Source organism: Juglans regia, chromosome 12 (genome assembly GCF_001411555.2).
Source record: "Juglans regia cultivar Chandler chromosome 12, Walnut 2.0, whole genome shotgun sequence".
NCBI classification, from domain to species: domain Eukaryota; kingdom Viridiplantae; phylum Streptophyta; class Magnoliopsida; order Fagales; family Juglandaceae; genus Juglans; species Juglans regia.
This window is the reverse complement of record NC_049912.1, coordinates 10,782,128-10,926,306: the sequence shown is the minus strand read 5'-3', so window position 1 is coordinate 10,926,306 and position 144,179 is coordinate 10,782,128. Positions and strand designations below refer to the sequence as shown.

Sequence of the window (144,179 nt, the reverse complement as noted above, 5' to 3'; positions counted from 1 at the left end):
CATAGCATTGAGCTTGAGACCTTTCTTGTCTTATAACATATAATTGGATACCTAACGGCTCCCCTATGCATAGTGTGTTCCCCTCTAGTTACCGCATCAACCATTGGCCACTTTGACCAAGGTGACTACATCTTATCTTTCATATTACGACAGTTCACTTTTCGCCTTCATCGTAGGTGCACCCTCTAGCTTTAGGTGCGATCCCGCTTCGATGTCCTTTTCTTTTAGGAACCATTCAAGATCTGCTGATAGTACTTCGCTGACCCAGGGGTTATCCCTACATTTTAAACATTTTTGAGAGGATAGAGGAGTTCTACTAAGACATTCTTCCGTCCCAGCCTTTGGGGTCGTGATAAAAACATTTTAACAAAAAGACTCTTTTCCTTTTTCAAAAGATTTCATAATTCCAATGCATGTGACATAACAATGAAACTTAGAACCTTCATGAGACACATGCAAATGTCGAATGCTTCATCATGATCATATAACATTCAAACATGAAATCCAAATACATTTCGTGTTACGGCTTTGAAAATACTAGAACATGCGAACATGTTCTTTTATAACAATTCTAGGGCATTCAACATCAACCAAAAAGACAAACATTCAATACTTTCCATGTAAGGGCCGAAACATACAAACCCTAGCATATTCCAAGAATCATTCTTAGCTCATTAAACTTAAAACACCAATGATCATACTTCATCCATAGTATTGGCCGGAACCTCTTATTTTTAAAAACATGCATTTCAATCAATTTTTATGAGCTTAGAATCATCTAATGTATTGAGTAAAACCTTTAATAATGAATACTCATGGGTGGCCGAAACATTCTAGTGGTCATAGACAACATTCTCATGAATTTAGTCCAATACAAGAATACGGTCAAGTCACAAACACTCACATACAAAACAAGGATAGTGCAATCTGAACCCTTCTTGTTCCATTTTTATAACATGCATACCTTCCATAGACGATTCTATTCATACATTAGATAATCATGTTAAGAAGAGATTATATCACATGGAAGAAACATCAGTATCACACATAATCACAAAAACTAAATCAACCAACAAGTTCCCATGACATATACATAAAATATCTAAGTACAAGTTAGAAGTGTACTTACAAAAATCCAAAATATATATATAGCAAGCAAGCTAAAAATTACAAATAATACTTGTTAGGTTCATCATTCAAGAAAACCCTAACCCGTGTGTTTAAGTGTTGTGTTCTAGACATATTTTTCCAAGAAAAAGACTCCAAACATTCGGACCCTTCTTCCTTAAATCCGAAACTTAACTTCAACAAAAACCCTAGCTCATAGAAACACTAGAGCTGTGGCCTTTGACCTCAAAAACACCATGCTTGTTGCTTCTATCTTCCTTGAAGAAAAACCCTAATCTAACCATGTGCATAAAAACGTAGGTTCTTATGGAAAAACCCTTCAAAACTTGAGCTAACTCTTTCTAGCTCAAATGTGTGTGTGTCAGAGCATGTGTTCTATATGAACTTGCTAGAAACTGAAACTCCACTCGCTTGAAGCCGTGCATGTGTGTGCGTTGGAGGGGTGAGGTTGGCTTCATACCTTCTATGATTCTCCTCTTGGAAGTATCTTCTCACTTTGCTTATCCTTGAAAGAATGTTTGGGTGAGAAGAAAATATTGTGGAAAGTGTTTGGATGGTGAGAAAGTGATAGAAAGTTGGAGAGAAAGTGATGGTTGAATACTTCAAGAGCAATTCACAAGGTGACTAAAAGTCCTAGGGTCTGCGGCTCCTCTCCCTTTTATAGACAAAGCTCATTAATGGATGCCAAGTGGCATGTCACCCTATGACCTCTTCCTCTACCTCATCATTTGATTCTATTGGAAATACAATGCACCTTTTGGACATGTGGCGCCTCCATCCTCAGAACTGAAGCCTCCTTCCTTGATATGAACCCACGAGAATGAAATCCCTTGAACCCATAGTCAATTTGAAAACACCCCAAGAAAGTCAAAATCAAGTCAATGGATGGAGAACCTAGACCCGATGAGAACTCGTTTCAAGAACCTAGATTATATTAAAATCTAGACCCGTTGAAGAACCCGTCTCAAGAACCCAGATTACAAAGGAGGAATGCCACAAAGGTTGTGATTTACCTTTGATAAGTTCAAAAGTTCAATTAAGAACAAGAGGAGTAAAACTCAACTCATAATGAATAAAATCATCAAATATCATAAACTTCATAAACTGATTAGAATGAGGCTACATAGAGTATTTAAAGGAAAACCTAATGAAACCCTAGCCAAAATAAACCCCCATCTTCCAAAAGTCCCCCTGGATGAACAGTGTCGCGGCTACAGTGCCACGCTACAGTAACTCGGCTACAGTAATCCTAACCCTAGTTCAATAAAATAATAACTTTCCAAACATGCCCTTGCATAGGCACCCTTAAGTGCTTCCCATAATAAACTCAATTATTCTAAACTAATGAAATAAGTTCTTTAAATGAATTAAATAAGTTGAAACCCTTCAAGAGCCCAAAGCCTTTAAGTCTTGTCGTTGCCCTCTTCCGTAGCTGATCAAATGAATTAAAACAGGATCTTCATCCTTCAAGCCCCATCTTGAATGTTGGCCTCTTGCTAAACTTGTCCCAGGTGGATTGCATCAATCCTTGCATTGTCTCCTTGATCTTCTTCGCCCATCTGGAAGTTGCAAATGATCTTTAAGACTAGGCTCATCTTGGTTCCCATCATTTTCCTCTTTTGCCCTCCTTTTCATGTCTTGGTTCAATTAATCTTGTGCCTATATGGTTTTTTATCAAGCTCAAATCTTCCTTAATCTCTTTCATGTGTGCATGAGTGCCAAGTGGCATGTGAAGAGTGTGTATGTGTGTGTGCATGGGTTGTCAAACCCTTTTTGTTCTTCTAAGAAGATCTTCTTTCACCACACCTTTGGACAATCATGTGATTGGTCCAATTTTTCACAAAAATTCTTGCCCTAGCCATCCACCTCAAAGTGTTCTTTCACAAGATTTTCCTTCTAGAAGCCCTAGGCGTGTAAGGCCTTTCCTCCCAATCTTGATTTTGCCATTTCCCAAGAAAAACTTTTTACCTACCTTTTTGCATGTATGACACATGGCAAAAAAAAAAACAAAAGCAAGCCTTCTTTCTCCATGGTTGCCGTGCATGGCCTCTGGCCTTCCCTAGGCTCCACTTTTGTATAACCTAATCATTCCCTTCTAGAATCTCTTTCTCATAGTGACAAGTGTCACAAAGCTTCTTCCTAAAAGCAAAACCTTCATGTATGCGTGATATATGGCAAGAAAAAAGTTGATCCCCCCTATGTTAGGCGTGTAAGCCAAACCCTAGATCCTTCTTACCTCTCTTCCTTATTTCCATCTAGATTCATCAAGTCCTAAACACAAGCTCTATTGGATGACAAGTGGCATGCTAGAACTTGAGTTGGGCATGAGCCCTAGTTCCATTGGGCTTCAAAACCCTAATTTCTTATGAAGGCCAAAACACTCATGGGCTTATGTTATATAGGAAAAAAATATTTACGCAAAAAGCCTAGAAAGTCTTGGTCGTCACACTATTTAATACATTGGATTTTGTAAGTAAACTTCCAACTTTCTTTTGATAACACTTGTGTATATTTCATGAACTCCTGTTTGTTTATCATTGCTTGAATCTTGTTATATGTGTACTCAGTTTTGATGAAAGTATGAGAGACTATGCTTTCATGATGGTTTGTTGAAGTGTATTTTCAATATGCCATGTTAGGGTTTCGGTTTTGAAATGTATATGCGTTATGCATGCTTGTTTTGATATATGAATTTGTAGAAGTATGAGTATGTGTATTGTGATGATGAAAATCCATGTTTGGAGGACTTCTTTGAATCGGCCAAGGCTATATATCAAGGGTATACAAATCTGTTTTGTGTTTGGACAAGTATGATTCGACTATGTTTACATGTATTCATCATATGATTGCACGTTCTAATGTTTTCAAGTCATATTATGAGATGCATGTTGTGAATTGGGCTATATGTGTTTCGATTTACATATGTTACATGAGTATGATAAAGTGTAGCATCATGTGTCTGTCTCATGCATATGGGTCTATGTTTTCAAAATGGAAAGAGTCAAAGAACATTTTATCGCGACCCCAAATGCTATGAAGGGAAAATGCCCTAGCGGAACTCCCTAACTACTCTGGAGTGTTTAAAGTCGAGTGGAGACCCCTGGGTTGATGAAGTTCAGTCGAAGGGTCTCAAATGGTTCCTTAAGGAAAGGATACTGGACTGAGGCTGCACCTAAAGCTAGTGGGTACCATACGGTGAAAGCGAAGTAAGCTAACTGTCGTAAAAGAATATGTTTATGTTATGATGTAGTCACCTCGATCAAGTGGATTATTGGTTGATGCAGTGACTAGCGAGGAACACACAATGCTTAGGCAAGCCGTGAGATATCCATCCATGTGAATTATGAAATGAATAAGGCATTTGAGCTCTATGTTATGATACGATATGACATGCCATGATACGATATGATATGTCATGATATGTTATGTTATGGTATGATATGTTACAATGTGATATGATCACAATAAGAAAATGCTACGAAATGATAAAAATGGCATGATATGTTATGAAATGAGTGGCATGCCATAGATTGAGAGTATTTGGGCTAGTTCCACTTTAATTTTTGAAATTTTAAGAGCATAGATGATTTTAGAATATGGAAAATTTGCGGTTTACAAAATTTGGTTAAATTTGGAGTTCGTTTGCAATTAGTAAAAGATTAGGGCCTTAGTGGCAATTTTTGAAAGTCTAGGGGTATTTTTTGTAAATATCCATGTTCAAAACCTTTTGATTATGAACATCTTCCTTATTAGTATAGATCCTAACTTAGTACAATTTTGATTACAACTCTACATTTTTTCAAACTCAGACAGTTTGCAAGTTGGCCTATAACATACACCTTAATAAATTATTTATGATTTTTTAATAAATGTCACATTCATGTTATAAATGTCATTTTGAGCATGAAACATCATACATTGAGAACATGACTACCTGCCTACATGACATGTAACATTTTCTCCATTTTAGCATATTGCATATAAATGTCATTTTAGCATAAAGCTCACTACATATGCACATGTCATAAAATACACTTTTCAAGCATAGCATGAAAATTTTTGTCATGAACCCAAGGCTGGGATGGGGAATTATCCTAGTGAAACTCATTTTTTCACTCTGGAGTGAGTAAAAATGGAGTGGTAACCCCTGATTTGATGAAGAACAGTCAACGTGCTTCGAATGCGTTCTTTTTAAAGAGCACTGGAGCAAAGTCAAATGTTATGACACCTAATGCTGGTGGGTGTATATGTTATGATGTTATGATGATGTTATGTTATATTATCAATGCATTGAGAATGAGTCTACAGACAACATAAGTTGTACTACGGTCACCAGTAGGTACTCATAATGCACATGGGGAACTGTGACGATACCATACGTTATGTTGTTAATGTTATGATTAATTACGAACTGCTAAAAATAATAAAATGTTATGATGAAATTATGTTTTTTGACTATTGACGTAAAAATTTTCTCTGAAAGAAAATGTGGATAAAATGTTTTTTAAAAATGCCGAGGAATCTGGATGGGAGACAAATACGGATTATTTTTTACATTGCATGCATTGCATATTTATCATCCATCATGCATAATTTATCTTTGCGCACATTGGTTATCTAACTTACTAAGATTTCAAGTCAATCTCACCCCTTGTCAACCCCACTATCATTCCACTCGAAATGATAGATGTTTCTCAGGACTCGAAGAGGACAGACTAGATGGAAAGTGGATCCAATTGATTGAAGAGGAGCCAAACCTTGACAAAAGACTAGAGTTCATTTTGATGTTTATAGCCCTAACCCTTTGTGCATTAGAATGCATGAAGCAGTTGATTTAGTTATTGAGACTTCTTATCTTAATTATTTGTAATAAAATTATGCTACCTTATGATCTGAACTTATGATGGTTATAAATGATATTGGGATCTGTTAGTTTATTCTGGCACAAGTTTTATTCACCCTTATTCCGTTGCGTTTATTGCATACTGCTAGATGCATTTTGTGATACCCAATATGATAAGAGTAGGTAGTGTATGGGATCCCACATTGCTTGGAAAGGAGGAGTTCTTGCTCTTTATAAGATTCTAATGGGGCTCCAATTGTATCATTGACTAATCCTTTTGGAGTATAGGCCATGTGATTTAGGCCTTCCATTGAGGGCATTTTAAATGGTATCAGAGCATATCCTAACTAGAAATGTGGGGCTTGAGTCATGCCACCTATAACAGACAAGCCTGAGGAGGACGTCGGGAATTTAAGGGGGGAGATTGTGATATCCCATATGATAAGGATAAGGATAGGTGGTGTATGGGATCCCACATTGCTTGGGAAGGAGAAATTCTTGCTCTTTATAAGGTTCCAATAGGGCTCTAATTATACCATTGACTAGTCCTTTCAGAGTATAGGCCATTTGGTTTGTGCCTTTCATTGGGGCGTTACACATTTGTAGGTTGCATTGCATATTAACTGTCCTGAACGGGGGTATGTAACCTTATGTTACATGTCCCGACGCTCTAAGTCTTCGTTCCATCCCAAGTGGAGGTTGGGGACGTCACATCCGCCTTATTAAACGTACATTTCTTACACTATTTCTCAATGAGATACTTCAAGGGTTTTGTACCATTGGTCTTCGTATCACATGCATACGAAGCACCATAGTAATTATATGTAGCCCTAGGTTTAGTGGGATCACATTTTGATATTTTTGTAAACTAATCCTAAACCATTGATCTAGCTCTAACACCACTCGTTTTAGTATTACTACTTACATTTGGTCTGGCTATGAGTGGATGAATGCCACTAAACCCTTGTGTTCACTCATTAACATCGTTGGTGATAGGGTCTCCCGGAATTGTTTCTTTTGTAGGGTCGATCTAGAAAAATAATCAAACAAAAATAAACTTAACAAGCTAACTTAACAAGTCCAAATTTGAATTTTTTCTAGACCTAAGCCAGTAACAAATAATCAGATTTGAGATTACAAGCTTAACAATTAACATATTAGTAATGAACAACTAACAAGTATCCATAGACTTCGTCATAACTAATAATCAAAGTATCAAACACATGTAAACATAAAAAAAATTGCAAAGAACAAATCACAAGATATCATACAAGATCTCAAATCCATATTCATATATGCAGAGCTAAAAGCATACATGAGGTTATCCATTATTGGGATTAAAAATCAATTGATATTTCCTTAACAACTTCATTTTTTCCCATTTTTTTCCAATGTAAATAGGAAGTAGGAACACACGGGTTATACCATTTAAAAACTAGCAGGAGTGATTCCTTACCTTAGAAGAATGGCAGCGTGCGATGGAGTGGTTGGAAGCTGCGATGGAGGAGCTAGGAGTTCTAGGGCTTTTTCACCGTTTTGAGAGAGTCACTCGAGACTCAGGAGGGAGAATGAGAGAGTGAGAGAGAACTGAGGAGAAGGGAGTGATAGATGAGACAACCTATATTGAAACGACGTCGTTTGGCTAGAAAATAAAGCTAAACGATGTCGTTTCAACATGGTTTAGAAAAAATTCTGAGTTACGTTGTTCCACGCAACTCAACAAGCATCCATAGAAACCCCAACCTATGAGTTTGCTCGACGTCCGCTCAATTTGGAGCTTGAGCGAATATCAGCCCTTGAGTTTGATCGACTTCCACTCTATATGGCGCTCAAGCTAAGATCAACCCTTGAGTTTGCTCGATAGGCGCTCATGACACACCACTCAAGCTAATATCAACCCATGAGTTCACTCGATATGCACTTGACATACTGCTCAAGTGAAGCACTAAGGTGTTCATAAGTATGAGTGTGTACTATGAGTCTATGTAAAGAAAATAAAAATTAGCAGTGAATAATATTGAGCTCCTGAGGAACCAATTTTATCTTGTATATTTTATTATATCTCTTTAGTTTTACAACAATATATCATATATTATTAATTGATAGTATATATTACTAATGCTATTTTGCAACTTAGGTATCTTAAAAATAATTATTTAATTCTTTAATTAAGTATAAATAATAGAGTATGTATGAATCTATGATGTATAAATTATAATGTATTTACTATTTTAGTAATATATTTTTATCATTCATTTTTAAAATCTTGCTTGTTGATTCTTGGTCCTTTTCTCTCGTGGGAGTAAGGCTTTCTCTATGGTTTGCCAGAGATTCTTGTCTCTCAGATTCTATCTATGGAGTTTTGTTTTTTGCTTTGCATGCATGGCTAAGGAGAGGTTGACTATGTTATGGGAAGGTCTCAAACTCACAGAGGAAGAGGAACAGGTGGTTCTTCTCTCTGATCAATCCCTGCAAGAGGCAGATTTGAAGGGGAAACACTGCCTCATGTCTCTAGTTACATCTGATAAGCTGATCAACATTGAAGCTTTCAAAACAACTATGGCATTGGTATGGAGGTTGGAAGGATGGGTGGAGTTCCTGGTGACTGGTGACAACTCCTTTCTCATTGAGTTCCAAATCTTGGTAGATAAGGAGAAAGTCTTAAAAGGTCGTCCGTGGACTTTTGATCATTTTCTGGTTGCTCCGCAAGAAGTAGATGGCAACCTCCCTCATAATGCCATCTCCTTTACTCATGAGTCGTTCTGGGTGCAACTCCATAACATGCCTTTAGCAGGTATGAACCGGGAGTATGGGAAGCTTGTTGCATCTACAATTGGCAATGTGCTCTCTGTCGAAGTGAAAGAAGATGGGACGGGTTGGGGAAGGAGCCTTCGTGTGAAAGCTGAGGTGAATCTCACAAAAGCCTTGGTGAGTGGTAGATGGGTGCAAGGTGGTGACCAGAGGACATAGATAGCTTTCAAATACGAAAGATTACAAAAATTTTGTTTCAAGAGTTTTGAAGCACAAAGGTAAAATTTGTCCCTTAATGCATAAAGATATTGGTGAGGCGATTCAATTTGGACCCTGGCTAAAAGCCACTCCATCAAAAACCAGGCTGTCTGAATCCAGGAAGTATGGTGGCAATGGTGGTTCTGATCAATCAATGGCGGCGGAAGGTGGCCTGAATTCAAAAGGGAAGTCCTTCGAGGAATCAAATATGGGGGCATCTATTCAGGAACCGTTAGCCAATGAGGAACATAACTCCCTTTATCTGCATCAATCACCCTTAATTAGCCATAAAGAGGCTAGTCAACTGCTGGACTCAGATGTTAGGAGTGTAACAGTTTCTAAAAACAACAACTCTGACTTACTGTCCAGTCTAGATACAATTAAGGCCTTTTCCTTGGGTGAGAATCTACAGAATGAACCATCAGTTATTGTTGATCCCATGCTCATGGAAACGGCTACAACAGGACTCCTTTCTGAAGCTGACCCTACCAGTTTCACATTTCAATCCCAACAACCTTTAGTCATAAAAAAAAGTCCACCTGGAAAAGAAAGGCACGTGAGGGGCCAGGTAAGCCTGCTCATTCTGATCCTATTTTGGAATTGAGTGGTGAGACAACAAGGGCTCTAAGATCTAATACTTTCATTACTGATATTCCCCAAAGTGATAAAAAAAAACAAAAACGAAGTGTGGAGACCTGTGATGCTGAATTTGTGGAGGCTGCTTAGCAGCCCCACCACCCTTTATGAATTGCCTAAGTTGGAACTGTCGAGGGCTTGGGAACCCTTGAATAGTTCGGGAGTTGCACCATTTGGTGCGTTCTAAGTGCCCAAACTTTGTTTTTCTTATGGAAACAAAGTGTAATAGACAAGAGGTGGAGATTGTTCGTAATAGACTTGGTTTTCAACGTAGTTTTGTAATTGATAATAGGGGGTTAAGTGGTGGTATTTGTTTCTTATGGAAGGACCAAGTGGATGTGGAATTAGTGACTGACATGTTTCTATGGGTTTCCTGAAGCTACTAGGAGGGCAACAAGTTCGGATCTTCTTAGAGCCATCAAACCTAATGACAATTTGGCATGGCTTTGCATAGGAGATTTTAATGAAGTCTTGCATAGCTATGAAAAATATGGTGCTGTTGAGAGACCTTTTAGAATGATGGAAGCTTTTAGAACTGCCATGGAGGATTGTCCAGGGAGATTTCTTCACATGAAGCAATAGAAGGGAGGGGAATGCCTTTACTAAAGAAAAACTGGACAGGACATTGGGCAATCAGTGTTGGTTTGATGGCTTCCCAGATTGCTTTGTGATGACTCTAGCTGCTCAAAGTTCTGATCATGCCCCAATTTTTCTCTCTATGAACAGTGATGCTTCTTTAAGAGGATGTGGCTCGAGAACTTTTAGATATGAGGCGAACTGGTTTACAAGGGATGGTTGTGAGGATGTTGTTAAAAGGGCATGGGGGAATACTCTTCTCCTGCATACAAGGATCAGAGAATCTACTCAAGGGCTCCAAAGATGTTGAGAGGAGCTTTCTGCATGGAGTAAGGATCATATTCAGAACCATAACCAAGTGATCAATGAGAAGAGAAATCAAATTAAGCACTTGCAAAGTGTTAATCAGGGGGGACAGAAACTCTGATCTTTTTGCTCTTAAGAGGGAAATTGACTCATTATTGGAAGAGGACTTGAGATGGAAACAATAGGCAAAACAACAATGGTTAAAAGAGGGTGACAGAAACACCAAGTTTTTTCATACCTATGCTTCTCAAAGAAGGAAGGTCAATGCAATTAAGAAAATCATAGATGATGATGGGCGTGTGGTTGATAACCTAGAAGAGGTGAGCTCCTTATTTCAATCTTTCTTCCAGCATCTCTTTACTTCTACTAATCCTGCCAATATACAAGTGTGCCTTCAGAATACGCAGCCTGTTGTTACCTCTGAAATGAATGTTGTTCTAATCCAAGGGATTTCTAATGAGAAGGTTGAGCGAGCTATTTTCATATCAATGCATTGGGGTCACCTGGGCCTAATGGTTTCCCAGCTATCTTTTATCAAAACCACTGGAAGCTGGTTGGAGCAGACATATGTGCAGCAGTCAAAGATGCTTTCCTGTCAGCTGAATGGCCACAAGAATTCAATGCAACACATATTGCTCTTATTCCTATAGTGAAAGATCCTTCAAGAGTAACTGAATTGAGGCCCATAAGTCTATGTAATGTCATCTATTAGATCTTAGCAAAAGTCTTGGCCAATAGATTAAAATTGTTCTTACTCAACTAATTTCAACCACTCAGAGTGCATTTGTTCCCAATAGGCTGATTACAGATAATGTTGTGGTGGCTTTTGGAGCCATGCAATCCATGCAAACGCAATTAAAAGGAAGAGAGGATTTTATGGCCCTAAAGCTTGATATGACTAAGGCATATGATAGGATTGAATGGCCCTTTCTCAAAGCTGTTATGGTAAAGATGGGGTTTGACTGTAAATGGATTAAGATGATTCTAAGGTGTGTCTCTACTGTTTTTATTTAGTACTCTTAAATGGCATCCCACAAAGCCCTTTTATACCTTCAAGAGAAATTAGGCAAGGAGACCCTCTATCTTCTTACCTTTTCATTCTATGTGCTGAATATTTAAGCAACTTGATCCAATGTGCTGAAAGTTCTGGAGCCACTATAGGTGTTCCTTTGGGTAGACATCATTTAAGGATTAGTCATCTGTTTTTTGCAAATGACTACCTTCTTTTCTGTAAAGCTAACCCTTTGGAATGGTCCAGGTTATCATATCTATTGGACACTTACGAGCAGGCCAGTGGACAAAGGCTCAACAAGGGCAAAACCTCAATTCTATTTTGCAAGAATACAAGGGCTGAATCTCGAGCTCTCATCACCCAAATTGCAGGCATCCAATCCTCAGAGCCTTATGCCAAATATCTAGGACTACCAGTGGTGGTTGGGAGATCTAAAACTAAAGCTTTCAAAAGTATCATTAACAAAGTAAAAGGGAGGATCAGCAACTAGAAAATGAAGTACCTATCTCAGGCTGGAAAAGAAATTTTACTCAAATCAATCATCCAAGCCATTCCTACCTATAGTATGGGTGTCTTCAAGATCCCTAAGACCATTTGATGGAAATGGGTCGTTTGGTTCAACAATTCTGGTGGGGTCAGAAATCTGAGGAGAAGAAGATCCATTGGTATCCATGGAATAAAATGTGCAAGGCTAAAGCAATTGGTTGGTGGTTTAGGCTTTAGAGATCTTGAGCAATTTAACCTTACTATGCTTGCCAAACAAGGGTGGAGGCTACTTCAGTATCCTAAGTCCCTTGTTGCAAAAGTTCTTTCTGCTAAATATTTCCATGATGGCCAGTTTCTCAATGCTACACTCACAAGGACTCCTTCTCTCATATGGAGAAGTATCATGGCTGCAAAACCAATACTAGAGGAAGGCTTGTTTTGGTGTGTAGGAAATGGTGCAAATACTAAAATTTGGCATCACAAATGGCTGCCTGTTCCCACCTCCTTCAAAGCCTTGTAAAGGTTCTGGATCCAAAGGAAATAGTTTTAGCTTTGATTGATCATGAAGCCAAGGCTTGGAGAACAGATGTGATTGACCACAATTTTCTCCAACCAAAAGTAGAGATTATTCGACAGATTCCTATTAGCCTCTAGAACAGCCCAGATAAAATTATATGGAGGGGTAACTCTAATGGAATTTTTTCTATTAGAAGTGCTTATCACATGCAAATCGAGCTTCATTAGAGAAGTAAGGGCCAGACTTCTCATTCTCCTATCAACACAGAATTGGAACAAGCTTTGGAGAATCAAGGTCCCTAATGCTGAAAGGTTATTTCTTTGGAAAGCTTGTCATAACAGTTTGCCTACTATACTGAACCTGTTCAAAAGAAAGGTTGTCTCAGACCCTTGGTGTCCAATTTGTAACCTGCATGAAGAATCCGTGGAACATGCTTTGTGGGAATGTATGGCTGCTAGGGATGTGTGATGTCTTGGCTCCACTAAATCGCAAAAACAAAGTGTGAATCAAACCAGCTTCAAAAATTTTCTGTTACAAATGCTTGAGGATCTCAATGATAAAGCTTTAATTGAACTGTCTATGGTGGCTTGGAAATTATGGAGGAGAAGGAATGATTGGGTTTTCAACGAAACATTCTCTAATCCTCAAAATCTTATGAAGCAAGCCAATTAGAAAATAGAGGATCTTGTTGTCATTAAATTTCACGTTCCTACTGATCCTCTTACCTCTCCATCTCAGACTCACCAGTGGCTGTCTCCACCTCCTACTATCTACAAGGTCAATTGGGACTCTACTGTGGATAAAGTGCATTGCAAAGTGTGTGTTGGGGCAATAATTCGAGGTTAGGAAGGAAGAGTGATAGCCTGTATGAGGATGTGCAGGCCTCTATATCCTGATCCTTATCTGGCTGAGGCTTTTGGTGCCCTACAATCAGCAATTCTGGCTGCTGATATTGGTCTGAAACAAATCTACATTGACCATGCATTGAATGTTATAAATGATGCTAAGGGCAACAAAGAAAGCTGGGGCCAAGCTAGATTACTTTTTCATGATGTTCAACAAGTGATGAAGAGATTTGATTCAGCTACTGTTAATTTTATTCCTAGAAGTTGCAACAATTTCGCTCATTGCCTAGCTAAAGGTGCACTCCATCTTGCTGATATAGTCGTTGATCTTGAGGATGTCCTGTCACAACCCTGACCTGGGAAGGGCGGAATCACTACGTACATACCTGTCCCTTTTTCCTTCTTTCCTTTTTTTTTCTTTTCTAGTAATATGTAATCGGCATGAGCATAACACACAAGTACTCTAAATTTCTAATTTAATAAAGGGGAACACCTGATAGACATCCTATTCAAACATTCATCCATAAGAGACTCTCAGAGTCCATCATACGTTCATAAAAACATAACCATTCTAGTTAGGGAAGACACTAAGTCAATGTATAAGGGTTTACCATCACCCCACCATAACGGTTACCCAATATAAAACATCAATACATATAACCCATCATCCGTACAAGGTCGAACCAACAGGGAAGACACTAAGCGTCTGCCTCTCTCTCTGTAGTAATGTCTTGCTCCCTAACCTTTTCATCATTTCCTAGACGTTTAAAATATAAACACAAAGTGAGTCGAATACTCAGAAAGCAGTACACCATGCAGTGAACATAATAGGCATATATTCTTTTTCTTTTGAAAACATGCATATATAAACATTTTGCTAATTCTTGAAAATGCTTTCATGCATAACAGTTTAAGGAATAAGTCATACTTTCATGCATAAACATTTAAGGAATAAGCAATACTTTCATGCATGAACAGTTTAAGCGATAACTATACTTTCATGTTTCACTTTCTTTGGCCGGTACACACTATTACTCCCCGTGTGTTAGGGTTAGCGATCTTTCTTTGGACCTGGATTCCGCCCATGGCCACAGGTTAAGAATCTCTTTCAGTCAGGGGCAATACTGGGTGCACTACCAGTACAACTTACCCGGCATTGCAATCTACCCATTCCTTTGGTACCCTTTTCATTCATATAGCCATTACGTATTTTCATATGATAAAACATTCATTCATTCAGTCCTTTCTTTCTTTCATTCATGTCAATCATTTTAGTCCTTTGTTTTCAATCCTTTTCATATAATAGTTCATTCATGGAAGAAAATCATTTAAAAGCATGAGCTTAAACGTCATCTTTCATGGCATCCATAAAACATCAGTTCATAGGGACATTTTAAAACACTTTCCTTGCATTATTTAAAGCATCAGTTCATAGGAACATTTTAAAATGCTTTCTTTGCAACGTTTAAAGCATCACTTAAAGCATAAGGCATGAGATGTTCATTTCCTTTCCTTTGCAATCAAAACATTTTCATCATCCTTCTTAGTCCGATACACATGCATTTTTATGAACAAGATACATTTTCATGCTATACTACATATAGGAATAATCACTAAGTTTCTTGAGAGGACATGAATGAAAATCTCATGATTTAGAACCTACGTGCATGCATTAACTTATACACATACACACAATTATATTCGACAGGGTGCTTAACAAGGGCTATCAAGAAATGGCTTGTACATACTATATTCATTTACTCTTTTCTTTAGAATAACATTTGCAATAAGAGAGAGAAACATTCTTTCATAAAGAGAACTTGGTGTAAGAAGCATGGTCATAGCTACTTACCTGCGAGCTTTACTAGTGGTTCCTTCGAACTTGAAAATAAACTCCTATTCAATGAAATGGAATAAACACATTAATATCCATCTCACTTTAAACTTTACTAACTGACACCCTTACACGCTCACTTTAATTCCAATTTGGAATTAGAGTGTTTTCCTAGACCCCTTCTCACTTAATGAACATTATCTACAAGGTACAACTTTAACACATTTAGCTACCCACCATACATGGCACTAGTCCAAAACATTAAAATCATCATTCCAAACATTTTAAAGAAACTCATGAAAATAAATAGTGTGCTTGTTGTCCCTTTAAAGGCCATTATTTTCTACATGAAGGGTAGATGGCAATCATAGTTTAGAAATACATAGATGGTAGGAATTTATTTAAGAACGGAAAGGAACAAAGAATTGCTACAAGTCTGAAATTTTCATCAAAGAGGGCATTTGATAACTTTGTAATATCATATTGGATGTAAATCCAACAAAAGGGCCAATGCTCACAAGATGGTTGATTTTGTCACTTTTTTTTCCATGGTTCTTCATACTAAAATTTAACTTTAGTTGAACAAAAGGTGAAATTGAACAAGGAGAATGAAATGGACTGGTTTAAGCCCCAAATCAGAATGCATTGCAGAAAATTCTGCATAGCATGGGCAACAAATAGGTCTTAGTACATTCATGCTCTTAAACATCCCTCACTTAACCAAAATCTCAGCTTCATAATTAAACAATACTAGAGTTGTAAAAAACTTAAGAAAATCATCACATCTTTCTGAAAACATAGCATAAATAATTGATACAACACTCGGCAACTCAGAATTCCCAAAGCAAGCTTAATAGTTTAATTAAAATTCTTAGTGGCATACTTAGGCCATAAATCGAAAGTATGTCTAAGATTATAACTCTCAACTCCATTAATTTAACACATAAAGACAAGATTTAACATAATTAAAACATGGCTTAAACTCAAGAAAATACAAGGACGGACTACAACAAAATGCCTTGCAAAACACGCGACTGGAACACAAAACAGAGCATAAAACATAAAAGCTATCATTCCTCTACCCGGTTACCACCCAATTAGAACAACTACTAGAGGAAACAAATGAGAAATCAGTCTAGAAACTACCGCACCATAATCGGCCAGCACAAAAATTCAAAAACCCCAAAACCAAAGCATCAACAATCATCAAAAGAAAAACCCACTTGATCAAACTATGGCGAGGTTCGAAATACACAAAGGAGAAGGATTAAGGGTACTCTTACCTTACTATTTTCCTCTTGAGAAGAAGAAATGATGGATGCTTGGCTTGAGATTGGAAAAGAAATGGAAATGGGAGAGAATGGAAGGTAGGTCGCACGGTTGGGCTTCAGGGATTTCTCTTCTTTGTTGCCTTAGAACCGATGGGTGCAAGGAAAAGGAAAAGAAAAAGAAATTTAGTTGCTTGCCTTTGAATCCTACAGATCCAAAGAAAGGAAAAGTAATTTAGTTGCTTGCATAGGAAGCCAACGGGTCTAAGGGAGAAAATGGCTCAATTGCTTTAGTCAAAGCTTTTCCCATAAGCTAGGAAGATGAATGATGGAGATTGAGTGTGGGAAGATATTTCCCTTACCTAACCATCCAATGGTGGAGAGAGCTTGGTCCATTTCTTGAATAAATGAAAATTAGAGGGCTTGAGAGAAAATATGGTAAGGTCATAAAATCATGCCCTTCAATTATTTTAATAACCCACATAAAATAAAAGCACACCCTTCTTAAAATAAAATAAGAAAATAATAAAAATCTTAATCTCAAAATATTTAACTTAAAGAATTAATAAAATGACGTAAGGACCTACGTAGTAGGACTCGGGTATTACATGTCCCATCTTGTATTGCATCATTATTGTAATCTTTGTTGATGAACAAAGATGTTTCTTTTTTAAAAAAAAAAATGCTTGCTTGTTTCTCTATTCAGCAGCCAGGTGTGAAGATTCCTAAAGACTGATTGATCAAGAGACCAAAAAACATGCAAGAATCTTCCAACCAAAAGTCTTTTAAGTTTTAATGATGCATAATGTAACGTCTGTCCTTGTGGTGGAATGTTAGAAAATGAGACGGGAATTACTAACCCTTTTAACTTTTTCCCTTTCCTTCCTAGGATATGAAAGATTCTAGATTTTAAACTAAAATCTACTCTATAAATCTAAGAGAGAGTTTTGTAGCAGAAATCATTAAATTAAAATCGAAGGTCCTTTTACAAAAATTGACTTTCATGCATTACGTAAAACTGCCTAGGCTTCTGTCACACTTCCCTTGGGCCATGTCTCTCCTAATGCTTCTTCCTCGTTTGTCCTTGAGAGGGGGAAGGACATACATAAAAACTAAAATGAGTTGAGTACTCAGTAAGTATTACTTTATAATGTAAAAATATACTAACATTCCATTCATGCATTTAACATTCATCTACATACTTTACATAAAACATTCATTTCCTTTGAAAACATTCATTTTTATTTAAAAATGTTTTCTTTTCTCATAAAACATTCCACACACCTTGTACATCCTTCATAAAGGGCTAAATGATTACACAATATTCAATTTAACTATTATCACTTTTTCTCTGGCCAGTACACACTGTTACGCCCCGTGTGTTGGTGTTAGTGGTCTTTTAGACCCGGATTCCACCCGTGGCCACAGGTTGGGAATCGCTTTCAGCCAGGGGGTAGCACTAGGTGTACTACCAGTACTACTTACCCGGCATTGCAATCTGTCCAATCCTTTGGTACCATCATTCATTTATTCAGTCATGGTCATTACGTATTTTTATATATTAAAACATTCATTTATTTCAGTTCCTTTCATTTATTCCTTACAGTCCTTTCCTTTTCATTTTTTTCAGTCATCAGTTCAATTCATTTCATAAACATCATTTAAAAGCATAAACATAAACATCATTTCATAGCATTCTTTAAACGTCATTTCATAGCATCATTTAAAATTCATTTCATAGCCAAATTTAAATACACTTTCATAGCGTCATTTAAAATACACTTTCATAGCATCATTTAAACATCATTTAAAAGCATCAAGCATAAATCTCAACATTTCATTTCATGGAAAATAATGACAATAACTACTACATATAGCATATATTCACATACATACAACTATTACTTTGGGTGCATAAATATGGGCTGCCAAAGAAAGCATTTACATACATATATACCTTTAAATGTTAATACTTATCATACTTTCATAAAACATCATTTCATTTCATAAAGCATCATAAAGAGAAACATTTCTTTTCATTTCATATCATTTAGAAAACTGTATAAGAGTATGAACATAATACTTACCTGGACTCCATGACATATTCATCTCATGCAGTCCATTCATGTGCCTGTCAGATGGAAACCTACATACATATATAACCTTAACATCATTCCCTTTTCAAGTGCATAAGTAACTTAAACTTAGAAAATACATAAACTTCTCTTCACTAGGACTTCCTTCAGTTAGACATACTCTTATATCCAAGTCCATCTTCTATGCTTTCCTTTATCATGTTTCCTAAATTCTCAAACTGATAGCTTGGGACCCACTTGAGACCACCTTTCCAACACATAGCATTCTACTTCAAGTTCTCTTCCTTTAAAGTGAACCCCGATTCACTTTAAGGGTTAAGACACGCTATCACCTTCATCACACTCTTCCTATCAAACCATTCATCCCGATGCATAACTCGGACCAACCAAGTTATACAACTCAACCCTAGTCAATATATACATCTCTTCCTCCATTCATGCATAAATTAACTAACACTTCACCGTAATCTTAACCACGCATAATACACAACTTTAAGCTAACCTTGAGGCTTAAACATCATGTACTCATGCTTAAGACAGATTATCCATTACATATAGTAAATCTATCTGGCACATGCTTCCAATAAACTTACAGATATACCCTACCCCTTTTATCACCTAAGATCAACATATAATCTGCTAAAACGTCCACTTGTGCATACAAGCTTCATACACCCAACACTAACATCCAACTCAAACCCATACAATCATCACTCATCACAGTCTTCCCCAACCTTCACAATCCCAACACTTCACTCGTCATCATGCCACTTCATAGACTACAAAACTATCCAAACACTTTACACAATTTCCAACCACTTCCAAACTCCACTATGATCCCATCACTTCACATGGCATCCAACCATTACACAACTACTCAATCACCCGATTCTTCTCACAACACAACTCTACATTTAATCCCAACACTTCACAACGTCATGCCATACCACCACTACATCACAATTGCACAATTCCGTCACTTCACACTACTTACAGCCACAACACAATAATACAATAACACCCATCACTTCACACTACGCACAGTCACAATACAAACTACTCCGCAGAGCACCGATCACAGTTCCCAACACTTCACATCACCATCCACAAAACACTCCACAACTTCGCAACCATCCCACACTTCATAACCTGTCACATAGCACATCACAACAACATCACACAATTCACAACACCACACACTTCACAACAACAGCACTGTCCACAACGCCAATCAAGCATCACAATAAAATAACTATCGAGGGAAAGGAATAGGAATTATACCAAGTGTTGGGGTTGACTCATTGCATCGCTTGTTGTCCGAAAAGGTCTCGTGGAATCAAAAGCCACTGGTTTAGGTGGTGATTGCCCCTTGGTAGTCACTATCGTGACCCTAAAATAGGGTTGTGCAGTTGGTGGCAAGGGCCACGAGGTGGCTGAGTAGTGGTGGTTGTGGGTGGTGGTGGAAAGGTAGTGGGGTGGAGGGGAATTTGAGAGAAAGGTCATGCAATGGGGAGAGTAGGAACACTGGCGGCCTAGGAAGTAGGGGCTAGTGATGGGGGTGGCTATGGAAGCTGCTAAAGGTGGCGCACGGGGGCAGGGAAGGTCGTGGCAATGAGAAACAGAGGAGAGGGAAAACCGAAGGTTGTGAGCCTCATATACTCGAGCCTTGAGGAAAAACCCTAGGCCGAATGGTGTTAACACTCTCCTTGGTGATAGTTGATCCTTGCAGCCCTAATGGCTGTTGGTGTGAGTTGTGTGTGTAAGGAGTATACTTATGTGTGTGTGTTCATTGATTCTTTGGCCGAAAGTGCAAGGATTCCTGTCTTTGTCTTGCTAGAAATAAAACCTGCATGAAACCCTACTGGTGGCCAAAAGTGACCTAACCCTACAAGGGTTCTTCATCTCTATTTGGCCATTGATGGTTTCAGTTATTTGTGAAGAAAACTATAGACACTCATACTTAACAAGATTAAGCATGGTCGAACTAAATACTCCATCAATCTCATCAAACCCGCAACAAGGTCATATCACACATCCTTTAACTCCCTCAAGCTGAAACTTCTCCTACCCAACAACCCTTGCTAGTGTGTGTGTTTTCAAGAGAAGAAAGCGAGACAAAAGCTTGAAGATTCTCACCGTGAAGACCTTCCCAATGTGAGGTCCTCAATTTCTCTCATATGCTTCAGTGAAGAAAGTGTTTAGATGGAAGGAAAATAGTCTTTGGTTTGCTCTTCCTAGTGTAGGTGAGAGAGAGAGAGAGAGAGAGAGAGAGAGAGGAGAAGAAAGGTAAAATCTAAAACTCGATCAAATGACTCTTGGGTGCCTTCAGTGGGGGATAGGGCGCTAGTCCCATTAATGCCCTTCTTAAATACCTCCCGTAATTTCCACTTATTATATCTCCCATCATCACTTCTGTTGTGAAAACTGAAGGGTCCTTGTGCATGGGCGCCATGTGGCATCTTGCTTCTTGCGTTGGCCAAAATCTCGCCTCTTCTTCTTCCCTCATCATTTCTTCTCTTGGAAATTCCAAATAACACTTCCTTTCTAGCATGGATGAAAAAAGTGGCGAGCTTCTAGCCCTAGTCAAAACCCTAAGGCCCTCTTTCTTCCTTTTTATGGTCTAAGTTCAATGTACCTTTTGCTTGGGACAAAAAAGGGAGTGTAGATCCTTAGGGCCAAAACACTAAAATTCCCCTCATCATGACTAGAACCTTTTATGATTCCTAGGGCTTATACATCGATGCCAATTAGCGTGTGGCATGTGTGGCTCCTCCAAAAACCAAAAATCCCTTGGCCTTCTTCTTTTCTTGAAATCAAAGATCCCTCTTTTTTTCTTTTTTCTTTTTTAAAGAGACGAATGTGTGACCCCAGCCCAAGTTTATTGGAAAGAGCCCTCACTTATGGAGGAAGAAAACTGTGGCAAACCAGGACATTTATTAAAGAAATCCATACAAAGAATAACAAATAAGCAAGACCAAATAGAAACACTTTCGTCAACGTAAAAGACCTCAAAAACCAATTGACTACTGAAACATAGCCTCCACAAATTACCTCCTTCTTAAGCACAGCAGTCCACATTTATCCAAACACATAATCCCTTTAAATTCTCTTAGAATGTTATCAGGCTTATACTCCTGCGTAACACCATTGCTGCCACATTTAGCAAGTTAATCCGCATCTTTATTTCCCTCTCTAAACACATGTTTAAACCGAATGTTAAGGCATTGGATGAGCTAGATTATCTCCTCCCAAAAATCCTCCAAATACCAAACCTGATAGCTTCCTTTTTCTAGCCAATTCACAACCAAAGACGAGTCTAATTCAACAACAATATTCACCAAGCTCATAGCTTTGCATCTATGCAAACCAAACAAAACCCCCAACAACTTAGCTTTACTGTTAGAGCCAAAGCCAATATATTCATAATAGGCAAAAAAAAGATTGCCCTCAGGGTTTTGAAGCAGCCCCCAACACCCAACTCACCTAGATTCTCCAAGCTACTACCATCAGCATTTAATTTTAACCAGTTGGCAAATTTAAATCCTCAAAAATTGTTTGATCACGTTGATGCAAATTTCCTGACTACCTGAGTCGCAAAACCGACCCAATGGAGCCAGTATTTAACCTTCCTCCACAAAACATTAAAATAATATTTGTGTCCCTCCATACGTGCCAAACACCTCCAAATCCAAAGATTCCATGTTAAAATACATGGAACCATACCAATCAAATTACCAACCAAGACTGATTAGCCACATAGGAATCTCCCAAGAAAATATAGCACATTTACCAAAGCTTATAGCAACATGATTCAGGTCTTCAAAGCAGCCCGGTAGACAGAATTCACATTTTGAGACTCTCGGAATTCCAATACGTCTAATCCGCTCATCCACACTTAGCTTGTTAGTCATAGCCTTCCAAATCCAGTCCATACATTGACGCTTCGGAACCGAAACACAAATCCAGTTCCAAGCACTTGCTGTTGAAAATCTCTCATCCCTACTACCAAGCCATATCAGCAAATCCATACCCTGTTTAGTTCCACCAATACGAGATAAAATCTCATCTACAACCTCTTGACCCACTAGCTGAACAATCAAATTCACATCCCAACTATTCTCATTCATGCAATCGTTTATTTTTAATAAAGGAAAGTTAGAAATCGATAAATCTTGACAGATAGGACTGGAGTCCATCCACTTATCAAGCCAAAAGGATAAGTTGCCTTCTTTCATATGTGGCAAGTGGCACCTCTTCCGTATGGCAAATGGTATTTCCCTTCCTTCTTACAAGCTTCTCCGTTGCATCTTGCCAAGTGGCAAGTTGCTTGCCAAATCAAACTATCTCTTCCCAAGGTTCCAATGATTGAAGCTTAGGGAAACCTATGGGTCTCTCTTTCTTAATTGGTGCCTCCTCCTTAAACCAAAAGCCTAATTTGGTTTTTAAAACCCTAAGTCCTTTAGTGGCTGAAATTCACTAGTCCCTTGGGCCTCCTTGTGGGCTTGGGATCGTATCTGATTAGAAAATGGTAGGGCCCTTGTCATTTACTAGGTTCTCATTTTACCAATCCATTGGGGTAATTTCTAATCGGACTAAGTCCGAGTTGTCACACTGTGCATGGTGTAATTGGCAACTGACTAGGTTACCATGAGGGCGTCATCATGCAGGTATAACACCCCTTCACAATCTTTGTCACTGAAGTACATGGGAGTAAGCTTCTCAATTTTGGTCTACTTTGGGGATCTTCTACTGTGAAGATTTCTTTGTATCTGCCCCCTTGGTGTGAGGCTTCCTGACGAACAATGATGCTTCACCCCTTACAAATCACCTTGTGATCGTCTTGCTCTCGCCAATAGGTTGGTGCGAATGGGCTGGGCTGCGACAAAGGGTGCACCCTCTTTTGACGCTCCTTTCCCTCTTGGGGCTTTCACTTCAATATCTCTCCACTAGGCTGATGCTCAAGGATGAAGCACTCCAACTCCCTATTCTCCCCGCATTACCTCTTTCCTCTATCCCATTTACCTCTCACTCTATGATAATCGCAATAAAGATCCTTGCCTGCCCATTGCTTCCTCACCCCTACACGTTCATGCTTGAGAGCGCTACTCTAGAACTCTGGTGGATTGCACGAAAGCCTCTTTCTTGCTTCTAATCATCATGATCGTTTCTCTTTCTTTCCTCCATTGCTCGCCCTTTACTGTCTTTTCCAACCTCTTTCGCCTTTATACCCACATTGTCCATGTGATGACCCTGACTTAGCCAAATCCTCTCCTATCTTTTAGTCACCACTAGTTTTAATTTTTGGGCCCAGCAAATAGGAGTACACTAAGAAATATCGGTCTTTTTTTGTAGTGCTTTGGGAATCCAAGCCCACAAGAAGGCCTTAAAGGCCCATAGGATTTTCGGCCACTAGAAGGAATTAGGATTTGAAACCCTAGTTGGGGTCTAGAGTTAAGGAGGGAAGCATCACATGGTGGGGGTAGAACTTTTTAGTTTCCCTAGAAGCTCATCATTTGGAAACCTAGGTAAGTGACACCTCGATTAGTACATGAATGACACTTGGCCAACATGCACATGAGGGTCTAGCAGAAGAAGATAGATTGGGAGAAGAGAGAAGGCTTGGCCACACATGGGGCACATGCCATTATCACCAACCAACCACATGCACAACTTACCTCTAGTTTACTTTGAATCTAGACACAAAAGTGGGTAAGGGGAGTGAGAGAAATTAGGGTTTCGGTAAACATAAAGGACCCACACGCCACCAATGGGATATTGGAAAGTTCCAAGAAAAATGTGCAATGATTTGAGAAAGATAAGGGGCACTGGGCGCATGGGGACACTCCAAATCATTGGCACAAATCTCCAAGAGACTTTTAGGGTTTCAGCCATAGGGTTTGCACACCAACCATGAAAAAGCCAACCACTCTTTTGACATTTGTCATGCAAGGAGGGAAAGCATGAGAGGTACTAGAAGAGACACACGGGGAAGAGGAAGAGTCGCATAGGGAAGGCACGTGCACACACTCACCAAGATTCTAGAAGAATCTTTGTGATAGGAAGAGCAAGAGGTGGGTGACTAGGGCAACAAACACATGCCACTTGCCACATGGCAAGCATACACACATCTAAGAGGTCCAAGACTAGGTTTAGGGTTTATCAAAAGACGCATATGGCTTAAAGGTTCAATGAACCTAGACCACAAGGTGAAGCATGTCCAAAGGGCATTTAGAGTTTTGGACTTTTAAGCAAGATGACAAGCCGCATGTCACTCATGTGTGAGGATCACTTGGACTTCCCTAGGAAAATTAATCATAAAGAAGAAGGGGAAGGGATGGACTTGTGACACTTGGCATTCATGCATCAAAACCTTTTGAGATTCTCTATGTTATGGGAAAGTGGGGCTAGCATTGGAACTCAGGGAACTATATACAGGAGAGCTTAAGGGCCAGCATCCAAGGGGTCACTCTACCACTTTTCATTATCAGATCACTTGTCTCTCTCTCTCTCTCTCTCCCACCCTGGAAGGAAGCTCACCTCCCAATTTTCTCACTTTTTCTCACAAACCAAACACCACGTATGTCTCACCCATTTCCATCCAACCAACCCCACGAGTGAAAGGAGGATACCGAGATTCTATCCAAGGACAAGGAGCTCACACGGTAAGAACCACTCAAACCTCTACGTTAACCATTTTCACCTTCACACACACACATGGCTACATGAATGGAGGGTGAAGAGGTGCATGGATTTTTAGTGTTTTGCCATGACTTGGAAAGGAGCGTATGGTTAAATCCTTGTGTTAGCTTGCACAAGACATGTTCAGGAAACTAGGGTTTCCACAAGAAGGAGATCCAAACCTTCATTAGCCAAAGACGAGCAAAAACAACCTTAAGGAGGATGAGAGAACCAGCCACTATTAGGATTCAGTTAAGGTTTTCTTTTGAAAGAGCTTCGGCTAAGAAAAGAAACATCATGCATGGCGCCATGTACACACATACACACACACGCCATGCATAATTAGTGAAACACCATGACCAAGCGTTGTTAGAAAGGCATGAACATCATTCTGCCTAGGGCAACTTCTCCTAGGCCAAGTACACGGAAAACCTTTCTAGCCTCAAAAAAGCTTTACAACTGTGAGGAAGTAAACCCTAAACATGGACACACAATCAAATTAGGGTTTTGTGTTGTCACTAATGCTAATAGTTTAAATTACATTTTCAACTTACTCAATCGTGATACTTATATTTTGCTTCGGATATTTGTAAATTTACTCTTAACCTACTCTCGGATAATATTTGTATGTGACGTGTAAGTTTGCATTGTTTGTTACGCATCGTGTGAACTTTGCATTTCTTGTTAAATCAACTAAATAAAGAGATCTTTGGTATAGCATGCTTTGTATTCGATTTCACGTGATTCTTTTCATGTCTACATGCTTTTTTTCGGCCATGTATAGTTGCCATGACTAGAAAATTGTCTCTTGCATTTCGAATTGTGCATAGTTTTCAAAATAAAGGTTTGTTACATGTTTTTTCATGACTCCAAATCTTCGGGCGAGGGAATGTCCTAATGGAACTCCTCTATCCACTCTGGAGTGCATAAATTGGAAATGGAAACCCATGGGTCAACAAAGCATAGTCAGCGGATCGTGAATGGGTTCTTTTTATAGGATTTCAGAGCGAGGTAGCACCTAACACTAGTGGGTGCCATAAGATGGATGCGATGAAGGCGAAATGAGAACTACTGCATAATGATAAGAACTCTGATGTTGTCACCACCAATCAAGTGGACCAGAAAATGATGCACTAACTAGCAGGGAGCCATGAGGTGTCCACCTATATGTTACAAGGATTATAAGGCTATAAGAAATGTGTAAAATGAAAAGAAGAAAAGTGTCTCTCTAAAAAGTCAAGCATGATTTTCTGTCACAAGATTTTTGTAACGTATATACATAAGTCAAGCTTTCGGGTCAAGTATATGTGCATGCATACATTCTCATGATTTGTCTTTATATGCTGATATTATCTGCTTGTATGTTATGTGTTAACTCACTGAGATTTCCTGAAATCTCATTGTGGTAGTTTCCACTACCATTTTCCACCCAAAATGGTATAAGTTGTAACAGGTGAAGAAACCGATCATGGGGAAACGCAAGAGGCCAAATCCTCCAATAATTAAAGAGGCCCCAAAGAGCCCTGAGCTCTTGGTGGAGCTGTCTTTGGAGGATAGGCTAGAGGCAGCCGATCAGTTCATCTATGAAGTGCTTAAGTTATTTGAAGACCTGCAGAAGATTATCAACAAGGATAAGGCAAAATAGGCTCAGGAGAAGGGCTTGTAGGATTTTGACAAAAAAAAAAAAAAAAAAAACAAATGTTTAAAAAAGGGAAATGGTTTATCTTGTTGTGAACCCTCTTGTATTTGGGAGTTTGGACAAACTTATGTTTTTTGGGATTCTAAAGTTTAAATGGTACCATGACTTTTGATCTTACTTAGATTTTTATGAATTTTCGCTGTGATTATTGCATACTGCTAGAAATATGCTAAGTGCATTACATATTAATTGCTATGCACGAGAGTATGTAGCCTTGAATTACATATCCGAACACTTCAGTCACCATCCAATCCCAAGTAGGGGCTAGGGGCGTCACAACCTACCTCCACTATTCTTGGATCAATCAACACCTTCAATGTGTCTTCTGCATTGACAAAGTAGTCTGCCTTATCCATGAATCCCCAAAAAAATTTTAGTGTCTTCCTTGCCAACTATGCCATGAAGGGGCTTTTCAGCCATACCCCACCTAGAAGTGCTACATGCATTATCTTTTCATATTGATCATTTGTTGTTAGAAGTTTCTTGTTGAACCGGGTAAGACACCCCTTCAAGCTTTTGTTCTCCCACTGCTTCATCATGAGGAGGTAGGCAACCGACAGTCTCCTCCTCCTGCTCACCAAGAATTACATGAAGAACTTACTACAAAGTTCCTTGAAGCAAGTGATCGAGCCTGACTGCAAATTTCTGAATCACCCTCTCTCCACATCTTTGAGGTTTAATGAAAAAGCTCAGCATGCAAACTCCACTGGGAACCCAAGTCTCCAAGTGCCCTACTTGGTCCTTGGACTTATCATAAAGGTCTATTGGTGGGAGTTTAAATATTGGTAGGAGAGGAATTGCCATTATCTCCCCTCTATATGTCCATCTCCTTATAATTGTCCATAAGGACCCACAGGCTTTTGTGCATCATATTCTTCTCCTCCTGGTCGTTCTGGGTTGGCCCTCCTTCACTTTCGGACTCCTCATCGCACTACTTGTCCCAAGCTCGACCTCCCCCTCCCCCTCCATTGGATCCCACATCCTTTCGTTGTAGGGCTTCATTCCTCCTCTACAAGTCCTCCATCTCTGGCATGATTCTCTACAACCTTTTCTCCATCTCTGAACCTCCTATCTATTTTGTTGTTGATCTTTCTGTCCATCTCAGACATTTCCTAGTCACGAATTGTGTGAATGTGTGGTAGCAGGCATCTAGATCTCACCGTATACTATGATGCAATAGACAATATCAAACTGTTGATGCAATTTTCAGTGATGCTTGCAATACACTCAACCAGCGTACAACCAAAGTACGAACCTTGCGGAACCCAGTGGAGGATGCTTCTGATGGTTAATTCATAGAGAAATTAACTTATCTCGGTAAAGATTAAATAATCACTCAATCATCTCTAGAAAGTATCTAGTTGGCTATTTATAGCGGTTGAGGTGTTCTACTATGGGATGACTCCTTTGGCGATATTATTATTGGTGCTTAATATGGTATGTTACCTTCCAAAGCACGATTTTGATGTCAATAGTGTCCACTCGATGCGGGTATCTCACTCGGACTAATCCCATGAATTCTAATCTTAAGAGGGATATGGTTGGTTGAGTTTCCATGTTGAGTGTGGCGTCAACCTGGGTTTTATCCCTTGGCCCGAACTGTGCATTTTGTGTAGTTTTGTCCTTTAGTCGCCCTTTATCACGTGAATCCCTGGTGACTTCATTGTCTGCCAACTAGCCTTTCCTTGCCAATGATAAATTTATTTGTGCCCAACATAAACCGTTAATTTTATTCATATGGGCCAATAATTCAAAAAGCGCAAGTGCTCTTTAGGATGAATTATCGAAGAGAGACTAAACTTCGAGAGAGAAAGGATGAATTGCAGAGGAAAGGTGATGAATTGCAAATGAAGAGGGTAAAGAGTATGAGTTGTGAAAGAATCTTGAGCTTCATGATAGGGAAGATGAGCTCCAAAAGCAAAAGTGTGAACAACTTGTAACAGTGATGGTTTGGGTTAGCTGAATGGCCCATCCAGAAGGCTCTTCCCCTTTAGCTATTGCGGGTAATAGGTTGTTGTAAAAGAAATGTGCTTTGCTTAAATAAAGCATTGATTACACATAATCGGTTTTGATGGTTATGCAAAGTGAAGCTTATGCTAATGGCAATGTAAGACAAGAAGTGACCTTGGCCCACAAATGGGACATGGTTTGGGGAAGGACCCAAATTTTGGAAGACGAAAGAACTTTTTACGTCCCAGGGCAAAGAAGTCAGGCTGGGGCAAAGAAGCCAGGCTGGGATTTAAGTCAACTCAGGAAGGATCATAGAAACCAGGAAGGGATCCTTTAGAAGGAATAGTGTGCTTGCGACGTTTGAAACTCGGGCACATCACCGGATCCGACAGGACAGCGTTGGCCCACGACACAAAAGTGAGGGTAAATGAAGGTGAACACTACGACCGGAAAGTGGAACTGTAGTTCGGTTTGATTCAAGAGCAACACATGCATTTATGAGTATTTGTTCCGAATTATAATATTAGGATTGAACTATTGAGTCAAGGTTTAGATGTCGCGCTCCTTTCAGGTCCTATTACATGACGAGATAAAATCGTTGGGAGTTGCCATATAATTGATGTAAGGACCATTAGAGAAGACCCGGATATAGTTCTTGGAATGGACTTGTTATCTACACACCTCGCTACCATTGATTATCAAAGGAAGTTGGTGAATCTCAAATGACTTGGAAAACATGTTAGTAAAATTTCTCATTTCTTCTCAATTCTCGAAGGTCCTCACCCTTGAATTGAGGGCTTTCTTTCAATCTTCTCTATAAAATTACTCAAAATTTCCATCTCCTATATCCGAACTGTTACAAAAAGTACATCCCTCCTCTTGTAGGAACAAGATGAATGATCACCTTGTGGGTTCAAGATTTACTAAATGTTGTTTATTTTTTCAGATTTATTCTTTCTCCAATCAGAAAACTTGGATGACTTCAAAATTTCTTTTGATAACCGATGAAACAACCTGAGCCGCCGTCTCCTATGACGACCGACTATCATTGTAGGATACAGACTGGAATTCGACACCTCCATATCACTGGAATTAAATTGCAGATTTGGATACGGACTTCTAAGATGCAGTCATGTTAAAGTTTACTATCTGCACTACTACCATTTTGATCATCTATAGTCTCACTTAAAGTGACAAAATTGCTTATATCCTGAAGCATTTAATTTTTTCTTTTAAATTCTGTTCGAAGTTTCGGAATATATAAACATCTCCCAGTTTTACACAAATCGCCAAATTTACAACCCAGACACTTAGTATTTGAGCAAGTATATCGCGGAGACCCAGAAACCCAAGGTACAACAAACATTTTTGTAAAAACATTTGAAACCCAACAAAATAAATACATATTTTTACATATCCAAGCTCATTCTGCCCGAGAGACGTGGTTTCAATAACTTGAAATCACATCCATATCATCACCATGTCTATTTTCAGGAAGCTTCACCCCTTCTGAGAAGATAAAACTGTTCACAGCACCAAAGATGTTTGCTATCTGCATTACTGCTATTTGAGAATTGGTGGCTGTTGGCAGAACAGACGAAGGAAGAGGAGGCATACACGTAGGATGGAATTCCTTCTTATTGAAGGTTGGAGCATACAGCATTAGCACTGCCTGACAAAAGAGGAATCTGCACGAAACCCATAGGTTTGTAACCAATTTTATGTATAAAAGCAGTTGAAAAACACCGAGAGACAGAAAAAGGGGCAACAGAACGAAGGGAAAGGAAAGAAAAGAAACGACAAAAGCATTGTTCTTTTTAGAAATTCTTCTCAACATTATAAGCTTATACATATTTTCATGCATTATGAGTACATTATGAGTGGCGAGAATGCAAACATTCGTAACAAAAAGAAACTCATCATTCAAGTCATCAAATATATTGATGAATCAATAAACTTCAAATTTTTCTTATTTTAGGTTTTCCATAAATGAAAACAATAAAATATGAAAAATGAACTTGGTTTAATATCTGATTTCTAGAGCTCATTCTTTCAAATATTCTTGCCCAGCATTTTAATAACCCAAAAGCATATAGTATCTAGTAAGTTCTAATAATACATACTTGGGTAAGCCAGAAATCACTCTGCAACTGAATAGTATTAATTCCTCATTCAGACAATAGTTACTAGAAATTTTCCATTTTGAAAAGTGCAGGGTTTGCGTCAGTTGAAATAGGGGAAGTCTTAGAAAATCTAGCACCCCAATAAAGGGGAGAGAGAGAGAGAGAGAAACAGTACAAGGGTCATGACGCTTTCTATTTTGTGCATTCACAGAAAAGATAAAAAGAAATAAATAAATAAAAATTGCAAACAAACATTATGAAAGAATGAACACACCTTATGAGAAGTCGTCTTAGGAATGGATCACTTAGCGTCTGCGCCCAAACTGGATTTAGGGTGTCTGACCTTACCAAAGTCAATCCCCAGTCACTTAACGATAAGGAAAGCAGTTTCTCAGCCTTGTTAAAGGTCTCCTGAAACATTTCTTTCTTTAAAAAGTTAAAAATAAAAATAAAAAAACAGAAAAAATAAAAAGTGCCAAACATAACGGCAGAAAGTTGACATTACTGACCATCTCGATGTCAGAACCAGAAAGACCAAGCAGCAGACCAAAAGCCTGCAATGGAGCAGTGAGAAAAATTGTGAATAGGCTTCCACTTGGGTGACGAGATGAATCAGCGGCAGCAATAGGAGATGAAGAGCTTGGAGATAGAAGCATAGCAACTGGCTCTCCTTTTTCTGCTCCAACTATAGCCTGCACATAATTATAACCACGATGGTTACATTTCATATAGCTCTACCAATTAGTTGAAGGTGTATTAGAGATTCTAAGTATACAACATGAACATTGCTAGCGTATAATGAACCACCAAAATGATTAATTTTTAAGGAAAAGCATATAAATCATCTTTTAATGTCTTGAACTTCATATCTCAAGTATCATCATCAGTCATTGACTATAATTGCCCACTTGCCACCTGCCGATGATCACTGTTCCCAATAAATCTAGGGGATTGACTTTGGCAACATCATGATATCTACCAAGATCCCCAAATAACTCTTCTAACAGCTTTCGAGAATTTTCCCTTTAGATCCATTGGAATATCAATGAATAGAGCACCCAACAAACCAATGTTTGCCAATAAAATCAAGTTTTTTTCTAGATAAATTAATACCCTTCTTAGACCTAACAACTACATAACATGAAAATTCAGTTGCCTGCTTGTGGCCTGAATCAACGCTACAAAATCTTTTCACATCCTGGCCATACCTCCAAAGTCATTCCAGAAAAAATAATACCATCACACTTGTATATTAGAAGGAAAATGTAACGTGCAACTGTATACAAATAGAATACCAACTGATCTATCTGAGATAAAGACAGAACTCCAACTACTTAAGAAAATTTCCCAAACCATCTTCTCGATGATTATTTCAGGCCAAACAAAGACTTCTCTAACTTGCGAACGCAATTGCGATGCTTCCATGGAGCAATAACCCAACTGGTTACTCCTTGTTGAATTCATCGTACAAGTCAGCGTTAAAGAATGTATTTTTTAAAATTCAACTGAAGCAAAGGCCAGCCACAATTAGTGACAACTGATTATTTTTTTTTCATAAGTAAACAGTTATATTGATAAGAATAGGCATAGTCCAAATACACAAGATGTATACAAGAGGTAACACCTATTTAGGAAGAAGAAATGGAAACAAGAAATTCATGAAAATCAAGGCCACTAACATCTACAGCTGTGGCCCACAGAAATATAGTGCCGACAAAAAGGAATCTATGTTCTTCTAATGAGCGCTCCTTGTCTTCAAATATCCGGTCATCTCCTTCCATAGGCACCACAGGATATAGATTGGAACCATTTTCCACATGGCTGTGATTTGTGGAAGAAAATATCTTCCCACAGGTGCATCCAATTTACTCCAAACAACAGCATCCAATGGTGGCCTACCACGTAGACCCCACATCCTCTCAATGGTGGACCGCACTACAGAGGAAGAAAAACAATTCCGTCCCTCACTTCTGTCCTCCCACCCTGCCTCCCTCTCTCTCTCCGTCCAAGCTTCGTATACCATCCACCGAAACCCCCTCCCTCTCTCTCCTGCCCTTTTCCTCTCTACAATTTCTCTCTCCTGGTTTAACCCTGGAGACTGACTGGATATCTTCCAGCATTGACTTTCCCCACTCCGGTGATCTAACTCACCACCAGATCTGTGAGCTCAATGTTTTTTTTTTTCCTTACCATTAAAGTTGTTACACTCCTTCCACATAGCGAAAAGACTCCCTATAGAATTCGTCAATTTTTTGCCCCACAAACTAAGCCATTTAAAACGAATTAAATTGGCCAATTCACTTCTCGCTTTTTTATCTCTCAAATGCAAGATAGTTGCTACTATTTTGATTTTGTTTCCTTAAGTTTCTCATGCTTCCTTCAATGCTTTCCCTTGAGTAAAAGATAAAGCTGGCTTTCCCTGTTGAGAAATATCTGGGAAATGGTTTTCCAACATTTATAACAGAAAAAAAAAAAAAAAGATGTTTTTTTTGGGTTGTTTTCCTTCTTTAATCTTGATGAATGCCAATGTTTGGTGAAGGTTGTATGAGGGGGAAATGTGTTTGGGTGTTTTGGCAGGGTTGGTTCAGGCAAATGGGTTAACTGTAAAGAAGGGCTTTCAGAAGCCTCTGCTATTTGTCTGTTAGCAGCAAAATTTATTCGCAAAACTGCTGCTGATGCAGAATGCGGCTATTCTGCAGCTTTCATTACCTCTGCAAACAGGAATCCGAACAGAAGCTTGATCATGGCAGCAAATAGACCTCTAATTCCGAATTTGCATTCGCATTCTCAGCCTCAAGTTGATTGTAATCAGAAAAGTTCCATCTTGGGTAACATGTGGTTCAAAAACCAGAATCACTTGTCCATCTAACTCATTGACCAATTTGGCAAATGGAACTCTGTTTCCGGATATTCATTCTGAAGTTGACAACAATCAAAGAGATTCGGATTTTGCAAGTTTGTCTTATGCCAACCAAAATCGGATTTTGCACCAGTGTTGTCTGGAGCTCCTCCGTCGGTGTGACAGTTGTACGGAGTGCGGCAGCGGGGTGGGTGCAAAGTGCGAAGGTGTCGAAGGGTCTCTATTCACAGGAGGAAAACACATACACGGGTGAGGAGGGAGTTTTGCTTTTGATATGCTGTGAAGCAGTGCAGGAGTTTACTATGAGGGAGTCTGATGTGTCAAAACATTATTGGTTGCCGTTAAACCCACAGCATAGGAATTTCCGTTCCAAAGAGGAATTGTTTGTGGAATACCTTGTAAATTTGTCCAGCTGGCCAAGCTAGCTCTAATCTGCTGAACACTTCATCCCATAACATTGTAGCAACCTCACAATGCAGCAAAAGATGATCTACAGTCTCACCACTTTTCTTGCATATACAACACCAATCCACTATTATCACCCTACGTTTCCGTAAGTTATCCATCATCAAAATCTTACCAAGTGATGTTGCCCAAGCAAAAAAAGCCGCTTTGGGAGGCACCTTATTTCGCCAAATCTTTCTCCGTGGAAATTGATTATTTTGCGGTTGTATGAGTGACTAAGGCCCCGTTTGGATTGAGAAGTGACCTCAACTCATCTTATCTCATCATTACAATTTTTTCAAATTCTCATACAAAATATAATAAACAATTCAACTTTTTCAAATCGCAAACAATAATGAGATTAAAAAATAATATTCTAACAATATTTTATTCAACTCATCTAAAACCATCTCAACTTATTTCATCTCAACTCTCAATCCAAACGGGGCCTTATAAAAAGAATGAATCGAGAATGCACCTTTACCTGCAGATACCCACCATAACATGTCAGCTCCTTGAGTTCTCGGTTTCATGAAGTATATAAGGCTAAAGAACTCCTCAAAGCTACCAACCTCTCAATCTTGGGCCGCCCTAGTGAAATTCACATTCCACTAGACAAGGTTACCAAATATCTCCATACAATTAGCCACTGAAGCGCTTTAGAGCGTTATCTCCACACCACAGGTCTCTTCAAAACTTTATTCTAGAACCATCTCCCAACACCAGTCTAGTGTGCCGAGCAAAAATACCCACCCTTGTCTAATGTGCTTCTTCCACATGGCCACTCCATATACCCCATGTACCTCCCTAGTGCTTAGGGCTGTACAGGAACCGCCGGAACCGACCGTGAACAGATCAGACCGACCACCGGAGCACGGAACCGGCCGGAACCGGCAAAGAACCGGTCGGCGGTCGAGAGAAATTGAAGGAAAACCGATATCGGCGGTTCGGCGTCGGTTTGAACCCCTGGAAAACCGCTGAACCGGCCGATCCGGTCTATTTATATATATTTTTAATATATGTATATAAAACGGCGCCGTTTCACTTATAAGTGAAACGGCGCCGTTTTAAAGCTTGAAAGTTAAAAAAAAATTAAAATAGAACGGCACCGTTTGGCTTAAAAGCCAAACGGCGCCGTTTTAAGATGAATTAATAACCCCCCCCCAGGCCCCTCTTCTTCTTCCCTGCGTCATCTTCTTCCTCCTACCCTCTGCAACTCTCTTCTTCTTCCATGACAGTGACGGCGAGACAGTTCCTCCTCCTTCACAGAAAACGCCGACGGTGGACCGAAGACCGCGCCGACGCACATCGAGACCGATATGATCAGTTTTTTATCCCCAAACCATCGGTTTCGGCCGGTTCAACCTACCCATAACAGACGTCGGTGGTGTCTTGGTTTTGCACCGAAACCGACACCGAACCCATCGGTGTACAGCCCTACTAGTGCTTAAATCACAAACTTCTATAAGGCTTTTGGTTCCGTATTATATCGTCACAACCATTTCCCAAGTAAAGCTCTATTGAAAATCCTCAGATTTCTAATTCACAACCCATCAAAAGAGAATGGAGAGCTTACCTTATCCCACTTGACTACATGGAATTTGAATTTATCTCCCAAACCACTCCAAAATATAAGTGTATCATCTGCAAACAAGTAACAAATGTTCAGAGAACCCCTATTGGGGTCACCAACCAAGAATCCATTGATAAAGCCACTATTAACCAAGACTAATATCATTTCTGCTAAGGGCCTCCATAACAATGACAAACAAGAGTGGGGGCAAACGTTCCAGACCTCGGATACCTCTACCGATCGTAATCGCCTCCATGAGGAAGATCAGCCCGTAGAAGATAGTGAGCTTGCAATAGAACATAAGCTAAACAAGATGAGGATGATTTTGTATTACGACTACGATTTGGACACAACATTCTACATGTCACAGGACTCGATAATAGAGGAGGAGGATGAAGTGTCATTCCCTTCATCATTCAGGATTCCACAGATACCAGTAAGAGGTAAATTTTGAGTAAGATTGACACCCTTATTCTTTTAGTGAATTTTTCACAGTTAATGGTTGTGATGCCGATTTCGAGGACGAAATCTTTTCTTAGGGGAGGATGTGACGACCTGAATTTTTGCAAAAATCCTCACTTTTTTTTTTATTTACTTTTATTTAATTTTAGCTTAGTTAGAGTTGGCCCAATGTTTTGACAAGCCAAGAAGATGCTAGAACCATGAAGGAAACACTTGGACCTGACAGCATGGGCGTCCAAGCCCAATAGAGGCCCAAAGGGGCTAAGAGGTAATCGGTCATTAAGGGGCAAAAAGGGAATTAGGCAAAACCTTGACTAGGGTTTAGGGCATGGTGGCACCTACTTGGGAGAAGGAAGGCTATTTTATGCTTTCACTATAAATCTCATCATTTGAAACCTAGGGAAGGGGCACTCTTGGTTAGCACAAAGTTGCCACTTGGCAACCATGCATGAAGGCTTCTAGAAGAAGCCAAAGAAAGGGAATAGAATGAAGGGTTAGGCACACATAGGGCACAAGCCCCACTCAACCACCCACATGCCACATGGCTCACATGCAAGTCCACCTCTAAGATACAATGAACCTAGACATGAAAGTGGAAGAAGGGGAAGAGGAACATGGGGGATACCAAGGGCCTCAAGCACAAGTCTCCAAGAGACCTTAGGGATTCGGCCAAGGGCTTCACACCTATCCAAGGGAAACCAACCATCACTTTGCCATGTCTCATGCATGCACTAAGGTTGGGGATTTTCCAGAAGAAAGAAATTATGAGGAAGAGGTTGCATGGGGAAGGGGCACATGCACTCCCCAAGGTTTTAGAATAATCTTTGTAAAAAGAGAGGAAGAGAGAGGGTCAGCTATGGGCACAAACACACACACACACACACACCACTTGCCACATGACAAGCATGCACACGTCTAACCCTAGGTTTTGGTTTAGGGTTTTTGTAAAAAGGCATACATGCCCCAAAGGTTCATTGAACCCAGACACAAAAGGAGGATGCAAAGGGACTTTTAGGGTTTTGGAATTAGGGCAAGAACACTCCACTTGTCATGCATGATGAAAAAGCAATGATCGTGAGGGAAAATGGGAAGTTTCAGCCAAGAGAGGAAGGGCATGCCATATGACGCCCATGCACATAGACTATTGAGTTTCCAATGTCAGAAATGATGATAGGAGAGAGAGAGTGTGTGGGAAATTGAGAAGTATATAAGGACTTCTTATAGGGACCGGCGCCCTACACCGCCCAAAGAAGTCACCGAAAGGTCATTTTGTGATTTTTCAATAAAGCTCCTCACCTCCCTTCTCTCTCAAGCACGTCCACCATAGGGGAAGAACAAGTCATTTTTCTTTCACTTTCTCTCCAACCAAACATTACCCACACCCATACCATCTCCATTGATCCAAACACACGATGGAGAAGAGAAGCAAGAAGCCCACGTTAGAAGGAAATCTGCACAGTAACAACCACTAAGTCTCTACTATGTTCATTTATTCAAAGCACACATGTTCACAAGGATTCGCTTCGGAAGGAAGATCCCACTCTTATCTCGAAATTTGAAGAAGATTAGAGTGTTTAAGGTTTCGTTTGGATTGTTGTCAAACCATGGAAAAAAGGGTTTTCCTTGAGAGGAAAACCAACCCGCCATTAGCAAAGCATGAGTGAACAAGAGAGACTTTCGGCCACCATTTAGTCCAAACTAGGGTTTCCTTTCTCTATAAGGTTTCGGCCATGAGAGTGATGATCAACACACACGGCAACACGCATCACACACACGTCTGATTAGGGTTTATGATTTCCTTATTTCTAATAAGTTGAACAAATTTTTTCAGCTTGCTTGATCGTGTTCTTTACGTCCGATTTTGTAAGTTAGCTCTTAACCTACCTTTGGATAATGTTCGTATGTATTGGGTAAACTTTGCATGTTATCAAACAAATTGGGTTATGGAATTGTTGAATATCAAATGTTCTATATGCGAGTTCTCATGTCATTGCCATTCTTGTATGTGATGTTTAGAGATATTGTGATACTCGGCCTTAACTAGTTTGCCATGCTTGTATTTGTTGTCTATGGATAGTGTGATACTTGGCCTTAACTAGTTTGCCAAGATCCGAATGATGTTGCTTATCATGCTAGGCACCGAACGTTGTTTTATGTCAAGTATATTGTGTGTTCCAATGTTTTCAAGCCATAAATGTGATATGTTTAAAGGTGTTGCATGAAATTGTGCATGACCATGCATGATCGGGTCTTTCATAAAAGAAGAAAAGTCTCAAAGTTCATGTCATATGCATTGCGGGTTGTGCATCGTTTCTCAAAAGAGTACGTCATTTCATGTTTTATCACAACCCAAAATGCTAGGACGGGAGAATGTCCTAGTGGAACTGCTCCGTTATGATACCCTATATGATAAGGATAATAGTAGGTGGTTTAAGGGAATCTCACATTGCTTATGAAGGAGAAGTTCATGCTCTTTATAAAGTTTCAATAGGGCTCTAATTATATCATTGACTAATCCTTTTGGAGGATATGCCATGTGGTTTGGACTTTCCATTGGGGCGTTACAAATGATATCAGAGCATATCTCAACCAGAAATGTGGAATTTGAGACATGCCACCTACGATGGACTGGCCCGACGAGGAGGTCGGGAATTTGAGAGGGGGGGAAAGAGATTGTGATATCCTATATGATAAGGATAAGGGTAAGTGGTGTATGAGATCTCAGATTGCTTGAGAATGAGAAGTTCTTGCTCTTTATAAGGTTTCAATGGGGCTCAAATTGTATCATTAACTAGTCCTTTTAGAGTATAGGTCATGCAAGTTGGGCCTTTCATTGGGGCATTTGTATCAGAGCCTATATCAACCAGAAATGTGGGACTTGAGCCGTGCTACCCATGACAGACTGGCCCAATGAGGATGTTGGGAATGTAAGGGGGCCAGTTTGGGATACCCCGCATTATAAGTATAAAGGTAGGTGATGTATGAGATCCCGCATTACTTGAGAATGAGATGTTCTTACTCTTTATAAGGTTCCAATGAGACTCCAATTGTATCATTGACTAATCCTTTTGAAGTATAAGCCATGTGGTTAGGACATTCCATTGGGTCGATGAAGCACAGTCGGCGGACCTCTACTTATCGCATTCGCCTCTGTGAGGAAGCTCAACCCATAGAAGATAGTGAGGTTGCAATAGAACATAAGCTGAATGAGATGAGGGTGAATATGTATTACGACTACGATTTGGACACAATATTCTACACGTCACAAAACTCATTAACAGAGAAGGAGGATGAAGTACCATTCCCAGCATCATCTGAGGATTCCACAGTTACCAGTAAGAGAGATAAGTTTCTAGTAAGATTGACACCCTTATTCTTTTAGGGAATTTTTCACAGTTAATAGTTGCAATGCCGATTTTGAAGACAAATCTTTTCTTAAGAGGAGAGGATGAGGCAACCTGGATTTTTTTTATTATTTATTTATTTATTTTAGCGTAGTTAGAGTTGGCCCAATGTTTTGACAAGCCAAGAAGATGCTAGAACCATGAAGGAAACACTTGGACCTGATAGCATAGGCGTCCAAGTCCAATAGAGGTCCAAAAGGGGCTAAGTGGTAATCAACCATTGAGGGGGGCAAAAAGGGAATTAGGGAAAACCCTAACTAGGGTCTAGGACGTGGTGGTGCCTACTTGGGAGAAGCAATGCTATTTTGTACTCTTGGTTAGCACAAAGTTGCCACATGGCAACCACGCATGAAGGCTTTTAGAAGAAGCCAAAGAAAGGGAAGAGAATGAAGGGTTGCATGGGGAAAGGGCACACGCACTCCCCAAAGTTCTAAAAGAATCTTTGTAAGAAGAGAGGAAGAGAGAGGGTCGGCTATGGGCACACACGCCACTTGCCACATGGCAAGCATGCACACACCTAACCCTAGGTTTTGGTTTAGGGTTTTTGTAAAAAGACATACATGCCCCGAAGGTTCATTGAACCTAGACACAAAAGGAGGATGCAAAGGGACTTTTAGGGTTTTGAAATTAGGGCAAGAACATGCCACTTGTCATGCATTATATAGAATCTTTTGGTTTTCCAAAGAAAAACAATGATCACGAGGGAAAGTGGGAAATTTCGGCCAAGAGAGGAAGGGCATGCCATGCCCATAGACTCTTGAGTTTCCAATGTCAGAAATGATTATAGGAGAGAGAGTGTGTGGGAAATTGAGAAGTATATAAGGACTTCTTTTAGGGGCCGGCGCCTACACCCCAAGTTCATGTCAATTGCATTTCGGGTTGTCAATCGTTTCTCAAAAGAGTATGTCATTGGCTGGGTTTGGATTAACAAACCTACTTATCTCATCTCATCTCATCATTACAACTTTTTCAAATTTCCATACAAAATATAATAAACAATTCAACTTTTTCAAATCTCAAAATAAAAATAATGCTAAAAAATTACATCTAACAATATTTTATTCAACTACTATTCAAAACATCTCATCTCATCTCATCTAAACTGTCTATCTAAACTCAACCTTCATGTTTTGTCACAACCCCAAATACTAGGACAAGAGAATGTCTTAGTGGAACTCTTCTATCTACTATGCATAAATTGGAAATGGTAACCCCTGGGTCGACGAAGCACAGTTGGCAGTTTCTAAAGGACATCAGAGCGAGGTAGCACCTAATGCTAGTGGGTGCCATAAGATGGATGTGGTGAGGCGAAATACGAACTGCCGCATAATAATAAGAACTCTGATGTAGTCACCACCGGTCAAGTGGGCCGGAAGTGATGTGGTAACTAGCAAGGAGCCCACGGTGCGTAGGGACGCCTGAGGTGTCCACCCATATGTTACAAGGACAATATCTTAGTAAGAAATGTGTAAAATGAACAAAAGAAAAGTGTTTTTCTGAAAAGTCAAGCATGATTTTCTGTTACAAGATTTCACTGTTACTGATTTCTGAAATGTACAATGTTTTTTAGGTCAAGTACATGTCCATGCATTCATTTTCATGGTTTGCCTTTATATGCTGATATTATTTGCTTGTATGTTATTTGTTAACTTACTAAGATTTCCCGAAATCTTACCATAGTAGTTTCTACTATAAATCCCCATCCGAAATGGTAGAAGTTGTAACAAGACAAGGAACCGACCATAGGGAAACGCAAGAAGTAGGATCCCGCAATAGTTTAGGAGGCCTCGAATAGCCCTGAGCTCTCGGCAAAGCCATCCTTCAAAGATAGGCTAGAGGCAGCCAATTAGTTCATATGTGAAGTGCTAAAGCTATTTGAGGATTTGCAGAAAATCATCAACAAGGATAAGGCAAAGCAGGCTCAAGAAAATCATCAGCCAATCAGTTCTCCTGAACATTCACTTGGAAACCTTATAACATTAAAGTCACCTCCTATGCACCATGGTAAATCCCACCAACTATGTACTCCAGCAATTTATTCCCATAAAAGTCTTCTACTGCTGTCCAAATGCAGCTCCTAAATACCACACTCTTAAAGGAACATGCCACTATATACTCCCCAATTAATTCCTCCATTTTCTCCACCACCCTTCTATCCCACATTACCAAGACACCACCTGAAGCCCCATCGAAAGCAAGATAAGCCCCAATCCACATATGTACAGCTCCATAAACTTCGCACGATTCTCCTTGCAATAATTTTAGCTTAGTTTCCTATAAGCACACAATGTCCGTCTTCCATTCACAAAGCAAGTTTTTTACCCGAATGCACTTATTTGCCTCGTTAAGCCCTCAAATATTCCAATAAATGCTTTTAAGCTTCATAAAGATGGTGCTAGTGCCCTCCCTTTGGGTCTTTCTTGCATGAGCTTGAGCTACCCTCATAGTTGAGAGGCCATGTGAACCTCTTTAGCTCCCTCTGTTTTTTTAGAACCTGATTTCTTTAGCCGAACATGTCCAACTTCAATGGCTGTAAGCAAGGCCATGAATTATTCCTCAAAACCCTCACATTCAATTCCCATACAATGCTGGATTTCTTTTACCTTATGTAACACCCAATCAGAGACGCTAGACTGACTTGGCAACAAACAGTTTAGGGGTATGGGCTCCCCCACAATGTCAATCTCGTCCCTGGGTGTCCACTGTGACTGTGTCGACACCCCCATTTCTTCCTCAGCACAAATAGGTCAACCATCCCACTCAGAGGAGTCAAGTGTGGGGACTAACATCCGTGATGGCCCTAGATTCTCTCCCTTGTCACTCCCAACCTCTGAAAATAACACACGGGCTACATCCAGGGCTGAAAACCCTTCGCCGAAGAAGCTATCAACTAAAGCTCAAGAAAGGGCTCTCCCCTGCTGTCCGCCAGCCTTGTCTATCCTTGTTGGGCCTAAGACCCAACACTCAACGATGCGCTTCAATGGGAAATTTTTTTGGTTCTGCCAACATTGACACTACCTCCGTCGTATCCACCAGCTGGAGCATCGTCGAAGGTTGCTTGACAGGGAGGAAGGCTACCAGGATCCAACACTCCATCCTTCATCAAAACAAAAACCTTTAATTCTATAACTGAAATTAATATCCGTACGGAGGATATATCAATAAATGGAGAAAAGGTGTCCTCATAATCAATACCATAGGTTTGTCTACATAACCTTAAGAACAGTATATATAATATTATATTGCTTAAACCCAATTGCAATCACCCATTTGCTTCCCAAAGGGTAATGGAACAAAATCCCAACTTCCACTATGATGTCAGACATCCATTTTATATAAGTTAAGAAAGAAGCCTCTTTGTTTATGATACAACTATGAGATTAGGGTTTTCCACAACAATAGCAGCATAGATTTACTTCCACGCACTCAATGGCAGCATAAAAAATTGCAATGGCACACACAACATGCATGATTTTGTAATTACCAAGAATCAAAATGACAGCACACCACAAATAGTATGACAGGGAAGCCTGTCCACCACATTCGTCAGACAAAACCCTATAACAAACAACAGCGCAAGAATCAACTTCAATCACAGCAACTAAAACAACAGTAGAGCCTACCACACAGGAGCCATGCAATAATGACGATGGTATCTTCAATTATGATTGTCGACTTTGAGGGAGCAATGTTGGTAAAAGCACATTTAAGCGCATAGTGCTTTCCTCACCAAAAGCGAAGCACATTAACAAAAGTGCACAAAGCGCACTCTTTTGTCCTTTACTGGTTTCAAACAATTAGATAGATATGGAGAAAAATAAAAATCAAATTCTTATTTGATTAAATAATTTAGTAGGGTGGGGATAAAGATTTGTTCAAGGAAGGATTGAGATGATTGAGATTTTTATTAGTTTTCATAAATCATAACTGAAAGAAGGGAATAGGATATTCCCGTATCAATCAGGATCTAAACAAATGTTTTTTAAAGTAATTACACACATCAACTATATTCGCTTCTATGTTAAATGCTTAAGTTTAGAGATCACAAATTTCATTTCACAAAGATTAATAAATTCTTCAATTACAGAGAACAAGAAACAAGATGTATCCTTCTATTGTTTATAAAATGGTTTACATTAGACTCCAGAGCGTTCTCTCTGTGAATTCCTTCCACTGTCAGTGGCCCAAGTCACATATGAGCTCATACTCCAAAAGGTCTAGTAAGTGTACAAATGGAGCCCCTTGAAATCATTATAAAAGGCTTGAACTTCATCCTCCCAAGCAATGTAGTCTCGAGTTTCAAAACTGGTGTAATGCCAAAAAATCACCCTTGCCCTTCCCCATCCCAATACACAAGCAAGCTAAAACCTACTCACAACTTCCTCCAATGAACAAGACCAGACAGATCAAAAACCAACACACACCCGTAGTGTAGTGTACATGTAACCTTTGAAATGTCACTATCTCTGTTGAACCACCAAACACTACTACCTGCACGACTCTCTTTAAGTGCAAACCCAGCTTATATCCAAATGGGGCCAACCAATATACATGAACAGATAAATAAGTTCAGAAGCTAAACCAAATCCAACCAAAATAAAAGCAAGTTAAAGGCACAGATTTACCCACCACTCAAATCCAGCAAAAGTATCATCAATAGCAAAATATCCAATGGCCAATTTCAAATACAAAAAACCCACATGTCAAAACTCAGTGTTCCACCACCAAGTACATCCAACTGTATACCAGAACTACCCAAATAGACCAAATATCATCAATAAAAGAATAATAAAGAAATGTGTTGTTAAAGAGAAAACCTCATTGGAAGCACCTCAACAGGGCAACCTAAATTGCATCCACACACTTCATATCAATAATGTAAAACTAGCAACAGACAACTATTAGTTCACTTTAGCAATATACATGTAAAACTCACAAGCCCAAAAACTAGGAGTATGAGACTTGCCTTGAATGCTTCACTGTTGTCACTATCAATAACCAAAAATAGAGGTCTTCTTGTAAATGGAACAAAGTCACATGGGTAAATGTAGTTTAATCCTGGAATAAAAACAGCTAGTTATTGTAAGAAAATTTGTTCCATAGTTTAAGTAAAATCATGAAAAATGCAATTCCATAGTTGGAAGATTTCTCATACCAGTACATCGAAAGCTACAATAATATTAATAAACATGGTTGGGATAGTTAATAAGAATATTCTACTCTACCATTTCAACCTTTCCAGATTTATTCTTCAATTCAGCATAGAGGTATATCATTTTTTAATCATCCCATCAATGTCCTGTTAAATCTGTAGATGTGCAATAAGATTATCTTGTTGTAATTAGCACCATCAACATTATACCCAAGACATGACCAAATATCCAAGTCGAGCCATCTAATTTACAAATGATGTGACATGATACTGATTCCATATCGCTCTTACCCAACTAGCCCTGCTTATCTATTCTTTATTCGCAAGTCAATAATTTAGGAGTTTCTTGCATCCAATTTATCATGGAGATTGTAACACTCCTAATTATTTTGAATTTCGTTGAACTTAATTAAAAGTAGATGTAGATTTTCATAGGACATTATGTGGTAAAATCATATTTAGATGCAATACCATAACAATTGGTGGTATCAAAGCCATTCTAATCCATTGTGGAAAGACAAATTAACAACCACAAAAATGGAGAACGTGATTAGAGGCTTAAAGGAAACTAGCCATAAGCATGTGGACAAAATTCTGGCTGGGACGGAGGTGACAATGTAAACAACTGAATAATACAGGGACAATAACAGTTGTAGCCTACGTATAAAACATAATGGCAGCCCTTGACCATGAGTGTGGACTGCTCAACATACAAGACCATTCAAGGAAAGGGTCCTTGGTAGAGTTTGGAAAAAAACTTGGCAATTACATCCCTTGTAATTGCTGGGAAGCATTCAAAACCGACATAGATTCAATAATATGGATCCAACAGTCGGTTATGTGATTAAGATTCCCGAGCTTTTTTTATGGTGAAGAGCCAAATGGATAGGTCCATCAAGCCAAGCAATTCTTTCAATTTAATCTGATCCCGATATACAAAAGGTTCTGATAGCCTCCTTTAATTTGACAAAGAAGGCATAATGGTATCAATGGCTAAAGAAAAGTTAAGATGCCTTGACTTAGAATGAGTTCACCAAAGCCGTTGATGATCAATTTGGTTCAAGATTACATGAGGATTATACCAAACTTCTTATCAAGTTCACTAAACTTCTACAACTTGCGATTGTCACTTTCACTTCGAAAAGCTTGCAAATTGAACAACCGATTTGACAATAACCTTTTTGTGATAAATTGATAAGTGGCATGAAGAGTCGAAGCATGGTGTTTGAGTGTCTCACCCAACCAATGTGGCAGCTACTATCTTGTTGGCTAGGCCTAAGGAGGACGCGTTATCTACCTTGCGCTGGCCAAGTAAATTCATCACAGCACAAGCCCTTAACAATTCATCATAGGGTCCAAAACAACTGATCCCACCGGAGGATAAATATGACTAAAAGTTCACTTCCAGGTATCGTTGCAAAACTCAGAAGTTATTTCTTGTTACACCCGAAACCTAGGGATTCTATTTTAGGAAACAAGGGTTTTACTTTGTAACACCCTGTCCCCCTAGGTTTAAGAAAAACATCATTTTTTTTTTTAAATCTAGGGAAGCCAGAATGCCAGTAGCCTTTAAAAATCATTTACATAAAAGCACAGTATAAATGGTTCTATAATTTAAAATAAAACATACTTCATTAAAATTTAAAAAGAGAGTCTGCGAAAGCACATATTGATAATCATTCAAGTCTCGTGTGCTTAACAAAATAAACTTCATTACTGAAAACATAAAACTAAATATCTACTTATAAAAAAAAAACATAAAACTAAATATCTCATAAACTCCCTATGCCTCTATTTCATCTCCCCAAGTCAAGTCCCGTCCTGCAGCATCATTCTTACATTTACCATAACCTGGGGTGGTTAAAAAATTTAAACATATAAAAAAATGAGTCAATACTCAATAAGAAATACATCACGCAGTAAAAATAAGATAAGCATAGGGTTTCATCGAAAAACATGCATACTCATAAATACATAAATAACCATGAATATGAATTGTGCAAACTGCCTCAACTTGTCTTTCACATTCCTTATTGGTTGGTACCCACTGTTGACCTCTAGGAGTTAGGGTTAGTGAGTCTTGAAAATTCCGATTTCACCTATGGCTGCAGGTTGAAAATTCATACATAGGCAGCAACACCGAGTGCACTACCATTGTGTCCATCCTAGCAATGCAATATGGGAACTGTTTCAAGCCAATGTGTATTCCGCCCTTTTTATAGATAGAGTAGAATTGAAGCATCTGAGGCTGCATTAATCGGGGATACACGACAGAAGGAATTGTCCCCTTAACCTCATGCTTCACTATCATAACATAGGCCATTATGTATCTTGACTATCATACCTCATCATAAACATACATGCATACTTTCTTGTCATATACTATCTTATTATATCTTGTCATATCATGGGTTTTACATGAAATCATAACCTTTCATTAAACGTTGTCATGCATGATTCCTTGTATCCAATCGTGATTTTTTATAAAATATCTTGATACAAAATTCCTCACATACAATAATAACTTTTCATAGATATTTTGATGCATGACTCCTCACATAAATCATGACTTTTCATCAAATATCTTGATGCGTGACTTCTCAATAAAATCATAATTTCTCATAATATATTATAATGCATGGAAACCACGTAAAATCATGACTTTTCATAAAATATCGTGAAGTATGTCATACAAACTAACATGAAACTTATGCATAAAATCATGGCATTTATAAATTTATCACGACTTGGGCATGTAAAGAGGGGCTTCCAATGAAGCGTCGTATATACATAATACTTTTATAAAAGACGTGTCATTCACTGTACATATGTGTAAGGGATGATCATGATACTTACATAATTTAGAAAAAATGTGTGATACTGAAGGGCATGACCATATTACTTACATGATTTAGAAAATATGCGTGACAATAAAGGGCGTGATCATATTACTTACCTAGCAACTCTGGACATCAATTAGCGCGTCAGTAATCACTTATTCAATAAATATGTAATCATGTCAATTTATAATCCTATATATCATCTCTTAGTTGGACACCCAAACGCCTATTGAGTTCCTAAACATTCCATTGGTCCTTAACTTTTGCTAGATCACTTCGATCATTTTAGTCCATCATCCTCCAACACAATTCATACCTATGCCCTCTAAGATCTTCAAACCTAATCCCGTCTGAGCATGACTATGAATGCTATTAACACTTAGTCATTTGAGTTTATATGACCCTATCCTTAATGCATCCGTCCATGTTCAAGCCTATACGATATGTCACCCAAATTGCTCATGATCTCTCTATGTAAAATCTGTCCCAATGTTTAAACCATCAAAATCATGGGTCTACTGTGAGAACCAAGAAAAACCTTTGAGTTAAGCTCGTAACAGTAAAAGAGAGATGGGATCCTAGAAAAATTCAAACTTTTGTTTGAGATCCTTTTAGATCAAGAGAAAGATGAACTTATCACAATTAGGACCCCTAGACTTAGAAAAAAAATTTAGGTGCCACGTGGCAACCCCTAGAATGCCATTTGGCAACTTATAACACCTCAAGAAAGTTGCAAAAAGTTTTCTCAATACAAGAGGCCACACTTACAGTTAGCGGAAATAGGGATAGAAAGTAGGTAAGGAGGTTAGATAAAGTGCTTTTGATGAGAGTTAATCTACCACCCTTGGACAAATATATATGTTTCCACCCAGCCAATCTTCTTTAAATTTTTTTTAACACACCATTCCAAATAAAGTTTTTCTTAAAAGCAGCCCCCAATGGAAGACCGAGGTATTTCAAAAGCAGCAAAGCAAACTTACAACCCAAGATATTAGCCAAGCCCTGAATATTGTTCACACCACCCACAGGAACCACTTCAGACTCAGAGAGATTTACCTTCAAGCCTGAAACCGCTTCAAAGCAAAGTAATACAGCCCTCAAGTATTGCATATGATCACTGTCCAGCTCACAAAACAGTAGTGTGTCATCAGCAAAGAGAATGTGAGCTATAGTAACACGTACCACAGAAAATCCAGCAAGGAAGCCTCCATTAAGTGCAAAGGGGAACCCCTTGTCTTAATCCCCTAGAGCTGTTAAAGAATCCTTCTGATGCTCCATTCACCAAAACCAAATAACAAAATGTAGTTATACAATGTCTAATCCATGAAATCCATCTATCCCCAAAACCACACCTCCCAAGTAAATAACATAGAAAATCCCAATTAAAATGGTCATAAGCCTTTTTCCTTGTCTAGCTTGCACAAGAGCCCGGGTGTACCCTCCTTGATTCTACAAACTAGGCATTCATTGGCAATCAACACCAAATCCAAAATTTGCCTCCCCTTCACAAACACATTTTGAGATTTTGAAATAATACCAGTCGTAACAATACTTATGCGATTAGCAAGCACCTTTGAGATAATCTTATACACCCCATTAATGAGACTAATAGGCCAAAAAATTTCGCCTCCACAGCCCCAACTTTCTTAGGGATAAGAGCAATAAAAGACGCATTAATGCCTTTTTCGAATGTACCAAAGGTGTATAGCTCCTGAAAAACCTGCATAATATCCCCACCCCCACCACATCCCAACAATCATGATAAAAGGCCATCGAAAACCCATCTGGACCTAGGGCTTTATCCATGGCCATCCCACGAATCATCTGAAGAACCTCATCCGCTTCAAAAGCTCTGTCCAACCACATAGAGTTTAACTGATCAATAGTCTCAAAATGCATACCATCAAGTTTGGGTCTCCAAGGGGATTTTTCAGCAACGTCTTTGTAAAAATTGACAATGTGGTTCTTAATAGCATCATAATCAGAGTAAACCTGTCCCTCAACCTAAAGCACCTTGATAGCATTATTCCTACGATGAGAATTAGCCACCTGGTGGAAAAATATAGTACATCAGTCCCCTTCCTTCAGCCAAAGGGCTCGTAACTTTTGTCTCCATGAAAGTTCCTCCATAGTAGCACCTTCTCTAGCTCCGAAGTGATGGCCAATTTCCTGCAAGAGTCCTCATAAAGAGGAGCGCTCACCTCCCTTTCCTCCAAATCATTTAATTCCTCCATAAGAGGGCATTTTTTACTATTAGACCAAGTGTACACGCCACCTACAAGTGGTAAATCCACCAAGTCCATATCGAAGATAAATTGAGAAAACTCACTCATTGCTTGGCTATAATAGCTTTCTCCCGATCTTTCACTAGGGAACTGAGTGATGTTAAAGTCACCACCAATACACCACGATAAAATTCCACCAGCTACCCAAACCCGCAAGCTCCTTCCATAAAACCTTCCTATGTGTGTCCACATTTGGCCCATACACACCAGCAAAAACGCAACAAAAATCGTCCTCCACATTTTTGAACGAACACGCCACAATATAATTTCCAGCACACTCCTAGATAGACTCAACCACCCTCGAGTCTCACATAATAAGGATAGCCCCAGATGCTCGCTCAGAAGCAAGGTACACCCATCACACAAATGGACAGCCCCAAATGCAACTGATGATGCTACGATCCAGGAATTCCATCTTGGTTTCTTGCAAACACACAATATCCAACTTCCAGTGGAATAATAGATTCTTCAACCGCAATAAGCTGAATGTTCCAAAACAGAATTCTAGGCTTCATGGGTAGAAACATCATTTCCCTCGAATCTACCTTTGCTAGTACTCCCCTCCCGTCTGTCATAATTGACTGAACAAGGGAGACGCTTCAGCTCCCTCTTTTTCCTAGAAGCATATCTAGGGGATTGAAACCGACCCTCCTCAATAGCGATAAGTAATGCCCTGAATTGCTCCTCAAACCCGTCACAAGAAATCCCCATGCCCCTGAATATCCTTCACTTTCTAAGTCACCCAATCCAATGGTGAGCCTCCCGTTGTAAGCAAAGGAGACAAGGTATATAACGGTTCCAGGTCTACCTCAGCCTCCTTAAACACCATTGAAGAGAGTAATTCACATCCTCTGACTTAGATGAAAAATCAAGAGACATTGACTCCTTTTCACCGACCCTCATGCCGCTCTCTACCCCAACTACTGTCCCTTGGACTGACTAAAGCTGCCCAGAGACCATCGCTGAAGAGAAAATCACCTGAGCCTCTTCCCCACTACCCATCAACCTTGTCTGTGGATGCTGTGACTAAGATCCCACGTCCGCCAGTGAGAAAATACCCGAGTCTCTTCCCCACTACCCATCAGCCCTATTTGTGGCTGCTGTGACTGAGATCCCAAATCTGCCGGTGAGAAAATGTTGAGATCCATTTCTGGATCAGCTATCAGCAACCTCATAATCACCTTTTGAGCCACTGTCGATGATTCCTCAGCCATTCGCGATCCCGATGGGTTCATTGGTAGACCCACTAATCGGAACCGTAGATTTTTCAGACCAGTTTGGTGAGGAAGAGTTCAAGCAAGACAACCAAGCTGCATGCGGATGAGTGAAGTGGCTACCTCGGCCATGAGTTAATGGATTATTTAGTCATTTATTTTCTTGTTTTATTTACTCCCAAGAAGGGAGAACAATGATCTGAGTTCCTTAAGGTACTTATGGACATGTAATGATACAATTGTATTTTTGGATGTATTGGTGACTTGCGGAGACACATTTGTAACATAATTGTGGTGTTTAAAATTTCTTTGTTAGTAAATTTTTAGAATAATACTTATCTATTGCGACTTGTTCATATCATTAGCAACATGCTAGGTGCATGCATATTAATGTCATGAGCATATAGGGTGCGTAACCCGATGTTATATATCCCGACGTCTCGACAATCAGTCAAATTACAAGCAGGAGATCGGGGGTGTCACATCTATGTCCTCAATTATGCATGATTTCATTCAAATAATCATCCTATATGTATGTTTGTCCAATCCCGTGTATAAACATGCATTCTAATGCCATAATACCTAATTCTAGCATGTGTAATTCCTAGCTTTTTATGAAATCCGAATTTCACTAATTTCATATGATCTCATGGCATTAGTCTAACATACCTATCATAAAGGAGAAAAGGAGAGAAAGAGTTACCTAAAGGAAGAGCTTGATCAAAATGTTGGGTTGGATACACGACTAAGTGGTTTGGATCTTGATCTTCTTGCTTAGGGTGCGAGTCTTGTAGCAAGGGTTATGGGGCTTAGAGATTTTTGGTTTTACCACAAACATAAAAGAGAATTTCGTGGCCTTGGAGGGAGCCATGTTTGGGGCTCATGTAATGGTAGATAGGCTCTCATATGGGGTCTATAAATAGAGTTTGGAGGGTGCAGAGTCCAACGGGTATGGTAGTCCTAGTGTTGTAGGTTTAGTAGTGTGTTTGGATTTTATTAGGAGTCATTGTTGTCCTAGGAGTTGTGGTTGCCTTTGGAGTTGTGGTTGGAGTAGGTATAGGTGACTTGTAGTTGGAGTATAACTAGACGTGCTTGCAACTATAAGTGTAGTGCAAGTAGGTTTCAGGTATAACATACGTGAGCTCACTTTCATGGGTTTTCTATGGGCATGGCAAGGATAATACTTGGGCTTGCTTATCCTTACATGGACCTAGCGGGTTTGGGCCTAGTGGGCTTGGCCTAATGATCTTGACGGGTTTCTAAATATTCATAAAATTAATTCTCCATGATCCTAGGGTCTAATCCTAGGTGCCCAATAATTAACCTCAAGGAATGAACACGGTCTCAAATTTTTTTTGTGTTAGAAATTAGAGGAAACATAGTTTAAAAAGAAAAAAGGTCTGCACAAAGAAAGTCCAAAAGCAATCAGAAATTTATTTTTGGACAGCAGATTTGGTGAGGTAGAATCCAGGGCCTTGTGTGGGCTATTTAAGGCGTCCAAAAAAAGGAAATCTTTCAGCAATGTGACTCTTAACTAATGAAAGTTCAGAAGCCCCTTTTTTAAGAATTCATCTTTTATTTCCAGATATAAATGCAAGATTTTGGCTAGGACTAGGTGACTAGATGGGTAAAGATTATTTGATATTTTTGTAAGTTAGATGAATGTAAAACACTTTGATTTTATCTATAAACGTTTGAAGTGTATCTAGAAGTTATTAGAAAATGTTTTAGATAAGTCAAGAGTATAGGTATCCAAATTCTAAGGAATCTAGAATTATGGAGGGGCAAGGATAGTAAGAAGTTCTCAGTCAAGACATACTATAAAATTCTGGTATCACAAGGTAATGAATATTTTCCGTGGAAAAGTATTTGGAAGTCACGCGTACCTTCCAAAGTGGCTTTTTTTGTGTGGACTGCGGCACTTGGAAAAATTCTAACCACGGATAATTTAAGAAAGAGGAGACTCATAGTAACGGACTGGTGTTATTTGTGCAAAAAAAATGGAGAATCAGTGGACCATCTATTATTGCATTGTGAGGTGACGAGAGAGTTGTGGAATGGAATATTTCGTAGGGTAGATGTCGCATGGGTTATGCCGGCAAAGGTGGTGGACTTGCTTGCTTGTTGGAAGGGTCTACAAGGTTGTACACAAGTAGCTGCAGCTTGGAAGATGATCCCACTGTGCATTATGTGGTGTATTTGGTTGGAAAGGAATGCACGCTGCTTTGAAGATAGGGAGCGATCGATGGAGGAGCTTCAGAATTTTTTTCTACACACTTTACTATTATGGTTTTCAGCCATTGTTCTTAATGGAAACAGTGTACATGAGTTCCTAGCTCTAATTTAGTTTTTTAAGAATGTATTTAGGGGTTTTCTATTGTATACTCCCTGTGTACATAGGCCTTACCTATTTTCATTCATATTAATGAAAATTACTTTTTACTGATCAAAAAGAATTTGAATGGAAACTACATCTGTTGAGAAGACTTAGCTCCAGGTGTCAATAGTTGTGTCAGCAGAGTTTTTCGCAGCAGAGTACTTCCGTTAGCAAGATCCTCCTGTGACTCAAACTCTTAACAGACTCATTTCGTCAGCGGAGTTCTACTACAGTTAAAACTCTGACCCAGTTATTTATGAAGGTGATTTTGACTGGATGTAAGCTTTTGAGGGATTCTAGACTTGGAGACATTGAAGAGTGATCCAAGTACTTGAGTGTGAGAATTTTCTCGTGTTTTTCTCTCTCTCTCATTGAGTGCGTACTTATTCCATCTTGGAGTTTGATTGATCAAGTTCAGCCAATAGAGTTCGAGGAGAGAAGTCAATAGTTTGAAAATCGCCAGAGGTTCTGACTATGACTGCAGTAAAGACAAATGGTTCGTTTGTCAGGTCAAGTAAGAGAGTCAATTAGCAAAGGTTTTGTGATTGAGAATTACTTGTAACTGATTTTCAAATAATAAAATTGACTTTTCTGAGTTTGGCTGCCCCATAGGATTTTACCTTTGAGGAATTCTTCAAACGGTTTCACTGTATAACCAAATTTGGTATTACGCACTTTATTTACTTTATATATTTGATTGATTATCAAATTATTTCATTATTGATCACTAACCAATTTGTTGATTGAATTGGTAGAACATTGTATTACAATGCAAGGGTACTTGGGTAATTTCACCAGACAACACTCAAGCTTTTTGTGGGGCTAACCAAGATCACATCCGTGTTTTTTAGGGCTCTTATCCTATGCTTTGAAAAATGTATTAAATATCAATAGGCATAACCAAGTACACTAGATTGAAAGTAAATTTCATAAAGTCAAAGATCGTTCCAATGGGAAATGTTCTTAATGTGGAGAATTTGGCTCTCATTTTCGGGTGCAAAGTATTGTGCTTGCCAATGAAGTATCTTAGTCTCCCCCTGGATGCTTCTTCAAACCAAAGGCTATATGGATGAGGTAACTGAAAAAATGGAGCAAAGGTTGCCTAGTTGGAAGAGAATGTACTTGTGTAAAGACAGAAGGGTAACTTTGATCCAAAGAACTCTACACAACTTGCCTATTCTTTCTTGTCCTTGTTCCCACTTCCTAGTAAGGTGGCTCGTCGTATAAAGAAGCTACAACGAGGTTTTTTATGGGGAGGAATGGATGATGAATTTAAATTCCATCTGGTGAATTGGCCCACAATATGCACTCCGATTTCATAAGGAGGTTTGGTAATTTGAATTCCCCTGGTTTTTAATGAGGCTCTATGGGGAATTATGGAGATACCAATTAGAAAGGGGGGCTATTTGGGGTACCGTTATGGACTCAACTTTAGCGGGACATGGAGTGGATGCTGCCAAATGATGTAATTGGATCACATGTGGTGGGGCTTTGGAAGCACAGAACAAGAGGATGGGGAACTTTCTTTAGATACACTCAATTCAAGGTGGGTGATGGGTCTAAAATCAAGTTCTGGCATGACCTATGGTTCAATGACAAGGGTGTCAATTCGTGTCTGATTATTCCAGTTTGTGCCGGGTTATTCAGGTTCGGGCAATCAATCAATCAACACTAATCAAATCCAAATAAAAAAAATGTTAGTCAAGTACGTGTCTTTTAAATCATAGGTCAAGTCATGGGTCAACCATCTTTTTGCCACTCTTCGTAATTGTAGAAACATTTTGTAATAATTTACTTTAATTGTATAATTATTATGTGCTTCATGAATCTTTTCTTAATCTCCTTTGTCACTCTTCTACAGTATACATCGACAATGTCGATAGGATTAATAATATATTATAAATTTGGAAGGTTTGAGTTTTCATGAATTCGAATAAATATATATACTAAAAAGAAACCAGTTATTTTATAATTTGAAAAACCAACAAATTTTAACAGAAACTCGCAAAGGAACCAGAACATATTTCAGCTCTTGACGTCCTTATCAATAGAGGTCAGCTCTTGACGTCCTTATCAATAGAGGTGATACACACTATAGTGAGCTTTGACTAGCCTCTCACAATAGTTAATAACAGAAAATTGGGATGGATGTTCTACAATTTGTTAGAGTTTTAAGTTTTGTTATTTCGATTTTTTAGGCTCTTCGGTCTATATATCTTGGTAATACAAAAATCAAAAGATTATCAACGATTAGAGGTTTTCACTTTTCAATAATTGTGGATTTTTGGAACTCACTCAATTATCATAAGAGATGGATAAAATACTTTTATCATTTCATTAATATTCAAAGTCAAATTGTCTCTAAAACTTATTCATGCATCACTAAAACTTTTGGAAGATCTGTACCATGGGTATCATGAGACTATACTAAACAAAATTGCATATTATGAAAAATTATGTATTAAATAAACAGGTTAGTTTGATCAACCCACGAGTTACCCAGCTTGAATCGAAAACAACCCAATTAAATAATCGGGACAATCGGGTTCATGTCAGATTGACTCGAGTCAAGTTATGCTTGAACCTAAACCTATTATTCCAGGTCGAGTTCATGGGTCGTGTAAAAAATTGACAGTCCTAGGAGACAAGACCAATCAAGTAAGCCTATTTGAGAATCTAGGAATCACAAGGTCTCTCAAGAAGCCTCAGTTATGGATAATCTAGAGCTGTCCAGTGGTTTCCCTCAATCAAATATCACTTTTTCCAGAGCCACACAAGATTTGGAAGTTGAGGAATTCACTAAATTCTATAATCTTGTATATGCTACTAGGGTGAGGGTGGGAGAGGAAAACAAGATCATATGGAGTCCATCAAAGAAAGGGAGGTTTTCTGTTTGTTCATGCTAAGTCTCTGATTACGAACAATACCAATTTATTCCAGTGGAAGAGTATTTGGAAGTCTAAGCCAACCCCTAGAGCAGCTTTCTTTGTACGGGTGGCTTCCCTAGGGAAGATTCTCACAGTAAATAACCAACAAAGACTCGGATTATCATAATGGATGGGTGTTATATGTGCAAAAAGAGTGGGGAGATTGTGGACCATTTACTTCTTCACTGTGCGGTTGTCATGACCCTATGAAATGAATAATTTGCTAGAATAGGGGGTTAGCTTGAATGATGCCAAGAAGGGTAGTTGATTTCCTATTTTCCTAGCAAATTGGAGAGGCTTACGTGGTACCACCCGCAAATCGCAACAATATGGAAGATGGTCCTCATTTGTCTATGGTGGTGTCTTTGGAGGGAGAGGAATGAAAGAAGTTCCAAAGATCACGTGCGATCAATTGATGAACTTAGATTCGTCTTTTTTAACGCTTTACTCCACTGGTCGATTGTGATAGATTTTATCAGTTTGAATGTTCATGAAGTCCTTGCGTCTCTAGTCAATCATGCGTAAGTGTTGCTCTTGTATATATCTCGTGTACTTGGACTACACCTATTTCTCATCAATAAAATTCTCATTTACCAATAAAAAAGATGCTAGGAATCCTAATATGAACTGCTGTGACCCACTTTTTCCTTAGGATTTTGGTTGCAAAAACTAAATAATTTATAAGCCAAGAAACCCTAGTTGCCGCAACTCCTAGGTTGATTAAAAGTCCAATCTAACGTGAGTTACTCTCTACAAAAACCAACTCTCCAGACCCTTAGTGATCAGATCTCATTATAGAAGGCAACAACTTCTCCCTCCTAAGTAATGTGAGATCTCAGCCACCATCCTTTTATACTCAATCCGAGATATGACATACCTTTGCATCCCAAAATGCTAGGAAGACTATCCATATCAGAAACATTACCCACTAGACCAAGCTCTTAAATAAATTCACAACACAAAAGCAGCTTCACATAGGAAAAAGGCCATCACTTATATAAAAAAAAAAATTATAAAAAAAAAAAAAAAACATAGGAAAAAGGCCCTCAAAGAGCGGGGATGGAGCCCCATAAAAGATCAAGGTATAATCTAGAAACAATAGAGGAGAAATGTTAAGCACACCAAGATCACTTGCCCCCACAGAAACGTGAAAACCCTCATTGACTGGAGCTGCTAAAATCTTTCTAGAGGCTCCCTCTCTCAAACCATGAGAGCTGTGGAAGAAGCTAGCAAGTGCCATTCACTAATATAGAACAGTTCTTAACCTTGTGAGTGCCATTCACCAATATTGGTCAGTAAACTAATTTGCTATCCAAGAAATAAATGGTCCGTTAAACTAAAAAGATTGCTGTGAGTATAACCCCTTAGGTTTCCATCCAAAACAGAATGAAAACGCCATGTGGAATGCCACCGAGTCCATGGTGAACATGTGACATGCCACATATTAAAAAGAAAAAAGATGAAAAAATAAAAATATATAAACAAAACTAAAACAAACAAAGAGAAAACCATCCCTTTGAGTTTCCATCACCCCTTCCCCTTGCCACCTTACTTGTGCAGGAGAGATGGAGGGGTTGCCAGCTCCACCCTACACACCACCCTACCAGGGAAAACCCCACTCTCGCTGCACAAGTGGGGTTAAACTAGGGGAACGAGTTATTTAAAAGAAGGTTAAACAAAGGGATTATTTAATTCGTTTGTCAGTTTAGGGACCATTGTTTTTCAAAACCCAGGGACTATTTTCTATTCCTTTTTTTTGTAAGAATATTGCGGTTTTTCTTTTCGTTCACGTTGGTGGTTTTGGGTGTTCGATAGTGTTCTATTGCACTAGATAATGCACTCCATGAAACATGCTGTGATTGAGTCTAAGCTTTTTGAGGTGGGTAGGGATGGGCGATATGTATTTTTGAGCGAGAAAGGGCGGAAAGGGGTGAAATATATGAGAGTGGGGGTGGGGACTGCTAGGTGGTTTTGTAGTGCTCTAGAGGGTGGTCTGAAGGCTGCAGATAGGGGCTTCTACTCCACTCATAGGGATGGGGACAGTGGCTATATTGCACAAAGCTGCTCCAATGCTCGAGGGACTTACATGGTTATGGCAGAGTATGGAGGTGGTGGGAGAAGGAGTTTCATTTTTATCCCTAAAGGCAAAGTTGGTATGGGCTGAAGGAACCTTATGGTGGTGTTGAAGGAAGTCGTATGGAGTTCTTCCATCGTCATTCAAGGAGGCGCTAGTAGGTCGGCTTGAGGGGCCTTGTGTTGCGAAGAGGACAGAGATATTGCCCATGTCTGGTGGAGTTCCTTCTTTGGAGAGGGGTCAGTGCAGCGACAGTAATGGCAGGGATGGTGTTGGTCCAAATAAGGAAACAATTGTAGAGGCTTTAGCTGTTATCGAAATTCGCTTGGGAGAACTAACTGATATAGTTGGTTGGCTGAAACGCAGTGTTTTGGGGCAGGATATGGAAATTCTCAGAGGCTTAGGAAAGGGGCAGGCCTTGGGCACAGAAGATGGGCCTTAGCCCAAGGTCATACTAGACCCAGCAGTGGACTTCGTCGGGAGAAAGTTTCCAAAGGCCGTTGCTAACCCTTTGGTTCGTGGGCCCAACCCAATATCGCCGATGAGGTCTCAGGTGGTCTCACCGCAGGCAATCGCACCGATGGTCTTGCCGCAGGCCGTCGTTCCATTGGCGACAGCAATTACGCCGATGAGACCTCTTCCAGATCGTGAGGGTCTTGCACGAAGCCATATCGAGGGAGCTCCTCCTCCTTTGGCTGTGGGATCGTTCAAACAAGCCTGACGGGACCTCAAGTGGTCGCCGACACGGTCTCGGCCCAAGTAACGACAGCGAGGGTGGTAGATCAAATTCTACCGTCGCGCGAGGAGGAGATAATGCAGATTCCATCTACGTTCTGTAGTTTTCTAGAAGTTGATCCCCAGAAATTGCCAATCCATAACTTAGAACCCTCATTTCTTCAGTTAGGTCTTTGTTCTACCTACGATGATCATCTGGAGGTATTATCGGAAGAAGGGGAAATAAGGAGGGGGTTTTTCTTATAGGGACCCTTGGAGGTTAATGTGGACTTCTCGAATTCTCTTGCAGTGGACGAAGTGGGCACTGTAGTAGAATGGAAAGGTAACAATCTGCTTGGGGGGGAGGGAGACCCAGAAGTAAGGGAGCCTTTTCCATTGTATTGTTCGTTACGGAATGACTTTGAATTCTCTGAGTGAGTATTCCAAACGGTAAAGGACATCCAACAGGTTGTGGGTATGAAATGTGTGGGATATGAAGAACAGTTTATGGCCCTCCTCACATCCATTGAGGCGAGTCATGCTCAGTCCAAGAAAGCTGATTCTAAGAAGCAAAGGGGGCCTAATAGGCTTAATTGGTTGTTGAATGAGGGTAGCTCAAGCCACATTAGGTCCAAAGGGAAGGGGTCGGTTGTGTCTTTATGAAGCCAAAAATTGTGTCATGGAACGTTCGCAGGTTGAACGAGGCTACTAAACGTCTACGCATAAAAAAAATCTACTTCGGAATTAGAAGGCGGATATCGTATGTTTACAAGAAACCAAACTGAAATTGGTAAACAGAAAACTTGTGAGAAATGTGTGGGGTTGCATGTATGCAGATTGGGCCTATCTAGCTTTGGAGGGGGCATCGGGCAGTATTTTGGTGATGTGGGATAAAAGGGTTGTGGAGAAGATGGAGGAGTTTGTAGGGGAATTTAAAGTGGCTTGCTCTTTTAAGATGTTAGAGAATAATTTCTTGTGGGCTTTTGTAGGTGTTTATGGACCGAATGCTGACAATGTTAGAAGTCGTTTGTGGGATGAACTGGCTGTTATCTATAGCGGATGGGAACTTCTTTGTTGCATACGAGGAGATTTTAATGTAGTAAGGTTCCATAGTGAAAGACCTGGAAGCACTCAGATACATCCAGCCATGGCTGAATTTTCCGAGTGCATTTTTTACCTAAATCTTGTTGAACTCCCTCTAGTTGGCGGTCTCTTCACACTTCACATGGTCTAATAGTCAAACTTGGTCCAGACTGGATAGATTTTTAATATCGCCGGACTGGGAAAGCCATTATCCGGAGGTATGTCAAAAGCAATTGCCGCGTCTATGCTCGGATCATTTTTCCATATTATTAGATGGAGGTGGTATTCAAGGAAGTCATCGTTATTTCAAATTCGAAAACATGTGGCTTAAAAGCGATGGCTTCGTGGATATGGCGGTCTTCTTATCAGCTTTATGGTACCCCCCTCTTATATTCTTGCAGGCAAACTGAAAACGTTAAAGGAAGATTTAAAGGTTTGGAATTTCCAATCGTTTGGAAATATAAGGGAGCAAAAGAAAACTCTAATGGAGGATTTTACAAAATTTTGAAAGGATTATTGAGGATAGGGCTCTTACCCCAGAGGAAGTTTCACGTAAGACAGTTGGAAAAGGTTTTAACTTTAGAAGATATCTCTTGGCGACAGAAGTCAAGAGCTCTTTGGTTGAAGGAAGGGGATCGAAGCACAAAATTCTTCCATAAAGTGGCTAACTCTCATCAGAGAACTAACTCTATTGAGATGCTAAAAATCAATGGTAGTTATTGCACAGAGGCCCCTATGATCCGGGAACATGTGGTGAATTTCTATGAACATCTATTTACTAAAAACGAGGGCTAGAGGCCCAAACTAGATGGATTTGGTTTTGAGTCCATAGAACCACAAACAGCATCTTGGTTGGAAAGATCTTTTGAGGAGGTATTAGATGTGGTTCGAAAGATGGTAAAGGATAAAGCACCAGGTTCAGATGGCTTTACGATGGGGTTTTTCCAAACATGTTGGGAGGTGGTGAAAGATGACATTATGAATGTGTTTCATGAGCTTTTAGGAAATTCAATAAAAGCCTGAATGCTACTTTTATTGCTTTGATTCCAAAAAAATCCGGAGCAGTGGAGTTGAAGGACTTTAGGCCCATTAGCCTCATTAATGGGATATACAAAATCATTTCAAAGGTGCTAGCTAACAGGTTAGGGGTGGCAATTGATAAAGTAATCTCAAAACCACAAAATTCTTTTGTAAAGGATCGTCAGATTCTGGACTCAATCTTAATTGCAAATGAATGTCTAGATAAGTAGATTAAAGTCTAGCACTCCAGGTATTATTTATAAATTAGATATGGAAAAAGCATATGATCATGTAAACTGGAAATTCCTCTTATATTTACTGAAAAGATGTGGCTTTGGGGAGAGGTGGTGTACGTGGATCAGATGGTGCATCTCAACGGCAAGATTTTCAGTCTTGATCAATGGTAACCCAGAGGGTTTTTTCAATAACTCTTGAGGCTTAAGACAGGGTGACCCTTTGTCCCCTCTGCTTTTCGTTATCGTCATGGAGGCTTTGAGCAGGATGTTATCAGATATGGTTAGTCATGGTTTTATGGCTGGTTTTTCAGTGGGTGATCCACAGAGGGGTCTCATCTCAGTCTCCCACTTATTATTCGCAAATGACACTTTAATTTTCTGTGATGCAGAGCAAGACATACTTAGGGCACTGAAGGCGCTTCTTTTTTGTTTCAAAGCAGCGTCAGGTTTGAGAACGTCAGCTTCTCTCGGCAGTTCGCTAACACTCTTGGGTGTAAGGTTGCTTCTCTCCCTATGGCATATTTGGGGTTACCATTGGGGGCTGCTTCACGGGCTTCGTCTATTTGGAACACAGTTATTGAGAAAATAGAACGAAGATTGGCCGGGTGGAAGAGACTGTATTTGTCGAAAGGAGGCCAGGTGACTCTTATCAAGAGTACTCTCTCTAACTTGCCAACTTACTTTCTATCTTTATTTCCAATTCCAACTAGTGTGCCAGCACGAATCGAAAAACTTTATCGAGATTTCTTATGGAGTGGGATGGGAGACGAATTCAAGTTTCACCTGGTTAGTTGGGATAAGGTATGCAGACCAATTCCTTCAGGTGGGTTGGGGATAAAGAATTTGAGATTTTTTAATCGGGCATTGCTTGTGAAATGACTTTGGAGATACAATTTGGAACCAGAAGTTCTATGGAAATTAGTGGTTGATTGCAAACATGGTAAGATGGGGGGGATTGGTGTACTAGAGAGGGGAATGTGTCCTATGGGGTAGGGTTGGGGGGTGTTTTCTCGTCATACTAAATTTTTTTGTGGGGGAGGGCACTCGTATAAAATTTTGGAGGGACATTTGGTGTGGGGAGGAGGCTCTAGCAGACGCCTTCCCTTGCGTTTTTCGAGTGGCATGTGATCAAGAGGCTTCAACGGCAGATCTCATGGTTCGCTCAAGGGATCAACTCCATTGGAATGTCACCTTTAGTATAGCAGCTCAAGATTGGGAACTAAACAGTTTTGAGGCGTTTTTCAGTCGTGTGTACTCTACGAGATTGTTTGGATTGAGAGAAGATAAGTTGTGGTGGAATTCGGCAGGAAATGGTGTTTTTTCGGTTCGCTCCTTCTATAAGTCTCATACCTTGCTTCCAAACATGCATTTTCCTTGGAGAGGATTGTGGAGGAATAAGGCACCTCCAAAAGCACTTTTTTTCACTTGGACAGTGGCTCTGGGTAAGATTCTGACCACTGATAATCTACGGAAGCGCCGGGTTATTGTTCCAGAATGGTGTTGTATGTGCAAGAAAGCTGGCGAGACAGTGGATCATCTTTTACTACATTATGAGACAACTGGAGCATTGTGGAGCGTTGTGTTCATTTGATTAGGGTTAAATTGGGTGATGCCTACTACAGTGGTAGAGTTATTGGCTAGTTGGGTATCGCCAGGTGGTGCTCCACAAATCAAAGTTGTGTGGAAAATGATTCCTATTTGTATTATGTAGTGCATATGGTGGGAGCGTAATGAGCGGACATTTGAAGATAAGGAGCGGTCAATAGAGGATCTTCGAATTTTATTTTTCTGCACCTTACTTCTTTGGGCTATTGGTGTAGATTTTAATGGCCTAAATGTACATGCTTTTCTTCTTTCTTTTTTAGCAACTAGATAGGTTTTATCTCTTGTATACCACCTTGTATACCTAGGCTTTGCCTATTCTTATTTATACTACCGTTTACTTATCAAAAAAAAAAACTTTTCTTTTTTTCTTTTTTTTTTCAAGCTCCATTAGTAGTTTTCTATTTTAATTATATTTCAATATTATTTAATTATCTTAGGATTTTAGGACTAGCAATAGCCTACAAAAAAAGCTTTCATGTATTATAGCAAAATAAATGATAAACTATTTCTGTGAAAATTTGACAGCAAGAGCTTTGAGAGATACAATTCTTCCCAAATGGGTAATACTACAGAAAGCTAGATGTGATGCTTCTGAAAACTATGTGTCATTCATAAAATCGTACCTCTTGTTAGTCCTTTTTCCAGCAATTAGAATCCTTTCCAGCAAACTCATATATGAATCATCTTCCCCATCTTTCCAGAAAGCCCAAATGTAGTAAACCCCCGAGTCAAATCCAAGCTTTACGAGCACTCCTATTATGTTTCAAAGCGGTTTCGGGGCTTAAGATAAACCTTGGTAAATCTGAGATGGTGGCGGTGGGTGTGGTGCCTAGTATCGATAGCCTAGCTAATCTCTTGGGTTGCAAAGTGTCTTCCCTGTCTATGAAATACTTGGGCCTTCCTTTGGGGGCAACTTTCAAAGCTAGAGCCATTTGGGATGGGGTCATTGAGAAAGTAGAGAAAAGGTTGGCTGGGTGGAAATGGTTGTATCTATCGAAGGGGGGTCCGGCTCACTTTGATCAAGAGCACATTATCTAATCTTTTGACCTATTTCCTCTATTCCCCATTGCCTGTAGGGGTGGCAAATAGGATCAAGAAATTATTTCAGGCTTTCTTATGAGGTGGCCTGGGGGAGGAAACTAAATTCCATCTTGTTAATTGGAATAAAGATTGTTCCCCAATCTCAAGTGGAGGATTGGGAGTGCCCAATCTGAAGATCTTCAATAAAGCGCAACTAGGCAAATGGTTATGGAGATATCACTTGGAGGATGAGGTCGTTGTGGAAGGAAGTTATTGATTCTAGACATGGACATGGAGGTGCTTGGGGGGGTTGGTGTACTAATGCAGTGAGGGGAGGCTATGGTGTGGGCTTGTGGAAGTGTATTAGAATCAGATTTTGGTGAGGGCACTAGAATCAGATTTTGGCAGGATTTTGGTGTGGAGAGTGCTCCTTAGAGAGGGTCTTTCCAGTTCTCTATAGTATAGCCATAAACAAGGAGGCTTCGGTGGCGGATTTACTTGCTTTTCCACATGGCTCCCCCCAATGGAATATCCTATTCACTAGGGATAACCACGATTGGGAATTGTCTACCATTTCAGATTTTTTTAGCTTGTTATATTCCTTAGGAAGTATAACGACACATGGTGACAGGATTCAGTGGCGGTCATTAGTCAGCAAGAAATTCACAGTCAAGGCATATTATAAAATTTTGGCTTCACAAGGTAATGTAGCTTTTCCATGGAAGAGTATTTGGCGGTCCGACGTACCTTCCAAAGTGGCTTTCTTTGTGTGGACTGCTGCCCTTAGGAATATTCTGACCATGAACAATTTAAGGAAGAGGGGACTCGTGATAGATTGGTGCGATTTGTGCAAAAATCACGGAGAATTAGTGGACCATCTTTTATTGCATTGTGAGGTGATGAGCATTGTGGAATGGGATATTCAATCGACTGGATGTTGCTTGGGTTATGCCATCTAAGGTAGCTGAGTTGCTTGCATGTTGGAAGGGTATACAAGGCTGCCCACAGGTGGTAGCTGCATGGAAGATGATTCCATTGTGCATTATGTGGTGCATTTGGTCAGAAAGGAATGCGCGGTTTGAAGATAGAGAGCGAACAACGGCAAAGCTTCAGAATTTTTTTCAGCATACTTTCTTATTACGGTTTTCTGCTATTGTACCTAATGGAAGCAATGTGTATGATTTCTTATCTTTAATTTAGAGCTCTTAGAATGTATTTAGACGTTTTCTTTTGTATACTCCCCGTATACTTGGGCTATGCCTATTTATATTCACATCAATAAAGTTACTTCTTACCTATAAAAAAAAAAGGCTCCCCAACAACCCAAAAATTCCAATGGTCCAAGAATCCAAAACTTTACTGGTACTATTCACAGCACCCATATCAACTACCTAGAAACTTAAATTTTCTTCTTTGTATTGCCCCCACAGCAAATGCACTGTTTTACTCCATAGTAAAAACCAAAATCCTTAAGTTTTCCTACATTTACCATCTCAAACCCTAACTCTAGTAGCTCTTCCTAAACCCCAAAAAATTGCTGTCAATAAACTCCACCATTAGATTTGGTATCACAATCTTTATACTGCATCAACTATAGGGGGTTGCTACCTATCAAGTTCTTGAGGATCCACATAACACTGGAGTAAGCTTTTAAAATTTATAAAATCTCATTTGGGAGGACGTAAGATGCAACTGTGAGGGGGGGGGGTGGGGTGGGGCAGTGGAAGGGCTATACACAAAATAAACAGGAAAAATAATAAAATAAATTAGCTTCTCTGAATTTTTAATTAAATTTCAATCAAATATGTAAGAGTGAAGCAACCAATCAGTGCCATCTGAATAATCTGATGGAATGATCTTAGTCATTAATGCTTCAAATCCATTCTTGAAGTTTCAAGATCCTCAAAAATTGTGTGCTTTCCCCTCCCATGATAAACACCGCATTAGGCATATGTGGGACCACCTTACAACCCAAGACTATATGATGCTTGCTGAAGATCCCATCCCAACAGACCAACGTGTCAACCAGTACTGGACATAACCCACATAACCCCATGAGAACATACAACAGGCCATATACCCTGGCAACCAAACAATGAAGGAAAAACAAATTTACTAGCTCCACCATTTCACATAAAACACCTCTTCCCATTAAGCTTAGATGCAAACAGATTTTCCTTCTGGTCATGAATTAATTCAAATTGGCAAGTTAAATCAGAATTCCCAAACCCAAAAATCTAAAACAAAATGAACGAAAGCTCATCTAATGAATTATCTTCTGTTTTGTATCACGGAGATGTTGAAAACGCTACAAAATGGAGCTCTGGTTGATATAGGTTATACTGCCAAGTTTCACTAAGAGAAACGGATATATTTTTTTGCTAGGTAATTGAAGTTTTAATTAAAACTCTAAAATCAGAGCCCAAGTACACAGGTAGTATACAAGAGGAACACCCAACTAGCAATAGAGAAGGAGACAAGATAATCATGGAAACTCAGTCCATTACAATCTACAGTCAAGTTTCACTAATAGAGAAGGATATATTAGGGTTTCTAACTGAACAAATTGGCAAGGTTTCAAGTTAATAAGTAAATGGAATTTTAGAAATCAAGCTGCTATTATGCCTCAACACAAGGAAACAAGCTTTGAGACACAAACGGTGTGACAACGAATTGATAAATAATATTTAAAAGATTACAAAAGAACAAAATTTTAATAAACTATGTGAATGAAGAACTCCTTCTCTTCCTATAAATGATAAGCCTTTAAAATAGGGAAAGCCCAAACACCCAATTTAAGCAGAGGGTTCAGCAGACTGTAAGAAATTCTGAAATGCTCAAAACTAATCTACAACTACATATTGACATTGAACATGAATGCTCATCAACCACCACAAAGATTCCCCAATTGCTCTTCTTAATTACATAAAAAATAACAAAGTCTAATGTTCTCCCTGCTTCTAGCTTTAATCCATTACGTCTCAATAATAGATAACTACATGTCACGTGCAAAACGTTTGTGTGGAAGTTTCAAGGCTTTACAAAATATCACTTATACGACCTCCTAGATTTCAACCAAAGGCGTGGATTTTATAAAATAATGCAAGTTGGAGAATGCATTTCGATAAATGGGATGTGATCTAGCGTTCATCAAAGATCCAAGAAGTACCTCCATTTCCACGAGTTCCAAATTGTAAGCAGCCGGAGGGGTTCGTATAATCTCCTTGACTTCGCAGGGAAGAAGGGTTCAAGCTATCACAATTGAGGCTGAACGGTGAAACAGGGTTTTCATCAGTATAGATAGCATCCGACTGAAACTTCCTGGCACAATTCCCTTTTGCATCTACACAAGTTTCAGCACCCCTTGGAGATGAAATAGCAAGTCCACCACTTCCTGAAGCAACTCGAACAACATGAGAAGCATGTAGACTTTAAAGGCTTAAATGCAAATAAATAAAAAAGTGGAAACAAGTTGAATTTAGGGTAAAATCCACCTGCACACTACCGGTTTGGGTCAATTCTATCAACACTACTGGATTTTCTTATTTAACATCCTACAATATCAATTTTTCTTGCCAATTAACTCCATCCAACTTCTGTTTAATTAGTAAGGTCATTTTTTTCTATTCTAATTATCCTCACATCCAAATCCAACATTTCTACGTTTCATTCATTTAAAAATTTAGTACCTCTTGAGGGGCATCAAATTGAGCAGATATTGGTAATGAAGGGCTCTTTTGATTCCTTTACTGAGTTTGTGACATCACACCACAAAAGGCCCTCACGAAAAGGAACATGCAGGACACGGGCCACAAAGCTCACTAATTGTTCCATTCCACCAAAACTCTACAGCACACCCCCCATCTCTCTCTCCTCTTTGCTCTCTCTTCTTTTCATTCACGGTGTTACTTTCTCACTACATAATATTACCTGGCTTAAACGCCCCCCCCCCCCCCATTTGCAATTTCTATTCAGCCTTTCCTTGGCTTGCCTCTGTTTTGTTGTGGCTTGATGTGTGCAAGTCATTTGTCGTCAAAGTGGGATATTGAGGTTTATTTGTTGTAGATTTTCTGCGGTTTGATAATAAATTTGTTGCTTTATCGATAAGCCAGGAATGTGAGGATTAGGCTTGGGTTATTTTGGCTTTGATTTGTGGAGATTGTCACATGCAAATCTTTTCTTGGGTTTAGATTCTGTGCATTGAATCTATATGATGTTACTATCCCTTGGTTGTGTATTCACTTGTCATGACCTTTGTTCATTCTCTCTTGGGATCAATTTGTGTGGCTATAATTTCATTTCTGTGTGGTATGTTGGTGGGTCAAGTCAAGCTCTGTTTAGAGTGTTCTTAAGTGTTTTTGAGAACAAGGCAAAAAGTTGGTGATAATGCTGCCTTGGAAGTAAAAGATAATGTATTTTGATACGGGGGATAATTGAAAATTTGATACTTGGTGTGAGAATAACTGGATTGCAAAAACAAATGTTGCTAATAATATAACTTTTATAAGTATTGTTGCTAATAACAAAATGAAATGGGAATGGAGGTGGATCATTAGGAAAAGTTGATATCAAAAGGGTGGAATTTGAAAAATTGAAAAGTTGGGAGGTGTTGATAGATTCGACCCAAACCATAGGAATTGTAATTTATCCTAAAATTTCAGTAACCTGAAGCTGACAAATATACTAAGAGAATCCCATCAAGGGGGAGCTCCTCACAAACCGTGGCCAAAACCTGTCCAAAGAAAGAACAATCAAATGAAACATTTTAAATGCTGAAAAAAGCATTAAACCTAAGCCTCCCAAAGCTCCTAAGCTAACATTTTTATCATATATAGCGTACTTACTGCAATGAAATGTGTCACAGATGGACGATACAAAACGGCTTTCCGTGGGTTAGGTGGCAAAGTAGGATCGGTGATATTCTGGGAATAGTTCATACGACAAGGCCCTGGGGCACCATTTTGGCCCATTCTTGTACCACTCGACTGGTATAAAGAGCCACTAGGCTCCCACTCCAGACACTGAAGCATCCTGAAAGTGTCGAGAGTAAGTTCTGAAAACTTGACCTGAGGAAGAACAAATACAATAAGAGATAAATTAGAGCATAGCTTAGAATGCTCTATGGAGCGATAGTAGGAAAATTAATTTACTGAAAGGCATACATTACAAACTGGGGAAAATTATATCCCACTTTGTGAGGGGCCATTTCTAAGGACAACTACATAATACTTGATTGTTCATTTTTTTTATCAGTAACATAATATTAGATTGTTCCAATCACTGAAATGTGGCAGCCATACTATTTACTCCAACATACATTAACCAAATTTGTTGTTTCTACTATAATTATGCCCACAAGCCCCAACAACTCCCATGTATTAGTGGATTATATTTATTTGAATTAATTCCTATGTTATCTATGTATTTTCTGGTATAGATATATTTGGACAGCTGTATAGGATTTATATGATTTGTAATTTGAATATTTAGATTATGTAGATAAGTATGGGAAACAAATCTTATCCAATATTTGAATCCCTATAGGATAGGAAGTCAGTTTTCGAATGGCTAATTGGATGTAATCTATTTTGACTATTTAATGAATGAGAGGGGAGAGGATGAATTATTCAGTCAAAGAGAAATCTGTTATGGTATCAAGAGCAGGTTCATAATTTTTTTTCTACGAATTTTTTTCCTTTCTCGGGGGATTTCTTTGTGGGTTATCCATTCTCGGCGCTGGCTGAGTTCGTGTTTGGTCTTCCGTGTGCTTCTCGGTGCCTTCCTTGTTTGTTCTTGACCTCCCGCGTGACTATCGGCATTGTCTGAGTTGAAGGTTGGGGTTTCTTGTGACTTTCAACAACCTCGTAGTGTTCCTTGTGCATTATCGGCGCTGTCTGCGTCGATCTTTGGCTTCTGTTTCGGGAAAAAAAAAAAAAAAACAATTTTCTCTGTTTCGGTGATTATCGGCACTCTGTTTCAGAGTGTACTGTGGATTTCTGAGGTCATCGGCACCTTCTGTGACTGTTTTCTGGGCTGCGATACGTTGTACTGTGTGAGGGTGCTCACTTCTCAGACTATCGACGTTTTCTGCAGCAGTTTGGTCCTTGGTGAGGATTGTTACATCTAGGGTTTCTTGTCTATCATGTCTTCTGAAATTAGAGATTCCCTTCTGGTTCGATTCAATGGTAAGAATTATGCTGCATGGTCTTTTCAGTTTCAAATTTTGGTGAAAGGAAAGGAACTTTGGGGTCATATTGATGGGAGTAGTGTGGCACCAGAAGACAAAGTTCAGCGGGCTTCTTGGGAAAGCAAGGATGCCCGAGTCATGTCTTGGATTCTAGGATCTGTTGATCCTCACATTATCTTGAATTTACGCTCATTCAAGAATGCTCGTGATATGTGGAATCATCTCAAGCGGCTGTACACTCAGAATAATGCAGCAAGGAGATTTCACCTTGAACTAGAGATGTCGAATTTCTCTCAAGGAGCTCTCTCTGTGGAGGAGTTTTATTCTGGTTTTTGCAACTTGTGGGCTGAGTATACAGATATTGTATACACTTCAATTCCAGCAACAAGTTTGGCCGATATTCAAGCTGTTCATGAAGCAAGTATGCGGGCACAGTTTCTTATGAAACTAAGGCCGGAATTTGAATTTATTCGTGCTAATCTGATGAACCGAGATCCGGTGCCTCCACTTGATATGTGTTTGGGAGAGATATTTCGAGAGGAGCAAAGATTGATGACTCAAACAGCCATGGAACAAACTACTTCAGCTCCTGTGGCATATGCAGCTCAAGGAAAAATCAAAGGGAGGGATTTCAGCACTACTCAATGCTATAGTTGCAAAGGTTATGGGCATCTTGCTGCAAATTGTTCTAAGAAAACTTGCAACTATTGCAAGAAGCAAGGACATATTATCAAGGATTGCCCAATACGTCCGCCACGTCGCCAAGCAACTGCCTATTCAGCTGCTGCTGAGGCTACTAGTGCTGCCAGTTCTACCTTGGTCCCTTCCTCTCATGTTCCAGCTTCCACTTCTCAAAATTCCATTCCTATTACACCAGAAATGGTCCAACAAATGATAATCTCAGCTCTTTCAGCTTTTGGTATTTCAGGTAAAACCAAATCTGCCTCTAAACCTTGGTATTTTGATTCCGGTGCCACCAATCATATGACAAGTACCTCTAACTCTCTTGTTAATGTCTCACGGTATGCTGGTCCTCTTCAAATTCACACGGCAGATGGTAGTTCCCTACCTATCACTGCCGTAGGTGACATTTCTCCTTCCTTAAATAATGTTTTGGTGTCTCCTTCATTAAATACCAATCTGATTTCTATTGGACAATTAGTTGACAGAAATTGTAGAGTGTCATTCACTTCTTCTGGTTGTCTTGTACAGGATCAGGTGACCGGGAAGATGATCGCGAGGGGTCCTAAAGAGGGTCGGCTGTTTCCTTTATGTTTAGATTCCAAATCTGTTGAGTCAAAGTCTTTATCTTCGTTTTCTTGTAATGTTGGTATTTTGAGTGTGAAGGATTGGCATAGGCGGTTGGGCCATCCCAATTCTCACATACTTCATAAGTTGTCATCTTCTGGTTTAATAGGAAATAAAGATCTCTATTCTCTTGCTCAATTAAATTTTGATTGTGATACATGCAAGTTAGCTAAGAGTAAAGTTTTGCCTTTTCCTTCAAAAGGATCTCATGCCACTCGTGCCTTTGATGTTATTCATAGTGATGTGTGGGGTATTGCCCCGATAGAATCTCATGATCGTTATAAATATTTTGTGACGTTTATTGATGATTATACTCGTTTTACATGGATTTACTTTCTTCGCACTAAGAATGAAGTATTTTCGGTATTCAAGCGTTTCTTGGCTTATCTTGCTAATCAATTCTCTACCTCTATTAAGGTTCTTCGCTCTGATTCAGGAGGAGAATATATATCTACTGAGTTTCAAATATTTCTTCAAGATCAAGGAATTATTTCTCAACGTTCTTGTCCATATACTCCACAACAAAATGGAGTAGCTGAAAGAAAGAATCGTCATCTTCTTGATATGGTCCGGGCTCTCCTAATTGATTCGGGTGTGCCCTCTCGTTTTTGGTGTGAAACTTTGTCTACTGCTGTATATTTAATTAATAGATTACCTACTCCAGTATTAGACAATGTTTCTCCTTATTCTTTGCTATTTGGGCACTCTCCAGACTATTCTCAGTTGCACTCTTTTGGTTGTGTTTGTTTTGTGCATCTTCCATCTCACGAAAGACACAAACTTTCTGCTCAATCAGTCAAATGTGCTTTTTTAGGGTATAATTCTTTTCAGAAGGGTTTTGTTTGTTATGATCCTCAAGCTAAACGCATTAGAGTTTCTCGCAATGTGGTGTTCTTTGACAAACAACAATTTTTTCATACTCATATAGACCCTATTCCTCCTAGTTTCTGTGTGTTGCCAAATTTCTCAGATAAAGATACAACTTCTACACTAGCTTCCGCTCGGTTTAAACCTGGTTGTGTTTACACCAGGCGCAAACCATCTCATCCAGAAGATCTGACCGCTCTTTCTGCCCCTCCTGAGCATCCGCCCGTGCCTCCTGATCAATCACTTGACACATCTTATGATCCACCACCACGCCGGCATACTTCTAGAGTCTCCAAACCCCCGGATCGGTATGGTTTTTCATCTCATTCTTCTATGTCAGCTACACTTTCTTCTATTGCTATTCCCTCCTCTTATAAGCAGGCTATGGAACATGAGTGTTGGAGGGATGCCATGCAAGTAGAAATGGATGCACTAGCGGTCAATGACACTTGGGATATTGTGTCTTGCCCTTCTTCTGTGACACCTATTGGTAGTAAGTGGGTGTATTCTGTGAAGCTTAGATCAGATGGGTCCCTTGAGAGATATAAAGCTCGTTTGGTAGCTTTGGGAAATAGACAAGAATATGGGATTGATTATGACGAGACGTTTGCTCCTGTTGCTAAGATGACGACTGTTCGTCTCCTTCTTGCTATTTCCGCTTCTCAGTCTTGGAAATTGCATCAGATGGATGTGAAGAATGCTTTTCTTCATGGTGATTTAAAAGAAACAATTTACATGAAACTTCCTTCTGGTATGCCCCTTTCCTCAGCTAATGATGTTTGTAAGCTGAAAAGGTCATTGTATGGTCTAAAACAAGCTCCCAGAGCTTGGTTTGAGAAGTTTCGCAATACCTTACTTGAGTTTCAATTCACTCAGAGTGCGTATGATGCTTCTTTGTTCCTTCATAAGAGTGATTTTGGCTTTGTTTTTCTGTTGGTCTATGTGGATGATATCATTATTACTGGATCCGATATTGAATTTATTCAAAAGGTTCAGATGCATCTTCATAGGGTCTTTCATATGAAAGATTTGGGACTATTGACTTATTTCTTGGGGCTGGAAGTTCACAATCAGCCACATGGGTTATTTATTAATCAACATAAATACACCCAGGACCTTGTTCAGTTGGCTGGGTTGGGGGAGACTACTTCAGTTGATACTCCTATGGAAGTCAATGTGAAGTATCGGAAGGATGAGGGTGATTTACTTTCTGATTCTACATTATATAGAAAGCTTGTTGGAAGTCTAATCTATCTCACTATCACACGTCCGGATATCTCATATGCGGTCCATATTGTCAGTAAATTTATGGACACTCCTAGGCACTTGCATTTAGTGGCTGTTCGTCGTATTATTAGATACTTGATTGGGACCCCTAATCGTGGGTTATTTTTTCCTGCTGGCACTTCTCTACAACTTATGGCTTATAGTGATGCCGATTGGGCTGGTTGCCCAGATTCTAGGCGTTCTACAACTGGGTGGTGTATTTTTCTTGGAGATTCACTCATCTCCTGGAAATGCAAAAAGCAAGAGTGTGTTTCTAAATCCTCTACTGAAGCTGAATATAGAGCTATGTCAGCAGCATGCTCTGAGGTGATGTGGTTGCGGGGCATTCTTCAAGAGATTGGTTTTTCACAAGATCGGCCAACTCCTCTTCATGGTGACAACACTAGTGCCATTCAAATTGCTGCCAATCCAGTATTTCATGAGCGTACCAAACATATTGAAGTCGATTGTCACTATATTCGTCAAGCCTATGAGGCTATGTCGATTATTCTTCCTCATATCTCTACGGATCTTCAAGTAGCTGATATATTCACGAAAGCGATGACAAGACAGCGGCATCAATTCCTAGTTAGCAAATTGATGCTAGTAGATACACCAGCATCAATTTGAGGGGGGATATTAGTGGATTATATTTATTTGAATTAATTCCTATGTTATCTATGTATTTTCTGGTATAGATATATTTGGACAGCTGTATAGGATTTATATGATTTGTAATTTGAATATTTAGATTATGTAGATAAGTATGGGAAACAAATCTTATCCAATATTTGAATCCCTATAGGATAGGAAGTCAGTTTTCGAATGGCTAATTGGATGTAATCTATTTTGACTATTTAATGAATGAGAGGGGAGAGGATGAATTATTCAGTCAAAGAGAAATCTGTTACCATGGCCCAAACAACCCTCCAAAGTACCACAGCACATTGTTCTCCAGTTCCTACGGAAATGAGGGATGAACCCTACTCCTGCCTAACAACTTTCTCTTAACAGAGAGAATCCATTCATTTCAGGGGGCAGATCCCCCCGAGCCCCCTCCTAACCAACTTTACTGTTACACAATAAACGAAGCAGCAAATCAGAGAGAAAGCAGCGAAGCATTTGCAGAGTGAATGGCAGGCAAAAGACTGAGTGAAACAAAGGCTTACGGGTAAACCGGAAGTCGATACCATTGAAAAGCCCAAAATTCTAAAATCGACCATTGTCACCACAAGTCACTAACAAGAATCCCCATACACATGACTAATGCCACAAGCCATCCTTCTACCATAAAAATATCAAATCTCCCCATACCCTATTGTAAATCCCCATATCACCCCCACCTAAATGGCGGTACCTAACCGAACCCACACTATCCAACAGCCAAGAGAAGCCACCCATACTTCTTGGACCCACACCCAAAGCTGCTTCAACTTGCTGTAGCCTGCAACAGCCACTATCTGGAATTTCAAAACATTCATATCCAACCATGGAAAACCCATTTAATTCCTAGCCACCAACCATTCGTCCATCATTGACTGCTATAAAAGCCTCACAACATCCAAGCAAAGACGGAACCAAGATTTCTTATCATGGAAAGTTTTTTTTATCAGGGGACCAAGCCTCCTTAATTGTTGCTACCCCTTTAAGATTTCAAATGATTGAGAGTTACTAAAAAAAAAAATTAAGCTGATTTGGACATAATAGAGATGAGAACAAAATTCTCAAAACTTCTCATAATTTAATTCCCAAAAATAACTCAAACACAAAACACTTTCCAATTTCAAATCTTCAACTTTTTCATCTAATCATTATCTAATAATTATCCAAATACAAAAACTAATAAAATTTTTAGAAACTTCAAAGCAAAACACAAAAACCAATACAACTTTTACAAACTTCAAAACAAAAATTATATTCAAAGATTATATTCAAACAATTTTTTTAACATTATAATAATTTTATTCAACATTTTTCTCTCTCCTTTCCCAAAACCCAATAAAATATCTTAACTCAAACCATTTCACTACTATTCATAGAATTTTGAGATCCTCTAAATGGCCAAACAAGCCTATACTTTTCAATTAGTCAAATGAGTAGTGGGTATAATAGCAAATGGGTTCATTGAAGTCAAGCGTGGGACTGATTAGCCGAAACTCTCATCATAGTTTGGCAACCTATTAGGACCAGAGAACCCGCATTAGGAAGACTGGGACTAAGAATGCTACGGTACAGGAGGTCCATACTGATGATCCTCCACTTACTTCTTTAGAGTCAACAATACCACTTTATTTGCCTACGGAGAGAGCATATCAGGCCAATATAACTATTAAGCTAAAAATTTTAAAACATGGGGTAAATAGCCCCGTAGTTGTGTCTCTGCATTCGCGGCCACGCAGGAATCAAACATCACCCGTTTAACATCAGTAACAACTCCAGAAATCTCACACCCATCAAAGTTAACAACCTGAATTGGTCTACCTTGGCAACCGAGAACACCACTGGCCCTTACCTCATACTTTGGTGGGCATCATTGCATCCATATACGTGGTTCAATACTAACAAGAGTGTAGTTTTATAAGTTACATCAATCAAATCAGCTTTTCTCGTTCTGCATCAACCCAAATTCCATCTTTAATTTTAAGGATTGGGCTATCCTTGTCAACTGAAAACAACATTGTCCCACCCACACAAAAAGCCAATGTGCAAACATATAGCTAAACCCAAAAGCTAGCAAAAGCCATCACCTATGTAATCATTTCATAGAAAACGCAACACAGTGAATCAAGTAATGCAGATAAAGAAGATCTTAAAAGATTGGGATCACAATGACGAATCATGTTAGATCCACATCTTTGCAAGGACAAATGGACCTTCCATTTGTGGATCCCACTATAATGAAGCAAAGGCCTGCTCTAAAGTCCTAGTCCATGGTAGCCTATATGCTAACAAAGCATTAGTATTTGACTATTGCAAATGCCATCATCCACGGGAAAATTGGAAATGTATGTGGGTATGGGTAAAATAAAGAAGTTGGCAGTTAGTAAATTAGATTGAAGTGGGATGAATTGTTGGATTGGAACAGTTGGTTACCCACCTGGGTGTCATTACAAAAATTAAAGAACCAAGCAAGTAAGCTAAAGAATAGGGGATGTAAACAGAATTAACTAATTAATATACATGATTTCTTTAGTGGAGAAAACCAAAAGAAAAACCTCAAAAGGAATACCTCATTAGTATGGTAGCTGCTCAATATCGCATCTCGTAATCTTAAGTTTCTCCTTGCAATAGATGGTAGAAGATGCGGTATTGAATCAGGATGAGGGTCCACAAAAAGACTATATCTCAAGGGCCTGATGTTCATGAAAGCTGTGTCAGCTTTCAAAAATCTAACTATTTCTTGAACCACCAGCCTCCATTCTTTAAAGTCGGTTTCCTGGAAACAACATGATGTAAATACAGTCAAATCTATCTGTTAACAAACAAATGTCGAATATATGTTAGTCGCCAATTGTGGAAATTTAAAACATATTAGGCTGTGTTGCCATACTACAATGAAAGTGACTGGTTTTTGGCTTCCCTTGTATTCTAATAGCATTTGAAGACATAAATCCATCATCTACATTTGGATCAACTGAAATTCAAAAACAAATCCAATGGTTTAGGATCTGTTGCAGTATCATAAATGATGTTTGTGTTGTCATTCACGAATATTTTTTTTTTATATGTAAGAAGTAATTTTATTAGAAACAAATGTATAGACGAAGCCCATGTACACAGAAAGTATACAACAGAAAACACCTAAATACCTTCTAGGAAACAGAAAGCAACACCATAAAATCAAGAACAGAAGCTCCATTAATCACTAAAGCAGAAAACCAAAACAACAAAGAGTGCACAAAGAAATTTCAAAGTTGCTCCAAAGTACACTCCTTATCATTAAAACACCGTTCATTCCTTTCCATCCAAATGCACCACATAAGACACAAAGGAACCATCTTCCAATTCCCATCCACTTGAGAACAACCATGGAGCCCATTCCAACACACAAAAAGATCAACCACTCTCAAAGGTATCACGCAAGCCAAGCCTGATTCTACAAAAAATGCCATCTTACCAAGCCCTTGCACCTCACAATGCAGAAGTAGATGATCCACTATTTCCAATTCTTGTTACCCATGAAACACCAATCCATAACTATAATACCCTGCTTCCTTCAATTAACTATTGTCAAAAATTTTTCTAAATTAACTATTGTCAAAATTTTCCCAAGAGAGGTAGCTAAATGAAAAAAGCAATTGAAGGCACGTGGGACCTCCAAATACACTTCCAATGACACTAATTTGTTGACCACTCAGTCGTGATCATCTAAGAAAAGAGTTTGAATTTAAAAACATGATATAGCAGTTCATTCAATGTATGATTAGCAGTGACTGAGACTACATAGGAGACTTCAATCAGTGATGATTTTAAATTGAAATAAATTTATAATGGTTGATCTTTAAATTCTAAAATGAATCTAACTCGTTCAATAATAAATGGGATTTAACCTAGTTATTGAGCCTAATTAAAACTCCAAATCAACAACAATAATTTATCACTTGTGGGCCTATCCAATATGGCTCATTAAATATAATTTAGACTCAATAAAAATTCTGAATATTCTAACCTTAGAATTATTGGGCCAGGTCATTACAAACTCCCCTCCTTATAAAAATTCCATCCTCGAAATTCGCTCGACCTCAAATAACTTACATACTCATCCACCACATGCTTTTCATGTCTCTATTTTAAATCCTCGGTCCTTTAATTGAACCTAATATTCAAAAATTGCAATCGTCCCATATTTTGGTTCGATGTTTTACTAATCCTTTAGGCGCCACGCAACGTGTCAACCATCACACATTCCAAATTCATTCAAGCCTAAACAAATATCAACATTTACAATGGAATTGATTTAAAAGCCTAATAATAAATTCCCCCAACAATTATCTTAACTCCACATACAATAGTAACTAATGATTTCAATAGAAATATAACTCTCCACATGAAATAATAATAATAATAAAATTCTCCACCTAAAATAATAACCTCAATAAATCATGACCTAAGATTCTCCAAAGTTCGGGTCTTAAATCTTACACTCATACTTGGTGATAGAATCACGATACCTATAGAACATAAGAGTACCACCAATCATCATGAAATACCATACAAAAATCTATGTCATAACTTCAAAACCCACTGAATTCATCCCTAAGTTCTTCAAATAAAACTCTACAAAATATAAGACTATTTCCTCATGAACAAGATGAATCATCAATCTTATAACCAAAGGTTTCTAACCTCATATTTAGAAACTTCCTTACCTTATGCGCTAAAACCTTTTCACGTAGTAGCTATATTTTGACATGCATATATCTAAAATTTATCGTTCTTAATTTTCATTAACGCGATAAATAGTCAAAGTTAAAAATACTTACTGCAGAGCAGAACATGCCTTGAGGAGACCATGGCCTAGACTTTTGTTTTCACTTTCTGTTTTCAAAATTCCTTTTTACTTGTAAAGGCTTTTTTTTTTTTTTTTTTAAAAAGTCTACAAAATCTTCAAACTTGAGCTCTAATACCAGTTGTAACACCCCCTCCCCACAGTAAAGACAAATGTTATTTTTAAAAAAAAAAAAAAAAAATCACAGGAGCCGGAGTGCTACTACTGAACCTGACTTAAAAATATATTTGTTTTTTTTTAAAAGGAATCACTAAGTATAAAGATTCCTTATAATAAATAAAATCATTTTGTATTAAAATACTGATCATAAAAAAGAGTGCGCGGAAGCATTTATTAAAATTTCTCAAAATCCGTGCCATGAAAATCATAACTTAAAATCTTTGTACAAGATCTAGGCCACTGTCATGCCTCCCTAGACCAAATCCCATCCTGCAGCTCTAATTTCATAAATATTCTAACCTAGAGTGGTTTAAAAACATAAAACAACTAAAATGAGGCGATGACTCAGTAAGAAACCCATCATAACGTAAACATACTTAACATAAGGTTTTCATAAAATATTTCATGTAGAGAACTTAAAATCACGATTGTTCATACGTATGCCAAGACATTCATGACTTATCTTGGCTTATCTAACTCATCTTACTTATCATACTGGCCCACACACTTAACCATGTGTGAAACGTTGTGCACCGACCCCACATTTCGCTGCCGTACTGAGAGCCGCTAATAGTATTCTAGCATTCTATGGTAGACCACGCTTAGCTCTGTGACTTGCACATCCACCCATAAATTGCATTTTTATCATGCATCTAAATGGTCATCGTATCAAATTGTTCTGATTTTACACTAAATCTTATGAAAGTTTACGTGTCTTATGCAACGTGAGATGCATGAAATACATAATACATACATAACTAGAATATGCAAAATAAAACATGATGAATGATGTACTTGCAAATATCATGACATGTGCGGTACATAAACACCAGCTTTCAAAGAACTGGTTTTAATAATAATATATATAACTAGCTAACGTATGCTAATCCTGTTGCTATCCATTATTGGTGGGGTGAACGTGAGACAAGCACAGTTCTGGACTAGGTATCTTGGGTTCGACCGCTGTACTTATGAAGGTTTATGGTTTTTTCCAAATAACACATATGGAATGGAGATATTTATAGAGAGATTTGGAGAGGGTGCCGACGAGTTTAAGTTGGACTCAGTTAATACATGTAGTGACACTAATCTATTGAACACTCACGCCTCGTTTGTTTTCGGAGATGAGATGAGATGAGATTAAAGTTAAAAAGTTGAATAAATATTATTAGAGTATATTTTTTAATATTATTTTTGTTTTGGGATTTGAAAAAGTTGAATTGTTTATTTTATTTTGTATTGGAAGTTGGGAAAGTTGTAATGATTAGATGAGATGAGATGAGATGTCTTCCCAAAACAAACTAGTTCTCAGTATTGATCATCTAAGAAGAGAGTATGAATTTAAAAACATGATCTAGCAGCTCATTCAATGTAGGATTGGCAGTGAGTGACTAGGTTGAAGACTTCAATCAATGATAATTTTAAATTGAAATAAATTTCTAATAGTCTATTTTTAAATTCTAAAATGAGTCTAACTTGTTCAATAATAAATAAGTGTAACACCCCATTCCCGTAGGTTAGAAGTGTCATGTGTTTTTCATAAAATAAACCCGACAAAAGATCTCATATTTAATAACATGAAATAACATTTATTTCATAAAAGATTTGTCTAATAAAATGTCTTTCAAAAATATTAAATGAATAAACTGAATCAAATTTATGTCATGAAAGCAATTTTATTCTAGAAGGTTTGAAACTAAATCAACTGCTCCTTCTAATCCTGATCTACCTGCTCTATTCATCATCCTCACCTGAGTGGTTAAAAACATGAAATCTATCACAACGTAAACATAATAAACATAAGATTTTCATAAAAAGTTTTCATGCTGAGAGCTTAAAATCATGACTGTTCATACTGATGTTCATGCTATGCATGACTTGATTTATCTGAATTAACTGATTAATCTGACATAACTGACTTAACCGATTAATATGACTGGTCAACACATTTAACCATGTGTGCGAGATTATGTACCAGCCCCACATCCTGTGGCCGCCAGGGAAGTCGCTGATAGTATTCTGGCATACTATAGTGGACCACGCTTGAGTCTGTGGCTTACACATCCACCCTGAAACTAAACTGCATTGGTACCATTCATCTAAATGATCATCTGATTAACTGATCTGATCTTATCTTGCACTTGAATTTAAGATATGTAACGTCCCAATGGAAGGCCCAAACCACATGGCCTATAATCCAAAAAAACTAGTCAATTATGCAATTAGAGCCTCATTGGAATCTTATAAAGTGTAAGAACTTCTCCTTCCCAAGCAATTGTGGGATCTCATACACCGCCTACTCTTATCCTTATCATATGGGAGTATCACAATCTACCCCCCTTAAATTTTCGATGTCCTCGTCAGGCCTATTCGTTGTAGGTGGCACAGCTCAAGTCCTATATTTCTAGTTGGGATAGGCTCTGATACCATTTGTAATGCCCCAATGAAAGACTCAAACTACATGGCCTATACTTCAAAAAGACTAGTCAATGATACAATTGGATTCCCAACGGAACCTTATAAAGTGTAAGAATTTCTCCTTCCCAAGCAATATAATGTGGGATCCCATACACCACCTACCATTATCCTTATCATAGGAGTATCACAAAATACCTTACGTGTCTTATACACATGAGATGCATGACATATTACATATATAATTATAATTTCTGAATTTGAACATGATGCGAAATGACATAATCGTATCCTATATTGGATGACATATTTGTATATGAAATTAGTGGTGCATAAATAATGGTTGTCAATGAACTGGCTTGAATAATACTTATATATAAGTTGAACTGTGATGATCCTAATTTGTGATCAAATTACTTATCTCGCTTCACTTCTTCTTGAATCTCACTTCGTAGCTCGTCACCTACACGTAGTATTAACTATCACTAAATTTGTCTAAGAATAACATGTACTAATATCCTACTTAATTAAATTCATAATCTAGATGATAGTCAAATAAATATTTTGTTTAGCACCATAAAATCAATGAATTCTTATATCTTAAATTATTTAATTACTAATAACATATTTTAATTTAGTAGGAAATCATATTGTACTTAAATGTATTAGATATTAATGAAAAGTGGTTTCATAACTCATTATATAATAAAGCCATTTAGTATTTACTATTGAAATCTAGTAAAAATTTAATATTTAATAATATAAATAATTTCTAATATTTTCTATAAAATATAGATTAATGGGTTAACAAACTTATTTAATTAAACTAAGCCTAATTTAAAATATGAAGTCCAGTCCAATTTATAAACAGCTTGTTAATCTTAGTAACAAATAAGTCTTAAGCCCGTAGATAAGAGCCCACGTAAAAATAGTCAGTCCAAAAACAATTCAATCATTTCTTAAACACTAAGAGGTGTATATGTAAAACTCTCAAAATAAACATTCATTATATACTATAGGAGAGCTACAAGTCAAAACGGTCCTTTACGGAAGTACTTTACCAACTAGACTTTACGGAAGTAAGAATAAAAGAACCTACTAGATTTTACCAACTAGAAAGTAAAAGAAGTAAGAAAAAGTGATAGAGTTGTGTGGGAGTTTCAGAACTCACCGAAAGAGACGGAAACGCATGATCGCGTGATGGTGGACCTGGCGTGACGAAAAGAAATCGGTAGAAATTTTTGTGTGAGGTGATGGGTCCTGAGAGATTTTTTTGTTATTAGTAGTGGAGAGAGAGATCGGGCATGGCTTACCCACAGAACAATGAAGTGCAGTGGCAATGGCTAGCGGGTGAAGCACTGAGGGAGGCCTCTGTTGAGGAGAGTAAAACAGGGTTGAGACGTGGGGGAAGGTTTGTTGAGTGAGTTTTCCTTCTTTGTGTTGTGTTTAGTAAGAGGTTTCGTGGGATAGAGAAGGAAAGAGAGTTTATGATAGGATTTTTGGTTTCCCACTAGGATTTGGACTTATCAATTAAGGGATAAGGATGAGGCTTACGAGATAGGAAGAAATAAGGCTTAATATTCAAAACCAAACTCTAGTGGCTATTGCAAAATCTAAGGGTCATACAAATACCAATAGTAATAATAACAATATGATAATAATCCTATTAAAATTAACAATGTAAAATCTGATAAAGTTATAATAATAATATTAATAACAATAGAATATTTATAGTTATATGAAAAATACATAAAACTTATCTTATGGCCTAATCTTAGGATCGGGTTATTACAATAGGATTTAACCTAGTTATTAAGCCTAATTAAAACTCCTAATTAACCTCAAAAATTTATTGTTCGTGGGCTTATCCAATATGGTCCATTAAATATAATTTAGACCCAATAAAAGTTATCAATATTCTAACTTTAGAATTATTGGGCCGAGTCGTTACTGGCTTAAAGATAATTTGCTCCATCACCTTACTCGTATGATTAGCAAAAGAACCTTTGATACTATCTTGTAGATACCACTCACAAGACTAATAGGACAAAAATCTTTTTAACTTCGAAGTCCCAGGTTTCTTGACAATGAGAGCAATGAAAGTAGCATTGAGTGATTTTTCAAACTTTTTAAAGGAGAAAAACTCCCGAAAAATCCGCATCATATCTTCTTTCACAATCTCCCAACAAACATGAAAAAAGAACATTGAATACCCATCCAGACTAAGAGCTTTGTCTTTGACCATCACACTAACCACCTGAAAAACCTCATCTTCATCAACCAGCCTCTCCAACCAACTCACACTAAGAGGATCAAGAGAATAAAAAACTCAATTTTACACCTCCAAGAAGTTGATTCAGTGAGAAGACCTTCATAATGATGAACAATAAGATCATGAATATCAAGTGGAGATGAAATCACACAACCATTGGAGTGGAGCATCTCAATAGCTTTGTTCCTCCGGTGTGAGTTGGCCGTTATATGAAAAACTTTAGTACATTTATCCCCCACTTTCAACCAAAGTGCCCTTGATTTTTGCCACCAAGAGATTCCCTCCATCAATAACACCCTCTCAAGTTCAGCCACCACTGATTTTTTCTTCAAAAGGACCTCCTCAAGAGGAACCTCATGCAGCTCCTCAAACTCGAAATCCTGTAACTCCTCCTCCATAAGAGAACTTTTTTTATCATTAATATTCCCAAAAACTTCCACATTCCACTTCTTTAAGTCGCACTTCAATGCTCTAAGCGTAAAGCAAGAATGTAACTCGAAGAACCCATGAACTAATAAGAAGACCACTAGCTCCTAACCTTATCGACAAAACCATCAACTCCTAACCACATGTTTTCAAACTTAAAATACCTCCAACCCCCACAAATACAACCACTGTCCAGCAAAATAGGGAAATGGTCCAAACACACACAAGGCAATCACTTTTGACACAACTCCGGATAATGTACTTCTCATTCATGAATATTCTTGATTAAGCCCTCACTTCCTAGAATAATCTCATTCTCCAAGTCGTATTTGTGCAAATGAAGTTTAGAAACCAAAAACATAACAAAGAGCTTTAAGAATTCCAATTTCCATGGGAGAACCAAACGTAAAAATAACAATGTTAGCATTTCCCAAGGTTTAGCAACATTTGTAAAGATAACTCTCTCATTGTTAAATGTTCAAATTTCCAACGCTAAGGATAGAATCATAAGAAAAATAGTCTGCATGAAACAAAACGAACACTTAAATTTCATGAGTTGTCAATGCAAATCACGAAAAGAGTAATCAACAAAATAATAAAGCTAAAAACCACAAAAGGCATGGAAGTTGACAAAGATGGCATGCAAAAGGAAGTGAACAAGTTAAAAGACCTGGAATGTCCTCTTGCACTCATCAACCAACAATTTCAGCTGGTTAACCAGCTGGTGAACCATTTCTCGCCGGTTCAAGACTAAACACACCACAAGAAATCTAGCAAGAAACCTTAATTGCTTGTTCGCAAGATTAACATCCTGGAACAATCCCTCCTTGAAGTACTCCCGAGTCAATATTGCCTCATAGAATATATATGACTCTGACAAGTAACTCGCGTCACTTGTCCGCATATACTGCCCAAAATAAAGTTGTGCAATCCGAGATGCAATCTCACCAATCTCCCATCTCTTGAGCCCTGCCTCCACTAGCTTCTGCCGATTCTCTTGTTGAAATTTCCACAACTGCGTGTAGACCTTAAATACCTTATAGAAGTACACATCGTACCTAACACAGAGCCAGAGACACATGACAAGTACTTCGTCAATTAAGGGCGAAAAAAGGCACAAAATTTCAAAATGTTGAATGTTACTTAGGAATAAATTAATATTTATTAGAGAAGGACTTATTCCAAGTCACAACATACGAGCCAGTTAAAATATCTTTTTTTATTTTAATTCCAGGACACAAGACAGGATCAATTTATATTTTATATATAAATATATATATAATTTATATAATTTCTAATTTATCAAATCATGGATCTAGTTGCAGCTTAGTAGATTGTTCACACACTGTATGTTGACCTCTTGAACAGTCTTTCTGCACACTTTTGGATGGTAAAAACAATTGGCTTATACAAAATTAGAGTGTACGGCTTTGTAAATTTTGCAAATTAAAACTTTATCTTGTGTGGCTAGGATCAACAAAGAAGCCTCCCACTCGACTAGGCCTAATGCAACATTAAAGCAGTGGTCTTCAAAAACATACCGCTACGATTTGATTCTAAGGCCTAGTTTGGTTATACAGATAAAATGAGATGAGATGAGAAATCTGTGAAAAATAGTAAAATAGTTTGAATTAAGATGTTTTATAAGATTTTAAAAAATGAGAGAGAAAAAGTTAAATAAAAATACTATAAAGTTAAAATATTGTTATAATATTATTTTATTTTAGAATTTGAAAAAATTGAATTGTTTTTGTGTTTTGATTGGAAGTTTAGAAAAGTTGTAATGATTAGAGATTAAATGAAAATTTTGAAAATTTGAAATTGAAAAATGTTTATATGTGAATGGTGTTTAAACGTTGAGATGAGATGGGTTCAGACCATATGTGAAACCAAACGAGGTCTAAGTTCATATTAGTTTGTGAAGACTACAGATATAGCAGATTACTGCAATGAGTTGTTTCTAGATATTGAAAGATTGACTTGCGTATCGTTTTCCGTCCGAATATTCAAATTAAGCAAGATGTGAAAAAACAAGAACAAAAAAGGGCGTAATAATTTCCAAATTGAGGTACTGTTACCTATCTCCGGTAGAAGAAATCAGCGTCGCGAATAACAGTTGCATTCATATTATTTGATCGAATTGAAATAAAAAGAGGTTTCTGTTTGACCCCTGAGAAAAAGAGAAGGTAAAGTAAAAGAACCTGTTGCGTTGGTAATGGGGCAAATCCCTGATCTTGGAGAACTTCTTGTCGGCCTTTTCCACCAGAGACCAGTATACTTCGGTCACCGGAATAACGTTGCTGTTGCTGTTGCTGTTACTGTTACTGTTCGAATTATTCGAATGCGACATTTTATGGAGCTCTGAAAATTCTTCCTCCTTTTTTTTCTTTTATAATGCTCGTCGCATCATGGGACCGCTTCGATCAATATCAATGTGATTTTGACCTCATAAAATAGCGAATAGGAGCAAGAGGAAGAAGACGAAGGTTAGCAGGATGATCTCCAGTCGATTCGAAAGGAGAAAACGAGTCGGATGCGGACGAACCGAACAATTTACCCGACTGGAGGATCCGTACGTACAGGGTTTACCGCGAGAAATATAACCTAGAGAAGTTCGAGGGTGTACTGTCTATAGTCGTTTGAATTGAAGACATTGGTAGCATTTTAGAGCCGCGGTCGATTATGCGTATCTTAAAAAAAATAAATGTTTTGATAATAGAATTTAAAAATACAATACATTGAATTATGTAAATGTTAACAAAAATGACTTTTCGCTACAATAAATTAGTGTTGTGGGTCATATTTAGATTTAAGTGTAGCTAGACCAAATAGAATAAAAAAATACTCTCTCTCCCGATTCTCCCTCTCCCTAACTCATTTCTCTCCTGCGAGTCTTTTCCTCCATTTCTCATTTCTTCCTTTATGAATTTCTTTCATTTCTCATCACCAATTAAATCATTGTCTTTCCTTTCGGTTTCTCTCTTGCAATATTTCATTTTTTTTTTCGATCTCTCCTTTTTTCGATCCCCTCCCGAGTGTTCCAAGTATATAATATACATTGCCAAACCTAGTGATTTAGATGGTTTCGTTAAATCCAACCTCATAAACTCATCCTTCCCCATATAAATCATGCTTGAATTCAAGGAAATCTTCAGGTACTTTCCCTTTTAGCTTTTCCCAATTTCCACTATCCTTGAGGTTTTCTTTTCTTTTTTGTTAATTGAGTTTGAGCTTGATTAAAAGATCCTAAGTTCTTTCAAATTTGGTTGCAATAGTGGATTCTAGGTTTTTCTTTTATTGGATTATGCTGGTGATTTGTGTATTTTTTTATTTTTTATTTTTCGAGTTTTGGGTTTATTTTGTCTTGAGGTAATGCAACCATTTTGTTTGGTTGGGTGAAAAAACAAAGGAAAGAGCGGAAAAATGCAATTTAGAGTTTCTTTGTTTTTAGAGTTATACGTTTTGTTTATTGGAATTGGCTTTTACAAGCCGAATGGTATTTTCTTGCATTTTTCTGAGGACTCAAACTGAGAGATAATTGATTGGCTTCATATGAAACTTGAATTTTCGTGTGTTTCGTTTATAGTTTATTGAGTTATTGCATTTAAGTAAGAGGTAGGAGGTTTGGGTAGAGAGGTGATAAGAGATATTCTGTAAAAAGTAATAATAAAATATTATTTAGTAATAAATAGTAATAAAAAGTAATTAAAAAATAATAATAAAATAATAAATAATAATAATAATAGATGATTCCACATAAATTAGCTCTTAATTTTGTTAAAGATAAGTTTGGAAGATGAGAAATTTATAAATAGTAGTATGATAGTTTATGTAACAGCCAATTAGAAATTCACTAGTGAAATTTCTATTGACTTTAGGAACCTTGTAAAAACTCCATGAATCGATCAATCGCACATGTTTTAGTCTGTCAACATAGTCAGTGTTATCAATCACTATGGTGCTAGAAATATGAGTTTAATTATTTGATGTAGTTAGATGTGTCAGGATGTGTTTTGGTCGATGCCATTAGACTCAGTTGATTATTTCAGATTTTATGGTGCAATAGAGTATTTAGAAACATAATTTCTAGCGAAACGTCTATTCGAAATTGTGAAATTATTTTTAGGGACACTTCGGGATTGAATTTCAGTAAACAATTTTCACTATAGGTTAATATAAATATTTAGAATTTTTCAGTACTAAGATTATTATGCATTTTTTTGGAGTAACCTCGATAAATGCATCCAATGCTATGTTTTTAAAATCACAGTGTGAAATGTCCAAATTAGGTTTGATAAGTTTTATTTGGAAACCTGGAAAGATCTTAATCACATATAGTAAATAGTATTAAACACTTGGCACGATGAGGAACCATTAGATGGATTTGTGAAGGAAATCAAGATGTGAGATCATATCATCCAAGCAAAACTTTGTTTCATCTAATCAACCAAATTGTGCCGGACCAAAGAGGGTTTCAATCCTAACAAAACCCTAAATGGTTGGAATCCAATTAAAACCTCAAAAGTTTGGTTGAAACTGAAATCCTAAACGGTTTCCCAAACCCTAAAGTTGGCCTCCAAACACTTTTTAATCCGATTTCTCGCATTGTATTTAATCACTTGATTAAATCACTTCCACATGCTATTAATTAATTGAATCATTGTTATGACATCATTATTCAACCTTTTAAACCTTGAAAATTTGATTGGGTAAAAAAAAATTGGATTTGAGCTTGATAGCACCTCGAACCCTAACCAAACCCCCTTTAAACTCCAAATTGAAGCCCACTTGGTTGCAGCCAACCAAAGCCCATGAATTTGGCTACCTTGGCAAAGTTTCTTGAAGAAATTTCCTCCCCCACATAGCAGACCATCCACCACCATTGGCTGCACCCAATAGTACCTTAATGTGAAGAAGAAATCCACCCCATCAACCTCCATATCTCACAGCTACTGCAAGTAGTCTTGTCCCTCACTATTCTCCACTTTATGTCACATAGCCACCTCCAATCAAGAGTCATTCAAGCCCATAAATTCCCCCTCCAAAACTCTAAAGTCGTGCAAGACACATTTAAGTCCCTTTAACCACTTATTCACCCCATTCTTAGAGAGGGACTCAAAAGACCTCTCTGGGATAAATTTCTGGGTCTTGTTGCGTGGAGATTTTCAACCCTTTGTAAGTCTTTTCGCACTATGACTCCTTTATAAAAGTTGTTCTTATTTGCGTGTAGTTTCCTTAGATATCTTAGTAGTCTCATTCCATACTCATTTGATCAGCCAAAACTATTTTTAACCATGGAAAGGTCATTCTAGGCATGAAACCGGAGAGTATGTTATGTTTTGAAATTTTTGACCAAACTAATGGACATATCTTGATCCAAAAATTTTATAGAGTGTTTTTAGCATGTGTTTATGAATGTTTATTGAGGTTTTGTAGTATGAATAAAACTTTTGATAATAGATTTCCTTAGATTCAGAAACATGAAAACTGGAAGTGGAAAAACAGTTTTTGTTTTGTGAAAGTGAAATATTTTGTGGTTTAATCTTATTCCAAAGGCTTTAATATTTTTATTTGATGACCCTAAACCTCTTATATACATGTAAGTATGTTATTTTGAAAATATTTAGTATTAGTTTTAAAGATATGATTTTGCTATGCAAGAGGATTTCGGTTAGGCCTAAGATTTGATGTTTATAGGTTAGATCCATGTTTTATTGAGTTTTAGCCATGTGATTTTAAGTTTGATGGTTGGATATTCTTTAGGACACATTTTGTAAACCACGTGATATTATAGTTTGAAGATCACATGTCTTTAAGTCATGGATCAAGATATTGATCAAAGTTAGTTGAGAGAAAAGTTTCTGTTTTAGACTAAGTGTAAAACCAAAAACTCCAAGTGTTATTTTTGTGATTTTTGGTGACTTTTGTTTAATGATTTAAAGCATGGTTGATCTTATGATGATGTTATGAATATGTTAGAAGTAAGATTTGATATTTTTGGAATTCTTGGAGATTTTTTATTAAGGTCAAAACTTGTGATTTAAGGGTTTACTTTTTGTTAAAAAGTTTAGATTCTTTTACAAAAAGTTTGGTGTTGATGATTAGCTTTTTCTTAATGGATATTTTAAGTGTGTTTTTAAACTTAGGATAGGAAGATCTTTGTTACAAAATTTTTGTTTACTCTTGGGTTTTGAAGATGGAAGAAATTGTAACAAAAAATCAAGGGAAAAATCCTATGGATGTTTTGGCTATAGTGAGTTTTCCATAGTTGTGAATGGTTTTAAATTTTTTTATGTTGATATTTGAGTCTAGGACAAAATGTACATGAAGAATGTAAATTTTGATAATTTTTGAAGTTAGGATGTGAAAAAATCCTTAAGTTAGGAGTCAAATGGTCATTTTCCCACATGTATAGGTAAAATAGTCATTTTACTCTAAGTTGTCTCTTTTCATATTTATAATTGTTAGTAATTAAATTCTTAATTTTTAGAATACCATTTTACAATTCCTCGTGTTTCGCACTTTATTCTCGTAGAACGCGACTTTCGAGGTAAGTTAGTTTTTAACTTACTATCAGTTTATTTTGTATGTGTGATGTGTAAGGGAACTACAGTTTATGTTCATATGTTGTTATTCTATATGCCATGTCATCACATGTTTATCTATTACACGAATTATTTTGTCACAAAAAATTTATCTATTACACAATATAGTCTGTCTCATGTTACTATTTGTTACAAGTATGTCACATTACGTATGTCCTCTGTTACATGTATGTCATGTCACTTAATATTCACTATCACATTTTACACCATGTTACAAAATATTGTCTGCTACATGGTATGTTATGTTACGAAATATTGTCTATTACATGTATGTCATGTTATGAAATGTTGTCTGTTATATTTATGTCTCAAAGTAATTCATGTATGTCATCTTACATTCATGTCACGTTACGCTACGTCAAGACTTCTATCTTTTCGTATTCATTTCATCCTATCTTGAACACAGTTTGTGTATCTTGAGAACAGTCTCGTTAAGTTATTCATATCAATCACGACCCTAAGTGCTAGGATAGGGTAATATCCTAGTGGAACTCCTTTGTTCACGCTGGAATGTCTAAATAGGTGTGAAATTCTCTGGGTTGACGAAGTACAGTCAACAGGTTGCAAATGAGGCCTAACTAGTTGGTCACCGGAGCGCGCCAGACACTAACGCCGATGGAGCCACACTTTATTTTAGGTGTGTCTATAGTAAATGTAGCACAAACAATTCATGGGGCACAACAACTGTGGAGCATGAAGTATGGGGCTACAACAACTGTGGAGCATACACTACGTGAGACATAACGATTGTGACACATAAAATACGTGGGGCCACAACAACTATGGAGAACGTATTAACGCACTCACAGCTGGTATAGACATATGTATTGTGATGCGGTAATCGACAGGGATACAAAACTCAAGGGGACCCGTGTAGCACCTGTATGGTCACTTTTATTAATTAAGTTTATTGAATAAGATTTCAAATTCATGTATTTCACGTTCAAGTCATGTTTCACGTTATGTTATATTCAAGTTTCACGCTCATGTTATGTATGCTCACGTTCATGCTATGTTTCAAGTACATATCATGTTTCAAGTTCACATTCATGTCAGGTTATGTTCACGTTCATGTTATGTCATGCTCACGTTCACGTTATGTTTCAGGTTTACGTTTATGTTATGTTATGCTCACGTTCATGTTATGTTCAAGTTCATGTTCAAATTATGTATGTTCACGTTCATGCTATGTTTCAAGTTCATATTATGTTTTAAGTTCACGTTCATTCTATGTTGCTAGTCCATGTTATATTTTAAGTTCACGTGCATGTCATGTCACGTCAAGCTAAGTTTCAATTCAAGTTATATCATTTATGTCATGCTATATGTCAAGTTATGTTATGCTTACTTATGACTTTGATTATGCATTCATGCTTTTACTGCCATGCATGCATCGTTAACCTATGTGAAAGTTTCCTGTTAACTTGCTGAGATTTGTAATCAAATCTTACCGTGGTAGTCTCAACTACCATTCCTTCAGAATTGTAGGCGATGTGTCAGGATGAGAATAGAAAACAGATATTGGCAGACTGGAGGAGGTTGACTAGACGTTGTAGACGCAATGCGGAGCTTGCAACCTCCATAGTTAGGTATTTGGATAGTATTTCGGCATCGTTAGTTGAGTTACATGAGTTACTCAATAAACTATCTCAATAGTGTATTTTGCCAATATAATTATAGAGCCAGGTCTCCATTGTTTTGAGTTTACAGTCTTCTAAGACTCGTGCTGTAATCATGGATGTTTTGAGTATGCATGGATTATGTTTTAACTATCTGAGATATTATAAGTTTGGTGCATAGTATTGCTAAAAAAAAATTATCCGCTGCGAATATTGCATAATGTTATATGCATGTTAGGAACATTGCATCTTATATGTCATGAACGGGGGCAGGTAATATTGTTTTGCATGTCCCGACGTTTGGGATGTCCGTCTGATCCTAAGTGGAATCTGGTAGCGTCATAGTTTGTAAATAGTAATAAGACAATTTAAATTATTATTTTATGGAGTTTTAGCAAAAGAATGAGAAAAATTGAATAAAAAATATTATAAAATTAAAATATTGTTAGAATATAGTTTTTTAATATTATTTTTGTTTAGAGATTAAAAAAAATTAATTGTTGTTTATTTTTTATTTGAAAATTTGAGAAAATTGTATTGATTTATTTGAAAATGTTGTAATAATTAGTTTATGGTTCGTTTGGATAGTGAAATGAGATGAGATGAGATAAGATGAGATTATTTTAGATGAGTTCAATAAAATATTGTTAGAATATTATTTTTTAATATTATTATTGTTTTGAGATTTGAAAATTTTAAATTATTTATTATATTTTATTTCAAAATATAAAATATTATATTTTGTCATCTCATCTCACTCTCACTATATTATATTCATACCAAAAAGTCAAATATTTAGGTCCACCATTTTCTTGGTTTGGGTCCTCTCCTTCTTTTGAGGAGTGAGGTTTTTATTTTTGCTTAGGTAAAGGATTGTCTCTTGGGCATCAGTCTGAAGAGGGAAGTACAGAGGAAAAGTTAGAAAAGTTTTGGGAAGGTTTTAGGCTACGTTTGGGTAGTGTGGTGATTTCAGATGATCCGTGAATAATAGTGAAAAAGTAATAATAAAATATTGAGTAGTAGTAAATAGTAGTAAAAAGTAGTAAAAGTAGTGAAAAGTAATGATAAAATTTTGAATAATAGTGGAGTGATCTCAATACCCTAACATATCGTTAGGCCTTATTTGGTTACGCAGTTCAGATGCGATGAGATGAGATGTTTTATTGAAAGTTGAATAAAATATTGGTAGAATATTATTTTTATTTTAGGATTTGAAAAAGTTGAATTGTTTATTATATTTTGTGTAAGAGTTTGGAAAAGTTGTAATGATAAGATGAGAGGAGATGTTTTGAGTATCCAAATCGAGCCTTAATCTCACTAATCAAGAGAGTCAAGAACTAACCCCACCATCATTGGCATTGCACGGGTCAATCACAAAAAAGAGAAGTATTGTCTTCTAGCATTGATCATTGTTGAAAAAGTTGTTTACAAAAAGGCATTTAGGACAACTATGTCAATGATATGGACACCATCGGGGTGGACACTATGACAACCCCAGCTTTCGATTGGGATCTTGGACTCTGAAGTGTAGAAACATGTAACACAAGATTACATACCTCTGTTCATGACAGATAAAGATGTAATGCACCTAACATGCATATAGTAGTATGCAATAAACGCATTGAACAGAAATTGTGACACCCCCAGATTTTGCTTGGGATCGGACGGACATCGGAAACATCAGGACATGTAATAGAAGGTTACTTGCTATAACACCCCACTTCCTTACCCCATTAGGTTAACTCTTAGGTTAACCCTAGATTTTGGAATGATAGCTCGCTTACTTGGAAGAAAACTGACTTTCGTTAGGCAAGCTTAGTTCGATTTCTTTCTTTGAGCTTTGATTCGAATTTTACTTCTTTGATCATCCAGTTCTAGCATTCATTAGCCATACTTGCATTTTATTAAGCTTTAGTGCATGTCATTTTGTGTGGTGACATCTCAAACCCTAAAATCATTTCATTTGGCAACCATGTGTACTTTGTTTGCAATGGACCATAATACCCGTAGCCCAATATTTTTCGTCAAGGATAATTCTATTTCAACTCCATGTTTTATATATGAAAATTGCCTTGCGGTTGATTTTGGAAAAAAAAAACTCTAGCCGAAACCCTAAATATTTTTAATACTAATTTTATCATTGGGAATTTCGGCCAACCTCTTTTATTTTATTTATTTTTATTATTTTCCTTTAATTGTTTTGTTTTTGGTCACCTTTCAACCTCTCAACCACCCAATAACGACCATTGAACCACCCGAGATGACACTTGAGTATGCCTTGCATATCACTAGAAACCTAGAGAGTAAGACAAGAGAATAAGGCAAAATTGCTAACCCTTATAGAAAACCCTAACCGCCAGTCATTAAGGGCTTAAACACTAGGATTAATTACACCACATTTTCTCTTTCCACCACCCACAGGGCAACTCTCTCTCTCTCTCTCTCTCTCTCTCTTCCCCTTTGGATGATTCTCTTACAACCTAGACACCATCATGCTAACCTACATGGAGGAGCTAAGCTTGAGAGGCATCATGAGCCACCACCCAAACTGCCCAATGATGAAGCACCCAAGCCCAACGCCACCCTCATCTCCATGGCTATATAAACCCCTCTTCATCTCACTTCTTCCTCACTTCACTTCACTTCCACTCTTCTCTCTTAAGTGTTCTTGAGTATTCTTGAGAGTTCTTAGAGTTTGAGTGGGAAGCTTCAAGGGCTCCAATCTTTGTGAGTATTCCCTCTCTTGATCTTAGTTTCCTTGTTATTTTTATGTTTAAGGTGTTAGTAGTGATTTTAGCATGAGAATCCTTAGTAGTAGAGTTGCATATTTAGGATAGGGTTAAGATTAAATGAATTGTTTTTAGGAAACTAGCTATGGCATGATTAATTATGGTATAGTTTGATCATAGGATTATTTATGGAGGTTTAGATTAAGATAAAAGCATGTCATGACTAGTTTTAAGTTCTAACTTGTTTTGATCATCAAAGCATGTATGGTCCCTTTTGAGCTAAAGGAGCAAATAGAAGAATTGTTGGTGAAGGGATTGATTTGGCCTAGTTTATCACCTTGGGGTGCGCCAGTCCTATTTGTAAAGAAGAAGGATGGATCTTTTATGGTGTGCATTGATTATAAGGAATTAAACAAAGTAATGGTGAAGAACAAGTGCCCGTTACCACATATTGATGACCTATTAGATCAATTGCAAGGAGCATTAGTGTTCTCAAAGATTGACTCAAGGTCGGGGTATCATCAGCTTAAGATTAGGGATCAAGATGTTCATAAAACAGCATTTCGGACTAGATATGGGCACTATGAATTTTTGTTCATGCCCTTTGGTTTAACAAATGCTCTTGCTACATTTATGGATATGATGAACCGAGTATTAGACCCTATCTAGATAGCTTTGTAGTCATATTCATTGATGATATATTGATCTACTCTAGAAATGAAGGAGAGCATAGGTAGCATCTCCGTTTGGCTTTGGAAAGGCTAAGAGAACACATGTTATACGCTGAGTTAAGTAAGTGTGAATTTTGGCTTATGGAGGCGAAACTTTTAGGGCATGTGATCTCTAATGAATGAGTGTCAGTAAATCCTAATAAGGTGGAAGTTGTTAGATTGGAAACGTCTGACTAGTGTGCATGAGATTAGGAGCTTTCTAGGTTTAGCTGGATATTATCAGCGTTTCATTCAAGGGTTTTCTAAGTTATCAGGACCCCTTACTGCCGAGACTAGGAAGAACGTTCAGTACATTTGGTCAGAGGAATGTGAGTGTAGTTTTGTTGAGCCATTACTAGCTTTACCTGAACCTCATAGGCCTTACGTTGTATTTAGTGATGCATCTAAGTTAGGACTTGAATGCATACTTATTATTTGTATGGAGCAACGTGTGAGGTTTACATGGATCATAAAAGTCTCAAGTATTTATTTAGTCAGCAAAACTTGAATATAAGGCAGAGGAGGTGGTTAGAGACTATTAGCGATTATCAGTGTGAAATCAAGTATCACTCTAATAAAGTTAATGTAGTGGCAGATGTGTTAAGTCGGAAGTCTGGTAGTGATGATCCCGATTTGGAAGAAGGATCACTTCTACACAACATGAGGAACTTTCTAATTAAGGATTTTCCTTCGGACGTATCTCTCGTTGTAGTACAAGAAATTGTACCTATTATGTGGGATGAAGTAAGGAAGCAGCAGATGGAGGATCCTAAGTGGGTAGAAAGTTAGGAAGGAAAAGATAGAAAGGAAGGAAGGGCCATAAGGTTTTGCCCTTACGGATGATGAGTTGTTGTATTATCATAACAGAAAGGTAATTCCAACAGATTAAGAGGTTAAGGATTGGATTTTAAAAGAAGCCCATCAGACCCCGTATACAGCTCATCCTGGAAGTACAAGGATGTATAAAGTTTTGAAGCATCACTTCTGGTGGGAAGGTTTGAAAAAGGACGTAGCCGATTTTGTTAATAAATGCTCTGTTTGTAGAATAGTCAAGGCGAAGCATCAGAGACCTACTGGTCAATTGCAACCACTTTCGATCCTAGAATGGAAATGGGAGGATATATCTATGGACTTCGTTGTCGGATTTCCAAGGACCTCGATAGGAAATAATTCTATTTGGGTTATAGTCGATCGCCTAACTAAGAGTGCTCATTTTCTGTCAATAAAGAATTCTGATACGTTAGAACGACTAACTCGACTGTTTGTATCGAAAATAGTGTGTTTGCATGGAGTACCAAAAATGATAGTATTAGATAGAGATCTACGATTTACATCTCATTTTTGGCAGTCTTCAGGACGCACTGGGCACTAAGTTGAAGTTTAGTAGTGCCTTTCCATTGATTGAGTTTGGTGGCTGACCAATGATGGAAGATCCATGTTCGAAGACTCTGCCAGGCTGAAGATTTGATCTCTTAGCCATTTTTTTAAATTTCAAAGTTTAGTTTTATTTGTTGGTTATGCAAAGCTAATTGTAGCTAGTTTAAATTTGAATTTTAAATTCGAATTTTTGTTGGTATCATAAAGCTGATTTTCAGCTATGTTTGTTACAATTTAAATTTGTAATCTTCGTAGCTATTAAAGGAGATTGCTCAATGAATAAACGCAGAGAGTATTAAGTTTTTTTTTGTTGAAATTGCCCTATTGTCTGGTGTGACTCCAGCGTAATTTATCTGAAAGCATGCGAGGAGAGATTCCCAGCATACTTTCTTATTCCATTCCGAATTCTACATCAATTTTGGCATCAATGCCAGGTTCTTTTGGTGGTGATAAACATGAGTAAGAGAAGTGGACAACACTATAACAATAGTAACCGACTCACGCAAGAGCAACATGATGAAATATTGCTTCAAATGACTAACCAACTCAACAACCTTACTCAACAAATGGGGGTTGTATGGAATCAAGTCTTTCTTAACCAAGAAAATCGTGAGGAAGATTGTGGTGATGGAGAGAACCAGAGCAACAATAATGAGTAAGACAAAGGTGCAGATGGAGAAAACAATGATGAGAACAATCGACATCGAGGAGGTGGCCACATTGGTCATTTCCCTTGGCCATAACAACAACCTAGGGAGCACGAGCACTTCGACGAAGCATTTAAGTGAATTAGAGTGGATGTACCTGATTATCATGGGAGCTTAGACCCAAACAACTTTCATTATTGGCTAATGTCATTAGAAGACTATTTTGAATGGTTTAATATGGCAGTCGAGAAGAATGTTCGATTTGTAAGAAAGAAATTGAAAGGGCAAGCGAGAGTATGGTGGCAGAGTATAGAAGAGTAGTTGCATCGACGTAGACAACCAACTATTACCGATTGGGATGAGATGAAGCTCCGCCTCAAAGAGAAATTCCTACCATTGGATAGGAGACTCTTTTTGAAGAATTATTGGCGCTAAGGCAAGGAAACTTGACAGTAGAAAATTATACTGCCAAGTTCAATGAACTCACAATATGAAGCCAGGTAACGGAGATAGATAGACAAGCTCTAACTCATTTTAAGGCTGGCTTACGTGAGGACATTTGGAAAGAGCTGATTGTTGCGCGACTATTCAGTTTAGAGGAAGCATACCAGCTTGCTCTTCGAATAGAAGCCCAGCAGAAGTTGTCCTATGAGGCGAGGAGGTAATTTATTCGGGCCCAGTGATGGCGACACTCGGGGAATTTCATTTCCTGGGAAATCTACAACAAACTAAGTGACTCTAACTGAAAACAATGGGGAGAGTAGTACGGCCAAAGGAAAAGAGATAGTTGCTGCAAAAAGAGGTCTGATTGAGTGCTATAAGTGTGGAGGAAAAGGACATTTTGCTGTAGTATGCCCTACAAAGAATCAACGTTTTGCACTTATTTGTGAAGAAGATGAAGTGGAGAAAATATGTGATGCCCCCAAATTCCGCTTTGGATCGGACGGACATTCGAAGCATCGAGACATGCAACACAAGGTTACCTGCCCCCGTTCATGATATATAAGATGCAATATTCCTAACATGCATCTAGCATTATGTAATATTCGCAGCGGATAATTTTTTTCTTTAGCAATACTATGAACCAAACATAAATATCTCAAATACTTCATACATAATGACGTATTAAACAACTGAGATCACAACACTAGTCCAAAATGGTTGTGATCAAAAGAGTGTTGGAGATTGAACACCACAAATACAAGTAGTAACCTGAGGTAACTACTGTACTACCATCTACGTCGCACCATCGCTTAGTTGATCATTTCCAGTTGGTCGATTCTCATTTCTCCTTCAGATCTTGTAACAAGATCTACCATTCGTGGAGAATGGTAGTTGGGACTACCACAGTGAGATTTGATTACAAATCTCAGCAAATTAACAGAAAACTTCCACACAGGTTAATGATGCATGCATGGCAGTAAAAGCATGAATGCATAATCCAATCATAAGTAATCATAGCATAACTTGACATACAACATAACATAACTGGCATAACTTAAACTAAAACTGAAGCTTAGCATGAACGTGACTTGAAATATAACATGGACTTGAAACATAGCATGAACGTGAACTTGAAATATAACATGGACTTGAAACATAGCATGAACGTGAACTTGAAATATAACATGGACTTGAAACATAACATGAACGTGAACATGCATAATTTGAACATGAACTTGAGCATGACATAACATAAATGTGAACTTGGAATATAACGTAAACGTGAACATAACATAACATGAACTTGAAACATATTCTTGTCTCATGGGATTACCATGATTGCGTGAACGTAAACTTGAACATAACATAACGTGAACTTGAAACTTGACTTGAACGTGAAATACATGAACTTGAAATCTTATTCAATAGACTTAATCATTAAAGTGACCACATGGGTGCTACACAGGTCCCCTTGAGCCGTGTGTCCCTACCGATTACCGCATCACATCACAGGTTTCTATACCAGTTGTGAGTGCGTTAATACGTACTCCACAGTTGTTGTGGCCCCATGTATTCTACGTATCACAATTGCTGTATCTCACGTAGTGTATGCTCCACAGCTGTTGTGGCCCCATACTTCATGCACCACAATTGTTGTGGCCCCATGACTTATTTGTTTGTGCCACACTTGCTGTGGACACACGTAACATAATGTGTGGCACCATCGGCGTTAGTGCCTGGCGTGCTCCGGTGACCAGCTAATTATGCCCCATTCGCAACCTGTTGACTGTACTTCATCAACCCAGGAAATTTCAAACCTATTTTGACACTCCACCGTGAACAAAGGAGTTCCACTAGGATATTACCCCATCCTAGAGCTTAGGGTCGTGATTGACATGAATAACTTAACTGGCATACATGACATTTCGTAACGTGACGTAACATGAACGTGACATAAAAGACAAAAGTCCTGACATAGCATAACGTGACATGAACGTAAGATGACATATATGACATACTTCAAGACATAAATATAACAGAGTACATTTCATAACATGGCATACATGTAACATGCAACATTTCGTAACATGACATACCATATAACAGACAACATTTCTTAACATTGTATAATATGTGACATTGAATATTACGTGACATGAAATACATGTAACAGATGGCATACTTAACTTAACATGACATACTTGCAATGTATAGGAATACGTAATAGAATATCTTGTGTAATAGATGAATAATTCATGACAGGATAAATTCTGTGTAACAGATAAATATGTAATGACTGGGCATGGCATATATGATAACATGCATACATACAATTTAGTTTCCTTACTGATCACTCATACACATTAAACTGATAGTAAGTTAAAAGCTAACTTACCTCGATCTTCGCGCTTCGAGACAAAACTCAAGTGCGATCATGAGAAACTGAAAGTAGTGATTTCTAAAAATTAGAACTTAATCACTAACAATTAGGAATATGGAGAAATATCAACTTAGAGTAAAATTACCATTTTACCCTCTACATGTGGGAAAATGACTGTTTTACCCCTAACTTAAGGATTTTGCATCCTAACTCCAAAAATCACCAAAATTTACATACCTTATGTAAAATTTGTCCTAAACTCAAATATTAATTCAGAAAAATTTAAAACTAAATACAAGCATTAAAACTCTATAGGGCCGAAACTTACAAAGGTTATTTCCTTTGATTTTGTTGTAATTCTTTCAAATTCAAAACTCATGATTAAACCAAAATTTTTCTTCTACTATACTCATAACATATTCCTAAGAATAATCATGTTTTGAATCATGAACAAAAGTCATAAAAATCACTAAAACCTTACTTGAACTTTTTGGTTTCTCTTCTAAGTTCAAAACAGATTTTTGTTTCTAACTTGTTTTGATCAACCTCTTGATCCATGACTTATAAAGAAGTGATATTCAAACCAAAACATCACATGGTTTAAAAAGGTGTCCTAAAACAGATCCAAGCTTTAAACTCAAGATCACATGGTTAAACATAAACCAAAACATTAATTTAGCCAAGAATATCATCACTTTGGCCCAACCGAATATCTCCTTGCATAAAATTTCATATCTTTGAAACTAACATAAAATATTTTCAAAATAACATTCCAACATGTATATAATATGCTTAGGATCTTCCAATAAAAATATCAAAGCCATTGCAATAAGATTAAACCATAAAAGATTTAAACTTTTTCAAAACAGAAACTGTTTTTCCTCTTCTAGTTTCTAAGTTTCTAGACCTAAGAAAATATTTCACCAAAACTTTTAATCATGCAACAAATCCTCAACCAATAATCATATACACATGTTAACAATACTCCATAAAAATTTCGGACCAAGATCTATTCATTAGCTTGGTCAAAAACTCCAAAATATAACATACTCTCCAGTTTATCGCCCAAAATGACCTTTCTGGGGTCTAAATAACTTTTTACTGATCAAATAATCTCAAAATGGAATGAATAAGGTATCCACGTAAACTAGACTCCAAAATAAAGAACATTCATGAAGGAAATATTGCGAGAAAACACTTACAAAAGCTTCGAAACAGGCATTCAAAAGAGGTATGAAAAACTGTCCAAGAGTGTCTTTTGTGTTCTATGAAGGAAAAGTGTAAAGGAGAGTTGTTTTTCGTGGGAAGTGGACTAGAGAGCCTCTTACACAAGTTATGGAAAGTGATAGGACTGATGGAAAGGTTGAGTGTTGGCCTTTTCTTCTCATAAAAATTAGTCCAAGATCTTTTCTCAAGGTGGAGTGTAAGAGTGAAAGAGTGAGGTGGTCCTTTAGCTTTGTATTTCAAGAAACTTCTAAGCCCTTCTTGTACAGATCTGGCCAGCCAAGTGGGGGTACAAAACTTAGCCATGAAGCAATGCTAACGGTGACCAATTTCGTGGGCCTTAATGGGCCTAAACCAAATGGGCCTAAATTTTGGGGTTTAAAGAGGGTTTGGGTTGCTATCAAGCCCAAATCCAATATCACTTGGTCCAATCAATTTTTCAAGGTTAACAAGGTTGGATAATGATGTTCTAACACAAATTTGAAGGATTAATAGCATGTGAAAGTGATTTAATCAAGTGATTAAACACAATGCTAGAAATCGAATTAGAAAATGTTTAGAGGCCAACTTTAGGGTTTTGGGGAAACCGTTTAGGGTTCCGATTTCAACAATGTTTTTGGGCTTTCAATTGGATTCCCACCATTTAGGGTTTCACTAGGATTGAAAACCTTTTTGGTCTGGCACAATTTGGTTGATCAGATGAAACAAAATTTGCTTAGGTGACATGAACTCACACCTTGATTCCTTCAAATCCATCAAATGCTCCTCATGGTGCCAAGTGTCTAATATTATTCACTAAGTGTGGCTAATATCATGCCAAGTGTCCACATAAAAGTTCTCTAATCTAATTTGGACATTCCACACTGTGATTTTGAAACACTGCAATTGGTGCGCTTACGAGATTACTATTCACTCCGAAAAATTTAATCATAATCTTAGCACTAAAAATTCCTAAATATTCATATTAACCTATAGTGAAAATCTTATACTGAAATTTAACCTTGAAGTGCCCCTAAAAATAATTTCACAATTTCTAACAGACGTTTCATCCAGAATTATGAAAATAGGTTATTAAGCCATAAAATCCTAAATAATCCACTGAGTCTAATGGCGTAGACCATAATGCATTCTGACACTTCTAACTATCTCAAATAAATAAAACTCATATTTCTAGCACCACAATGAGTGATAACACTGACTATGTTGACAGACTAAAACCTATGCGATTGGTCGATTCGTAAAAACTTATGAGATTTTAATGAGATTCTTAAAGTCAATAGAAATTCCACCAATGAATTTCTAGCGGGCTGTTACAAAATACATGCAGGGAAATGCAAGGTGGGCAAGTCAGCTGTGGTTCAAGGTGCTGAAGAAGAAGAATAGGTGCCCGAAGTAGAGTTAGAGGGGTCGGAGTTGCCCGTTTACATGGTTCCAAGAGTCCTAACAGGTCATAAGCAGAAAGCTGATGAAGACGAATCTTGGCTGCGCACAAATATTTTCCATACCAAAGTTGAGCATCAAGGTAAAGCAATGAACTTGATCATCGACAATGGAAGTGGAATGAACATTGTGTCCCTTGATTTGGTCGAGAAACTGAAGCTGAAGCAAGAACCTCACCCTAAACCGTATCAAGTTAGCTAGATTGATGATACGTTAATGGCTGTTAAAACCAGATGCTTAGTTTCTTTCTCTTTGGGAAAAGACTTCGATGAACAAGACTGGTGTGATGTGTTGGCCATGAAACCATGTCACATTCTTTTTGGTAGACCTTGGTTGTATGACAGGAAGGTCTAATATGATGGGTACTCAAACTCATATTCACTAACTTGTGGGAGTAAGAAGATTTGATTAAAACCCATGAGAATCACAGATTTTCAAAAGGTAAAGGATTCTTCTTCCTCTAGAACACTGTCCATGCATCGGTTTGAAGAAGAGAGTATGGAATCAGGAGCTATATTTTATTAATCTCACATGAGGTTTCTATAATGCAGGAAAATAAAATTCCTCCAGATTTCATCTCTACTTTGGAAGATTTTTCAGACTTAGCCCCTGAAGAGCTCCCTCGGCAACTACCTCCCATGCGTGATATTCAGCATGCAATTGATCTCATTCCAGGTTTGGCGCTACCAAATCACCCGACATATCGACTCAATCCAAAAGAGTATGAAGAGTTGAGGAAACAAGTGCAAGAGCTCTTAGAAAGGGGATCTATTCAAGAGAGCATGAGCCATTGTGCGTGTCCTGCACTACTCACTCCAAAGAAGGATGGTACGTGGCGTATATGCATTGACAGTAGAACTATAAATAAGATAATTGCTAAGTACCATTTCCCTATTCCTCACTTGGATGATATGCTAGATTTATTACATGGATCTACAATATTTTCAAAAATCGACTTAAGGAGTAGTTACCACCAAATCCAAATTCGACCTGGAGATGAATGGAAAACCGCCTTTAAAACAAAAGATGGGTTATATGAATGGATGGTTATGCCATTCGGATTGACCAACGCTGGTAGTACGTTCATGCGAGTGATGAACCAAATGTTGAGGTTGTTTTCCGATAGATTTGTTGTTGTATATTTTGACCACATCCTTATTTATAGTCGAGGCAGGGAGGAGCATAAAAAACACCTCAGACAAGTCATGCGGGTGTTAAGGAAGGAGCATCTTTACATCAACTTAAAGAAGTGCTCTTTTGTTAATTCACAAGTCACTTTTCTAGGGTTCATTGTCTCAACAGAATGAGTGCTAGCCGATCTTGAGAAAATCCGTGCAGTCAAAGAGTGGCCTACACCTTCAAACATTCATGAAGTGAGGAGTTTTCACGGATTAGCTACTTTTTATCATAGGTTTATTCGCAACTTCAGCACCATTATGGCACCCATAACTGAGTGTTTGAAACTGGGGGCTTATCAATGGAGTTCTGCAGTTACGTGCGCCTTTGAAGAAATATAAGAAAAATTAACTAATACTCCTATTTTGAAGTTACTAGATTTTGAGCAGGTCTTTGAAGTCGCATGTGATGCCTCTCACATTGGCATAGGCGGTGTCTTAAGTCAAGGAGGTCACCCAATTGCTTTCTTCAGTGAAAAACTGAATGAAGCTAAAAAAAAATATTCAACATATGATCTCGAATTTTATGCACTCATTCAAACTTTGAAGCATTGGAGACATTATTTATTATTTAGAAAGCTTCATGGAGAAGGACTAGCTGGTCATTTTGGACGTGACAAGACTACTGCCTTAGTGGAAGATCGATTTTTCTGGCCATCTTTGAAACGTGATGTTGTCAAAGTTGTCAAGATGTATCGCACATGCCAACTTGAAAAGGGGTCGAGAACAAAGGTTGGGTTATATATGTCGTTACCCATCCCTCAAGCTCCTTGGGAAGATCTTAGCATGGATTTCATACTTGGATTACCCAAGACTGTTCGTGGTCATGATTCAGTGTTTGTTATTGTTGACAGGTTCTAAAAAATGGCACATTTTGTGCCTTGCTCAAAGACGTATGATGCTTTTCGAGTTGTAGCATTATTCATGCGAGAAGTAGTGCGTCTCCATGGCTTACCAAAAACTATTGTTAGTGATAGAGATGTGAAGTTTGTAAGCTATTTTTGGAAAACATTGAAGGCAAAGCTTGGCACACGTTTGAAGTACTCTAGTGCCTTTCATCCGCAAATGGACGGCCAAAAGGAGGTTGTAAATCGAAGTCTCAAAAACTTGCTTCGCTGGTTTCGGCATGAAGCCACGGCAGCTTATTGATTTACTACCCCTACAGATTAACTCAAGAGTTAACGAGAGTGGAGCAGATTTTTCTAATCACATCCAGTCATTACATGAAGAAATCAAGCAACGTTTGGTAGTCAACAATGATTTCTATAAACGACAAGCTGATAAGCATCGTAGGAATGTTGAACTTGCAGAGGGCGATTTTTTTATGATGAGGTTAAGGCCTGAACGTTTCCCATGACAAACTTATCAGAAGTTACATTCAAAGAAGGTAGGTCCATTTAAAATTCTGAAGAAATTGGGCACTAATGCTTATGTGCTCGAGTTGCCGGATGATTTGCAGATTAGTCCCATTGTTAACGTTGAAGATTTGCAACTGTATGAAGGCCACCATGTTGACGATGAAGTTCCAGTAGCAATCCCTAAGCTTCCCACAAAGACAACTCTGAAAGAAGAAATTGAAGAAATCCTTGATGATTAGATTGTGTCTACTCGTCATGGTGGATATAAGAAATTATTGGTTAAATGGAAAAACAGGCCATACTTGATTGTTCATGGGTGCGCACTGAAGAGCTTCAACTACTTAACCCAGATTTGTACGAGTTCTACCAAGCGCCTCGCTCGTCGGAGTCAAGTTCTTTTCAGCAGGGGGAATTGGTGGTTGACCGATGATGGAAGATTCGTGCCTGAAGACTCTACCAGGCTGGAGATTTGATCTCTTAGCCATTTTTTTAAATTTCAAAATTTAGTTTTATTTGTTGGTTATGCAAAGCTAATTGTAGATAGTTTAAATTTGAATTTTAAATTTGAATTTTCGTTGGTATCATAAAGCTGATTTTCAGCTATGTTTGTTGCAATTTAAATTTGTAATCTCCGTAGCTATTAAAGGAGATTGCTCAATGAATAAAGGCAGAGTATTTGAGTTTTTTTTTTTTTCAGAAATTGCCCTATTGTCTGGTGTGACTCCAGTGTAATTTATCCAAGAGTGTGCGAGGAGAGATTCCCAACATATTTTCTTGCTCCATTCCAAATTCTACATCAGAGTTTGTGTATAATAACAACTTTCAAGCCTCCATTCAGATGGCGCCTTACAAAATTTTGTCCGGAAAGAAATATAGGTCTCCTTTATATTGGGACGAAGTAGGAGAAGGGAAGATTCTTGGTGTAGGGATTCTTCAAGAAATGAAGAACCAGATTCAAGTAATAAGGGAAAAGATGAAAGTTGCCTAGGATAGGCAGAAGAGCTATGTGGAACGTAGACGTAGGAACCTTTAGTTCGAAGCTGGTGATTGGGTGTATCTTAAGGTATTGCCCATGAGAGGAGTTGTTTGGTTTGGTAAGAAAGGGAAACTAAGTCTAAGATATGTAGGACCCTACGTAATACTAGAAAGAATAGGAGCAGTAGCTTATAGGCTAGATTTTCCTATGGAATTCTGAGGAATTCATAATGTATTTCATGTATCTTCTCTTAAGAAGAGTTTTGATAAACCGATGACTTCAATTGTGGATACGATGGAGATTTTGCTACAACCCGACCTAACCTACGAAGAAATCCCTATTCAGATCATCAATTGATAGGACAAGGAACTTCAGAATTGGAAAATTTCATTAGTTAAGGTTCTTTGGAGGAATCAAGATATTGAAGAAGCTACGTGGGAAAAGAGGGAGGATATGAGAAACAAATACCCTTACTTGTTTGGCATAAGAATTGCATTGCATCATTCGCATCATCATGACATTCACATCCATTCATGCACGCATGGCATCCATATCATTTTCATCCTATGACCCATACTTTCTTTCATCATTTACAGTTACACCATGGCCGAATGAGACAGAGTCGTATGACAAGCGTATATGACCCCCATTAGACTCCAAAGGCTTATGGCTGGCAAACGAAGTAAACAACAAGAGCACATGAGAGAGACACTGAAGAGGTTGGAGTATCATAGAACTCACGTTCTTCATCATGATGGGAGAGGTAACATCCATACTAGGAGAGCCCTACCCCATGAGGAGCGTCAGCCCCTTGATCCCATTAGATATATGGATATGTCGATTGTAGCTTGGCTTAGGAGACACCTTAGAGTTTCCCTTCCGGCTGTGTTAGATCAGCCAGAGTGGAGTTGTACTATTGAGCAACTTCAAGCTGAGCAGGAGCCACTTGTCCCTAAGCCTCTAGTTGATGACTCTTATGATCTTTCTAACTCTTTTGTGGATCGTAAACGATTCTGCGAGGAGGGTGAGCCCAAGTTAGAGAGTGATGAGATTCGCCAGTGGAGGTTTCATGAAGAGCCTGTCAATGCTTTTTATGATTCGGATGATGACGAGTACTCTTATCCTTCCTAGGATGAGGTGTCTGATGAGGATCCTGATAGACCCCCATCGAGCCCCACATCTTAGTGCAGTTGTTGAGTCTTGTTTGACTTTGTGTTTGATGCTTGTTTGTCTTGTTTTATTAAGACTATAATTTCGAGGACGAAATCTTGTTTTAAGGGGGGGAGGATGTAACACTCCATTTTCTTACCCCATTAGGTTAACTCTTAGGTTAACCCTAGATTTTAGGCAGGCTTATTTTGATTTCTTTTTTCGAGCTTTGATTCAGATTTTCCTTCTTTGATCATCCATTTCTAGCATTCATTAGCCATTCTTGAATTTCAATGAGCCTTAGTGCATGTCATTTTGTGTGGTGACATGTCAAACCCTAAAACCATTTCATTTGGCAACCATGTGTACTTTGTGTGCAATGGACCATAATACCCTTTGCCCAATATTTTTCTTCAAGGATAATTCTATTTCAGTTCCATGTTTTATCTATGAAAATTTCCTTGCAGTTGATTTTGGAAAAAAAAAACCTTAGCCGAAACCTTAAATATTTTTAATATCGATTTTAACCTTGGGAATTTCGGCCAACCTCTTTTATTTTATTATTTTCCTTTAATTGTTTTATTTTTGGTCATCTCTCAACCTCCCAATCAGCACCATTGAACCACCTTAGATGACACTTTAGTATGCCTTGCATAGCCACTAGAAACCAAGGGAGTAAGACAAGAGAATAAGACAAAATTGCTAAACCTGTAGAAAACCCTAACTGCGGATCCTTAAGGGCTTAAACCCTAGTTTTAATTGCACCATATTTTCTCTCTCCACCATCCACACGGAAACTCTCTCTCTCTCTCTTCCCCTTGGGTTGATTCTCTTACAACCTAGACACCATCATACTAACCTACATGGAGGAACTAAGCTTGAGAGGCATCATGAGCCACCACCCAATGATGAAGCCCCCAAGCCCAATGCCACCCGCATCCCCAGGGCTATATAAACCCCTCTTCACCTCACTTCTTCCTCACTTCACTTCACTTCCTCTCTTCTCTCTTGAGTGTTCTTGAGAGTTCTTAGAGTTTGAGTGTGAAGCTTCAAGGGCTCCAATCTTTGTGAGTATTCCCTCTCTTAATCTTAGTTTCCTTGTTATTTTTATGTTTAAGGTGTTAGTAGTGATGTTAGCATGAGAATCCTTAGTAGCCGAGTTGCATATAATTTAGATTAAATGCATTGTTTTTAGGAAATTAGCAATGACATGATTAATTATGGTATAGTTTGATCATAGGATTATTTATGGAGGTTATGTTAAGATGAAAAACATGCCATGACTTGTTTTAAGTTCTATCTTGTTTTGATCATCAAAGTATGTATGATTCGACTTTTAATCATGCTTCGTTTGAAGAAATTAGCTTATTTTACTTAGGCTTGAAATATGAGCATTTAAAAAGCCTTCTGATTGGGATAAGAAAAATGCATGATAATTGGCATGCCATCGATGATAGGATCATACCTATCATTGAGGTTCAGTTAGCATTTGAGGATTTCATTAGACATGACTAAGTGTTGGGATGAACTTGTTCGAAGTTAGGATTTAAGTATGTCCTTGAGGATTCTAGTGAGCATGTTCCTTGGAGGTTTTGCCTTGCATGCATTCATAAGGATCATTAATGAGTTCATTTAGGCATCAACTAGAATGCATGCCATGCAATTCATGAGGTAGGTTTTGGATTATTAGATAGCATGCATCATTTAGACGTCTAAGGGCATTTCGTAATTTCCCTTTTCATGCCACTATTTATTTTTCTTAAGTTAGTTAGATTCTAACTTAGCATAATTTATTTCACAACCAGTACTTCGCTTATAGCTCCAGTAGTTTGTAAGTTGGCCTCTAACTTACACCTTGATCGATTATTTATGATTTATTGATAAATGTCATTTTTATTGTCATTTTTGCATGAACTGTCATATCATTTCTGCATTAACTGTCATATCATTTTTGTGCCACTCATATGCATTTCATGAAAACCATTCTTTTTCAAAAGCCTTTACATGAAATTTTATTACAACCCCAAATGCTAAGATGTGGAAGTATCCTAACTCCTCTGTCCACTCTGGAGTGATTAAATATGAAATGGTAACCCTTGGGTTGACGAAAAACAGTCAACAGGCTTCGAATGGGTTCCTTTTAAAGAACGCTCAGAGTGAAGTCATATGTTACAACACCTAATGCTGGTGGGTGCACATGTTATAGTTTTTACGATGTTATGTTATATTACCAATACATTGAGAATGAGTCTATAGACAACTTAGTTTCAACGTGAATTGTACTATGGTCACTGGCGGGTACTCACAGTCTATATGAGAAATTGTGATGATACCATACGTGATGTTAACTCCATGATTTTATGATGAAAGACTAAGTTTGTATAACGAAAGTGAAATTATGTTCTCTTTAGGAAAATGTGCATCAAAAATCTATTTTCTTGAGAAATCTAAATGGGAGCCAAATACAAATTTTCTGCATTTGCATGCATTTTATGTTTATCATTTTTCACGCATAGTCTATCTTTGTGCATGTTGGTAGTCTAACTTACTGAGATTTCAAGTAAATCCCACCCTTTGTGGACCTGGTATATTCAAAATGATAGAAATTGTAGATGCAGATAGACCTAATGGACCAGTGGATTAAGAGGTTGAGGAGGAACGAGACGTTGACAAGAGAGTTGATCTCATTATGATATTTCTAGGCCTAACCCTTCGTGCATGCAACAACTGGTTTAGATCCTTTTGGAGAACTTGATATTTTGTACTAAGATTAAGCTACTTGATGTTTTGAAACTTATGGTTAAATCTATATTATTGGGATGATTTAGTTATTCAGGCATAAATTCATTTTCATCCTTATTTTTCGCTGCGATTATTGCGTACTTCTAATTGCATTTCTAGGATGCATTGCATATTAGCTATTAGATATGGGAGTGTGTAACTTTGTGTTGCATGTCTCGACGCTCTAAGTCTCCGTTACATCCCAAGCGAAGGTTGGGGGCATCACACTTGCCCTCGTTCATGATGCATTGTTCCTAACATGCATCTAGCAGTATGTAATATTCGTTGTGGATAATTTTTTTTAAGCAATACTATGCACCAAACTAATAATATCCCAATAACTTGAACCAAATAAACATTGAAGTGACTGATACTCGTGATTACAACAGAAATCTAAAAGGTTTGTAAGCTCAAAGGTACGAGAGACAGAGCTCTATAAGTACAAGCAAAAACTAAAGTATTTACTAAGCTAGTCCATCAAGTAGTTCGCACAACTCAATCATGGATGCCATATTACTATCTACAAATCAGAACATTGAAACGATGAGTTTCGCATTGTACCTTTGTTATTTAATCGACCGTCTCTAGTCGATCATCTTCTGAAGCGCCTCCTAATCCTGACACATGAGCTACCATTTCGGAGAGAATGGTAGTTGGGACTACCATGGTGAGATTTGAGTACAAATCTCAGCATGTTAACTAAAAACTTATATATAGGTTAATGATGCATGCATGGCAATAAAAACATAAATGCATAATCAAAGTCTTAAGCAAACATAAAATAACTTGACGTGTAACATGGCATGAACTAGGGCGAAATTTTTACCTTGACTCTGACTCTGAATGGAATCGGAGTCCAACTTTGATCGGAGTTTGGAACTCCGAACGAAGGTCAGAACTCCAAACGGAGGTCGGAGCTTCGAGCATCTATTGGGCTAAATATATATATATATATATATATATAACTAAAAAAATATTAAACATTGACATTTGGGGAGATGAAGACATGCATACGGCATACCTCTGCTGATGAATATGGGTTCAATAAAAGGGTTGGTAGATTCCCATTGAAATCTTCATAATTGAATTTAAGTGGTCCTACATTTACATTACATAATATATTAGAGTACAGAGAGAGCAATCAATCAATTTAAGGCATATTGGGACCCATGTTTTTTGTATTTTTCTCTCTAATTAATTTGTATTTTTGGGGGTCTGATAAGGTTTGATCTCTAATTGACATGATAAATGATATAATATCAACCAACATCAACCCTGTAATATTGTCTCCAAATATATTAATATAATAATGTGGTCAATTTCTTTTGTTAAATAAATTATATGCAAAAATTAATTTGATTTTGACCCATTACATTACATAGCACTATTAGCAGAGGTAGGTGTGTCTATGACTTGATATAAAAATAAATATAAGACTAATAAGAGTATCATGTGGTGTGTCCTTGTTTTAGTCTTTGCTCGAATCGAGCACAATGTAATGTAGAAAGAATACAAGTTTTGTGCATTAGCTTGGGCCTGGGGGAAGAGAATAAAAATAAAAAAGTGCAAGAGGAGTGAGTAAAGTCGGCGCTGGAGTTTTGTGGGTAAATATAACTACATAAATATGCTCACCAAAGCCCAAGTCTGAACCTGTAAAAGAAAAATACTAAAAAGAAAAAAAAAGAAGCTTAAATACAATAGTTTAAAAACTAAATAACATGTATGATGTAACCATAAGTTATAACAGTCCCTTTATAATGTAATAACAACATTGACTTAGCCTTGAAATATAACTACATAAATATTAAACACGGATTTCACTCAAATCTCAATGGTCCATTGGTCATGTCTGAAATGAAGATAGAAAATTGCAATCAATAAATGAAAAAAAATTGATAATAAAAAATTGAACACGGTAAAAGTATAATTTGATTCTTACCAAGAAAGGGGGTTCTTTCAACTCCATCCCAACTCTCAAAAGGCGTCCGTCTCACACTCTCAGTCATCGACAATTATGTTAGGATTTACAATTAGGTCTATAAAATCATAAAAAAATAGAAGTTAAAAACATTAAAAATAATTAAATAATCATTTAAAAGCATATAAAGTCATCCGATTCAAGCCTATAACTGTCGGCATCAATGCCAACGGTATCTAGTCCAATGAGTGTTTCACTTATCCAATTCTGTGTGCAAACAAGGGCCTCCACGGTTGACGGTGACAATGAACTCTGATAAGCCTCCAACACGTGACCTCCAGTACTAAACGCCAATACTGAGGCACTCGTAGTGACAGGAGTGGCTAGCACACCTCAGGCTATATGGGAAAGGACTGGATACTTGGTGGAATTAACCTTCCACCAAGTTAATAACTGAAATACAGCACTAGGTGCCTCAACAGCTTCCATAAAATATCGTTCAACCTTAGATGTACATTGCATAATATTCCTTGTTGCAATGAGTTGATGAAACTACTACATAATACGATGGCCTGTAACCCTTACTGATGGGTCAGTATCATCTAAGGAAGCTGTCGACCCAGTCGGCCTTGAATGTGAGGAGCTACCAGCTACAGATGAAGGCTGACAACTATTGTTGTAGTGACTATATAGGTCATCAATATCTCTTTTTAGCACTTTAATAAACTCTGCAGTTTTCACTACCCCGAGGACATAATTTAACAAAATTCTAGAATGACCAATTTATATTAGGGGTCAAGGATCACAACCACAAGTAGTAATCTATTTATCATCTCAATATTCTGCCAAGATTTATCACATTTGGTCTTCATTCTTGTAGCCATAGCAGATAACAATCCCCTAGAGTCAGCACAACTATTTTTCAAGTGGAAGTGAAGCTCCAAGAGCTCGTTGAATTACAAGTTCGCTGTCGTATATTTGGATCCAGATTGAATAAACGCATGGGCCCGAATGACATCATCTTTCACCATTGTGTTCCGCTTAAACCAATCAATTGTTGTTTCATTGGCACTGGCAGTGTCAACTATAATACACACCACTTTTCAAATTCTCCAGTCCTTTAAACAATCATCCATCTTTACCCCAATGGATACACCTTTATGATCCATAATTTCTTTGAAGCTAATAATTCCTTTATGCAAAATCCACTCACTGTCAATGTAGTGTGCTGTGACATGTAGCAAACATTCTGTATGGACGTCCATGTGTCAGTCGTAAACGACACGCTCTGGCCAGTGGTAATAAACATCTTCCTCATCTTCGCCTTGTCCTTCGCACAACTCTTCATTCAATCTTGCATCACCGTATACTGTGATTGAATGAGAAATCGTGGCTCAACAAAGTTTAGAAACTTTCAAAAGCCTCTTTTCTTGATTGTGGTAAAGGGCATCTTATCAGTAATTATCATCTCTGCAAGTATGTCCCTCAACATCTTCTCACTATATTGTGGGATGACCAATTTCTTAGTCTGTGTACCATCAATGACTGTAGAAGTTTGGTAACTGAGGTTGGTCTGATCTGTGATACCCTATATGATATGGATAAGGGTAGGTGGTGTATGAGATCCCACATTGCTTGGGAATGAGAAGTTCTTGCTCTTTATAAGGTTCCAATGGGGCTCCAATTGTATCATTGACTAGTTCTTTTGGAGTATAGGCCATGTGGTTTGGGCCTTCTATTGGGTGTTACAAATGATATCAGAGACTATCCCAACCAGAAATATGGGACTTGAGCCGTGCTACCTACAATGGATAGGCCCGATGAGGACGTCGGGAATTTAAGGGGGTAGATTGTGATACCCCATAAGATATGGATAAGGGTAGGTGATGTATGGGATCCCACATTGCTTGGGAAGGAGAAGTTCTTGCTCTTTATAAGGTTCCAATGGGGCTCCAATTATATCATTGACTAGTCCTTTTGGAGTATAGGCCATGTGGTTTGAGCCTTCCATTAGAGCGTTACAAATGGTATAAGTGCCTATCCCAACCAGAAATGTGGGACTTGAGCCGTGCTACCTACAATGGACAGGCCCGACGAGGACGTCGGGAATTTAAGAGGGGTAGATTGTGATACCCCATATGATATGAATAAGGGTAGGTGGTGTATGAGATCCCACATTGCTTGGGAAGGAGAAGTTCTTGCTCTTTATAAGGTTCCAATGGGGCTCCAATTGTATCATTGATTAGTCCTTTTGGAGTATAGGTCATGTGGTTTGGACCTTCTATTGGGGTGTTACATGATCAGTGGCCGCCAATCCCTTCGTGATCTTATATCGTTGGCAACCATTTAGATATGTTATTAACACACTGGTGCCTTGTTTCTTCAAATGGCATCCATAAAGTTGCCCACAGTGATGACATCTTGTTATCGTGTTCGCAATATCACCAGGAATTTTGGTGAAATGCTCCCATGTCCACCTTGTTTTAGAAGACCATGGTGGTTGATCTTGCTCAATGGGCATCTCCTCTCCTCTTCGTTGAACATACCCTCATCCTCTATATCTACTGGGAGTGGGATTCGACTACTCGCACAAGATGTAGCTGCTTTAGATGTAGTTGCCCTAGATGTGGCTCTTGGGGTAGAAGTACCCACCGGTGTAGAAGCTGCAGCATTGGCATTCGCCAAATCCCTTTGTGGATAATTATCTCCACTAGGTCTAGGATTCATATCACAATCAGAGAAGCTGAAAAAATAAATTAGAAGCAAAAAATTAGTTTAAAAAATAACTAGGCTATATTAAAAATTTAAAAGGCATCAACTCATTTAAGATGGAGAAAAATCCAAAGGTTCACTTTGTATGCTAATGCTAATTTTGCATGATTGGATCATTCGTAAATTCCTACCAATGTATATATTGGATTAATTCACTTAACTTTCATGGCAGTACCACTCATTTAGTTATATGGACTAGTAAGAATAATGTCATAACTAGAGCTATATATCATGAAAGCTCGTTTGGATCCCAAACTCATTTTAACTCATCTCAACTCATCATTACAACTTTTTCAAATCCCAATACAAAATATAATAAATAATTCAAAATTTTCAAATTCCAAAATAATAATAATATTAAAAAATAATATTCTAACAATATTTTATCATCTCAACTCAACTCACTTCAACATCCAAACACAACCTTAAAGTTCTCCAAACAACCAATTCTTGCCTTGACAAATATTACTACCTAGATATTTATCTAGAATGATGAAGCCGAGAAGAAGAAGAAGAAGAAGAAGAAGAGAAGAAGAAGAAGAAGAAGATGGATTTAGAAGACAAAAGCCATTTCATTTAAGTACAAACAAAAACCTACTTCAAAAGCAAACAAACTCAAGAATAAGCTATAATTCCTCATCTATACTATGCTTGAAACACGGGTCTCTATGGAAGCTAGAGTAACTAATTTACAGCACGTAATTATGCTATTGTCGAATTTTTATTTTGATTAGTGTGTAGATGGAACTGTCTATCACTTTGCAAAAGATAGAACTAGTAACAATGCACCATTAAGTCAAGCCCTGCCATATTATTAGTTACATGTAACTGTATAGTTCAATCTTGGTAGACTAAAATTATAGACTAAAATTATACTTTCCTCTTACAAATTTAGATCAAATAATGTAGCACTTATCTTTATCAATTGAACAAATATTTAATGCCCCTTAATTTTGGCACTCATCTCACTCTTGTTAATGTGACGCCCCCAATCTACGCTAAGGATGGAACGGAGACTTAGAGCGTCAGGATATGAGTTACATACCCCCGTTCATGATAGTTAATATGCAATGCATCCTAGTATGCAACTAGCAGTATGCAATAATCACAGCGGAAATAAAAGATTAAGGTGAAAAATATGCCAGAATAATTAAAACATCCCAAATTCATTAGATAATCATCATGTTCGAAATTCTAAAGTAGCATAGACTTATATACAAAGTCATATCATTATCTTAATGCGATCTAAAGCATAAAGGACTTGGGCTATGAACATCAAAATTAAGTTCAGCTTCCTCTCTAGATCCAACTCGTCCTCAATCATGCGAATCCAATGCTCTATCAATCTCGTCCTGGTCGATCCCTGCACAACTTCTATCATTCCGAGTGGAATGATAGTGGACCCATAAAAGGGTGAAATTTACTCGAAATTTCAGAAAGTTAAACAACTAACTGACACAAAGACAAATCAATCATGAAAAAATGATAGATATGCAATGCATGAGATGTGGAAAAATCAATATGCATATCTCTCATCCAGATTCTCAACATCTTTTTTAAAAATATGGAGACATGGGTTTTTACTCAATAAGTAATTTCGTCATCATTTTGACAAGACATAACTTTTTCATAAAAATTTCATCATAAACTTTCATCATCATAGACTTACATAATTATTTTACTTAATAACATAATGTGTGGCAATGTCACAGTTCCCCGTATGCACTGTAGGTACCTGCTGGTGATCGTAGTATATACGAAACTATGTTGTCTATAGACTCGTTCTCAATGCATTGATAAATAACATAACATCATAAAAATTATAACGTGTACACCTACCAGCGTTAGGTGTCATAACATGTTGACTTCGCTCCGGCATTCTTTAAAAAGAACCCATTCGAAGTCTGTTGATTGTTCTTTGTCAACCCAGGGGATACCACTCCATTATTAAATACTCCAGAGTGGACATAGGAGTTGCACCAGAATAATTCCTCATCCTGGCCTTTGGGGTTGTGATAAAAATGATTTACATGCTATGCTTTTAAAAAAAATATTTTTCATGACATGTGCATATGTAGTAATTTCATGTAAAAATGACATTTATAAATGTAATATACAAAAATGGTGAAAATTTCATATGTTATGTAAGTATGCACTCAATATTTCATATAACATGATAATTTATACTCAAAATGATAATTGAAAATAAATGAAGCATTTATCAATAATTCATAAGAAATTTATCAAGGTGTAAGTTAGAAGCCAACTTACAAACTTCCGGAGAAATTTGAAATTAGTGTCATAGCTGCGTAAATCGTGTGTATACTAAGTTAGGATTAATAATCTTATGGATAGATTCAAAATCAAAGGTTTCAAAAATTAGATATTTACAAAAATACCCCTAGACTTTCAAAAATTGCCATTTAGGCTCTAAATTTTCACTAATTGCAAACGAACTCCAAATTTAATCAAATTTCATGGACTTCATATTTTTGGCATTCTAAAACCATCTATGCCCTTATATTTCCAAGACCCAAAGTGGAACTTTTCCAATTAGTCCCAACCCGTGGCATGCATCCTAGTTGATACCTATGTGTATTTTCAACTATTGATCCATATGAATGCGTGCATGTGAGATTTTCTTTAATCATTAATGATCACTAACATCTTTAGGGATATTATGAAGTCTAATCCTTGAGTAATCAAGTTCATCCCAACACTTAATCAAAGCTAAGAAATCCTTAATCACCAATATGCTTAAAACCGATTCATGCTTGATGATCAAAACAAGATAGATTTAAAACCTATCATGACATGCTTCTAATCACAAATTTAACCTTATGTAATCATGTTAGGATATTGATAGATTATATCAAATCATGATTAGGACATGCCATAGCTAAACTTCCAATTAAAAACATTCAATCAATCAAACCTTCCTTTAATTGACCCGGTTTTGCATTAAGCATCATAACCTTCTCAAAACTCAACCAAATTTTGTACCAACACTTGGAAACAAAGGTTGAAGAAAACTTACAAATTGCATGGCCTTCCAAGCTCTCTAGACTGCCTTACACAAGAACACTCAAGAACTCACCAAAACTCACTCGGTTTGCAGTCTTTTGATCTCTAAGATGGGGAAATGCTCTCAAGGCTCAAGATGATGCTTAGAGCTATGGCTTGGGTAAAATGAGAAGGGAAGGGAAGTATTTATAGGTGGCCAAGGGGTGAGGGATGTTGGCTTGGGTGCTTGGTGATTGGGTGAAGTGGGAGGTGCTTAAATCTGGAAAATTTCTAGATTTGCTTGCATGAGCTTAAGTCACTTGTGTAGAATGGAATAGTGCCCTAAACCACAGTCATTTTCTCTCCCCAGTAGCTGCAAGGGTCCTGTAGATGATTCCAAGTCGTGGGGCATCATTTGGATGGCAAAAGATCCCTCAAACCACCCTTGAAAACAGGTGCATGAAGGTGGTTTTGTGGTGGCAGAAAATCAGTTCAGGTTTGGATCTTTTTGGGCAGCAAAAATGAGTCAAAATCCTTCATGATGGTCATGGGACCTCTTGGTGATTGGGTGGAGAAGGAGGTGGCATGGGGTGGTAGTGCAAACCATGCAGGAGGTTGGTTCAAACTCAATCCAATTGGTTCCTACACAAACTAGACCAAGGTGCACCCGGTTTGGTTCTTGAGTTGGTTGATGCAACCAATTTCGTCCAAGGCTCAAATTGAGTTTTGGAGGGTCTCATAAGGTGTTTAAGGACCATATTATCTTTGAGGATAAACCACAAAAATGTTGGACCCAAGGGCAAAACAGTCCAAGCATTATAAAGGGCAATGCACAAAACCGATTGAAGCATGATTTGAGCTTGTTATGTCATTTTTTCTTAATGACATGTGGAATGGTTTAGCTAGGATATTAACATGTTCTAATCATGGTTTAAGGGAGTATTAATTCAAGAAAATTTGAATTAAAAAGTTTAAGAAAAGATTAAGCATGATTAAGCTTCGAAGCATAGCTTAAAGTGCACTAACTTCAAGTATGATGGTTAATGGCCTTAGCAAATTTTCAAAACTTAATTTGGGTGCTTTGAGTGTGATTTGGGCTTAAGGAAAGCAATTGTATGGTATATTATGCCTTTGGTCTTTGAATGGTAAAATGAGTCCAAAATGGCTATGGGCCATATGAGCTTGAAAAGGGCCAATGGTCCAATCTACACCAAAAGCCTTATGCCTTCCTATACTTGGACCAAGACTAACCTTCATTTCCTAAGGCTTGGTTCAAGTTTTTTTTTTTTTTTTTTGGGCTAGGCCCATGAATGTACTTGGGTCCTAAAAAGCCTCACCAAAATTACTAATAGGCTTGCCTTTCTAATCCTTAGCTCATTAACACTAAGTACCAACATTAATACTAATCCCACTATCAACCTTAATGAAAGTGATTAGGCCATAATTAAAAGCCTAATCTAGAGTACTTAAGGATTAATCAAAAGTTAATTAAGCGGGGTGTTACAGTTAACCTGTTTATTCTTCCAACATGTTGCTAGCATATATGTCTCCAAAACTCATCTTAAATTGGTCAATGTTTCCAACCAAATTTACACAATATGCTACATATTAACTGTGTATGGGGATTGGCAGTAGCTATCATTTAATCAAACAAGAAGAAAAATTTATTCATCACCATCTCCAAAATCTGATTCCAACTTTGTCACCCTATAGGGTGCATGTCAATTTTACCTGTTGATTGCATTTGTCAAACCTGCCTAGATTTTACTAAAGGTATCTCCACACGTTGAAATCAAATAAGTCCCTCTTCATCCCCATAATGGTTCAAACTTGGGAAGCTACTACATGTTAGGTTATCTTCAACAAATTGTTTATAACTGTTATGGAGGTATTTTTCAAATTGCTCAAAAAGTTTAATGGCCATGCATTTTGCTGGATAGGAGGGATGTGTTATACTATACGACATTTACTATCAACAACTATAAAGTTATAAACCGATCGAGTAACAAAGCATCTCATGTTTTATGCCTTCTTTCTCACCATTTACAACCTATGGCTATGGAGTAGCAAAAACAAGACAACTTTCAAAGTATGGTGTACCATTTACAACCTTGATTTTTGAAGGAGTAACATCTCTTACACATTTTATCAAACACATTGCCTTACGACAAATTTACAAAACAACTTCACAAGAATCACAACAATTAATCCCAAAACAAACTAATTCAGGCAATTAATTTATAACAACATGGAAAAAAATAATACATAAAATTAAATTGCTTGATTTAGTTTTAGGGCTCGGAATCGAGTACTCTCACCGTAGGCTGAAGCTGAATGGAGGCTGAAGCTTGGAATCCTGTTGCGCACTACGGAGGAGCAAAGAGGAATGGCGACAATAGAGAGGGAACGAGGCGGCGAGGTTCACTGATTCAGACTTGAGAGAAAAGGAAGAAGGGAAGCAGGTTCCTGTGTTTTGGACCCCTTGTGTGATGAAACGACGCCGTTCCACATTAAGTGGAATGACGTCATTTAATATATTTTAAAAAAATTGGAGTCGGAGTTCGGAGCACCAAGAAGCTCTGAACTCCGACTCCGACTCCCTATTCGGAGCTACTCCGAACTCTAATTCCAATTTTTTACTACTTCGACTTTGTCGGAGTCAGAATCAGAGCAGAAGTCAGGTGGAGTCGGAATTTTCAGAATTTTGCACAGCCCTAGCATGAACTAACATGACTTGAACTGAAATGTGAATTGAACTTGACATGACATGAACTTGAACTTGAACTTGAACATGAGACATGAACGTGAACTTGAACTTGAACATGAACATGAATGTGAACTTGAACTTAACATAAACTGAACATGAAATACATGAACTTGAACTAAACGTGAAATACATGAACTTGGCATAACATGAACATGAACGTGAAAATATATGAATTCTGACAATCAAAATGATTTCGCCAGTTGTTTAGTCAGGAATAGTGAACAATCAAAATGATTCTGCTCAACATAATCCATTAGAGTTACTCAGACATTTAAAATGATTACGCCATGAGTATTTTAAATGGGATACTCAAATAATTAGTTTGATTACATCAGGAATACCTAGTAATTTTTTGACAATCAGAATGATTACTTCAAGTGCATTTGAGTAGAAGTATTCTAACAATCAAAATAATTTTGCCGGAAGTATCTCGTGTGAATTATAAATGGAGATACTTGAACAATCATAGTGATTACGTCCTGAGTATCTTAGGCATGACTGATTGAGAAAATACTATTTTCGAGACACACTCTGTACTCGAGACATAATGTGACAAGAAACAAAAGGACAGATGACTTGACATAATGTGACATGACATGTACGTGAGATGCATGACTTGACGTATTATGAAACCAACAACAATACATAACATGACATAACATGTAACAAAAAATATTATGTGACATAGCATAATATATAACAGACAATATTACATGACATTGTATAACATATAAGACGCAATATTATGTGACATGGTATAAAGTGTGAGGGACAACATTACGTGACATGTCATAACGTGTAATAGACAACATTATGTGACATGACATAACATATAACAGATAACATTGTGTGACATGACATAACATGTAACAGATAACATTACGTGATAAAGTATATTGTATAACAGATAAATGTTGCATGACAGAATACATTTTGTGACAGATAAATATCTGGGGACAGAATATATTAAGTAATAGACATATATGATGTAACATTGCATATTGAGTAACACAATTACATGAACAATAGTTCCTTTACCCACATAAATACATAGTAATCTAATAGTAGGTTAGGAGCTAATTTACAGTGATTGAAATACGAAATACAATAAACTATAAGTAGAGATTCTAAATGTTAGAACTACATTAATAATAACTTAGAAACATGAAAAATACTATCTTTGAGTAAAATGACCATTTTACCTTATACATGTGGAAAAATGACTATTTTACCCATAACTTAAGGATTTCACATCCTAATTCTAAAACTGCCAAATTTTACATTTGTCATGTAAATTTTGTTCTAAACTCAAATATCTAATTAGAAGAATTTAAAACCAATTATAACCATGAGAAACACACTATGGCCAAAACACCCTTAGGCCGTTTCTCTTTGATTTTTGTTGCAATTTTATCCAACTTCAAAAGTTATGCTCAAACCAAAATAAAAACATGCTTAAAATCTCCAACAAAATCTACTTCACAAAACGTGAAAGTTTTAGTAAAATGATCCAAACTTTTTAACTAAAACACAAATCCTTGAATCTCAAAGTTTTGACTCTCTTTGAAACATCTGTAAAAAATTTCATCTAACATGAACATAACACACTCCTAAGAACTAACATGCTTTGAATAATCAAATACGAATCACAAAAACTCTCAAAAATCCAACTTGAAGCACACGACTCTAACACTTCATCAAAACAAAATTTTCTCAACTTTGGTTTTTATCAATCCTCTTGATTCGAGATATACCATGATAAAAACCACAAACTAATGACATTATATGTGTGACGCCCCCAAATTCCGCTTGGGATCGGACGGACATTTGAAGCGTCGAGACATGCAACACAAGGTTACCTGCCCCCGTTCATGACATATAAGATGCAATATTCCTAACATGCATCTAGCATTATGCAATATTCGCAGCGGATAATTTTTTTTCTTTAGCAATACTATGCACCAAACTGAAATATCCCAAATACTTAAAACATTCTTCATACATAATGACATACTAAACAACTGAGATCACAATACTAGTCCAAAAGGTTGTGATCAAAAGAGTGATGGAGATTGAACTCCACAAATACAAGTAGTAATCTGAGGTAACTACTGTACGAACACCTACATCGCATCGTCGCTTAGGTGACCGTTTCCAGTTGGTCGATTCCCGATTCTCCTTCAGATCCTGTAAAAGATCTACCATTCGGGGGGAATGGTAGTTGGGACTACCACAGTGAGATTTGATTACAAATCTCAGCAAGTTAACAGGAAACTTCCACACAGGTTAATGATGCATGCATGGCAGTAAAAGCATGAATGCATAATCAAATCATAAGTAATCATAGCATAACTTGACATACAACATAACATAACTGGCATAACTTAAACTTAAACTGAAACTGAAGCTTAGCATGAACGTGACTTGAAACATAACATGAATGTGAGCTTGGAACATAACATGGACTTGAAACATAGCATGAACGTGAACATGCATAATTTGAACTTGAACTTGAGCATGACATAACATAAATGTGAACTTGGAACATAACGTAAACGTGAACATAACATAACATGAACTTGGAACATAACGTGAACGTGAACATAACATAACATGAACTTGGAAACATATTCTTGTCTCATGGGATTACCATGATTGCGTGAACGTAAACTTGAACGTAACATAACGTGAAACATGACTTGAACTTGGAATCTTATTCAATAGTCTTAATCATTAACATGACCATATGGGTGCTACACAGGTCCCCTTGAGCCGTGTGTCCCTGCCGATTACCGCATCACATCACAGGTTTCTATACCAGCTGTGAGTGCGCTAATACGTACTCCACAGTTGTTGTGGCCCCACGTATTCTACGTGTCACAATTGCTGTGTCTCACGTAGTGTATGCTCCACAGTTGTTGTGGCCTCATACTTCATGCTCCACAGTTGTTGTGGCCCCATGACTTATCTGTTTGTGCCACACTTGCTGTGGACACACATAACATAATGTGTGGCACCATCGGCGTTAGTGCCTGGCGCGCTCCGGTGACCAGCTAATTAGGCCCCATTCGCAACTTGTTGACTGTACTTCGTCAACCCAGGGAATTTCACACCTATTTAGACACTCCAGCGTGAACAAAGGAGTTCCACTAGGATATTACCCCATCCTAGCGCTTAGGGTCGTGATTGACATGAATGACTTAACCGGCAGACATGACATTTCGTAACGTGACGTAACATGAACGTGACATAAAAGACAGAAATCTTGACGTAACATAACGTGACATGAACGTAGGACGACAGACATGACATACTTTGAGACATAAATGTAACAGAGAACATTTCATAACATGTCATACATGTAACATGCAACATTTCGTAACATGGCATACCATATAACAAACAACATTTCTTAACGTGGCGTAATATGTGACAATGAATATTACATGACAAGAAATACATGTAACAGATGGCATACTTAACTTAACATGACATACTTGCAATGTATAGCATGTATAGCAATACGTGACAGAATATCTTGTGTAACAGATGAATAATTCATGACAGAATAAATTCTGTGTAACAGATAAATATGTAATGATTTGGCATGGCACATATGATAACATGCATACATACAATTTAGTTCCCTTACTTATCACACATACACATTAAATTGATAGTAAGTTAAAAGCTAACTTACCTCGATCTTCGCGCTTCGAGACAAAACTCAAGTGCGATCACGGGAAACTGAAAGTAGTGATTTCTAAAAATTAGAACTTAATCACTAACAATTAGGAATATGGAAAAATATCAACTTAGAGTAAAATTACCATTTTACCCTCTACATGTGGGAAAATGACCATTTTACCCCTAACATAAGGATTTTGCATCCTAACTCCATAAATCACCAAAATTTACATACCTTATGTAAATTTTGTCCTAAGCTCAAAAATCAATTCAGAAAAATTTAAAACTAAACACAATCATCAAAACTCTATATGGCCGAAGCTTACAAGGCTATTTCCTTTGCTTTTTGTTGTAATTCTTTCAAATCTCGAAACTCATGATTAAACCAAAATTTTTCTTCTACCACACTCATAACATATTCTTAAGAACAATCATGTTTTGAATCATGAACAAAAGTCATCAAAATCACTAAAACCATACTTGAAACTTTTTGGTTTCTCTTCAAAGTTCAAAACAGAATTTTGTTTCTAACTTGTTTTGATCAACCTCTTGATCCATGACTTATAAAGAAGTGATCTTCAAACCAAAACATCACATGGTTCAAAAAGGTGTCCTAAAACAGATCCAAGCTTCAAACTCAAGATCACATGGGTAAACATCAACCAAAACATAAATTTAGCCAAGAACATCATCACTTTGGCCTAACCGAATATCTCCTTCCATAAAATTTCATATGTTCGAAACTAACATCAAATATCTTCAAAATAACATTCTAACATGTATATAAGATGCTTAGGATCTTCCAATAAAAATATCAAAGCCATTGGAATAAGATTAAACCATAAAAGATTTAAACTTTCTCAAAACAGAAACTGTTTTCCTCTTCCAGTTTCTAAGTTTCTAGACCTAAGAAAATATTTCACCAAAACTTTTAATCATGCGACAAATCCTCAACCAATAATCATATACACATGTTAACAGTACTCCATAAAAATTTCGGACCAAGATCTATTCATTAGCTTGGTCAAAAACTCCAAAATATAACACACTCTCCAGTTTATCGCCCAGAATGACCTTTCCGGGGTCTAAACAACTTTTGACCAATCAAATGATCTCCAAATGGAAAGAATAAGTTATCCACGTAAACTAGACTCCAAAAGAAAGAACTTTCATGAAGGAATCTTGGCGAGAAAACACTTACAAAATCTTCGAAATAGGCGTTCAAAAGAGGTATGAAAAACTGTCCGAGAGTGTCTTTTGTGTTCTATGAAGGAAAAGTGTAAAGGAGAGCTGCTTTTCGTGGGAAGTGGACTGAAGAGCTTCTTACACAAGCTATGTAAAGTGATAGGACTGAATGAATGGTTGAGTGTTGGCCTTTTCTTCTCATAAAAATCAGACCAAGATCTTTTCTCAAGGTGGAGTGTGAGAGTGAAAGAGTGAGGTGGCCCTTTTGCTTTGTCTTTCTAGAACCTTCTAGGACCTTCTTGTACAGATCTGGCCAGCCAAGTGGGGGTACAAAACTTAGCCATGAAGCAATCCTATGGTGACCAAATTCGTGGGCCTTAAAGGGCCTAAACCGAATGGGCCTAAAATTTGGGGTTTAAAGAGGGTTTGGGTTGCTATCAAGCCCAAATCCAATATCACTTGGCCCAATCAATTTTTCAAGGTTAACAAGGTTGGATAATGATGTTCTAACACAAATTTGAAGGATTAATAGCATGTGGAAGTGATTTAATCAAGTGATTAAACACAATGCTAGAAATCGGATTAGAAAATGTTTAGAGGCCAACTTTAGGGTTTTGGGGAAACCATTTAGGGTTTCGATTTCAACCATGCTTTTGGGCTTTCGATTGGATTCCCACCATTTATAATTTCACTAGGATTGAAAACCTCTTTGATCTGGCACAATTTGGTTGAGCAGATGAAACAAGGTTTTGCTTAAGTGGCATGATCTCACACCTTGATTCCTTCAAATCCAACAAACATTCCTCATGGTGCCAAGTGTCTAATATTATTCACTAAGTGTGGCTAAGATCTTGCCAAGTGTCCAAATAAAACTTCTCTAATCAAATTTGGACATTCCACACTGTGATTTCGAAACACTGCAATAGGTGCGCTTACCGAGGTTACTATTCACTTCGAAAAAGTGAATCATAAACTTAACACTAAAAATTCCTAAATATTCATATTAACCTATAGTGAAAATATTATACCGAAATTTAACCTCGAAGTGCCCCTAAAAATAATTTCACAATTTCCAACAGACGTTTCGTCCGGAATTATGAAAATAGGATATTGTGCCATAAAATCCTAAATAATCCACTGAGTGTAATGGCGTAGACCATAATGCATTTTGACACTTCTAACCACCTCAAATAAATAAAACTCATATTTCTAGCAGCATAGTGAGTGATAACACTGACTATGTTGACAGACTAAAACCTATGCAATAGGTCGATTCGTAAAAACTTATGGGATTTTTCACGAGATTCCTAAAGTCAATAGAAATTCCTTCAATGAATTTCTAGCGGGCTGTTACATCCTCCCCTCCTAAAAAAAAGATTTCGTCCTCGAAATCGACGTAAGTACAAACATAAAATACGCTCAAAAGGAAAAGTTGCTTACCAACGTATTGCCCATCACTGGATGCCTCATCACGCCCAAGGGGTAGGTCTCGTTCTTCTTGAGGTAATGTCTTCCTCTTGTGGTCAACACTATTCTTATCTATAACCATCTCCGGGTTATACAAAATAACTACCACTATAACATTAGGGTATAGCAATCCCAAAGGTTACTGCCTAAACTTAATGACTTCTAGGATACTGAATCCTTGCTTAAAATAAATCACTATTCTCTTCACTATTCAAAGAATTATCCACAACGTGTATATATATCTTCCATTCTTAACTCTCTTTCTCTCAAATCATATCAATTTGTACTGGAGTCCTTCCACAGGGTAGGTCAAATCGTACCAGCATACTCTCTAAATCTAAAACTTCAAGTATTCATGCAGTTCAATTTGGAAGAATTTAATCCATACACAACTGAATTCACATTCTCTATTTCCTCAAGGAATTATATCTGCCTAGGACTAGCTTACTCCTTCATAATCACCACGAATCGTTCCTCCTCCTAGGTGGTACCTTGATAAACGATCAGCTATTAACCTCAACTCAAGAGTTTCTCACTTATGATTAACATAGCTCTTCTATCCATCATGAGTTGCCTCTTATTCTGACTCTAATCCAAAGAATTTGTTCTTACTGCTCACGTAAATCCTTAAGACAAGCTTTTACTCCCCATATAAAAGTCTCCAATATAAGGGCAATCTAGGTTTCCACAAACACGGTGCTTCGCCAGAAACCATTTATTCGCGATTGGATAAAACTATTATCATAAGTGAATCCTACTAAGGCCAAAGCTTCTCCCACACACTGTACTCTTCCGAACACAAATTTCATTGTAACATTCGAATCAAAACAAACTCCAAATACTTGGGATACTAATTCATCAACCTTGAATATCCTTCCTCGTACTACTAAAATGTATTCCATATCTACACTGGTATGAATAGAAATACTCTTAATAAGAAATGTTACTCTTATCACCTAGTAACAATTCAGAGTACGAACTAAACTCTCGTGCAATACCACAATCACTAAAAATAGGGCCTCGCTTGAATCAAACTGTGTACAAGTTATAAACCTAAATGATTTAACTTACCCAAAGTATCAATAATGCAATAGTACCATCAATTGCAATCTAATCAACCTTAAATAAGCTTAACAATACAGAGGTCTTAGAAAAATACCAGTAACGGCGCCAACTCCTTTAGTTCCTGGGGCGTCAGCATCTGCATCTCTAGAAGTACCTGCATACACTTAAGCTAGTACTGGAGGTCGTGGCTTTGGTTTGGAATCTCCAATGGGAACAGTTCCATTTCTCTAGCCTCTTTTAGGACAATTTCTGATCAAGTGCTCAAGTTGGCCACATCTGAAACAGAGTCCTTGGGTAAGTTTGCACTTGCCTCCATGATTCTTTCCGGACATCCCACATATTGGGTACGTGGTCAGTATTGAGCTACCAGTCTCGATGCCTTCTCCCTTATCTGGTCCAGTAGACATCTTCTTCATTTCTAGATTTTCTTCAGTAGCATACAATGAAATTCTCTTTCATTCGGTATTGATCTGGATGGCTAGACCTCTTTGCTCAGTCTCTGCTATCGTGGCCACGTTTACTAACTCTTGGTAATTCTTTATTCTTAGGCAAGCTACTTGGCTACGGATCCATAGCTAAAGTCCAGCTTGAAACTTTCTTGCCTGCATCCTTTGAGTAGAAATCAAGTGTGGTGCAAACCTTCCTAACACCATAAACTTAGCGACGTACTATTCTACGGTCCAACTGCCTTGAGTTAAAGTCGCAAACTCCTGCGCCTTTAGCTGTTTGATAGAATCTGGGTAGAATCCGTTGTCAACTCTTCCTTAAATCTCTTCCAAGATAATGCATCCAAACTTCCTAGTTCCCTAACTAGAAGCTGCCTTTGTGTATCCCACCATATTCCAACTTCTCATTAGAATAGGTATACAGCATATAGAACCTTCTGGTCCTCAGTACATCCACAGATCTCGTCTGTCCTTTTGAGATCCATAATCCATTTCTCGGCTTTTAGTGGCTCTTCATTACCAGAAAAGTTTGGATAATGATGGATCAAGAACTTCTCACACAGACAATCCCTGACTTCGAGTCTGGGTACATGTGCTTGCTGATGTTGCTGTTGTCTAAGCATGTCAGTCAGCAAACGTACGGCTTCAACTAATCCTCCATCCATCGGGGGATTCTGATTATCCTAATTTGTAACTCCCTCAGGGTTTTGAGGTATCCTACCTCGAGGCATGTCACTTCCTAAATCACACGAGTACACGTGTTACAGCCACATACTATCTCTTATACTTCAAGAAATTCAAGCCTAGTAAAGACTAAAATTTCAAGCCTAATATTTGGTGCATTTCCTAAGGACATGTGGATTTAAACCCAGAGACGTATTGCTCTGATACCACCCTGTGACGCCCCCCAAATTCCGCTTGGGATCGGACGGACATTTGAAGCGTCGAGACATGTAACACAAGGTTACCTGCCCCCGTTCATGACATATAAGATGCAATATTCCTAACATGCATCTAGCATTATGCAATATTCGCAGCGGATAATTTTTCTTTTTAGCAATACTATGCACCAAACCGAAATATCCCAAATACTTAAAACATACTTCATACATAATGACATACTAAACAACTGAGATCACAATAATAGTCCATATGGTTGTGATCAAAAGAGTGATGGAGATTGAACTCTACAAATACAAGTAGTAATCTGAGGTAACTACTGTATTAACACCTACATCGCATCGTCGCTTAGTCGACCATTTCCAGTTGGTCGATTCCCGATTCTCCTTCAGATCCTGTAACAAAATCTACCATTCAGGGGGAATGGTAGTTGGGACTACCACAGTGAGATTTGATTACAAATCTCAGCAAGTTAACAGAAAACTTCCACACAGGTTAATGATGCATGCATGGCAGTAAAAACATGAATGCATAATCAAATCATAAGTAATCATAGCATAACTTGACATACAACATAACATAACTGGCATAACTTAAACTGAAACTGAAGCTTAGCATGAACGTGACTTGAACCATAACATGGACTTGAAACATAACATGAACGTGAACATGCATAATTTGAACTTGAACTTGAGCATGACATAACATAAATATGAACTTGGAACATAACGTAAACGTGAACATAACATAACATGAACTTGGAACATATTCTTGTCTCATGGGATTACCATGATTGCGTGAACGTAAACTTGAACATAACATAACGTGAAACATGGCTTGAACTTGGAATCTTATTCAATAGACTTAATCATTAACGTGACCATATGGGTGCTACACAGGTCCCCTTGAGCCGTGTGTCCCTGCCGATTACCGCATCACATCACAGGTTTCTATACCAGCTGTGAGTGCGTTAATACGTACTCCACAGTTGTTGTGGCCCCACGTATTCTACATGTCACAATTGCTATGTCTCACGTAGTGTATGCTCCACAGTTGTTGTGGCCCCATACTTCATGCTCCACAGTTGTTGTGGCCCCATGACTTATCTGTTTGTGCCACACTTGCTGTGGACACACATAACATAATGTGTGGCACCATCGGCGTTAGTGCCTGGCGCGCTCCGGTGACCAGCTAATTAGGCCCCATTCGCAACCTATTGACTATACTTCGTCAACCCAGGGAATTTCACACCTATTTAGACACTCCAGCGTGAACAAAGGAGTTCCACTATGATATTACCCCATCCTAGCGCTTAGAGTCGTGATTGACATGAATGACTTAACTGGCAGACATGACATTTCGTAACGTGACGTAACATGAACGTGACATAAAAGACAGAAATCTTGACGTAACATAACGTGACATGAACGTAGGACGATAGACATGACATACTTCGAGACATAAATGTAACAGAGAACATTTCATAACATGTCATACATGTAACATGCAACATTTCGTAACATGGCATACCATATAACAGACAACATTTCTTAGCGTGGCGTAACATGTGACAATGAATATTACATGACAAGAAATACATGTAACAGATGGCATACTTAACTTAACATGACATACTTGCAATGTATAGCATGTATAGCAATACGTGACAGAATATCTTGTGTAACAGATGAATAATTCATGACAGAATAAATTCTGTGTAACAGATAAATATGTAATGACTTGGCATGGCACATATGATAACATGCATACATACAATTTGGTTCCCTTACTTATCACACATACACATTAAATTGATAGTAAGTTAAAAGCTAACTTACCTCGATCTTCGCGCTTCGAGGCAAAACTCAAGTGCGATCACGGGAAACTGAAAGTAGTGATTTCTAAAAATTAGAACTTAATCACTGACAATTATGAATATGGAAAAAATATCAACTTAGAGTAAAATTACCATTTTACCCTCTACATGTGGGAAAATGACCATTTTACCCCTAACATAAGGATTTTGCATCCTAACTCCATAAATCACCAAAATTTACATACCTTATGTAAATTTTGTCCTAAGCTCAAAAATCAATTCAGAAAAATTTAAAACTAAACACAATCATCAAAACTCTATATGGCCGAAGCTTACAAGGCTATTTCCTTTGCTTTTTGTTGTAATTCTTTCAAATCTCGAAACTCAAGATTAAACCAAAATTTTTCTTCTACCACACTCATAACATATTCTTAAGAACAATCATGTTTTGAATCATGAACAAAAGTCATCAAAATCACTAAAACCATACTTGAAACTTTTTGGTTTCTCTTCAAAGTTCAAAACAGAATTTTGTTTCTAACTTGTTTTGATCAACCTCTTGATCCATGACTTATAAAGAAGTGATCTTCAAACCAAAACATCACATGGTTCAAAAAGGTGTCCTAAAACAGATCCAAGCTTCAAACTCAAGATCACATGGGTAAACATCAACCAAAACATAAATTTAGCCAAGAACATCATCACTTTGGCCTAACCGAATATCTCCTTCCATAAAATTTCATATGTTCGAAACTAACATCAAATATCTTCAAAATAACATTCTAACATGTATATAAGATTCTTAGGATCTTCCAATAAAAATATCAAAGCCATTGGAATAAGATTAAACCATAAAAGATTTAAACTTTCTCAAAACAGAAACTGTTTTTCCTCTTCCAGTTTCTAAGTTTCTAGACCTAAGAAAATATTTCACCAAAACTTTTAATCATGCAACAAATCCTCAACCAATAATCATATACACATGTTAACAGTACTCCATAAAAATTTCGGACCAAGATCTATTCATTAGCTTGGTCAAAAACTCCAAAATATAACACACTCTCCAGTTTATCGCCCAGAATGACCTTTCCGGGGTCTAAACAACTTTTGACCAATCAAATGATCTCCAAATGGAAAGAATAAGTTATCCACGTAAACTAGACTCCAAAAGAAAGAACTTTCATGAAGGAATCTTGGCGAGAAAACACTTACAAAATCTTCGAAATAGGCGTTCAAAAGAGGTATGAAAAACTGTCCGAGAGTGTCTTTTGTGTTCTATGAAGGAAAAGTGTAAAGGAGAGCTGCTTTTCGTGGGAAGTGGACTGAAGAGCTTCTTACACAAGCTATGTAAAGTGATAGGACTGAATGAATGGTTGAGTGTTGGCCTTTTCTTCTCATAAAAATCAGACCAAGATCTTTTCTCAAGGTGGAGTGTGAGAGTGAAAGAGTGAGGTGGCCCTTTTGCTTTGTCTTTCTAGAACCTTCTAGGACCTTCTTGTACAGATCTGGCCAGCCAAGTGGGGGTACAAAACTTAGCCATGAAGCAATCCTATGGTGACCAAATTCGTGGGCCTTAAAGGGCCTAAACCGAATGGGCCTAAAATTTGGGGTTTAAAGAGGGTTTGGGTTGCTATCAAGCCCAAATCCAATATCACTTGGTCAATCAATTTTTCAAGGTTAACAAGGTTGGATAATGATGTTCTAACACAAATTTGAAGGATTAATAGCATGTGGAAGTGATTTAATCAAGTGATTAAACACAATGCTAGAAATCGGATTAGAAAATGTTTAGAGGCCAACTTTAGGGTTTTGGGGAAACCATTTAGGGTTTCGATTTCAACCATGCTTTTGGGCTTTCGATTGGATTCCCACCATTTATAATTTCACTAGGATTGAAAACCTCTTTGATCTGGCACAATTTGGTTGAGCAGATGAAACAAGGTTTTGCTTAAGTGGCATGATCTCACACCTTGATTCCTTCAAATCCAACAAACATTCCTCATGGTGCCAAGTGTCTAATATTATTCACTAAGTGTGGCTAAGATCTTGCCAAGTGTCCAAATAAAACTTCTCTAATCCAATTTGGACATTCCACACTGTGATTTCGAAACACTGCAATAGGTGCGCTTACCGAGGTTACTATTCACTTCGAAAAAGTGAATCATAAACTTAACACTAAAAATTCCTAAATATTCATATTAACCTACAGTGAAAATATTATACCGAAATTCAACCTCGAAGTGCCCCTAAAAATAATTTCACAATTTCCAACAGACGTTTCGTCCGGAATTATGAAAATAGGATATTGTGCCATAAAATCCTAAATAATCCACTGAGTGTAATGGCGTAGACCATAATGCATTCTGACACTTCTAACCACCTCAAATAAATAAAACTCACATTTCTAGCAGCATAGTGAGTGATAACACTGACTATGTTGACAGACTAAAACCTATGCAATAGGTCGATTCGTAAAAACTTATGGGATTTTCACGAGATTCCTAAAGTCAATAGAAATTCCTTCAATGAATTTCTAGCGGGCTGTTACATTTACCGCACTTGAAGTAGGTGTTGGTTCCCATCAGACACTTTCTGGCATGGAGCTTGCCACAGGTTTGGCAAACATGACGAGGTGTCACTATACTGCGCTGAGAGGCCTTGACCATCTGAAGGGGCTTGGGCGCTTGGCTATACATCGGGCTTTTGCCTTTACTCTACTCAAAGGCCTGAAATTGCCTTTTCTTCTAATTAAACTCTCCCGTTCGAACGCGTAGATTTTCCTCTAGAATCACAGCTTGATCCTCTAGGTCGGCAAATTTTCTTATTTTCAGTGCAAGGAGAGAGTCCATAATCCTAGGATTCAGACCTAGCTCGAACTTTTCAGCCCTTAGTGATTCAGTAAGGACCAGATGGGGGGTGAACCTTGATAGTTCTACAAATTTAGAGGCATACTGCCTCACTGTCATCACTCCCTACTTCAGATCAGCAAACTCTCTGGCCTTCGACTCTCAGACAGATAACGGAAAGAATCGATCATTAAAGACCTCTTTGAATTTGTTCCAAGTGATCGGGGTAGTTGATCCCAACTCCTGCTGAAGGAGTCCACGAGTGGCCTTCCACCACCCGTTAGCTACGTCGGCCAGATTATAAACTGAAAACTCCACCTTTTGCTCTTCCGTACACGAAATCACACTGAAGATCTTTTCGAGGCGTTCGAGCCAATTGTCGGCATCTATTTCAATACCCTTGCCATCAAACAACGGAGGGTGCTGTTTGTAGAAGCGATCAAAGGCAGCCGGGTGTGGAACCTGTGCCTGCGTTGTCGTTTGTCCACTAGTGAAAGCCTCGATGAGGCGTGTTGCCGCATTAATGAGATCTCAAGTTCAAAAACTCCAGCCGCCTTTCTTGGCATTGCTCTCTCTACAAACCATTGATAATTGTTGGATGCCAATTCTTCTAGAAGTCCATAGGTAGCTTCATCGGTCTTACTCATTAATGCTCCTTCAGCGGCCGCATCAACTGTAGATCGATTGGTGGGTCTCAAACCATTGTAAAATGTTTGTACTTGAAGCCAGGCCGAGAGGTCGTGTTGTGGACACTTGCGCAATAAGTTGTTGTATCTCTCCCACGCCTCATACAATGATTCACCCTCAAATTGAGCGAAGGTAGTAATATCATTCCTTAATTTCGCTATCTTGGCCGGAAGGAAATACTTTGGTGAAAATTTTTGTGCTAACTCCCCCCATGTGGTGATGATTCTGGCTGGCAGAGAATTCAACCAAGCTTTTGCTTTTTCCCCAAGTGAAAAAGGAAAAAGTCTCATTTAGATTGCATCATCTGTCATTCTGTTGTGTTTAAAAGTATCATAAATTTCCAGAAAAACTTACAATATGGACATTAGGATCCTCGTGCGACAGCCCCCCAAACTGGACGGTTTGTTAGATCATTTGAATAATGGCCGGCTTGATCTCGAAGTTATTGGCTTGTACAGCTGGTCGCCTTATATTGGACGTCGAACCATTGACCGAGGGCATCACATAGCCTCTTAATGCCTTGTTCTCCTGGTCGACCATATTAACTTTACAGGCAGCGACCTCTTTCTTTTTCACTTTATTGATCCGATGTAAGGTCCTTTCAATCTCGGGATCGAAAAGCGGATGCTCTAACGATTTAATTCGGCGCATACACTTCTGATTCCTGAAAAGAAAAAGATCAAACTGAGATAAAATTAAATCTTTTTATTTTTTGTAATGAAATAAAAGAAAAAATCCAAAGTAATAAAAATCTAGCTAGTATTAATATCAATAACAAATAAATATTCCCTAACAACGGCACCCAAAACTTGTTCGCTTAAAAATATAATCTGCAATTGTACAGAATCATAACAAGTAATAAAGTGTTTTAAAGAAATCGGTTATCGTACCCACATGGAATAATTATATTATTTAGTATTAAGATTGACTAAATTAATTACTATTTCGAAAACTGAAATTTGAAGAATGATTTATCTAAATTAAACTGAAAAAAAGAACATTAAAATTAAGATTTTAAAAATAATGAGAATAGATTAAGAGCATTTGACTTCACATAGCAAATCTCACACAGTTTATTCTTCCTTATTATAGAATCTCAATTATCCCAAATTGATAATAAAAATCTCTTAACTATTCAATATTTTCTCTCGAACAATACCAAAAATATCTTCAACTAATAACTCCATATCTCTGTGTGAATTTAACTAATTTAAGACTTATTAAGTTCTTTGGAATTTTCTTGAGAATTATGCTAGTCGCTGTAAAGCATCTTTGCTTTCACTCAACTAATGGTATTTAATCCTAGAGCTTTAATGACAAATCACTTCTCAGTCTCATTGTGATTCAATATATCGAATAATAGTTAGGTAGAAAATTGTAAGCATTAAAAACAAGAAATAAACACTAAATCATGAAAATATTGTAAATAAAATAATTTGAAATATAAACTGTATGTTCAGTGCTAGGCTACATCAAAGTTCTAGAAAATAGAATTAGTTCATAATGAAATTAAAAAAAAAAAAGAATAAAACTGATGTTCTTTGTTCAAGTCGGTTGGTGAAGCATTCGGCTCTCGCATTTGCCTTCCAGTTTCACCTTCTCGAAAGAACACTTCAATAATAAAAATTGGAACTCTAAGCTCAGACTCAAACTCTAAAACATAAAAACTCTCAACTCTGATTCAGAACTCGAATCACCTATTCATCCCACAAGTTGAGATTAAATAGATTCAAAATTCAAATATGGAAACAAGATAACTGGGGCTACAATCTAGCCTAAAAATCTAGAAAATAATTTATAAAGATAAATGTTAATATAAAAGGAAATTATCCTAAGAATGACGGGATTATCTAAAATGGAAGATTCAGTAATATGCGGCTTGAATTGCGGAATTCGAGAGAATTTGGTTGCCAATAGATTGATTTCGGAACTTGGATTTGGTGGTCAACAGCAGATTGATCCCGATCAGGAGGAATTACCCACCAAGTAGATACCGTGTGCGCTGAATATAACTGGCGTGGAAGTCACAAATGAACGCAAGATCTTCTCCTCGCCTACCGAGAGGTAAATCTTCTCGCCTTTGGGCGAGAAAGATTTCTTTAATGCCCACGGGACAAGCCTCCTCGCCCAAATCTCATCAACTCTCTTTTGATCTCGCTACCTCTCATCAGTCTGGATCCGTATTCTCTTCTTTTGTACCAAAATGCTCTCCTTTTGCACTAAATCTTCTCAATCCTTCAAATCCAAGAAAATAAATAAAAATGTGTAGAAATAAAATAAAATCAATAGTATTGAAAGGAAAATGACACTTTTTATAAATAAAAGAGTGAAAATTACATAAAAATAACACTTATCAAGCTTCATAGGGCACCATTTGGATAGTCGCCTGGTAGCTATTGTGGTAGGTGAACCCAATGAGAGGTATATAAAACTCCCAAGTGTCCATAAATCCCAAGGTACACACCCTCAACATGTCCTCTAGTGTCTGGATGGTTCGTTCCGGCTGCCCATTTGTTTGTGGGTGATATGCATTATTGAACCTCAATCTAGTTCCATCGTTGCTTGCAAACTCTTCCAAAAATGGGATGTAAATCTTGGATCTCAATCCTACACTAGTTCTAGGAACTCCATGAACTATTTCTTTGACGTACATTCAAGTCAACTTCCCTAGGGAATCCATTTTAGTTACTAGAAGAAAATGAGCACTCTTGGTCAACCAATCCAAGATCATTTATACTGAGTTCCTTTCACTTGGGGTTCTTCGCAGACCGACTACAAAGTCCACGGTAATATCATCCCATTTCCATTATGGAATTGGTAGGGGTTGCAAATTCCCGGCAAGTCTATGATGTTCTACCTTCACTTACCTACAAGTAGAACATCTTTCGATAGAGTGGGTGATGTCTCTTTCATCCTTTCTCACCAAGAATTTTTCTTCAAGTCCCAATACATTTTCGTACTTCCTGGGAGTGCTAAGTATGGCATTGAATGAGCCTCGTCGAGTATCCTTTCCTTGATCTCTAAATTTGTCTGGACCACTCTTTCACCCTTATACAGTAGGGTGTCATTCCTACTAAAACTTAAATGCATGGGTCCCTTCGCCTTCCAGATCTTCTGCCGAATATCCATCAATTTCGGATCCTCTCTTTGCCATACTTTTAAATCATCTTAGTCCATCACCCTTTTCACTCACATTGTTGCAAGAACTCCTCATGTTGTTTACTTCCTAATAACAACCTACTCATCCCACTGAGGAGAGAATCCATCTCTGATGATTCATCTACATCCTCCACTTGAGACTTTCCACTTAGAGCATTGGCAATGGTCTAGCCATTGCCAAGTCTAAAATTTTGCTAGAATCTTAATTTTTGGCTATAATATCAATTTTTGCTTAGGTGAGTCCACATTGGACTAGCCATTATAAAGCTAAAATAATAATATAATATAATATTTTTTATTTTTTATTTTTTACAAATACAATTTATATATTTCTTAGATCTTCATGCTTTGTAGAAATAATGTGTCTACTCTATCAATCAGTAGAAATAATGTGCATCCCATGCATATTTTACCATTCAAAGAGAGAGGGAAGTGATCAAATAATTAAATATTGCTTTCCATTGTGAATAGTAGCTAGCCATATTTGGAGAGGACTTAAGATTTACTATTCATCAAGTCTTAAGCTTTGGACCATTGGCTAGTCCAATATGGAGGCTTTTTCTCACATCTAGCTAAAGTTTGGACTTGCATTGGCATTTGGCTAGTCTATTGCCAATGCTCTTAGAGCATTGGCAACCAAATTGACTTTCCCTAGATGATACTTGATCTTCCACGAATAATCACTTATTGTCTCCACCCACCTCTTATGTCTCATATTAAGATTCTTCTGAGTGAAGAGATGTTTTAGGTTCTTGTGGTCCGTGTATATCTCACAAGCCTCTCTAGAGAGATAATGTTGCCAACTTTTCAAGGCGAAGACCACTACCACCAAATCAAAATCATGGGTAGGCTAGTTCTTCTCGTGATCCTTTAATTGTCATGAGGCCTATGCCACTACCCGCCCTTCTTGCATTAACATGCATCCAAGTACATACTTGGATGCAATGCTAAAGACCACCATTGGCTTGTGAGGCTCTAGTAATGCCAATAAAGGAGTTGTGGTCCATCTTCTCTTTAACTCTTCAAAACTCCACTCGCATTTCTTAGTCCATATGAACTTGGCATTCTTCTTAGTCAACTTCATTGGTGGACTTGAGAGTCTGGAAATTCCTTCCATGAATCTTTGGTAATACCCAACAAGTCCCATAAAAATCCTAGTTTTGTAGACCGCTATGGGGCACTATTAGGCCTACGACTGCTTCGATCTTACTCGGGTCTACTGCAACCCCATCCTTGGATATTATGTGAATGAGGAATTTAACCTCCTCTAGCCAACACTCACACTTATTCAGTTTGGGGAACAACTAGTGTAACATCCCCTTCCCGTAGGCTATGAGTGTCACGGTTTTTCATAAAATAAACCCGACAAGAGATCTCATATTTAATAAATGAACTTTAAGATTTATTTTGTAGAAAAATGTCTAATAAAATGTATTCCAAAAATATTAAATAAATAAGCTGAATAAATTTATGTCATAAAAGCAAATTTTATTCTAGAAAATCTGAAATTAAATCAACTGCTCCTTCTAATCCTAGCCTGCCTGCTCGTATTCATCATCCTCACCTGGGTGGTTAAAAACATAAAAACAAATTAAGATGAGTCAAAGACTCAGCAAGAAATTCATCACAACATAAACATAATAAACATAAAGTTTTCATGCTGAGAGTTTAAATTCATGACTGTTCATACTGATACTTATGCTATGCATGACTGATTTATCTGAATTAACTGACTGATTTAACTAATTTATCTGATTTATCTGATTAATCTGACTGGCCAACACACTCAACCCTGTGTACGAGGTTGTGCACCGGCCTCACGTCCCGCGGCCACGAGGGGAGCCGTTGATAGTATTTTGGCATACTATAGTGGACCACGCTTGAGCTCGTGGCTTGCATATCCACCCTGAAACTGAACTGCATTGGTACCATGCATCTGAATGGTCATCTAATTAACTGATCTTATCTTATCTTGCACTTGAACTTAAGATAGCTTATGTGTCTTATACACATGAGATGCATGACATAATACATACATAATTATAATTTCTGAATTTGAACATGATGCGGAATGACATGATCGTATACTATGTTGGGTGACATGTTTGCATATGATATGGGTGGTGCATAAATAATGGTTGTCAATGAACTAGCTTGAATAATACTTATATATAAGCTGAACTGTTATGATTCTAATTTATGATCAAATTACTTACCTTGTTGCACTTCTTCTTGAATCTCACTCCGTAGCTTGTCACCTATACGCAGTATTAACTATCATTAATTTGTCTAGGAATAACATGTACTAATATCCTACTTAATTAAATTCATAATCTAGAAGATAGTCGAATAAATCTTTTGTTTAACTCCATAATCAATAAATCTTGATATTTTAAGTTACTTATATACTAATAACATATTATAATTTAGTAGAATACTTGGGTTATTTTAAATAAGTCATAAAAATTCCGATTCTTAAAATAGGTTTCGTTTCTTAACATAATTATTCAATCGTATAAGAAATCTAATAAATATTAATATCATTTAAATATCCTTAAATAGTTTCTTTGAAAAAAAAAATAAAGTTTTTGGACTAACATATTTATTTAATAAAATTAAACTCAACTTAAAATATTAAGCCGAACCCAACTTCAAACAAAATAATCAAGTCCACATGAGTCCAAGCCCACATGAATTTAACCCACTTAACTATCGGAGGGTAGTAGGGTAATCACACAAAATCCATAAGGAGACTTTACGGAAGGAGCTTCGATGTAAGGGTTTTAAGGGCATCTTTGTAATCTTATTAGCATTTGTATGTAACAAACTGAAAAACCTAAAAGCAACTAAAAGAAATTTGAAGATACTTACATTCTGTAGAGAAATATAGGGTAATGGAGAGAGGCGTGCGATAACAAGGGACTCACCGAGAGGGGTTGCAAGGCACGGTGGTTGGTAGGGTGACTGGAAGTGGCTGGCGACGCGGTTGGGTTCCTGAGCAGGGTGGTGCAACGCCGTGAGTGAGAGAGAGAGAGAGAGAGAGAGAGAGAGAGAGAGAGAGAGAGAGAGAGAGAAAACTGTAAAACTGAAAAAAACTTAGGGAGAGAAAGTGGTGACCAACAGTGATGGGCTTATCGGAAAGTTGCGGATTCGAAGGAAAGGAACTAGCCGATGGTCTCTGTGTTCTCCGAGAGGTGCTCCGACATCCTTGAGGTGGCTGGCGAAAACAACTTGGACTGGTTTCTCTGGGCAGGGAGGTGTGACGCCGAGAGAGGGAGAGAGAAGGGTGGCGACATGATTGGTTTCCGGGATGGAGTGGGTGCGACGGGTTGGTGGAGGTCGGCGTGTTCTGGGCAGTGGTGGTTGCGATTTTCTCTGTTTTTCGGTGGCTACTCGATTGTGGTTGGCGAAGGCTGTGAAGGAGGGAGGTTGCAGTGGTTCTGAAGAACAAGGCTTACGGGCTGGCAGCTTGCAGGAGATTGATACGAGGGCTTAAAAAGGTTCTGTGTTTATTTCAGAGGCCTCGTGGGTTTATAAAGCGTGAAAAGGAACGTTTGTTGATAGGATTCTAGAGTTGGTTTCCCATTAGGAAGATCAACTAAGAGGTAAGAATGAAGATAGATTAGGATTATAAAATCAAGAGATAGGGATGATGCTTACGGGTTGGGGATAGGAAGAAATAAGATTTAAGTTCAAACCAAAACTCTAGTGAAATGTAAAATATGATAAAATTTAGTAATAATTATTAGAATTAATAATAAAACCAAACTCTAGTAAATTCAAACAAAATTATAATAGTAATTAAAATTAATAATTATAAAATCTGATAAAATTATAAAATAAAAATAATAGAAAAATAACTAGAAGATTTACTTATATACCCCAAATCTATGACTAGTATGTTACAACTAGTGTTCACCTAACTTCCCCAATACTAGTCTTAGATGGTTCCTATGGTCTTCCGAGTCCTTGGAATAGACCAAAGCGTCATCAATGAATACCACCACGAAAATATCTAGAAATGGCCTAAACACTATTCATAATATCCATAAATGCTGCTGGGGCATTAGCCAAACCAAGCAGCATCATTGTGAACTCAAAGTGTCCATACCTTATTTTAAAAGCAGTTTTAGACACATCACTTTCCTTGATCCTCAACTAGTGATACCTGAATCTAAGGCCTATCTTAGAAAATACTAATACCCTTTGTAACTGATCAAACAAGTCATCGATCTTGGGAAAAGGATATTTTTTCTTTATTGTCACCTTATTAAGTTCTCGGTAGTCGATACATGTCTTCAGTGTTCCATCATTCTTTTTCACAAATAGTACTGGAGCTCCCCAAGGAGACGAACTGGGTCTAAGAACTCCTTAGCTAGCAATTGTTGCAATTGAGCCTTTAGTTCCTTTAACTCCAATGGATCCATTATTTAAGGTACTCGGGGCTAGACTCGCTCTCCTTCGCGGGAGGGACAAGGTGGCTTTTGACTCAACCTGTCCCTTTGTTCCCCACAAGAGGTAGGTTGTTAGGATAGTTTGCTACTAGACCTACTCCTGCCAGTTGACACTGCATGGAAATGTAAGTTTTGGGTCAAGCTAGTGCTGATCGCACACTTCATCACAAAGGAAGTTAGGGTAAGTTATTCGGGTTGCCGTGGGGCTAGTCCCACTCTCCACCGCAGGGATACAAGGTGGCCTCTGGCTAGACCCGTCTCCTTGGTCAGTTAGTAGGTAGGTTGTTCGGTCAATCTGTATCTGGATCTGCTCCCGCCTGTTGACGTTGACGTGGAGGTAAGTTTTCATCTTCAAGTAGCTGAGGACTACCCGCACTCCATCTGGGAGGGGTCGGAATGCCTCAAGCCAAACTGCCCTTTTGCCCCCTGAGGAGGTAATTCGGACAACTATGTGGCTGGTCTGCTCCTTTCTCGCAATAGGGGCTGGGTAAGTATTTGGGCAACTTTGGGGCTGGACCCATTCCTGCCTTTGACATCACTGGGAAGAGTAAGTTTGGGTTAGGCTGGCATTGATCCTACACTTCGTCGTAGCGGAGGTCAGGGTAAGTTATTCGGATAGCCATAGGGTTGGTCCCGCTCTCTGCCACAAGGAGACTAGGCAGCCTTTGGCTCGACCTGCGTCCTTGGT

At 37.9% G+C, this 144,179-nt stretch overlaps 2 protein-coding genes and 1 non-coding gene across 3 annotated transcripts; 2 read left to right on the top strand and 1 right to left on the bottom strand.

Annotated features, from left to right (window-relative positions):
* The first annotated feature begins 8,353 nt into the window (after positions 1-8,353).
* Positions 8,354-8,941, top strand: LOC109020925. Its single transcript, XM_019003457.1, has one exon. It carries the CDS (start codon positions 8,354-8,356, stop codon positions 8,939-8,941), a length of 588 nt encoding a protein of 195 aa, XP_018859002.1.
* Positions 8,942-30,074: 21,133 nt separating this feature from the next.
* LOC109021230 (protein SCAI homolog) lies at positions 30,075-87,346 on the bottom strand. Its single transcript, XM_019003829.2, has 10 exons — positions 86,907-87,346; positions 85,376-85,763; positions 77,154-77,360; positions 69,141-69,362; positions 68,962-69,028; positions 67,466-67,690; positions 44,716-44,807; positions 31,516-31,698; positions 31,281-31,417; positions 30,075-30,571 (listed from the first exon to the last, which is right to left on the bottom strand). Exons 1-10 carry the CDS (start codon positions 87,053-87,055, stop codon positions 30,331-30,333), a joined length of 1,911 nt encoding a protein of 636 aa, XP_018859374.1. The 5' UTR covers positions 87,056-87,346; the 3' UTR covers positions 30,075-30,330.
* Positions 87,347-135,926: 48,580 nt separating this feature from the next.
* LOC118344122 lies at positions 135,927-136,033 on the top strand. The gene has a single exon (XR_004797887.1). It is a non-coding gene; the product is annotated as a small nucleolar RNA R71 (small nucleolar RNA).
* Positions 136,034-144,179: the final 8,146 nt, after the last annotated feature.

Coding starts and splice junctions, on each gene's coding strand:
- LOC109020925 (XM_019003457.1), top strand. CDS start 8,354: ATGGCTAAGGAGAGGTTGACTATGTTATGGGAAGGTCTCAAACTCACA.
- LOC109021230 (XM_019003829.2), bottom strand. CDS start 87,055: ATGTCGCATTCGAATAATTCGAACAGTAACAGTAACAGCAACAGCAAC. Junction 44,808..67,465: donor TGGAACTCGTGGAAATGGAG/GTACTTCTTGGA, acceptor TTTTTATTCCAG/GATTAAACTACATTTACCCA. Junction 31,699..44,715: donor ACAACAGTGAAGCATTCAAG/GCAAGTCTCATA, acceptor AATTATGTGCAG/GCTATAGTTGGAGCAGAAAA.